At 41.0% G+C, this 120,337-nt stretch overlaps 3 protein-coding genes and 3 long non-coding RNA genes across 6 annotated transcripts; 3 read left to right on the top strand and 3 right to left on the bottom strand.

The window, feature by feature from the left end:
* The first annotated feature begins 13,294 nt into the window (after positions 1 to 13,294).
* LOC307008493 (tripartite motif-containing protein 16-like) lies at positions 13,295 to 27,205 on the top strand. The gene is made up of 6 exons (XM_079631295.1): positions 13,295 to 14,421; positions 15,944 to 16,039; positions 22,249 to 22,482; positions 22,786 to 22,945; positions 24,763 to 24,810; positions 25,055 to 27,205. Exons 1-6 carry the CDS (start codon positions 13,849 to 13,851, stop codon positions 25,603 to 25,605), a joined length of 1,662 nt encoding a protein of 553 aa, XP_079487421.1. The 5' UTR covers positions 13,295 to 13,848; the 3' UTR covers positions 25,606 to 27,205.
* A 169-nt stretch (positions 27,206 to 27,374) lies between these two features.
* LOC307009432 lies at positions 27,375 to 35,556 on the bottom strand. The gene is made up of 3 exons (XR_013800033.1): positions 35,473 to 35,556; positions 29,142 to 29,215; positions 27,375 to 28,862 (listed from the first exon to the last, which is right to left on the bottom strand). It is a non-coding gene; the product is annotated as an uncharacterized lncRNA (long non-coding RNA).
* Positions 35,557 to 43,548: 7,992 nt separating this feature from the next.
* LOC307010273 (uncharacterized protein) lies at positions 43,549 to 71,086 on the top strand (the record flags this gene model as incomplete). The annotated part of the gene is given in 23 exon segments (XM_079634812.1): positions 43,549 to 44,249; positions 45,709 to 45,804; positions 45,900 to 46,133; positions 46,437 to 46,596; positions 48,725 to 48,772; positions 49,017 to 49,211; positions 49,214 to 49,520; positions 49,587 to 49,935; positions 54,313 to 54,354; positions 54,436 to 54,480; positions 54,565 to 54,657; positions 56,317 to 56,433; positions 58,470 to 58,534; positions 58,876 to 58,976; positions 59,075 to 59,140; positions 59,265 to 59,287; positions 65,171 to 65,207; positions 65,821 to 66,587; positions 67,395 to 67,490; positions 67,586 to 67,819; positions 68,123 to 68,282; positions 70,244 to 70,291; positions 70,536 to 71,086. Coding segments are annotated over 23 exon segments (4,407 nt in total). The 5' UTR covers positions 43,549 to 43,676.
* Positions 49,547 to 61,673, bottom strand: LOC307009533. The gene is made up of 3 exons (XR_013800061.1): positions 61,401 to 61,673; positions 61,162 to 61,247; positions 49,547 to 51,376 (listed from the first exon to the last, which is right to left on the bottom strand). It is a non-coding gene; the product is annotated as an uncharacterized lncRNA (long non-coding RNA).
* Positions 71,087 to 88,420: 17,334 nt separating the features above from the next.
* Positions 88,421 to 98,660, top strand: LOC307008410 (tripartite motif-containing protein 16-like). The gene is made up of 6 exons (XM_079631179.1): positions 88,421 to 89,355; positions 94,359 to 94,454; positions 94,544 to 94,777; positions 95,071 to 95,230; positions 96,508 to 96,555; positions 97,813 to 98,660. Exons 1-6 carry the CDS (start codon positions 88,783 to 88,785, stop codon positions 98,361 to 98,363), a joined length of 1,662 nt encoding a protein of 553 aa, XP_079487305.1. The 5' UTR covers positions 88,421 to 88,782; the 3' UTR covers positions 98,364 to 98,660.
* A 2,992-nt stretch (positions 98,661 to 101,652) lies between these two features.
* On the bottom strand, positions 101,653 to 106,415 carry LOC307009475. The gene is made up of 3 exons (XR_013800046.1): positions 105,581 to 106,415; positions 104,169 to 104,329; positions 101,653 to 101,979 (listed from the first exon to the last, which is right to left on the bottom strand). It is a non-coding gene; the product is annotated as an uncharacterized lncRNA (long non-coding RNA).
* Between the last annotated feature and the right edge of the window lie 13,922 nt (positions 106,416 to 120,337).

Here is a 120,337-nt window from a genome sequence, read left to right as displayed (position 1 = left end):
CTTATTCCAAAAACGTCCAAAAACTGTACATTTAAGAATGCATGAAAGTACTTAAATTGTTTTAATGTATTAGCTTTTCACCATACACAGTAAGGAAACTTACTTTTAACATTTTTACATTTAATGTCTGCCAGTTTGTACATTTCCATTTTTTTTATTAGTTTGAAATATAATGTAATCATCATAAAAATGTTACCAATGTGATGTTCGAGCTAGATTTTTTTGTATAATTTTTTTTTTTAAATTGGCTTGGCTGGGTCAGGCTTCAGGCCGTCTGCAGTCGGTAAATGGCCAATATTTGGGACTTGGCTCTGCCGAATGTGACACTTATTGAAATTAAGCTTTAAGTTGTAGCTTGTTGCTCTCTCGATTACTTTGTGTAGGATTTCATTGTGCATCTTCACAGTGGGGGCCGCAATCCAGATGTCATCCATAATGGCCACTGCTCCCATAATGCCCTTTAGCATGCCATCCATGATCCACTGATAGATCTCGGGGGCACATTTTATTCCAAACGGTAGCCTCAACCACCTAAACCTACCAATGGGTGTGTTGAAGTTTGCAAGGAATGATGATTCTTTAGGGTGACCATATTTGGATTACCGAAAACCTCGGGCACTCGGCCCGGCAATAGATACTCAAATGATACTCGTAGTTTACTCAAAGATGCTTTATTAATTTCAATAAATTTAAAGTAGGCTATGCCTACACAGAACACAGAAACAATAGGGAACTAAGAATATATTTCAACACAAAAGTCCTACAAAACACAAGACAGTACAGGGATTGTGACAACTTTATTTAAATCGCTGGGGTCTATGCAAATTCTTAACTTGTCTCCCCGAGAGACCGCCACCATTGACCTGACCCACTCAGTGGACTGCTCGACCTTTTTTATATAGCCATTTTCCTCCATTTCATTGTAACAACATTTACTATGTATAATACGTTTGTAAGGGTCAATTTAGCTCAAAGGAATTATGAATTAATTTATAGGGAATCTTCAAAAGAATCATTCATACGGCCGAGCAAATGACTCGTTCAGCGTTCATTTGAACGGGCCGTAACTGCAGCTCTGCAGCGGATATAAATATACAAACTATAGTGAAAACACTATTTATTAGCAAGGTAACTTAAATCAGCAGTTTAAGAAATTAAATTCGTAAGCACATAACACAAGAACAATTATCTTTCAAATATAAGCAAGACTTTATTGATTATTCTAACACATAAAACTAATATCTAACACAAACACACGCACACACACATTCATACGAGTTGCAGAAAGAGAGAGAGTGAGGAAAGAATGAGTTTTAAGAGCAAGGTGATGAAATCCCAAGTTTCTATATGCACTTATAAGACATGACCTGAACGAACCATCAATCCTTGATTTAACCCTTCTATCGTTTCTTAGGCGGGTTATTCAATTTATATTAATGCACCAGTTCAGTTAAGAGTCTGGAGGTTACTTGCTTGTTTTTGCGTTCCTTTGGGGATTCCTTTTGTTGGCGTAAAAGGGGGTTTCCCGGGTTCGTTGATTGTCTGGCAGTCTTCTCGTGTCTGGATAGATGTCTTGGGCGGCCAATCACGTGGTGTGTTGGCGGAATGGATGGAAAGTCTATGAAGTTGGAAGCGGGCTTCACAGTCGAATCGTTTAAACGAAACTTTGCAGCAAAACTTAACTTAGAACCGAGACTTTCAACGGGAAAGAAAAGAAAACTAAGAGAAATAAAGAAAAGTGAGGCGAGTTTAGATGGCTTGACTGAAGCTGTTTAACCCATGTTCTTCTGATCTTGATTTGGGTTCTTTCGTCCGCTCGTCTAACGTTACATGGTTACTGGTCTGGAGGGAGTAAATCCGCACTTCCACTAACGGTCTTTTTCCTTCTACTCCTCCTTCCTTCTTTCTAAACTTCTTTTTCCCCCAAACTTCTAAATCTTTGTTCGGGTTTTAAGCTCAAATGTTTGTCCAGCCTCCTGGATGAGTTCTGACCAATGAGGCACTAGCCGCGTTTCCATTACCCTTCAAATTGCGCAAATTGAAATTGCGAATTGAAAATACGCTCAATGGAAACACGTCAATTTCGCAAAAACTCTCGTTTATCGCAAAAAAGTTTTTACGCTCGCATGAGGAGGTTTTTCAGCCAATTCGAAAAAGGAATATTTCGCAAAACTGCAATGGAAACAGTTTTTGCGCATTTACAGTCACCTGACTTAGAAGACGCGGTGTGTTTGGGGTCCGTGTACGCAAATAATAATAATTATCATCATTATAACATAGGCTACATATTTAGATGAGGCTTTTATCCAAAAAAGGAACAAAGCAATTCGTCAAATGTCATTCATAATACGGGTTAGACAATAATAATACAGAGCTGAGATTATCACAAATAAACACAATATTTTGACGCATATCTAAGGGTATGTGTGGAGTGTGGAGCGCGCACTACATGGCACGGAGGCGCGGGCGTGAACACTTGCATTTTCCCATTAACAGTGAAACAACTTAATATAGCCTACTCTATAATTTCTGGTCATACAGAAAATAATAATACATTATTTGTAACTACGTTTATTTGTGTAAACAATAACAAGAAAATGTTGTGCTTTTGTAAAATAAAATAAAACAATCAGGCGCGTTTTCATGATCTCCGTGAACTGGAGCGCGAGAACTGAAACAAAATATAGCCTATGTAGCTAAAGCTTGAAATGTCCACTTTAAAACGAACAAATTCGAATCGAAAGCTATACATTTTGTTCTGATTAAGTAATCCGTATGAAAGGTGCATTTCTCTCTAAAAGCGCATCTGCTTAACAGCGGAGATGGAGATGTTTTTAGCCGAGTTAGAAAACAATAGTTTAATAATATTAATGGCTCTTCTTATTCAGCACTGCGGGAAAATGTTAATTCCAGGTTCTAATTTGGCCTTAGAAAACCAGTAAAATCAACATGTTTTCCATATTAATTTGTGAATATTTTACATGTTTAATAAAGGGGAAAAAAGTCATTAAACAAACATCTGAAAATTCGTCGATATTTACTTTTTTGCGCAGCAGTTGGTGTAGCCAGTTCAAATTAAAATTGTGGTGTTCAACTTTGCGTTTTAAAAAGACAACCGTTTATTTTTCGTTTTTCAATTACGGGTTTAAAAAGGAAAAAACGAATGGACACAAAAGCAGTCTACATCGTTTGGAATAGGAGACAGAGTTCTTTATTAAATTCATAAAAGAAACAATAATTAGCCTATAGGAATACTGGATTCTAAACTTCAAAGAAATGCCACAATCAAAACCTCAGAGCAGAAATGAGGGTGAAACACCCAGAAACTCCTTATATTTCGTTTGGAATATAAGGGTCTTTCCCTGCCATTAATGCTTGGATAACACGTAGCCTACGTCTCCTTCCATTAATAATAATAATGTCTAATGCGGTGGCTGTGAGATTATATAAACCAACGTCCGCTGCCGTGATTTTTGGAATGACTTATCGCGAGAGAAAAAAGGACGTTTAGTCGCATAACATCGGTTAATGGAAATGCCGTCATTTCGCAATAGTTTTTTATTGATATTTAGATAATAGCGCAAAACATTTGCGCAAATCTGTAATGGAAACGCGACTACTGTCTTTATTTGAGAGGTGGCATTTTCTTCACCTCACGTCGTAAATCATGCGTTATCTGTGATCTCTTTACTCTACAGAGTACAGAGGCCACAGTTTAGACATCATTACTATTATAAGAATACGAAACATTTTACACAGATTTCAATCAAGCCATCTTCTGAATTACGAACACATGATCGTACTGATAGGAAGCACGACACACTTTCATTCAAACATCTAATAGTTATAACCATTACATGACTTATATGATCTAAGCATAATAGACACACATATAGAGGTTGTAAACACAATATATAATTATGTAGTTGGATTATGTTTGGTAAGACGTTCATCAAGAATTGTTTTGGGATGATTTTATGTAATTTTATATGTAAAGTCTTAGTCTCTGTGGGTTTTGAGGAGGTCGTTCAAAGGTCCTCAAAGAAAAGGAGGTCTGTTTTACATGTCATTAATCTTGGTGGGTGCCAGAGCCGGGCCATCTCTGAACCAATCAGTCTTTCCCAAACTATCTAACTTGACAACGTTCTTCGTTGTTGGGCTCATCTCTTAAGGCCATAAATTCCTTACTGGGGGGTTTTCGTTGGCTATGGTAGACTGGCAGGAGCCGGGGTCTGGAGTGTTGAGTTCTGGATGGAATTATGTTTGAACGAATCACCTGGAAGATTCATTTGTGTTTGGTTCGCCCTCGAACGCTACATATCCCCCCTTCGTTCGGCGATGTGTTGAGAAGAAGACATCGGTGAACGCTGGAGAAACACAGGTAGAAGAAGCAGACAAATACACAGCAAACAACAAGACAACACCTCCATGACTGGCCACTGTACTGGTGCAGGGCATTAGATTATCTAAGCATTAAGAGTTGAAGTTCATTCTCAATATAGTTTATCACATTGAATATAGTTGAGTTCGATTTTGGGGTTGTTATTCTAATTTGTTTCGGTACGGTGATTCTTTGATCAAATTCTGTGATTACATTAGTTTTGTTTGTTTTATTCTCTTCTCAATTGTACTAGGTTAAGACCAGTTTACCTTTTATTTTCTGGTGCCATCATTTGTGGTACAAATTATGTGGCCCATCATGCATGAGGCTCTCTGGCACACATTCGTATTAAGGTGGCTTACAAATATTAGGCGTGGTGCGTCAATTCTACTGTCATGACCTTGACCCTTATGGGGTAGACAGGCATTTTACCTAATAAAAGAAGAAGGAAAGGGAAGGAAGAGGTAAAACAAAACAAAGCAGTTGAGTGTTTCCTGGTATGGCTTATAACTACTGTTGCGCAGCTAAGGTGTCAGGTATCACAATGTAATGAGAGGTGTTCTACTTCTTGGATGGATAGCTATGTTTCCTATGGTAAGTGTAGCTAAGTCATTAAGCTAGTTACTGAAGTTAGTTTCTACTTGTGGTGAGAACATGTTTGTTGAATGTTTTCCATGGAAGATGTGTTTAACTTCTGTATGTTAGCGAGTATGTTAGTGGTGCTGTGTAGTGCATGTATGAGTGTGTGTATGCATGCATGTATGTATCTATGTATGCATGTATGGTCAGATCTGTTTCAGTCTGTTTTGCTCCCCCCTTTTCTTGAAGGCTTACCCACATGCTTCTTGGCTTAGCTTTGATGAGCTTAAATGAAGATTGGCTTGTTGCATCTTTGCCTTAGAAAAGGGATCTTCTGTGATCTGATGGGGGTCAGTCCAGTAAGGCAGGAAGTTCTTTGGCAGACCTGGGGAGGTAGTTTGGCATGGATGCATGAAGCTGTAGTGCAAAGCTTTGTATCCATTGTTGCATTCCTCTTGTGATGCCTTCTGGTTGTGACAGACTTTCTGACCTTCTGTGCTTACTGTGGTTACCGTAGCACACACGTTTCTTGAGTTTGGAGCTCATTTGGTGGTTTCATGGTGAGTGATGGGTACCCAGGATGGTGTTTTCTGGTACCTCTCTGAGTTTTTGTCAGTGGTTGGCTGTTGTGAGAGACCCATCTGTTCTGTGTTGTTGTAGAACAGGTGGTCGTCATCTTCATTATGAAGGTGTACCAGATGATCATTGGTCTTCTGTTCCATCGCTAGTCATAGCGAGGTATGACTCATCTTGTTGGTCACTCATTTTTACCTTGTTTTCGATGGAAACTTTCAGTTGCCTCATTAGTTGCACCATGTCTTCTGAGGGTAAACTGTCTTGTTCTTGGACGGACTCAGTGCTGTGCTTAACTGAGTGGTGCCAAGGTGGGTTTCGTTGTCGATTCCCCACATAGAGTGCTTTTGGATGCGTTGGTTGATGGCCTTTGGATGTCCAGTTAGGATTCCAGTTGTTTCCTTCTCGTGGGTTTCTTGAGAAGCGTGGCTGGTCCCATGGCTTTTCCATGCATGTGTGGTAGCTGTCATTGGCATGGGAGTCACGTTCTCGGTGCTCCTTACGAAGGACTGTGGTGTTGTCATGCCACTGGGTGTCATCCAGTGCAAGGCTTGTGTCTTGGCTGATGGAGTTTGAAACTGTGGATGTTTTCAAACCTTTCTTTGAGGCCATCTTTTGTTTGATGTAAGCCTTGTGTGTCAGGTCACGTAGCTGTTGAATTGTCATCGTGTCTGGGCAGGCCATGACACCAAGATGACGACTCAATCCGGGGTGCAGGTTTCTCAGGAAGAAGGTTTTGAAGTTCACATCCTCTTCAAGTTCAGGTTCGTTATGTGCACCAAAGTAGGCTTGTCGAAAGCGGTTGTAGTAGGCTTGGGGAGTCTCTTGTCGACCTTGTTTGGTTTCTAAGGCCATTAACACACCGTGTTCCGACTCCGGATCTGTAAATTCTTTAATCAGTGTCTCACGTAGTAGCTGGTAGTTTGACTTTACATGAGCAGGTTGTCGGTCTAGGAAGCTTCGTACCTCTGGACTGGATGTGGATCTGAGGAGGTATAACCTGTCTCTGTCAGTCGCATGATGTCTCATCTCTAGGTGGAAGTCGATATCTCGGAGGTAGGCCTGGATGTCGTGGCCCTCCGTGGAGTTTGGGTTGAACTGGGTGATGTTCTTAGCCAGCTTGTCGAGATCTTTAAGGGTCATCCCATGTGCAGCTTTGGAGTCTGCTTGGATGAGCTCTCTTTGTTTGTTGGCAGTAAACAGCTCTGTGGTGAAGGCCTGTGACGTTTTGGGTTGTGGCCATTCACTTCTTCCACTGTATGACAGTTCTTGGATGGAAGACTCTGTTCTGCTCAGGAGTGGTGATGCTGAGGGAGGTCTCTCCCTTCTTGGCTCTGGTTTCTGTTTGTAAACATGCTGGAGTTCATCTCTGACCGCGTAGAGCTCGTCGTTGGCGTCATCTCGCTGTTGGGTCAGATGGTCCATTTCAGTGCTGCACCTTTCCAGGTGGTCTTCCAGAGCATTGATTTTAGAGCCCTTATCTTTAATGTCAGCTTTGGCTTTCTCTAGCTGATGTTCAGCAGACTGGAGTTGGTTTACCAGGTGCGCCTGGACAGTCTTTAATTCTTGTTTGTCACGTTCAGTGACTGCAAGGGCTTCTTGGAGCTTGTCAACTTGTTTCTTTGTTTCTTGCTCCACTTCGTCTGGCACTTTGAGTTTGTCTTGAGCTTTCGCATTGAGCTGGTCTGTGAAGCGTTGCGTGTGCATCAGCTCTCTCAGGAACTCAGCGGTCTGACGCTTGAAGTCGTCCTGGACTTTTGCTTCCAGCTTGTCTATGCGGCTTTGGGCACGTCTCAGCTCCTCCTAAAGGTGGGTGATGTGCTTGTCGCTTAGTTTCAGCTGGGCTGTGAAGGCATGGCTTAGGGAACAGGTGATCTTGGTTAGTTCCACGGGGTTGTGGTTCTGGCTTTGGCTTGAATCGTGTGTCAAGAATCTTTTCAGAATTATGATTATTATTAAAAATAATAACAGTTCAATTGTCTTTGGTGTGAGGCAGTCTGTAACGCCTCTGAGCCAGGCGTCCATGTCTTCCCTTTGGGCAGTGGGGTTTGTCGTCCACGACATGTTGGCACGCTGGGGTGAAGAGACTGACACAGATCTGTGTGGGGTATAAGTCTATATGTGGTTGAACAGCTAAGTGTCGTTCAGTGACTATACACCAATAGTGAAGTGTCGTAATGACTAGGCTAAGTGTTGGTCTCAGTGTAGACAGGTAGGCTAGTGATGTGAAGACTTCATCACTCAACTGAGTAAGGGAAAGAGAGAGAGAAAAAGGTTAAAACAAATCTCAATGGAAAAACTTTTTTTTCAATGGGAGAAATAATTTTTATAAATATTTTCTATCAATGAAAAACTGGGTTCAACTCGTGATGTGAGGACTTTGTCACTCAACTGAATAATGGAAAAGAGAGCAAGGTTAAAACCCTATTTTAATGGGGGGGAAGACAAGAAATAAAATTGTTAACTAGGAGAAATATTATTTTTCTCATAAATGCTTCCTATCAATGAAAATCTGTTTCCAGAAAGGTAAACGATACTATTGTTTATGTTTGAGAGGAAAAAATAATACAATAATAATGCTGATACCTCTTTTCTGGGTTTGACAGGATTGACACCACACACCTTCAGTTGGACCGCTTACCGCAGGGATACTTTGAAAGCGACGGTTGCTCAACACTTGTCTCTGTTAATTGATCTTGGATAAGATGTCAACATTTAAATTGCGTTTTCAAATGCAGGGAGAGTATGGAGAACAAGAGAGGTTTGATTAAAAATCAAATACCTTCTTTGGAAATATTATCTTTCTCTTTCTTTTAGAATAGATTGATGGTTCTTCCAGGGTTGTTCCCTACAAATGTGAAAAATATGATGGAATAAAGCAGGACAGAACAGGAAAGACGTGAGAAAAGGGAAGGAACGGAGAGAGATTGGATCCACAAATGGCTCGGAAGCCTTTATGTCGAACTACGAGCATAGAATTAATAGTTGACGAACAACTAAACAGTCAAAAATAAAAAAATTGAACAAGAGGATTATCTCTGATTTATTTGAAATTCGTAGTGAGATAGCAATGTCTCCTATTGAGGCTCAGGTGTGTCGCTCCCAAGCTAGAATAAAAGAGGAAAGGAAAAGGTAAAAAGTAATAATAGTATGGACAAAATACGAAAGAGTAATTAAAATAAAGAGGTAAATGAATAAATCAAATAGAGTGGTTAAGTTTATAACCACAGCAGAAAGACAGGAGAAAAGGGGGATACAACGCAATAAAATAATGAGCAAGTATGAGTCTAACAATCTTTTCGTAATAGGAAAAATGTGGGTGTAATAAGTTTACTTAACCTTCAAAGTTAACCGAGGTTAATACTGTTGATAACAATAACTTATGCTAAAGGTTTTAGCATATAGGCCTTAATGTAAACAACTGCTTAGGTTAGCTTAGCCACCGTAAGGTTTGTTTACACTATGGCGTTGATTCACTGTTGAATGCGCGGGTCAGAGTTCACCCGGAAGTGTTGGTTAAGACTTCCGTGTCACGATCGTAACTATGGCGACCAAACGAACGCTAGTGGGCAAACACGTGAATTGCAAACAGTTGTAAACAGTTACGCATGTTACATTAAATGTTACACTGTTCAAAGAATATGCACGTACAGTCGATCATATTACGTGAAATGTCGGCGCATTTCAACACTGTAACGTAAGGGACACCACTCGTAGCTTGTTTTACGACGTGGGGCTTCACTCAGTTTGTCAAGAGTGAGATTAACTTTAAGCAAGCGACAGCTTTGCGCTGTAATAGATGGAATGGCGATCTCGGCGGATCGTCTCTGTGCAAGTTTATCTGTGCACACAACACAACAGGATTCTTAACTGTTGGTTCAGTTTCAACGTCAAGCTTTACTTGAGCGCGACTTTAAATAACTGCTATTGAAATTACACTCGGACACGCGCAGTGTTACACGATAATTCATTGAACAGACACAAACAGATAAGCATTGCTGTTTATCACGGGGATCGCAGTGGAACACGCACTGACAATCAGATAAATAAATACAAGGCTTAACGTTACTAGGTCTAGATGAGGAACACGCTCATCGTTCTGTGAGGAGAATATTCGTTTTATTACTGCAGTTTTAATTCCGTTCAGAGTTCTGACTGATATATACACACACACACACATACATAGCTATTTGAAAGACGCTGGAACACGCAGACGTCAGTTAAGCTGTAATCAAGGTATTCAGAAAATGAGGAACACGCTCAATTCTTACCTTATCGTAGTGTGAGGTTTTATATCTTAATTTACTGCAGTTAAGAGACAAAGACATACAGATAGGGAAGCAGACTAGACTAAAGTAACAGCGTTCTCTGGGTGCATTCACTCAAGCAGCAGCATTCACTCAAACGAGCCGCGCGGCGCGCGCTGCATACGTCACACACAGACTTTCGAGGTTCGGATCTCTCATCCGCACAATATGAAAAGATAAATTACTTCGTATATGCTTACAATTTAGGTTAAACTGCCCGCATTCTCCACCAATATGTAACAACATTTACTATGTATAATACGTTTGTAAGGGTCAATTTAGCTCAAAGGAATTATTAATTAATTTATAGGGAATCTTCAAAAGAATCATTCATACGGCCGAGCAAATGACTCGTTCAGCGTTCATTTGAACGGGCCGTAACTGCAGCTCTGCAGCGGATATAAATATCCAAACTATAGTGAAAACACTATTTATTAGCAAGGTAACTTAGATCAGCAGTTTAAGACATTAAATTTGTAAGCACATAACACAAGAACAATTATCTTTCAAATATAAGCAAGACTTTATTGATTATTCTAACACATAAAACTAATATCTAACACAAACACACGCACACACACATTCATACGAGTTGCAGAAAGAGAGAGAGTGAGGAAAGAATGAGTTTTAAGAGCAAGGTGATGAAATCCCAAGTTTCTATATGCACTTCCTTGACAATCCTTGATTTAATCCTTCTATCGTTTCTTAGGCGGGTTATTCAATTTATATTAATGCACCAGTTCAGTTAAGAGTCTGGAGGTTACTTGCTTGTTTTTGCGTTCCTTTGGGGATTCCTTTTGTTGGCGTAAAAGGGGGTTTCCCGGGTTTGTTGATTGGCTGGCAGTCTTCTCGTGTCTGGATAGATGTCTTGGGCGGCCAATCACGTGGTGTGTTGGCGGATGGATGGAAAGTCTATGAAGTTGGAAGCGGGCTTCACAGTCGAATCGTTTAAACGAAACTTTGCAGCAAAACTTAACTTAGAACCGAGACTTTCAACGGGAAAGAAAAGAAAACTAAGAGAAATAAAGAAAAGTGAGGCGAGTTTAGATGGCTTGACTGAAGCTGTTTAACCCATGTTCTTCTGATCTTGATTTGGGTTCTTTCGTCCGCTCGTCTAACGTTACATGGTTACTGGTCTGGAGGGAGTAAATCCGCACTTCCACTAACGGTCTTTTTCCTTCTACTCCTCCTTCCTTCTTTCTAAACTTCTTTTTCCCCCAAACTTCTGAATCTTTGTTCGGGTTTTAAGCTCAAATGTTTGTCCAGCCTCCTGGATGAGTTCTGACCAATGAGGCACTGTCTTTATTTGAGAGGTGGCATTTTCTTCACCTCACGTCGTAAATCATGCGTTATCTGTGATCTCTTTACTCTACAGAGTACAGAGGCCACAGTTTAGACATCATTACTATTATAAGAATACGAAACATTTTACACAGATTTCAATCAAGCCATCTTCTGAATTACGAACACATGATCGTACTGATAGGAAGCACGACACACTTTCATTCAAACATCTAATAGTTATAACCATTACATGACTTATATGATCTAAGCATAATAGACACACATATAGAGGTTGTAAACACAATATATAATTATGTAGTTGGATTATGTTTGGTAAGACGTTCATCAAGAATTGTTTTGGGATGATTTTATGTAATTTTATATGTAAAGTCTTAGTCTCTGTGGGTTTTGAGGAGGTCGTTCAAAGGTCCTCAAAGAAAAGGAGGTCTGTTTTACATGTCATTAATCTTGGTGGGTGCCAGAGCCGGGCCATCTCTGAACCAATCAGTCTTTCCCAAACTATCTAACTTGACAACGTTCTTCGTTGTTGGGCTCATCTCTTAAGGCCATAAATTCCTTACTGGGGGGTTTTCGTTGGCTATGGTAGACTGGCAGGAGCCGGGGTCTGGAGTGTTGAGTTCTGGGTGGAATTATGTTTGAACGAATCACCTGGAAGATTCATTTGTGTTTGGTTCGCCCTCGAACGCTACATCATGCAGTTTCTGGACAATCTGTCCCTTGAGTGCAGCTGGTTGTCTGCGCACGGGGTGGATTACACCTTTAGCATTGGGCTCTATTTTGATTGTGTACCTCTCTGGTAGAGTCCCTGATGTGTGTATTAGCTCAGGAAAGTCACAAAGGCCTTGATGAACAATGTATTGTTCGAGAAGCCCTCCACAGGCGAGTCTGCCTCAGCTTCAGCAACATTTTGTATGGAGTTCAGCCTTTCTATCAAACCTAAAGCTTCAGCCGTGGCTCCGCTGAACACACTTTCCTGTGCAATTTCCACAATTTCAAACTCCGCATCGGTGGCACACACTGTTCGTAGTGCGCTGATAAATCTACGGCAGCGACTGGTTTGAGCTTATGAGTCGAGTAGGAGCGCAACCGCTTGTTAGAACGCTTCAATTCACCAGTGTGCACGAGTTGCTGGAAGCTGTCAAGAGTCAAAGTGTTACACTTCGCACCAGTATCTATCTTGAACTGGACTCTTGGTGAAAGTATCAACAAATGCACAGACCATTTGTCCACAGTTAATACAGATGCCGGATGCACAACAGTATTTCATCATCAGTCACCTCCAGCGCCTCTACATACAGTGTGTGGACAGCACGTTTACGGCACACTGCCATCCAGTGGTTGGGTCTGTGGCAGTAAGAGCACGTTGAGCCCTTGGCTGGGCACTTGCCCTCGTTCCATTTGTGATTGGGAAGTTTACCGCAGCTTGCACAGAAAGCTGGGGGCTTTGACTGAGTGTACTTGCGATCTGGATAGCGAGTTTTCCTGCTTTGGCCAGAAGGCTTAGGCTGAACACTTCTGCTACAGTGGACACCCGAGAGCATGAAACATCATCTCGGACTGTTTTCAATTGTGTCTGAGACATCTCATATTGCTGAGGGATTTCAATGGCCTTGGCTAGCGCTAATTCCTCTCCTTTGTCTAGTAGTCTTCCTTGCAGTCGTTTTTCACGCACGCCCGCGAAAATCGCATTAATCAACATGTCGTCAGGGTCGGCATATGCGCATCCATTAACAGTAGCCGTAAATCTTTAACGAAATGGTCGAAGCTTTCACTTACGTCTTATTTCCTCTGCTTGAAACGATGGCGAGCTATCCTCTTGTTCTTTCTTCGTCTGATATATTTCTCAATCTTTTCTAGCACTTTTTCGGGATCCTCTTTCTCACCTTCAGCCCAGGTGAGGGTTTTGTAAATTTCTCTGACTTGTCCGTCCACGTACCCAGCCAGCCGGCTTGCTGCTTTGCAGCTTGTTCGGAGAGTGGTCCATCAAAAACGAACGTAACGTGGCTCTGAAAACGGTTGAATTCCTGATATGAATCCGCAGCCCAAACTGCAGGGTAGCCATGCTACACTTCTGACACCATGTAAGATACTGGAGACAATAAAGACAGTGAGTGTGACTGCACAATAACTGCTTTACTCAAGAACACGGAAACTCAAACAGTTGCTGATGTCCACACAAAAGGAACTGGCTAAGCCAACGTAACAGCGCGCTCCAGTGGCAACACAATACATTACAATCAGTGTCTGAATTCACTCTCTTCTTTTCATTCACTCTGTCAAGTGAACTACAGTAGTAAACTAGTGTAGGGAATAGTGAATGAGGGTATAGGGTGTGATTTCAAAACAGCCTCTGAGTGTCGACTTTGAACACTGTTAACTCACAGTATATTCCTGTAGATTACTTTCTCGAAAACAACAAATTTAACCCAGAATGCATTGTTTTCTATGGTATATTACTGTTTTAATGGAAAATGTTAAGATACTGTCAGAATTTGGCCCTTTTTTACAGCAAGGGTTAACAGTGCACATAAACACAGCAGTAAAGTGACTCTCTTCACCAGGAATGAGGAAGCTGCTTTACAGACACTCCTGTTTTACACACGTCACTCAAACACAGAAGCAGGAACTATTTCATCTCCTCAGTTCAGAGAAACAGAAACTGAAGTATTGTTGAGCTGTTGTGTGTTCGTGTCTCTGTACAAAATGGCAGAAGCAAGATTTTCTCAGGATGAGTTCATGTGTCCAGTGTGTCTGGATCTCCTGAAGGAACCAGTGACTCTCCTCTGTGGACACAGTTACTGTAAGATCTGTATTACAGACTGCTGGGATCAGGAGGATGAGAAGAGAGTCTACAGCTGCCCTCAGTGCAGACAGACCTTCAGTCCAAGACCTGCTTTAGCTAAAAACACCATTCTGGCTGAACTGGTGGAGAAACTGAAGAAGACTAAACTTCCTGCTGACTGTTACGCTGGAGCTGGAGACGTGGAGTGTGACGTCTGTACTGGAAGAAAACACAAAGCCGTCAAGTCCTGTCTGGTGTGTCAGGAATCTTACTGTCAAACTCATTTTGACCGTCATGAGGAATATCACTCTCGTAAACCACACAAAGTGATCGATGCCACTGGACGACTGCAGGACATGATCTGCCGTAAACATGATAAAGAGCTAGAAATGTTCTGTATTACTGATCAACAGTGCATCTGTGTGTGGTGTAAGGAGAGTGAACATAAAAACCACAACACTGTATCAACTGCAGCACAGAGGACAGAGACACAGGTATGAACTGAGAGCGATTGATCACAGAAATGAAAGTGTCTTTATTTACTTCCTCATTTACTCATGCTGGTCCAAACCGGTTTGACTGAGTTTCTTCTGTGGAATATAAAAGATGATATTTTGTTATGTATGTTTTATGTTTTAGTTTATACATTGAAAGTCAATGGAGTAAAAAAGTTTCAAGCTCCAAAAAGGAGAAAAAGCACAAAAGTAATCTAAACAACTAGTGGTTACAGAAAGAAGTACGCTTAATTGTATTGACATGCACTTGTAGTGTACTTCAAATTAAAAGTATATTTTAAAAAAGTGTACTTGCAGATAATATAATATTAAATTAAATGAAAGGCCACTTAAGTGCACTTACAGATAGTAAACGTTCATGACTGTTTCATAAGTACACTTTATAAAGTACACCTTTTTATAATGTACAATTAAAAGTTTTACTTAAGTTTTATTTTAAAGTACATTTTAATAATATTTAATATTTAAATTCAATGGAATTATGAAATTACATTGTATACATAAATACTATTTAAGTGGGTCAAAATGTCACTCTTAAGTTTAGTTAATTACTTTAAATTTAAACTATAATATTTTTTTTATTTAATAGCAATTAACATGCAATTATGTGTCTGAAAACATTACGTTCAGTTCACACTTGTTTCACAATTATATTAGTATATTATTCCAAAATATGCTACTTTTAAAAGAGCCAAGTTGTGATTCACAAATTGTCACCATATTGTATCTGGCGTCTGTAAACAGCGAGACATTCTTCTAAATATCTTCTGGTGTGTCTCACAATAGAGTGAAAGTCATACAGGTTTGGAGAGACTTGAGGAAGAGTAAATGATGATACTGATGATATAAAACTACTGATGAAATAATGCTGACATTTCAGGAAACCTTGAATCTGTGGTTTGAACCAGACAGTGAAAACTTACCATGCATTTACATTTACATTTATTCATTTAGCAGACGCTTTTATCCAAAGCGACTTACAACTGAGAAACAATAGAAGCAATTAAACTAGCAGTAGGACAACAGTATGTAAGTGCTATAACCCTTCACAGTACAATCCATTTTTTTTTTTTTTGTAGAATAGATAAGAAAGTGTTAGTAATACTGGATCAAGTGCTCAAGTGCTGCCGAAAAAGATACGTCTTCAGCAGTTTCTTAAAGATCAGCAGCAAAGATGGCTACAGACTCAGCAGCTCTGGCTGAGTTGGGCAGATCATTCCACCAGCAGGGAGCAGTCATGGTGAAGGTCCGAGAGAGAGATTTCGTGCCTCTTTGAGATGGCACCACCAGACGCCGCTCACTTGCAGAGCGCAAGTTTCTGGATGGCACATAAGTCAGAATTAATGAGTTCAGGTACAGGGGAGCAGTGCCAGTGGTTGTTCTGTAGGCAAACGTCCATGCAAGATCTTTAACCACTTCACCAACTCTGGATTCATGTAACTTTAATGTGTGTGTGACAGTAGTTTTATGTGTGATTCCCGGTCACTGGTTTGTCCTCCAGAAACAGCTGAAGGAGACGCAGATGAAGATCCGGCAGAGGATCCAGCAGAGACAGAAAGATCTTCAGCATCTGAGAGAGGCTGTGAAGTCTCATAAGGTGATTCACTAGTTCACACTCACAAATAAGTCAGATAGAATAAATAGTATGCGTATTTGGCGTGCTGTCCGAGGAGAGGGCTCCGGGCTCGGTATTCGGCCCGAACCCAGAGTACTCCCCCCGTATTGCTGGTTTAGGAAGTAACCAGGCGAGTGTGAGGAGACGGGGTGGTGGAGGGATGCTGAAAAACTGTCGAGGAACGTTGGTGAGTCAAATGAGTATGTATATAGGTCTCCACTCATGCTGATTGGATAGAAATGTTGATTACTGATTGTTGACAGCTGGTTGGAATGATGTGATAATTGAATCAATTATTTGAACGTGCTCCTCCCGAACTTTGTTTATAAAACATCATTTCACTAGTTCACACTCACAAATAAGTCAGATAGAATAAATAGTATGCGTATTTGGCGTGCTGTCCGAGGAGAGGGCTCCGGGCTCGGTATTCGGCCCGAACCCAGAGTACTCCCCCCAAAAGCTGCAAAAATAAATGCAGGACAGCCGCCATGATGTTGATAACCCCCCAAAAACTTGCAGGGTGCAGCTTGAGGTATCGGAAATGGGAAGGAGTAAGTCGCTGGAAGCCTCCTTGTGACATCGGATGGGAGTTGATTGTCATGACGTCAGATGGGTGGGCCTCTGAGGTGGTAGACTGGGGATGGTGATATGTGGTGTACTTTTAAATATCCAAACAATTTGGACATAGAACTGAGCTCCTGCGGGAGCGGAGTAGGTGACACTGCTGCGGCAGTGGACCAAACTTGCTTTCAATTTGCTTTTAAATATCCAAACAATTTGGACGTAGAACTGAGCTCCTGCGGGAGCGGAGTAGCTGACACTGCTGCGGCAGTGGGCAAGTTTGGACGGAGTAACGGAGCTCCTGCGGGAGCGGCGTAGATGACACTGCTGCGGCAGTGGACCAAACTTGCTTTCAATTTGCTTTTAAATATCCAAACTATTTGGACATAGAACTGAGCTCCTGCGGGAGCGGAGTAGATGACACTGCTGCGGCAGTGGGCAAGTTTGGACGGAGTAACGGAGCTCCTGCGGGAGCGGAGTAGATGACACTGCTGCGGCAGTGGACCAAACTTGCTTTCAATTTGCTTTTAAATATCCAAACAATTTGGACATAGAACTGAGCTCCTGCGGGAGCGGAGTAGATGACACTGCTGCGGCAGTGGGCAAGTTTGGACGGAGTAACGGAGCTCCTGCGGGAGCGGCGTAGATGACACTGCTGCGGCAGTGGACCAAACTTGCTTTCAATTTGCTTTTAAATATCCAAACAATTTGGACATAGAACTTAGCTCCTGCGGGAGCGGAGTAGATGACACTGCTGCGGCAGTGGGCAAGTTTGGACGGAGTAACGGAGCTCCTGCGGGAGCGGCGTAGATGACACTGCTGCGGCAGTGGACCAAACTTGCTTTCAATTTGCTTTTAAATATCCAAACAATTTGGACATAGAACTGAGCTCCTGCGGGAGCGGAGTAGATGACACTGCTGCGGCAGTGGGCAAGTTTGGACGGAGTAACGGAGCTCCTGCGGGAGCGGCGTAGATGGCACTGCTGCGGCAGTGGACCAAACTTGCTTTCAATTTGCTTTTAAATATCCAAACAATTTGGACATAGAACTGAGCTCCTGCGGGAGCGGAGTAGATGACACTGCTGCGGCAGTGGGCAAGTTTGGACGGAGTAACGGAGCTCCTGCGGGAGCGGAGTAGATGACACTGCTGCGGCAGTGGACCAAACTTGCTTTCAATTTGCTTTTAAATATCCAAACAATTTGGACATGGAACTGAGCTCCTACGGGAGCGGAGTAGATGACACTGCTGCGGCAGTGGATGAGTTTGAACGGAGTAACGTAGCTCCTGCGGGAGCGGAGGAGATGACACTGCTGCGGCAGTGGATGAGTTTGAACGGAGTAACGCAGCTCCTGCGGGAGCGGAGTAAATGACACTGCTGCGGCCGTGGATGAGTTTGGACAGAGAAAACGGAGCTCCTGCGGGAGCATAGTAAATGACACTGCTGCGGCAGTGGATGAGTTTGGACAGAGAAAACGGAGCTCCTGCGGGAGCGGAGTAGATGACACTGCTGCGGCAGTGGATGAGTTTGAACGGGGTAACGTAGCTCCTGCGGGAGCGGAGGAGATGACACTGCTGCGGCAGTGGAAGAGTTTGGACGGAGTAACGGGGCTCCTGCGGGAGCGGAGTAGATGACACTGCTGCGGCAGTGGATGAGTTTGGACGAAGTAATGGAGCTCCTGTGGGAGCGTAGTAGATGACGCTGCTGCGGAAGTGGAAACAAGTTTGGACGGAGTGGCGAAACCTCTGCGGGAGTGGAGTAGAGTAGCTGTAGTAGAAGAACTTGGTTGACTTGCTCCTAACTGACTGGAGAGCCAGTTGCGTCGAGAGAGGTATCTTGTTAGAGGAAGAGGTGGTGCTGCTGTGGTGTTGATGATGATAACTTGCTTTCGAACTGTGATCTGAAAGGTGGGTGGGACGGAGATCTGAGCTCCGGCTGGAACAGAAAGTGTTGCTATGGCAGAGAAGCGAGGTAGAATGGGGAGCGAGGCTCCTGCGGGATTGATGGTCTGTAGGGTTGGGTGGGAGGGGAGTTGGCAAAGTAGTTAACTGATGAGGGTTTGTTGGGCTTCTTTGATATGGAAGCAGTTTGAGCGGATGTAACTCTTGAAGGCTTCCGATGACCAGCGGCCAAGAGATTGGATCTGCTGCTGGGAGAGGCCTTTTTGAGCAGCTGTGGTTGCTGCGCCTATGCGGAATGAATGGCTGGAAAAGTGTTCTGCTGGGATGCCTGAAAGGAGCAAAACAGATTTGAGGTGTTTTTGGAACCAGAACCGTGTGACGGGGCGGTTGGAGTCGTCTGCGAAAAGTGGGTCGGAAGGGGATTTAGTCCGTGAATTCTGAAAAGTAAATAGGCTGAGAGAGTTTGGTATGGTTGGATTGGTGATAGAAAATATATATGAAATGGCCTTTCCTGATTTGATCTGTTTACTTTCTTGATGAAGTAGGAGATGGTTTCGTTGTCTAGCACTGATAGATCTGAAGGATAGACCGAAAAAGCCAATATGCACATTGCGTCCAGTGTGCGGGCATTATTGGTGGAGTGGTTACCTCTGCGGAGGGTGGAGATGGAATTAAGGGAGGCGTCAAGAAGTGGTTTCAATGGGTGGTTTATGGGAATATCAACTCTGAATAGTGAGGTACTGGAGTTGGGAATGGGTCCGCATCTGGTGCCAGTGGCCTGAATGTCTGTGAGGATCTGGGCTCTGATGTTACTGGCAACGGGGGGCGGTTCCATAGCTGTAGCGTTCGGTGGGATGGGCATCGGCGTTGCGGAAAATAGTGTGAAAGGAGGACGATTTTGGGAAAAAATAGGAGGAAAAACCCCCCGGGGCCGAGGCCGTTTGTGGAGGCAACCTCACGCTTAGGTCGGCCCCTGGAGCTTGGAGGAACAGAAAAAGTGGGAAAGGAAGGGAGCTGGGTAGGCAGAAAGTGAGTCTGGGCCTGCTCCTCTAGCTGAGGCAGCCTCGCGCTAGAGTCTGGAGGTGGAGCTGGCCACGGACAGGGGAAGGGGTTGGAAAGTGACAGGAAAATAATATGGTAGCTGGGCCTGCGCCATTGGTGGAGGCATACTCACGCTAAAGGGGGGCCTGTTCGTTTAGAAATGGCATTGGGACGTGAGGCGTGGTGCTGGCGAAAGCTGCGGTCTGTAGCTCAGCGGAGCGGAAGGATGCTGGGGCCTGCCGGCAGTGGCGGAAACTGGGGCGCGGCTTGGGCTAGCTGAAGGCCTGCTGTGGCCTGACGCTTGGGAAACTGGGCCCTGCGAAAAAGGAAGTTGCAGTTTCCTGGGAACGTGAGTTCGAGGGCTCTGTAATTACTCGCCTTTGCGGATTTGCAGGTGGAGTGGATTTTGGAGACGGAAAGCTGACTGGAGAGAAACGTACAGGTTGTATAGTTGTGGTTTATTCATTCTCCTGGAAAAATGAACGTCGGCGCTGATTAGCGCTTGTCTCAACCCCAAAACTGTCAATTTTTTCAATCGCAGGAATGGTGGGTTGTGCTGAAGTGTTGGAGGATGCTGGAGATGGTGGTGGCAACCTTGATGGTGGGGGTGAGGGCAAGCCACGGCGCCTCGGGGTACGGGAAGCGGCTCGGCTAGGCCTGCGGCCTCGTGGCTTTGCTGGTGGTTCGGTTGTGCTGTCCTGTTGAGCATGGGAGCTCGTTGCGGCGTTGGGAAGCTGCAATGGATCCTGGGCAACAAGGGAGTCATCAACAGACGGGGGGGATTTGCGCCATGAATGAACTTATGGAAAAAATTGGAAACCACTAAAGTAGCCTCTGATGGACCCTGCTTGGAGGCCCTTACCGCTGTTGATATGGGAGGTGAATGAGGTGACTGAAAGGAGAGAAATATCGGGGAACTGCAAGTTATATGCAAAGTGGGATCCTTTGAAACATCTTCATGCAGTCAGGATTGGATGGTTCTGGGGGAAACTGCTTGGAGGATGGTGTCGAGCGATGCGTCGAGTGGGGGTTTTAACGAGTGAGTCACGGGGATATGAATTCTGAATAGTAAGGTACTGGATGAGGAGACATCACTGCTCTACTGCACAGTGGAGACAATTTTCCAGAGAACGGAGCTGAGGTGACATTACTGTGGCTTTGGAGAACTTACAAAGAAACTTAACTCCAACGGAGCGGGAATGTAATACTGCTGTGCAGTGAAGGCAAGTTTAGACAGAAACTGAGCTCCTGCGGGAGCCGACGGTCACGTCACTGCTGCGGCAGTGGAGAGCATTAGCTAGAGAAACTAAGCTCCTGCGGGAGCCGACGGTCACGTCACTGCTGCGGCAGTGGAGAGCATTAGCTAGAGAAACTAAGCTCCTGCAGGAGTGAGAGTGGACATCACTGCTGTGGCGGTGAAGGCAAGGTTAGCCAGAGAAACTTGACTCTTGTGGGAGCAGAATGGACTGCTGACAGTGAAGAAGGTTAACCAGATGAATGCCAGAGATGGAGCTCCTGTAGCAGCGGAGGAGATGACACTGCTGTGGCAGTGTGAGAGGGATCCTGCGGGAACGGTTGATATTGGGCGATTGAAATCCGAAGCTCAGAGGAAACCTTGCGGTTTAACTGGTGGAAAGAGTTTCATGCAAGCTGTTGAGGAGAATGTGACCGGAATGAGCTGTATTTCGCGTCTGTTTGGTGTCATTTTATATGTTCTCAGTAAACATGCGATGACTGAGCTCAGCATACGACTTCGTGTGGTCCTTTCTGGAAGGGTCGAAAGAAAGAACTAGAGTGGGTTACGCCTGTGTATATTCGCCACTGACGTATCAATTTGATACTGGATAATAATAATAATAATAATACATTTATTTATAACGCACTTTTCATTCCAAAGAATCTCAAAGTGCTACACAGTAAAACGACAGTAACTAAACGAATAAAACAATTAGCACATAAAGCCTTTCTGAATAAAAAGAAAAGCTTTTAAGGAATGATCATCCAACAGCAAAGTACAGTCTGATTTATATGATCGTTTGTTCCTTTATCTGTTGCTGGTTCATTTAATTGGTGACGTTCAAAAGAGACTCGCTTATGCCTGCTGCGGCGGCTTAAAGCTGGAGGAAAGTCCCGCTCCTTCGCATGAAGAGGGCGGTATTACCCGAGACGCGAGCGTGGTGCTCGGCGGCCTTTATTGTCCATTTCTCGATAGCAGGAATTATTGAAAGGTCCAGTTTGAAAATTGCGCAGAAGGAAAATCCCGGATGTTTCGCCCGTGGTGGTGACGATCCGTTTGTTTGGCCTGACGCCCGCGAGATAACGCCGGAGGATTCTGGCTAAGATTCCTGAAGGGCGAAAGATTCTTCATCGGATGGGAGAGCTCGTTTCGGACAACTTTAGGCTATATGGGACGCGGCCAAAATGCTGAAAAACTGTCGAGGAACGTTGGTGAGTCAAATGAGTATGTATATAGGTCTCCACTCATGCTGATTGGATAGAAATGTTGATTACTGATTGTTGACAGCTGGTTGGAATGATGTGATAATTGAATCAATTATTTGAACGTGCTCCTCCCGAACTTTGTTTATAAAACATCATGTCTGGAGAAGAAGAGAAGTGTGAGACGTCTCAGTTTGGACTCTGTCAGTCCTGCTGAAGCCACTGTGTGATTGTGATGTGTGTGTAACAGCGCTCTGCACAGACAGCAGTGGAGGACAGTGAGAGGATCTTCACTGAGATCATCCGCTCCATTGAGAGAAGCCGCTCTGAGGTCACACAGCGGATCAGAGATCAGGAAAAGACTGCAGTGAGTCGAGCTGAAGGACGACTGGAGCGACTGGAGCAGGAGATCAATGATCTGAGGAGGAGAGACGCTGAGCTGGAGCAGCTTTCACACACACAAGATCACATCCAGTTCCTGCAGGTAACACAGATCTAGAAGAACTGGATCATAGTGGACTTGAGCAAGATCCAGTTATGACAGAGAAACATTTCATGAGAGCAGAATGAGCCGTTGACTGAGATGTTGACAGGAGTTCAGTCAGATTCAGTCGAGTGTTGTGTTATCATATAATCATCAGTCAGACTCTCATCATTGTGTGAAAGTGCTGGACTGAAGCGAGTCACTGAAGAGAAGTCGAGTCCACAAGAGCCGCTCAGATCTGATATAGTGCAGGTTATTGGCTGAAGTGTGGAGATGATGAGTTTTGATTTCTGTTTTCTGTAGAGTTTCCAGTCTCTCTCAGCACCTCCTGAATCTACAGACGAACCCGACGTTTCCTTCAGTTCTCTCTCCTCTTTTGATGGCGTGAGAGAATCTGTCCGTCAGCTGAGAGACAAACTGGAGGATTTCTGCAAAGAGGAGATCAAGAAGATCTCAGACGGAGGTAAAGTCCTGCGCCTCGTTTATACAGACATGTGTAGAAACATCCTAAATCTGAACGTACAGCAGTTTATGAAATGTTTCTTCAATTGCTAAAATGCTAAATCCTAAAACATCTTTCCAGAAGAAAATGTGAATGGTGCTTGCAGTGGCAAAACTCGCCACTCAATTGCTAGGGTGCGGTTAGCTAGATTTTATCAAGCTGATAACAAAATTAGCATGTTGTTAGCATGATTAGCATGTTAATAGCATGATGTTAACATGCTTTTAACAAGATGCTAACATGATTAGCATGTTGTTAACATTATGCTAGCATGATTAGCATGTTGCTAGCATGATGGTAGGATGCTTTTATCAAGATGTTAGCATGATAAGCATTTTCCTAACATAATTAGTATGTGGCTAACATGTTTTTAGCTAAATGTTAAAATGATTAACATGTTTTTAGCAAGATACTAGAATGATTAACATGTTTTAACAAGATGCTAGGATGATTATTAACATGTTGCTAGCATAATGCTAGCATGATTAGCATGTTGCTAGCATAATGTTAGCATGATTAGCATGTCGCTAACATAATACTAGCATGATTAGCATCTAGCTAGCATGGTTAGCATCTTGCTAGCATTATGCTAGCATTATTAACATCTTGCTAACATGTTTTTTGTGTTGCTAGGCGGTTGCTAAGGTATTCTGGGCGGCTCATAGGGTGTTGCTATGGTGTTCTGAATGGTTGCTAGGTGGTTGCTAGGGTAAGTGGCTTGGCAGCTGCCAATCATGAAACTCCAAAGGCTGCTTGTAAGTATGAATGATACAAACCGACTCCCATGCCTCTGTGAAATTCAGAATGGAAGATATCCCTCTATGGATTTTGGTTGCTAGGGCGTGGCTAGGAAGTGTTGAGGTGATCCGGGATTGGCTGTTTTTTTTTTGTGAATTTTTTTTCCACATTTGGTTCATTAAAATAAATAATATGCCTCTACAATATTTTACAATTAACAAAATGTACAAACTTGTCCTTCCATGTTTCTTATGTGTATAATTTTGAACATTTTGTAAAAAAAAGACATTTCAAAACGCATCGAAAAGTTTCAAAATTCTACTATTTGAAAGAATATTTAATGTAACATTTAACATCATTAACATTTTTAATGTCTTTTATAATTTTTATACATATATAAATTCACTAAATGTATTACACAAATGATGATATGAGCAGTCGGCCACATCCAGTAAATGAACGGATCTCTGTCGCCCTCTGCTGAGTGTTTATGCACAAAACTATTTCTTTATTAAATTATAATTCCTTTAGGATTTTCTTTAACCGACAGACGGCAGAATTATACACCCAACACCCAGATCCATATCCAGACACAACTTATATTTCATTTAGATCATCATTTAAGTATTTTTTTCATAAAAATGTAATATTTTGCATGCAAGCTAATGGTATATTTGAGGAATTGTGTGGTAAATAGGTACAAAAGTACTTTATTACTAAACACAGCATTACTGTATAGATGAGAAGTAAACAAAAATAGATATTATGTGTATTATTAAAAATGTATGTTTTATTTATTTACAATCCCTCTATAAATGTTGGGGTCACACTGAGTGTGAACAGGAAACTAAGAGCATATGAAGGTTAAATGCGTCTCAGTTTATTAATAACTGGTCGTCTTTTATATGAACATGATGGAGGAGATTATTCAGAAATGAGTCCATCATCTAATATCATAGAGCATCATATTATAAATATCTCAGAAATGAATGTATTGTATCTTGTCATTTCTCTCCACATGTTCATGTTTATTTCCACAGTCACTTTCCCCAACATGAATCCCAAGACCAGGAACGACTTCCTACAATGTGAGTCTCTAGAAAACCAGCAGAAAAACTCCTGAATGTGTTCATGTTCTTCCTGTAGAAGGAGAAATAAATCCTGATAGAAGAGTTTATGATTGATCATGTAAATGATGATTTGCACAGGATATTTGGTCCGCTGCACTGAGACACTGATGATACACTGAACATGATTCATGAAGAGTTCAGACACATTAAAAGATCAGACAGATTCATAATTCCTGTTTCTGATGTGTTTTCTCTCCATCAGATTCCCATCCGCTCACTCTGGATCTGAACACAGCGCATACAATCCTCAGTCTGTCTGAGAGGAACAGAGTTATTACTCACACTCACACACAGCAGCCGTATCCTGATCATCCAGACAGATTTGATCATTATCCTCAGGTGTTGTGTAGAGAGAGTGTGTGTGGACGCTGTTACTGGGAGATTGAGTGGACTGGAGATGATGGTGTGTGTATATCAGTGTCATATAAGAGCATCAGCAGGAAGGGATCGGGTTATGAGTGTGTGTTTGGATATAATGATCAGTCCTGGAGTTTGTCCTGCTCTTCCTCCAGATACACATTCTGGCACAATAACACACACACTGTTCTCCCTGTAAAGCCCACCAGCAGAAGAATAGGAGTGTGTGTGGATGACAGAAGAATAGGAGTGTGTGTGGATCACAGTGCAGGAACTCTGTCCTTCTACAGCGTCTCTGACACAATGAGCCTCATCCACACAGTCCAGACCACATTCACTCAGCCGCTCTATCCTGGGTTTTGGGTTTGTCCTGGATCATCAGTGAAACTGTGTTGATGAACAGATTGTAGAGATTTTACCCAGAATACTTTGAGCTGCTCGATAAACCAGTAACAGTGAGATATTACAGAGACTCTTATTTTAATTTCTTTAATATAGCGTAACTTCTGCCACATAATTGTATTGATGGAAATCATATTCATTTAGTTTTTATTGTAGTGACACATAATAATTGTAATATTACTATTAAAAGTACCTTTCATTTGAAATTATTAAACAAACAAAATAACAGATTGAGGATAGTGTGGTTTTGAATATTGAAATAAGTAACAGTGAGATTTTACAGAGACTTTTCTTTAATGTGTGTGTACGTGTGTGTGTGTGTATGTGTGTGTCTAATTGTGTGTGTGTGTGTGTGTGTGTGTGTGTGGTGAGGGCAGGGAGAGACACATGACTCTAATTGCTGTTTGGTCGTCATTATTCTCCTGTCAGTTCAGAATGTATAAAACTAAGAATAACAACAACAACTAAAGTATGAAATGAACATGTATGTAAAAAAAATTAAAATAATAATACATCTAAAAAAAATAATAGTAATAAAATACAGAAATAAAAGTGCTTTATAATATCAGGGCAGTTATATGAATTTTAAAAGCTTTACATTTTGTATTGTTTTTTATAAGCTTTTTGTTTTGTGATCTCATGTTTGAAAGAGTTGCAAAGTATATTGTGAGATCGGGTTATAAAAGGTAATATTCCAGGGTTTCTTTTGAGTTATTTTTGTCTTATGAATATACAACTTTGCCAAAATAATTAAAAGATTAATAATATAATTTTGTTTTTCAGAAAAATATGGGTTTTGAAGGTAAAATGTCATGAGGTTTTAAATTAAGAGTTCTGTTTAATAATTTTGTCATGTCTATTTTAAAAAGAAATAGAAAAAGGGCAATACAAAAATAAATGTTCAATATCTTCAAGTGTTGTGTTACAAAAAGTATATTTATCACAAACAGTGAATATATCCACTAATGGCTGCATTTACAGGATAACATCAATGAATAATTTTGTACATTACGTATTTTACTTTATTATATATAACATATTTATATGTCCAAATGCTGTGCCATAATATACAATAAAGTTTAAATGTTGATTTACATGGAGGACTGGATCCGACATTGAAGGAATTTCTTATAAATTGTTATTAAAACCTTTATCAAATAAGGAGAGACCATTTACAAAAAGTTGAGGATTTTGTACGGTTGTATTATTAATATCTAAATCTGAGAATTTGGTTCAGATTATTAGTGATAGTCTTAATTACTTTGTTAAATTATTTTTTATTTACAAATAAACCATATTTTCAAATAAAATTAGGGTACGTGTAAAATTCCCCATTCTTGTCAAAAATCTGGTCTACAATTAAAATGTTGCGCCGAACCCAATTCTCCATGTACAATAACTACTTATTATGAATTATATTAGCATTGTTCCACATAAAACACCGGCTAGGAGAAACATTGTGTCTGTACAAAAGTGACCAGAACAGAAATGCTTGTTTGTGATAATTGACCAAAGCAATTGGAAGTTGACCAGTTATATAAGGACACTGCCACAAATAATGTAATCCTCCAAGTCTTTCAAATAAAATATATGGGACTATATTGAATTTACTTATTTGATTTTTAACCCTTAAACAGGCAAGAGTAGAAAATGATAAGCAACAAATAATTTCATGTCATTTTTTATATCATCTGGACTTAAGCAAATCATATCCAAAATAATTTAGGACTTTATGAGTTGTGACTCCCAGATCACATTGCCTAAAAAAAGGACCAAATCTATAATTGTAACTGCCATTGCATGTTTAAAACAATTATATCCTATACTTCAACTCATATAATGTTGACATATTATATATCATTGGAAAGCTTACAAACTCAAGATTCAGCCTGCGAAAACCGTTTTGAAATCGGACCTTATTACATATATATATATATATATATTATATACTCAACAGCCCTACCTAGAACAGTTTTCCTCAGTGTTTGTAATGTCTGCACAAAGGAGACGCTGTCTGAAGCTGTGTGAAGATTCGCCTTTGGGGAAAACTGTTGATTTTATACTCGTATCATTAATATTAAAAATTAATATTACCCCAGGATGAATTGCATTGCTATCCCACCCCAAAACATACAATAATAACAACGATAAATGCTGACCAATTAAATAGACATGGAAATGCGCATTATGAACTTAAATGGTTGTAATTCAAGAATGCTTTGGAATATAGATTTAAGATTGGTCTTGTTTTAAAGAAGACATTTGGCAGATTTTTGTAGAAGTGAAATAAATTAAGAAAGTTAAACAGAAAAAAAGTTATAGAAGTTTGAGTTTATGAAAATGTACAATGTTAAAAATTGTATTATTCATATTTTATATGCATCTTTTCTAAAAATGCAAAAAAATCAAAGCGAAAAATCTGAACAAGTTGTGTTTCAAATTTTAGGATGATATCTCAAAAAATAAGCTTTCAGTGAGATTTAGTTTGAGCGCAGTACCAAACCTTTCCACTAGTTGACATTACTGCCCATATAAGGGCACCTCCATTTCCATATGTTGTTTGAGTGATCTGAACCATTATTTTTACAATTTTCATACAATTTATGAAGTAGACATCCTATTCAAAAGTAGTACTGGAAGTTTTGCAGATTTTGAAATGAATTCAACCTCTAAGAAACACAAAAAGAACACGTTTGTGCATTATAGCTCATTATAGATCATTTTTTTCTTTATATTCAAAACATTTTCAGACCTTTTTTTCTAAAATAATTTAATGGATGCTATCTTTTGAACTCTTGGCATGAAAACAAACGGAGGTTTCTACCATTCTTTCATGATTTTTCATGTTCATCACTATTTCAAAATAAAGGTCTGAACACGCCTTAGGAGTATGACAATATTCTTGTTCAATATAAAGGGTTAAATTACTTTTTTACTGAAAATGATATAATTCAATAAAAAACTAAAAAACAATAAAAACAAAATGTAATGTATGTCATAGCTATATGAATACACTTTAGATGTGTATATATTGAACATATTTACATTTCCATTCAAACAATCAATTAAAGCATTAATTAATTAAAAAATGATATTTTATTTACTGACTAGCAATGTGACTACAGTGCTTCACAATCTGAGGCAATAAGGGCCGGTGGAGTGATGGAGGGTCTCGTCCATGGCACCATCTCCAGGATTCAGCTCTGTGCTCCTCATCCTCAGCTCACACCAGTCTGCTGACATTTCACATCCTACAAAAATGCACAAACATAACACAAAAGCAGTCGTTTTAACAGCACAATGTCATTTGATTTCTGTATTATTTAGAAGACAAAAACGCTTTTCCCCCACTAATGCCGCCATCATCTTTCCTTGCAGGTCCTGCTCCACCACAACAGCTGTGCAGCAAATGCACAGAAATCAAGAACCAGAAAAGTGCTGTAATATCTCTGTTTGAAATTACAATAATTAAAATAAACGACAACTTAATATTTAAATAGTTGTTGTTATTCATTTCTGTATATACTCACTCAAAGCCTTTGATGACAGCTTCAGCTTCACGAGCCTCTCTCCACCGGATAAACACACATCTGTTCTTCTGTCCCTGTAACATCCAGACAAGATTCACATAACCTCTGTGATTTATGAGCTCAACACTACATTCACATGTTGAGGTTGTTTGAACTTTTTATCCAACATAAATGTTCCTCAATTTATCAACAGTACTAATGGACAAATAAAATAGATAATGTAATAGATTTGTGTGATTGACAGTTTGAGGTTGCCACCTTGTGGGTCATTGTGGCAAAGGCAGTTATTGTGTTAAGTTTTGTTTTGACCAACGATTATTGGTGTTTTACCCAGCCAAGCGGCACCTGTAGTTGGCAGTCGGTTCCCAGAAGTAAGACAGTAAAGACGGGTTTCAATAGTGATTCTCGGCCTGTTTATTGTCCCTGCACGATATACTGCAAATGGCGACGAGGATATTAAAGTAATACCACTGCGTAATTGGACTGTAAGAGTCACCGTACACTGGTCGTATATATATTAACAAAAAAACATATTTTTTTTGTGGGTGAACCAGGCACGTGTTTTTTTTAGCAGTTAGCCTCAGAAAAAATCTGCCATGGCTGTGCCAGTCGGTCGTGTGGATGAATACAACGGCGCGGAGGAGGATTTTGAGTCATATCTGGAACGTCTGGAACAGTGGATGTTGGCAAATGAAATCAAGGATGAAAAGAAAGTGTGTGTGTTTCTCTCTGTGATTGGGGCTGATGCTTATAAGCTGCTGAAGAATCTGGTGTCGCCGACAGTACCGAGTACTATGAAGTATTCTGATCTGGTGAGACCACTGAGCTTACGCATTACAAGCCGGCACCGATTGTAATCGCGGAACGGTTTCGGTTCCAGAAGCGTAACCAGAAAGAGAGTGAAACTGTCTCTGATTATGTGGTGGCTTTGAGGCAGCTACCTGTGTTTTTGGACAAAACCTGGATGATGCGCTAAGAGATAGTTTTGTGAGTGGACTACGCTCGGAGGCCGTGCAGCGCAGGTTGTTGTCTGAAAAGGATCTGACCTTCCTGAAAGCTTGTGAGATTGCAGTAGCAATGGAACTGGCGTCAAAGAAATCAACGGAGTTTTCTGGACACAGCGAGCCTCATCAGGTAAATGCCCTGTCAAGTACAAGCTTTTCTGAGAAAGGGAGGAAAGGACAGTTTAGACGACAACATGATAATAAAGCACAAAGCAAAGGCCAAAAAGGCGTAAAAAAATTACTTTGGGACACAACAGACATGTTATCGATGTGGGGGAAAGACACTCAGCACGTGACTGCAGATTCAAAAATGAAAAGTGTCATATCTGCTCCAAAATTGGACCCATAGCCCGTGCATGTAGAAAAGGAAAAGCCACTTCTCAAACTCAGTATGTGGAAGCTGAGGGAAATACATCCAGAGGGGATGAAGAGACTGAACTTTTTGGAGTGTATGCAGTATACTCCACCTCAAGCTGTGAAAAGGGGTACACAGTGGATGCCGCACTGGGTGATAAGAGCACAACAATGCTACTGGATACAGGGTCAGCTGTGTCAGTGTCATGAATTGCGTGGAAGCAAAGGCGGTAGTCGGATCTAAATGCAGCAGTAGACTTTAATCAACACAGACTTGGGTAAACTTGGAACAGAACAAGATACTCGTGGTACATACATTCAATAACTGACAAGGAGCAAAAGAGCACACAGGATTTATATACACAGAGGGAATCAGGGAACGAGACACAGCTGGGGCAAATGAGAACAACGAGTGGAAGCTTACAAACTAACAGGACAACACACCTGACCAGTGGTGTAGTCTAGTTTTTTGTAGTGAGTATACTGTCTGTGACCCTTTTTAAAATAAGTTTTAATAGATTTCATCATTATTATTATTTTACAGTACATTTTACTGTGCAATTTCTTTCATAATTTCTTTGAGTTTATACCGAACTTTTATTTTGACAGGTTGTCGTAAAGACATTACAGTTTCTGTGTGTGTATGATACGAATGAATGACGATAGTTTTATCAAATGAAATGGTGAAATTCTCATGAAGTGACTCTCATAGCAGCTCTGTGATGAAGTTCATGTGTCATGTGTAGCCTACATCATGTCCTCATAGCTACAGTGAAGCGCTGACACAAGCACGCGCTTGCTTCAGTGTGTGTGTGTGTGTGTGTAGTAGAGCACACATTGAGCGCTCATTCCCAGAGACACGTTGAACAACTGCAGTCTCTTTGAGTTTTTAATATTCACGCGATTTGATCTGTGTCCATTGCAAACACAGACGCGGTGAATTTATGAATGAAAGTGTGAAAGTTCTGTCACAAAACGAAGTTGTTACGTATCCTCACGCTTTTTTTAATGGGTATACGGAAATACTTGGCATTTCCTAGTGGGTATACGGCGTATACCTGCGTATCACGTAGACTACACCACTGCACCTGACAAAAGGGACCTAATAATTAACATGACTAGGGATACAAGGCAGAGAAACAAGATACATACTGAATGCAAAAAACCAAAGACAGTGAAACCACAAACCAGAAACATGACACAATAAACAACACCGTTACAGTCAGTGGTATCTGAGGATTACTACCAGACAAATTTGAATCATTTCCGTTTAAACCCAGCCCCCAAGTTAAAGCTGAAATCATATTCAGCCCAAAGTTTCGCTGTTCGAGGATACATCATGTTACCAGTGCAGTATGAACACAGCAAGTCACCCTACCTCTTGTCATTGTAAAGGGAAGTAGACCAACTCTGATTGGTAGGAACTGGTTAAAGGAGCCACACCTGAACTGGAAACAGATTTTCACAGTACACATGGTGTTCACACAGGCAGAGTGGACCCTAGGAGTCAACGAGGTGTTACGGCGCCACCAGGCAGTGATCTCTGAGAACCAAGGCTGCATAGAGGGTTTTAAAGCCAAAATCCACATAAAACCAGGCACCACACCAATCCTCTGCAAAGCTCGCCCAGTTCCTTACGCATTAAAGGAAGCAGTTGAAAAGGAGCTGGACAGGTTGGAGAAAATGAAGGTGATTTCAAAGACTCAAAAGACTGAGTGGGCCTCTCCGATAGTCACCGTGCCAAAGGCAGATAAAACAATTAGGATTTGTGGCGACTACAAGGTCAGTATTAATTGGTGTATAGAAGAGCAGACATACCCACTAACACCGAAGATCGGTTTGCTACCTTAGCAGGAGGAACATCATTCAGTAAGCTTGACCTTTCTCATGCCTACCAGCAGCTGATGTTAGATTAAGAGTCAGAGAAGTATTTGACGGTCAACACTCATAAGTACCTGTACAAATTTCATCACCTCAGCTATGGTGTTTCCAGCGCACAGCGCATTTTTCAGTCTGTTATGGACCAGATTTTACAAGGGCTGGACCATGTGACATGTTTTTTGGATGATATTCTCATCACTGCTTCATCTGAGGAGAAGCATTTAAAAAGACTGGATGAATTGCTCACACGTCTGCAAATATGGTGTCCGAGTGAAACTGTCTAAATGTCAGTTTTTTCAGAGCAGTGTGGAGTATCTGGGACATCGCATTGACCAGGATGGCCTGCACCCCACTGATGAAAAGGTTGCATCTATAAACAAAACGCTTGAGCCAACAAATGTCACAGAGCTGAAGTCCTTCTTAGGTCTTCTTAACCACTACAGCCGTTTCCTGCCAAACTCCTCCACCATCCTCCACCCTCTACACAACCTGCTGAGAAAAGAGGCTAAGTGGGTTTGGACTTCAGAGTGTGCAAAGGCATTTGAAGATGCAAAGCAGCTATTACAGCAAAATAAGGTGTTGGTGCATTACAACACACGTTTGCCACTCCGGATTGCATGTGATGTGTCACCGTATGGAGTAGGGGCGGTATTTTCTCATGTCATGGAAAATGGAGAGGAACGGCCTGTGGCTTTTGCATCAAGGACATTAACAGAGGCTGAAAGAAAATATGCCCAAATCTATAAGGAGGCACTTGCCATCATCTTTGGAGTAACGAAATTCCATAAATATCTATATGGGAGGGAAATTCACACTGATCACAGATCACAAACCACTGTTAACTATCCTGGGACCAAAATCAGCGATTCCAACTTTAGCAGCATTAAGGATGCAACGCTGGGCTCTCATCCTCATGGCATACAGCTATGATGTTGAGTACAGGAGATCAGCTGATCATGCAAACGCTGATGCTTTGTCTCGCCTACCCAGTGCCTCATTCGACAACACAGGAGAATAGGGAGGTATTTTTTACTTCTCACACGTGGAGGAACTACCAGTGGGTGCAAAAGACATTGAGAGAGCTACTTTAAAAGATCCTATACTGAACAAAGTGTGGAGCCACACAATGAATGGATGGCCCAGTCATGTTCAGGAGGAGTCACTGCAGCCTTATTTCATACGCAGGCAGGAGTTGTCAGCGGACCAAGGATGCGTTCTCTGGGGCCCTGTGATGGGGAAATTGAAGAGCTGGTGAAGGGTTGCTCTATCTGCCAAGCTGTTCAGAAAATGGCAGCAGTCGCACCGCTGCACCACTGGAGATGGCCGGAAAGAGTGTGGGAGAGAATTCACATTGATTTTGCTGAGAAGGATGAGCAGTATTTTCTGGTGGTCATTGATAGCCATTCAAAGTGGTTAGAAGTTTTTCCCATGTCTTCCACCACCTCTCACAACACCATTGAAGTGCTGCGAAGCCTGTTCTCTGCGTATGGACTGCCAGAAGAGCTGGTATCAGATAATGGTCCACAGCTGGTGTCGAGGGAGTTTACACAGTTTCTGGAGAGAAACGGTATCAAACACACTGCTGTACCTGCATACCATCCTGCATCAAGTGGAGCTGCAGAGAGGTCAGTGCAGATTTTGAAACGTGCGCTGACAAAGGATGTGTTGGAGGCGGAGGGAAAGCCTCCCTTGCCACTCAGTCATAGACTTGCAAATTTCCTGCTCACGTACCGCAGTGCATCCCACACCGTGACTGGACAGACACCGGCTGAGTTATTTCTGAAACGCCAGATCTGAACCCGTTTCAGTTTGCTTAAGCCCAAGCTTGCCAGACGGATTGAAGAGAAACAAGCCACACGGAAACGTCATCATGACCGTGGTGGCTCATCTCTTTGTTTCTTTCAGGAAGGAGAAACTGTCCGGATCTGAAATTTCAGGGGAGGAGTGGAAAAATGGATTCAGGCAAAAGTACTAAAAAGACTGGGAGCTGTCACATACCTGTTACAAGAGGGTCAGAGGCAGCGCACAGTGCATGTTGACCACATGTTGCCATGGCGAGGAAAGGTTGAGACAATTCCACCAAGCTTGCCCTCACCAGTGGTTTAAAATAAGCCACCAGTAACCATAAACTGTGCTTTTCCAGCTTTTTCCCAGTGCACCAGTGAAGCTAATACCACCTACTGTTCTCACTAAAACTGAACAGGTTGTTGAGGTGCCATCACACACAGCAAACAAAAACTCACCCAGAGAGGGTTCGTGTACCACCTCAAAAACTGAATCTATAACTGGCACTATGTTGTATGTAAATGTAATTCTGCACAGTGAATGTAAGCTGCCAAGAGACATTTTTAGTTGATAATAGAAGGTTCATATTTTGCCAAGATTGAGAACATTTTCAGGGGTAGGCCTACTAGATTTATTTTTGTTGTGAGATTTAAATGCAAAGTTAGTTGTTGCTAATTAGTGCTAAATCTAAAATGTTTTTTGTTTAAAGGAAGAAAACAAGCTAAAAGGGAAGGAATGTAATAGATTTGTGTGATTGACAGTTTGAGGTTGCCACCTTGTGGGTCATTATTGCAAAGGCAGTTGCAATTATTGTGTTAAGTTTTGTTTTGAACAACGATTATTTGTGTTTTACCCAGCCAAGCGGCACCTGTAGTTGGCAGTCTGTTCCCAGAAGTAAGACAGTAAAGACGTGTTTCAATAGTGATTCTCGGCCTGTTTATTGTCCCTGCACGATATACTACAGATAATCTTTAGTTACTTTATAGATTTGTTCTATATAATAGCACACATACATCACTCAGATGTCTATTTCATGTTGTGATGTGCTCTTCTGCAATACTTATTGAAGATTTTCCTGTCAGATGTAAATAGACATTTAAAATAAGCGTATATGGTTTATGTAAATCCACTTTAGAGACGTAACTTACGTGTCCTTACTGGAGCTCCCCTGTTACATAATAAAATGTGTTTTTACAGCAAAATCACAACTACACTATACTGTCTAACTCCTTTACACCTTCAACAATTCAACAGTTTACTCTACAGTAGTTCAACACATGCAATTTTAAGGAACCGTGTTTACTCACATTTGAAAGCACCCGTGTCGCTGATCTCTGCGTGTTTAATAAAGACGTATCCTCTCGCGTGGCCTCCTGGGATAGAAAAGTATCCATCGGACTGCACTCGAGAACCTGGCCCTGAAGCAGAAGCCATCCTGGAACTCCTCGCCTACTCTTTTATTTTATTTATTTATTTAGAAAAGGGACAGTGTACATTAATTAACATTCATAAATGTAAATGTACCCAAATTAGCCCGAAGGCTAGTTTTCATTGGTAGTCCCTTTGCCAGGTGTTATTAGGCTCTAAGCTAGAAGAAAGGGTTAAACATTACAACAATATACTACAACAATCATAAAACTGGAACTTGTTAACGTCTCTGTAAAATACAATTAAACGTATTATACAATAATAATAAAAAAAATATATATATATACACACACAATAAAAAAATATTGTTATGAGTTAAATATGACTGATTAGGTCTATAATAAAATTAATAATAAGATTAATAATAATAATAGAGGAGCAACATTAATGTTCACATTGTTGGTTATGAAGAAGCCATTTCTTAAGATTAAGCTTAAAAGAGTTAAGTGATGAACACTCTCTAATTGAGTGAGGAACAATATTCCACTGATGTGAAGCTCTATATGAGAAAACAGCTTGACCAAACGAGGTTTTCCTACGTGGAATAATACAATCCGCTCTAATTGCACCTCTTGTAATTCTGTTTTCAATAGATTTAAATTGAATAAAAACAGCTAGAGGAGTAGGAGCCAAACCATGCATAATCTTATAAACTAAACAGACATTTTTAAAATTGATTAGATTTTCCCAGTTAAACAAGTTATACTTATTTAAAATGTGACAATGATGAAAACTGATTAGTTTTTTATCTAAAATTTTAAGGGCTTGTTTGTAGGTCAAGGTCAGGTCAAGGTCACTTTATTTATAAAGCACATTTAAAAACAGCCAATGCTGACCAAAGTGCTGTACAAAATTATCAAGTACAAAAACAACAACAAATAGAAACAGCAAACAAAAGCATTTAAGCATAAGTGTCCCTAAACTGACTCAAAAGCCAAAGAATAAAAATATGTTTTAAGACGAGACTTAAATGTCTCTGTAGTGGGGGAAGCCTAATAAAAAAGGGCAGTTTGTTCCACAGACTAGGGGCCACAACTGAAAAGGCACGATCATCTTTAGTTTTCATCCGGGTCTGTGGAATGGCTAAAAGGAACTGGTTAGATGATCTAAGGGGCCTGGACGTACGGTAAGACTGAAGAAGATCTGAAATATACAATGGAGCCAATCCATGTAAAGCTTTAAAAACCAGCAATAACACCTTAAAATCAATTCTGTATTTGACTGGCAACCAGTGAAGAGAGGCCAATACCGGGGATATATGGTCCCTCTTCCTGGTACCAGTCAACATCCTAGCAGCCGCATTCTGAACAAGCTGCAAGCGTGATAATGATGAATGGCAGATGCCAGAGTAAAGAGAATTGCAATAGTCAATTCGAGATGATATAAGGGCATGAATAACAATCTCGAAGTCCTTGAGAGTAAGGAAGGATTTTATCTTTGCAATCGTCCTCAACTGAAAGAAACTACCTTTGACAACAGAATTGATTTGTTTGTCAAATTTTAAGGCTGAATCAAAGATAACACCCACATTTCTGGCCTGAGGGTGCACATTTATGGACAAGGGACCCATTTTTTTAGATAATTCCTCAATTGATCTAGGGGAGCCAAATATAATCACTTCCGTATTACTCTCATTGAGTTGGAGAAAGTTTTTAGCCATCCAGCTCTTAATATAATTAAGGCAATCAGATAGGGACTCCAGGGAATTGGTGTCACCTGGTTTCAACGGTAAGTACAACTGAGTATCATCTGCATAACAATGATATGAAATATTATGTTTACGTAAAATGGAGCCCAAGGGGAGCATATACAAGGAGAATAAAATTGGACCCAAGATCGAACCCTGGGGTACTCCGCATGTGATAGCAGCCGAAGAGGAGGAACAGTCTCCGATATTAACGGAAATGGTTCGATCTTTCAGATAGGAGTGAAACCACTGTAGAGCAACACCCTGGATCCCAACCTGTTGCTGGAGACGATCCAGGAGGATGACATGATCAACCATATCAAAAGCAGCACTGAGGTCAAGCAATAATAAAACAGCACAATTACCAGAATCACCAAACAGCAGCAAATCATTCAGTACCTTGAGCAAAGCTGTTTCTGTGCTATGGTGTGCTCTGAAACCTGACTGAAAATTGTCCAACACATCATTTTCACTTAAAAAAGGAAGGAGCTGAGAAAGAACAACCTTCTCCAATATTTTGGACATAAATGACAATTTAGAAATGGGCCTAAAATTGTTAAAATCTGTAGGGTCTAGATTGGGTTTTTTAATAAGAGGCTGGACCACTGCATGTTTAAAAATGGATGGGACAGTTCCATTTATAAGAGAACTATTGATCACAGTTAACAGGCTGGGACCAACATGATTTAACACCTCTTTCAATAAACGTGAGGGAACTATGTCTGCAGGGGAAAACGTAGGCTTCATGTGAGACACTATACTTTTTAGTGTTGAGAGTGACACAGGCTCAAAACAAGTGAGAGAAGCAGGGCATGGGTCTAAATCAGAAGGGTCATGATCTGTTGGTGAAATACCAGATCTAATCATATCAACCTTGTTGATAAAGAAACTTAAGAAACTTGTATAGTGATTCTAATGGTTTTAGGACTTTCAGATGAGTATTTGACCAGCTTGTCAAACAATATGTGACATGAGAAAGAATCATAGAATGGAAATATATCTTGGCTGCCTCATTTGATAAACAATTTCTAATGAACCTAAAATTAACCAAGTTAAATTTAATCTTTTTGCAAACTTTTTTTATGTGGGTTTTAAAACCAAGACAGGAGTCTAGATGTACCCCTAGATATTTACATTCTGAAACAACCTGTATTCTTTCTCCTGAAAAAAAAAAATGTCCTGTTTTGTATCGGGCCTATGTCCTTTAGAAAAGATCATACAAACTGTTTTTGACACATTTAACCTCAGAAAACTCTGATTGAGCCAGGATGTGGTAAATGGACTGCATTTATATAGCGCTTTCACAGACCCAATGGCCTCCAAAGCGCTTTACATGTTGCCTCACATTCACCCATTCATACACCGACGGCGGTGTCAGCCATACAAGGCGCCATCCAGCTCATCGGGAGCAGCTGGGGTTAGGTGTCTTGCTCATGGACACCTCGACACTTGGTCAGGTCACACGCCCCAGGATGTAACTTTTACCATGACGTCTGTCAAATTTTTTGCAACCTCTTCTGCATTTTTACCATGTGTAAAAATGACTGTATCGTCTGCGTACATTAAGATATTACATTGTTCAACCTGCTTGGGCAAATCATTAATATACATGCTAAAACGAATTGGGCCCAGTATGGACCCTTGTGGAACACCAGTTGTTAGACCTAAAAAATTTGATTTAAAATGATCAATTTTTACTAATTGGGAACGGGAAGAAAGATAAGATCTGATTAAGTTTACAAAATGTATAGAAAAATTTAAATCATACAGTTTATGCAAAATGTTATTATGGTTTAGAGTATCAAATGCTTTCTGTAAATCAAGAAATACACCCCCTACCACTCCACCTTTATCCATTAATGCTTTTACCTTTTCTGTAAAGTAACATATTGCAGTTTCTGTTGAGTGATTTGCCCTAAAACCAAATTGCATCGGATGTAGTTGGAATGAACTGTTATTAAGATGATCAATAATTAGTTTGGCCACTAGTTTTTCAAAAACCTTTGATATTGTAGGTAGGACACTGATTGACCTATAATTACAAGGTAAGCGAGTGTCACCTCCCTTAAAAATGGGAGCCACAACCGCTGGTTTCCAAGAACTAGGGAATATCCCTTGATCTAATGAACTGTTAATGATATGTGTTAGAGGGTTGATTATTGAGGAACTAATTTGTTTCAGCAAGAGTGTGTCCATACCATAAATATCCATAGCCCTTGAGGACCTCAGAGATATGACCACTCTCGGTCTTAATACCAAAGCTGTGTCACTAGCATTAATTGTTTGTAAATAAGGTTGTTGTACCGTAAAACTTTGGGCTATTTTATCCACTGACTCAACAAAATAGTGATTAAGGGCCTGTGCCACATCAATCGGGCTTTGTAGAAGTGTATTATTAATCTTTAATTCAATTGGACTTGTTTTAATATTATTTTGACCAGTCAATTTTTTTATCTGTCTCCATATTATATTATGAATACTGACGTTTCTAACATACTTCTTCTTTCACGTATGTTTTCACCTAACACTGTTAAAAAAAATCCTAATTTTATAGAAAATAACTGATTTTTTTTGACGATCATTTTCTTTCATTTTAAATTGTACTCAAAACACTGTCAAATTACAAATAATATCTGTAAAAAAAAAATTCAGCTGGTATTTTATGTATTGTGACAATGACAAATTCCAGTAATTCACATTTTTTATACATAAAATTGATTGTATTTTTCATACAGTATTTTTTCTGTTTTCTTAAATTAAGATGATCACATTTGTAGATCCAGCATCACTGGCTCCTCTGCAGGAAACCGTATGCTCCGCAGCCTTACCTCAAGCCTTAATATCGGTGCTTTTTATAGTGAGTATATGGCTTAACCCTTTCCCCTCTGTTAGATCTTCATCCACTGTAGTACAGCGGTGTGCCATCCCTCTTCTGGCTCCTGTGAGCAAAGCTGCACTAGGAAAAGTGCCCTGCCACAGAAAACCTCCACTGCTCTGACATGTCTGTCAGGCCTCATAGCTTTGAACTGCCACGGTAAACTTCGGCTGCCATTTGCAATAAAAAGGGTCTGTAGTCTGACACTGATTTCAGGCCCTGTCAAAACCCTGCTGATAAGAGCCGTTTTTCTCCGTTTCAATCCCCTTGCCCCCCTTTTGTAGCTCTGATAAAAAACATGTGATTAAGCTTGTTGCTTCTTTGATTGAACAAATAGATCAGAATTCGGATAGATCGGCTCAAAGGCCACACAAACAGATGTTCAGATGATCTGCCTCAGATGATTAGGTTGAAACTTGAAGCTTTGTTTTGATGAGCCATACACATGATGCAGAATGACAAAAAACAGCAGATGTTTTTTAATGAGTTTCAAAACTTGCGCTCATGGTGGTGACAACATAAGATGTAACATAAAACCCTAAAAACTAAGAAGAAATATAATTATTTGAAGCAACTTATTCCAAAAACGTCCAAAAACTGTACATTTAAGAATGCATGAAAGTACTTAAATTTGTTTAATATATTAGCTTTTCACCTTACACAGTAAGGAAACTTACTTTAAAAAATTTTACATTTAATGTCTGCCAGTTTGTACATTTCCATTTTTTTTTATTAGTTTTAAATATAATGTAATCATCATAAAAATGTTACCAATGTGATGTTCGAGCTAGGTTTTTTTGTATATTTTTTTTTTTTAATTGGCTAGGCTGGGTCAGGCTTCAGGCCGTCTGCAGTCGGTAAATGGCCAATATTTGGGACTTGGCTCTGCCGAATGTGACACTTATTGAAATTAAGCTTTAAGTTGTAGCTTGTTGCTCTCTCGATTACTTTGTGTAGGATTTCATCGTGCATCTTCACAGTGGGGGCCGCAATCCAGATGTCATCCATAATGGCCACTGCTCCCATAATGCCCTTTAGCATGCCATCCATGATCCACTGATAGATCTCGGGGGCACATTTTATTCCAAACGGTAGCCTCAACCACCTAAACTACCAATGGGTGTGTTGAAGTTTGCAAGGAATGATGATTCTTTAGGGTGACCATATTTGGATTACCGAAAACCTCGGGCACTCGGCCCGGCAATAGATACTCAAATGATACTCGTAGTTTACTCAAAGATGCCTTATTAATTTCAATACATTTAAAGTAGGCTATGCCTACACAGAACACAGAAACAATAGGGAACTAAGAATATATTTCAACACAAAAGTCCTACAAAACAAAAGACAGTACAGGGATTGTGACAACTTTATTTAAATCGCTGGGGTCTATGCAAATTCTTAACTTGTCTCCCCGAGAGACCGCCACCATTGACCTGACCCACTCAGTGGACTGCTCGACCTTTTTTATATAGCCATTTTCCTCCATTTCATGCAGTTTCTGGACAATCTGTCCCTTGAGTGCAGCTGGTTGTCTGCGCACGGGGTGGATAACACCTTTAGCATTGGGCTCTATTTTGATTGTTTACCTCTCTGGTAGAGTCCCTGATGTGTGTATTAGCTCAGGAAAGTCACGAAGGCCTTGATGAACAATGTCTTGTTCGAGAATGCCCTCCACAGGCGAATCTGCCTCAGCTTCAGCAACATTTTGTATGGAGTTCAGCCTTGCTATCAAACCTAAAGCTTCAGCCGTGGCTCCGCTGAGCACACTTTCCTGTGCAATATCCAACATTTCAAACTCCGCATCGGTGGCACACTGTTTGTAGTGCGCTGATAAATCTACGGCAGCGACTGGTTTGAGCTTATGAGTCGAGTAGGAGCGCAACCGCTTGTTAGAACGCTTCAATTCACCAGTGTGCACGAGTTGCTGGAAGCTGTCAAGAGTCAAAGTGTTACACTTCGCACCAGTATCTATCTTGAACTGGACTCTGTGAAAGTATCAACAAGTGCACAGACCATTTGTCCACAGTTAATACAGCTGCCGGATGCACAACAGTATTTCATCATCAGTCACCTCCAGCGCCTCTACAGTCAGTGTGTGGACAGCACGTTTACGGCACACTGCCATCCAGTGGTTGGGTCTGTGGCAGTAAGAGCACGTTGAGCCCTTGGCTGGGCACTTGCCCTCGTTCCATTTGTGATTGGGAAGTTTACCGCAGCTTGCACAGAAAGCTGGGGGCTTTGACTGAGTGTACTTGCGATCTGGATAGCGAGTTTTCCTGCTTTGGCCAGAAGGCTTAGGCTGAACACTTCTGCTACAGTGGACACCCGAGAGCATGAAACATCATCTCGGACTATTTTCAATTGTTTCTGAGACATCTCATATTGCTGAGGGATTTCAATGGCCTTGGCTAGCGCTAATTCCTCTCCTTTGTCTAGTAGTCTTTCTTGCAGTCGTTTTTCACGCACGCCCGCGATAATCGCATTAATCAACATGTCGTCAGGGTCGGCATATGCGCAATCCATTAACAGTAGCCGTAAATCTTTAACGAAATGGTCGAAGCTATCACTTACGTCTTGTTTCCTCTGCTTGAAACGATGGCGAGCTATCCTCTTGTTCTCTCTTCGTCTGATATATTTCTCAATCTTTTCTAGCACTTTTTCGGGATCCTCTTTCTCACCTTCAGCCCAGGTGAGCGTTTTGTAAATTTCTCTGACTTGTCCGTCCACGTACCCAGCCAGCCGGCTTGCTGCTTTGCAGCTTGTTCGGATAGTGGTCCATCAAAAACAAACGTAACGTGGCTCTGAAAACGGTTGAATTCCTGATATGAATCCGCAGCCTCCCAGTCAATCTTCTGGTGTTCAAACTGGTAGCCCTGCTACACTTCTGACACCATGTAAGATACTGGAGACAATAAAGACAGTGAGTGTGACTGCACAATAACTGCTTTACTCAAGAACACGGAAACTCAAACAGTTGCTGATGTCCACACAAAAGGAACTGGCTAAGCCAACGTAACAGCGCGCTCTAGTGGCAACACAATACATTACAATCAGTGTCTGAATTCACTCTCTTCTTTTCATTCACTCTGTCAAGTGAACTACAGTAGTAAACTAGTGTAGGGAAAAGTGAATGAGGGTATAGGGTGTGATTTCAAAACAGCCTCTGAGTGTCGACTTTGAACGCTGTTAACTCACAGTATATTCCTGTAGATTACTTTCTCAAAAACAACAAATATAACCCAGAATGCATTGTTTTCTATGGTATATTACTGTTTTAATGGAAAATGTTAAGATACTGTCAGAATTTGGCCCTTTTTTTTACAGCAAGGGTTAACAGTGCACATAAACACAGCAGTAAAGTGACTCTCTTCACCAGGAATGAGGAAGCTGCTTTACAGACACTCCTGTTTTACACACGTCACTCAAACACAGAAGCAGGAACTATTTCAACTCCTCAGTTCAGAGAAACAGAAACTGAAGTATTGTTGAGCTGTTGTGTGTTCGTGTCTCTGTATAAAATGGCAGAAGCAAGAATTTCTCAGGATGAGTTCATGTGTCCAGTGTGTCTGGATCTCCTGAAGGATCCAGTGACTATCCTCTGTGGACACAGTTACTGTAAGATCTGCATTACAGACTGCTGGGATCAGGAGGATGAGAAGAGAGTCTACAGCTGCCCTCAGTGCAGACAGACCTTCAGTCCAAGACCTGCTTTAGCTAAAAACACCATTCTGGCTGAACTGGTGGAGAAACTGAAGAAGACTAAACTTCCTGCTGACTGTTACGCTGGAGCTGGAGACGTGGAGTGTGACGTCTGTACTGGAAGAAAACACAAAGCCGTCAAGTCCTGTCTGGTGTGTCAGGAATCTTACTGTCAAACTCATTTTGACCGTCACGAGGAATATCACTCTCGTAAGCCACACAAAGTGATTTATGCCACTGGACGACTGCAGGACATGATCTGCCGTAAACATGATAAAGAGCTAGAAATGTTCTGTATTACTGATCAACAGTGCGTTTGTTTGCGATGTAAAGAGTATGAACATAAAAACCACAACACTGTATCAACTGCAGCACAGAGGACAGAGACACAGGTATGAACTGAGAGCGATTGATCACAGAAATTAAAGTGTCTTTATTTACTTCCTCATTTACTCATGCTGGTCCAAACCGGTTTGACTGAGTTTCTTCTGTGGAATATAAAAGATGATATTTTGAAGAATGTCTCATATATTTTAGTTTATACATTGAAAGTCAATGAGGTACAAAAGTTTCAAGCTCCAAAAAGGAGAAAAAGCATAAAAGTAATCTAAACAACTAGTGGTTAAAGAAAGAAGTACGCTTAAGTGTATTGACGTGCACTTGTAGAGTACTTCAAATTAAAAGTATATTTCAAAAAAGTCTACTTGCATATAATATAATATTAAATAAAATGAAAGGCCACTTAAGTGCACTTAAAGATAGTAAACTTTCATGACTGTTTCATAAGTACACTTTATAAAGTACACCTTTTTATAATGTAAAATTAAATGTTTTAGTTAAGTTTTATTTTAAAGTACATTTTAATAATTTTTAATATTTAAATTTAATTCAATAGAATTATGAAATTACATTGTGTACATAAATACTATTTAAGTGGGTCAAAATGTCACTCTTAAGTTTAGTTAATTGTTTTAAATTTAAAGGTGTATTAAGCAACTTTTCATGTTAAAAATACCCGTTTTCTAACCCATACATGCTTAAACAATTGCCTGATGGGCTGAATGAGCCCTTCTCTGATCACTGAGATTGTCTCTATAATCCTGTAAAGTAAAATAAATAAGAAGGATTCGGGCCGAAATTTGAGACTGGGCGTTCACGGCACGCTCACATAGTCTGGCAGGTTTGTGTATTCGCCGGCATTCTCCGTAGAAAATGGGTTGTAAGAGACCTGCTTGTAGTTCATTTCAAACACCAACGCAAACTCCACGTAAGATAAAAAAAGAAAACTTTTGTCTAGTGCGTGCACATCTCTGGCTGCAGTTTCGCTTGCCGCCAGAGCTGGCATAGTTCTGCAAAAACTCAGAATCTTGCGCTATGCACCTTTAAACTATAATACATTTTTTAATTAATAGCAATTAACATGAAATTATGTGTCTGAAAACATTACGATCAATTCACACTTATTTCACAATTATATTAGTATATTATTTCCAAAATATGCTACTTTTAAAAGAGCCAAGTTGTGATTCACAAATCGTCACCATATTGTATCTGGCGTCTGTAAACAGCGAGACATTCTTCTAAATATCTTCTGTTGTGTCTCACAATAGACAGAAAGTCATACAGGTTTGGAGCGACTTGAGGAAGAGTAAATGATGATAATAATGATATAAAACTACTGATGAAATAATGCTGACATTTCAGGAAACCATGAATCTGTGGTTTGAACCAGACAGTAAAACTTACCATGCAAGATCTTTAACCACTTCACCAACTCTGGATTCATGTAACTTTAATGTGTGTGTGACAGTAGTTTTATGTGTGATTCCCGGTCACTGGTTTGTCCTCCAGAAACAGCTGAAGGAGACGCAGATGAAGATCCGGCAGAGGATCCAGCAGAGACAGAAAGATCTTCAGCATCTGAGAGAGGCTGTGAAGTCTCATAAGGTGAGTCTGGAGAAGAAGAGAAGTGTGAGACGTCTCAGTTTGGACTCTGTCAGTCCTGCTGAAGCCACTGTGTGATTGTGATGTGTGTGTAACAGCGCTCTGCACAGACAGCAGTGGAGGACAGTGAGAGGATCTTCACTGAGATCATCCGCTCCATTGAGAGAAGCCGCTCTGAGGTCACACAGCGGATCAGAGATCAGGAAAAGACTGCAGTGAGTCGAGCTGAAGGACGACTGGAGCGACTGGAGCAGGAGATCAATGATCTGAGGAGGAGAGACGCTGAGCTGGAGCAGCTTTCACACACACAAGATCACATCCAGTTCCTGCAGGTAACAGAGATCTAGAAGAACTGGATCATAGTGGACTTGAGCAAGATCCAGTTATGACAGAGAAACATTTCATGAGAGCAGAATGAGCCGTTGACTGAGATGTTGTCAGGAGTTCAGTCAGATTCAGTCGAGTGTTGTGTTATCATATAATCATCAGTCAGACTCTCATCATTGTGTGAAAGTGCTGGACTGAAGCGAGTCACTGAAGAGAAGTCGAGTCCACAAGAGCAGCTCAGATCTGATATAGTGCAGGTTATTGGCTGAAGTGTGGAGATGATGAGTTTTGATTTCTGTTTTCTGTAGAGTTTCCAGTCTCTCTCAGCACCTCCTGAATCTACAGACGAACCCGACGTTTCCTTCAGTTCTCTCTCCTCTTTTGATGGCGTGAGAGAATCTGTCCGTCAGCTGAGAGACAAACTGGAGGATTTCTGCAAAGAGGAGATCAAGAAGATCTCAGACAGAGGTAAAGTAAATAATTTTTTTTGCTTTGTGGTCAGTATGATCCCAATCGACTTTTCTTTAATAAAAAAAATAATGGTTCCCTGCATCTCAGTGAATTAGACCTGATGTGAGACCTAATTAATATGATTTCCAATACAATTACACACACACACACACACACACACACACACACACACACACACACACACGCACGCACGCACACACACACACACACACACACACACACACGCGCACACACACACACACACACGCACGCACACACACACACACACTCACTCCTGTTCATTTCTGCTTATTGCTGTGGGTTTTATTTATATATTATTTAAATAATGTATTCTAAATTCTGAAGTTAATTCTTTTTTTTTTCACATTTGGTTCATTAAAATAAATAATATGCAACTACAATCTGACTCTAAGTCTTGTCCTTACGTTTCTTATGTGGCATTGTTCTGTACAATTTTGTACATTTTGTATTTGGTAAAAAAAAGACATTTCAAAACGCATTGAAAACTATCAAAATTACATTTGAAAGAATATAAATTTTTAATGTCTTTTATCATTTTTATACATATATAAATTCACAAAATGTATTACACAAATGATGATTTGAGCAGTCGGCCACATCCAGTAAATGAATGGATCTCTATCGCCCTCTGCTGAGTGTTTATGCACAAAACTATTTCTTTATTAAATTATAATTCCTTTAGGATTTTCTTTAACCGACAGACGGCAGAATTATACACCCAACACCCAGATCCATATCCAGACACAACTTATATTTCATTTAGATCATCATTTAAGCATTTTTTTCATAAAAATTTAATATTTTACATGCAAGCTAATGGCATAGTTGAGGAATTGTGTGGTAAATAGGTACAAAAGTACTTTATTACTAAACACAGCATTACTGTATAGATGAGAAGTAAACAAATAGATTATATATTATGTGTATTATTAAAAATGTATTTTGTGTATTATGTGTATTTATAAAAATATATTTGCAATAACTCTAGTTCAAGTTCAAAGAGTTTATTGTCATATTCACAGACATAAAACATAGTTTCCCTGCACAATGAAATGCTTACTTTGCTGTTCCACACCAAATGTCATCAAATAAATACAATATCATACAACAAAAATACACAAAAAACAGGAAAGCAATGAAGGCAATAATGTTAAGTGCTTTTCATAATAAGAGCAATAAAAAGATAAAAATTTAAAAAGAGGTGGTGCAGTTCTATAAAATAATAGTTTAAACATACTCCTATCAGCTGTTTAGTAGTCTGATGGCAGAGCGGAAAAAAGAGTTCTTAAATCTGGAAGTCCTGCATTTCACACTTCTGTACCTCCGTCCTGAGGGTAGAAGTGTGAACAGTTCGTGCTGGGGGTGGGAGGGGTCTTTGAGGATGGAAGCAGCTCTTCTGTGGACTCTGCAGTGGTAGATGCTATGCAGAGAGGGTAGTGGAGTCCTGGTGATCTTCTGTGCAGTCTTCACCACTCTCTGCAGGCGTTTGCGGTCCATAGCAGTAGTGCTACCATACCACACAGTGATGCAGTTCATCAGGACACTCTCAATAACGCAGCTGTAGAAGTTTTTGAGGATCTTGGGCGACATGCCAAACCTCCTCAGCCTCCTCAAAAAATACAGCCGCTGTTGGGCCTTCTTGACCAGCTGCGTGATATGAGGTGTCCAAGTGAGGTCCTCACTGATGTGGACACCAGGTATTTAAAACTGCTCACCCTCTCCACTTTAAGCTCCCGGATGAACAGTGGCTGGTGGTTTCTCCTCCCTTATCTCATATCCACTATCATTTCCTTCGTCTTGTCCGTGTTGAGGATGAGATTATTGTCTCCGCACCATGACACCAGACTAGCAACCTCCCTCCTGTAGGCTGCCTCTATAAATGTTGGGGTCACACTGAGTGTAAACAGGAAACTAAGAGCATATGAAGGTTAAATGCGTCTCAGTTTATTAATAACTGGTCGTCTTTTATATAAACATGATGGAGGAGATTATTCAGAAATGAGTCCATCATCTAATATCATAGAGCATCATATTATAAATATCTCAGAAATGAATGTATTGTATCTTGTCATTTCTCTTCACATGTTCATGTTTATTTCCACAGTCACTTTCCCCAACATGAATCCCAAGACCAGGAACGACTTCCTACAATGTGAGTCTCTAGAAAACCAGCAGAAAAACTCCTGAGTGTGTTCATGTTCTTCCTGTAGAAGGAGAAATAAATCCTGATAGAAGAGTTTATTATTGATCATGTAAATGATGATTTGCACAGGATATTTGGTCCGCTGCACTGAGACACTGATGATACACTGAACATGATTCATGAAGAGTTCAGACACATTAAAAGATCAGACAGATTCATAATTCCTGTTTCTGATGTGTTTTCTCTCCATCAGATTCCCATCCGCTCACTCTGGATCTGAACACAGCGAATAAACGTCTCAGTCTGTCTGAGAGGAACAGAGTTATTACTGTCACTGACACACAGCAGCCGTATCCTGATCATCCAGACAGATTTGATCAGTGGTGTCAGGTGTTGTGTATGGAGAGTGTGTGTGGACGCTGTTACTGGGAGATTGAGTGGACTGGGAGTGTGTGTGTATATCAGTGTCATATAAGAGCATCAGCAGGAAGGGATCGGGTGATGAGTGTGTGTTTGGATCTAATGATCAGTCCTGGAGTTTGCACTGCTCTTCCTCCAGTTACACATTCTGGCACAATAACACACACACTTCTCTCCCTGTAAAGCCCACCAGCAGAAGAATAAGAGTGTGTGTGGATCACAGTGCAGGAACTCTGTCCTTCTACAGCGTCTCTGACACAATGATCCTCATCCACACAGTCCAGACCACATTCACTCATCCTGGGTTTAGGGTTTGGTCTGGATCATCAGTGAAACTGTGTTGATGAATTCACATTGATTTTGCTGAGAAGGATGAGCAGTATTTTCTGGTGGTCATTGATAGCCATTCAAAGTGGTTAGAAGTTTTTCCCAAGTCTTCCACCACCTCTCACAACACCATTGAAGTGCTGCGAAGCCTGTTCTCTGCGTATGGACTGCCAGAAGAGCTGGTATCAGATAATGGTCCACAGCTGGTGTCGAGGGAGTTTACACAGTTTCTGGAGAGAAACGGTATCAAACACACTGCTGTACCTGCATACCATCCTGCATCAAGTGGAGATGCAGAGAGGTCAGTGCAGATTTTGAAACGTGCGCTGACAAAGGATGTGTTGGAGGCGGAGGGAAAGGCTCCCTTGCCACTCAGTCATAGACTTGCAAATTTCCTGCTCATGTACCGCAGTGCATCCCACACCGTGACTGGACAGACACCGGCTGAGTTATTTCTGAAACGCCAGATCCGAACCCGTTTCAGTTTGCTTAAGCCCAAGCTTGCCAGACGGATTGAAGAGAAACAAGCCACACGGAAACGTCATCATGACCGTGGTGGCTCATCTCTTTGTTTCTTTCAGGAAGGAGAAACTGTCCGGATCTGAAATTTCAGGGGAGGAGTGGAAAAATGGATTCAGACAAAAGTACTAAAAAGACTGGGAGCTGTCACATACCTGTTACAAGAGGGTCAGAGGCAGCGCACAGTGCATGTTGACCACATGTTGCCATGGCGAGGAAAGGTTGAGACAATTCCACCAAGCTTGCCCTCACCAGTGGTTGAAAATTAGCCACCAGTAACCATGGACTGTGCTTTTCCAGCTTTTTCCCAGTGCACCAGTGAAGCTAATACCACCTACTGTTCTCACTAAACAAACTGAACAGGTTGTTGAGGTGCCATCACACACAGCAAACAAAAACTCACCTGAGAAACGGCGATACCCAGAGAGGGTTCGTGTACCACCTCAAAAACTGAATCTATAACTGGCACTATGTTGTATGTAAATGTAATTCTGCACAGTGAATGTAAGCTGCCAAGAGACATTTTTAGTTGATAATAGAAGGTTCATATTTTGCCAAGATTGAGAAAATTTTCAGGGGTAGTAGATTTATTTTGGTTGTGAGATTTAAATGGAAAGTTAGTTGTTGCTAATTAGTGCTAAATTTAAAATGGTTATTGTTCAAAGAAAAGGAAGAAAAAAAGCTAAAAGGGAAGGAATGTAATAGATTTGTGTGATTGACAGTTTGAGGTTGCCACCTTGTGGGTCATTATTGCAAAGGCAGTTGCAATTATTGTGTTAAGTTTTGTTTTGAACAACGATTATTTGTGTTTTACCCAGCCAAGCGGCACCTGTAGTTGGCAGTCTGTTCCCAGAAGTAAGACAGTAAAGACGGGTTTCAATAGTGATTCTCGGCCTGTTTATTGTCCCTGCACGATATACTACAGATAATGTTTAGTTACTTTATAGATTTGTTCTACATAATAGCACACATACATCACTCGTCTATTTCATGTTGTGATGTGCTCTTCTGCAATACTTATTGAAGATTTTCCTGTCAGATGTAAATAGACATTTAAAATAAGCGTATATGGTTTATGTAAATCCACTTTAGAGACGTAACTTACGTGTCCTTACTGGAGCTCCCTTGTTACATAATAAAATGTGTTTTTACAGCAAAATCACAACTACACTATACTGTCTAACTCCTTTACACCTTCAACAATTCAACAGTTTACTCTACAGTAGTTCAACACATGCAATTTTAAGGAACCGTGTTTACTCACATTTGAAAGCACCCGTGTCGCTGATCTCTGCGTGTTTAATAAAGACGTATCCTCTCGCGTGGCCTCCTGGGATTGAAAAGTATCTGAAGATTTAAAATTTCATCTTTTAATATAATTTCATTATTAAATAGTGTGTATCTGTATTATTATTCTTTATTGGTATTCATAATCAGTTGTATTATCTCATGGAGTTTGAATGCATGTGTTTGAATGCATGAAGAGACTATAGATAGCATGATCTATGTGAGGATCACATGTCAGACAGAGGGAAGCTATATTCTGCTAAGGGTGTGTACAGTGTACAACAGTTTCCACTGATGCAAGTATATCACCAAAGTAAACAACAAGGATAGTTCTTAATATGGAAGTGGAGTGTGACATGTTTAAGCATGACGTGTACATATGACATATACGTTCCAATTTTAAGAATGTAACGGGGAATTTAGCCCGTCATGTAGGGAAAATGGATTATGACTGCTCTGGAAGTTTGGACAACGAAAGATCTTGGTCCCCGCTCCCCAAACGTTTTAGCCTCGTTACACACTAATGTGTGAATGTGGTTTCTTACTTTATTGTGTTAGAACACTATGGGCCCTATCTTGCACCCAGCGCAATTGACTTTGAACACCGACGCATGTATCATTCCTATTTTGCACCCGCGCACAGCGGACTTTTCCCTCCACAGACGCACGTCGGTAAATTAGGGAATGAACTTGCGCTCGCGGGGGCGGTTCAGCGCAAAGAGGAGGCGTGTTCCGGCGCAAAACTGCCCTGGTGCTATTTTCCAGTTTTAGAAAGCAATAGCGCCACAGACCAGGAAAAAAACAGTCTAAAGACAGTGGCGCGTTGCGCGTTAGTGATGTGGTATTTTAAGGGCGCGTGCTTGGCCATAATGCAGTGTGTTAACGCGCATACACTTTGATTCTCTAATAATTATAAACAGACGCAGCAGTTTTCATTTTTGCAAATCATACATTATTACAAGGAAAAATATTAACACACGAGGGAGGTTGTGTCCGTGAAGATGTGAAAAAGATACGCCTGTTTAACCGAAGCTAATTTGGGTGGGTTTCTCCCATCATCCCCATTGTCACTTCTCTCTGTGTTTTACGGCCCTGACGAGAACGTCGGTCTCTTTGGCTGTGAACTGCTCCTGGCGTGCGCTGGCAAATCCGCCGTTATAATAGCGATCCGCCGTGGAACAAGCGCGTCTGCTCTTAAAGGGAATGTGAGAGGACGCTCTGATTGGTTTATGTCACGTTACGCCCAAACCACACCTATGAATAATGAAGCTACTTCAGACCAACCCCTTTTAGATTTGCGCTGGGCGCAAGAGTCATTTATCCGCCGGGAAAATAGCAACAGCGCCGGGATCCGCCCACAAAGTTACTTGCGCTTTGCGCTTTGACACTTGCGTTTCAGATCGTTAAAATAGGGCCCATATAGATTGACAAGAGTAGGCTTCAGGTATGATAATGTCACACGGTGGCTTCCTAAAGTGAAATTGCATATGTGAAAACACAGTGTGTTATGCTCCTCCCTCCCCAGATCTAATAAAGTAAGTGAAGCTTCCCTACTCCCTAGCAGCTCTCAAATAAAAAAGATATACTGTAAATAAGTGCAAAAAAAACAATCAAACAATTTAGTTCTTTAGATTTCGCTTTCTTATAATTGGTTATTTCTTCTGTTTAAGTAAAGAATAAAAAAAATAAAATAATTTACAGTCTTTGTGTTGTCTTTTGAATTCACACCAACACTTTCAACACTGAAGTTGTAAAACCCTTTCACTTGTGATGTAACAGATCCCTTTAGATAAATCAAAATTAGGTAGTTTACAACGTGACAATTTGTACAACCACAAATCCTCACCTTTTCAAAAGATCATCTTCGAACAATCACATTTAAAGAAAAAGAAAATAAACACAAAAGAAAAACATACCATCAAATTCCACCTTGGAATAATATGAAACGTCCCTTTAAATGTCTACTCACAGTTCACCGTTTATCAGTTCAGTCACTGGAAAATAATAAGGAAAAATCAGGAAAATACCAGTTCGTAGGACGATGAATTAGAGTTCGTTGTCCGGACGTTGGGTGCGTTGCAATAACTGAAGATCACGTGTTTAAGTGTGCAAGTTCAAAACAACACTCTCAACTTTGTCCAAAACTTTCACAGATAAACTGTCTCAAAAAGAAAACCAACCTGAAGATGAATCAAACTGGGATGTCACTTGAGTGGCAGGGTAACGACAATCTTCAACCTTGAATCAGCGAAAGAGTCTCTGCATTAAGTGCGTACTGCGGCGATCTCAGTCTCACGTGCTCTGAAACGTGCGGGAAAACTCGAGGACACATGAACAGTCCCTTGGAACTATTAACTCGACGATGCTATTCGATCAAAACACAAGAAGTGCAAAATACAGCAAAAAGACATGTAACAAGTCTCTTGATGACAAAAATTAAGCGGGGTTTGCACTTTAAACGAACTCACAGCTTCCGTGGTCTTCACAATATGTCACTGCATCATTCTCACAGCCAACACATACCACCGGAACAAAACTGTCTTCAATATCAAACGTGGGTCACTATAACCCCCTCACTTAGTGCTGTTATTCTTTATTCGACTCCATCCTCGATAATCTTCCATTGAAACAACTTTAACGAACGAGCTTCTCGATCACAACACTGCATTCACTTCTGATCAGTCGCACACTCAGAACGCGCGCTCTTCTTCGTCTCTCTCCGCTGCACTTTCAGCACTCGCCCAAAAAAGTAGACCGCTTGCCAAAATAAGAGTACCCAAAAAAAATAAGCTCCTTTCAAAATAATATACCCGTTACATTCCCCCCTGCTACACCCTGCCACTTCATTGACATCTCTGGCAGATTCATCTTCTGAAACATAAAACAACATGTTAGGAAGATATCACATTGTACATGACTTTTTCTCCCATTACCTTACAAGTTACAGAACCTTCTGGACTCTTATTTCAGAATGTAATCATCCTTATATCTCACAGGCATCCTACCCTGGGTTTCCCTCTTCGATCGTCTTAGATCAGGTACCACACTAGTGTCAGCCTCTGAAATGTCAGAGTCTTCAGATTCCCCATCTTGACCTGTGTCTACTCTCTCACTCCCAGCTACATTACCCCCCTCACATACCACTCCACCCTCGACTTCCCCAGGTAAGCACGTGTTTGGTAAGTGTGAAGTATATGGAATGTAAACAATGTCTTGTGAGTGTGAGTCTGACAATTCTTTTTCTCTAGTTGCATGTGCAACCTGCCTTGTGGGTGTGGGGAAAGTACAGTGTCTTAATTGATCCCTGTGAACAACCTTTGTGGAACCTCCCTGCTCAGGACGTACAGTAAAGACTGGTAAACCTGCGTGATTTTGCTGCACTACCAAATACGGTACTGACTCCACTTATCTTGGATTTTGTTTCGTCCTCTAAACTTGTGGTTACGCAACAATACTCTGTCACCAGGACTAATGAGCGCTCCTGAAGCCTTGCGGTCATAGACCCTCTTCCTTCTCCTGGAGGCTTCTTGAGCAGTTACCTTTGCCGTCTCCACTGCAGTTCTCAGGCGTTCATGGTGATTCTTCACCCACTCATCTAGATCATCCACCTCATCATCAGATAGATCTTTTCCTCCTAGGACATCCATGGGCAGCCTTGCGTCCCGTCCAAACATTAAATAAAATGGAGAGTAACCGGTCGATGAATGAACGTGGCTATTGTAGGCCATCACAAGTTCAGGCAGGTAAGTTTTCCAATCCTTTTTCTTTTCCGCAGGTAATGTTCGCAGCATGTCGTGCATCGTGCGATTGAACCTTTCGCACTGCGCGTTCCCTTGTGGATGATAAGGACTGGTGCGACTCTTGCTGATTCCATACAATTTACAGAGCTCCTTGATTACGCCTGCCTCGAAACATCTGCCTTGATCCGAGTGAAATCGGGCGGGAAACCCATAGCAGACAAACCAGTGTCGTATGAGGGCTTTGGCGGTGGTAAGTGCTGTCTGATTTTTGGTCGGGATCGCCACAGTAAATCTTGTAAACATGTCCGTAAGCACAAGAACATTCTCATAACCCCCTGCTGATCTCTCAAGCACAGTGTAATCCATGGCAAGAACTTCTAGAGGTGCGGTTACGTTGGTGCAGGTCATAGGCGCACGAATCTTGGGGAATACATCCTTAGCTAGGGTACATCTTCGACACTGAGTTACCCAGGTTTGTACGTCATTGGCCATTGTGGGCCAATAATAGCTCTGTCGCATCTGCTCTAATGTACTCCTGCTACCAAAATGTCCTCCATGTTCATGGACTCCCTTATACACTTTTTCCCACAAAGACTCAGGCACTACTAACTGCCAAATCTCCTCCCCGTCTCTTGGGTCTGTAATCACTCGGAACAGCACTTCATGTCTTAATTTCAAACGCTCCAACTGTCTAGCTAGCTTCTTTTGCTGGGTTTCCAAATCCCGGAAACTACGTGTCACAAGCCTCCTGTTCTCGAGTACAGCGTTGTACACAGGTGCTATACAAGGATCATTCCTCTGTTGCTCTTTGATGGATGACCAGCTATAACCATCAATGCCCTTCCTTATAGCTGCTTGTTTGGCAACTCGGACTGAAGACTTGTCAACCCCTTCTTCTTTACCTGGCCACAGGCATGCCCGTACCTCGTCAGATGTCAACCGAATGAAGTCTTTCCCATTGTCATCCTCCTCGGGTTCCATACCCCAGGGAATCCTAGAAAGAACGTCAGCATTGATGTTCTGCCTGCCAGGCTTGTAACACACATCAAAGTTGAACTCTGCTAACTGTGCAGACCAACGCTGTTCCACTGCTCCGAGGTTGGCTGTCTCCAGGTAGCGAAGAGGGTTGTGGTCAGTAATAACCTGAAATTTTGCAAATATCAGGTATTCCTTAAATTTCTCAGTTACTGCCCATTTAAGGGCAAGTAACTCCAACTTGAAGGCACTGTAATATTTGTCATTTCTCTCCGATCCCTTTAGACCTCTGCTCGCATAAGCAATGACACGTTCAACGCCCCCCTGCTTTTGACTGAGAATGGCTCCAAGTCCATTGAGGCTCCCATCCGTCGTAAGTATGAACGGACACTGGAAATCAGGGTAAGCCAGAATCGGAGGTGACATGAGACAACTCTTTAACTTGCTGAATGCGGAATGACACTCATCACTCCAGACAAACGCTTCTGCTGACTTGCCTTTGTTACCTTTTCCCACCAGGGCATGTAGGGGCTTTGCCAGCTGTGCGAATCTTGGAACAAATCGACGATAGTAACTCATAAATCCCAGCAGCTGTCTAACCTCCCTAACATTCGTAGGTGAAGGCCACACATCCAAGCACTGAACCTTGTCCTTGTCCACCTGAACTCCCTTTGACGAAATGATGTGTCCCAAGAACCGGACCTCTGGTCTCAGGAGGAAACATTTACTCGGTTTCAGCTTCAGTCCGTGCTGACGCAACCTTGAGAACACAAGCTCCAACTTCTCACAATGGCTCTTGAAATCCACAGAAAACACGATAATATCGTCAAGATAGATCAAGAGAACGTCAAAGGCCAGATCACCTAATGCTGCACTCATCAACCGCTGAAAGGTGGCCGGAGCGTTGCATAATCCAAACGGCATCCGTGTCCACTCAAACAACCCGAACGGAGTTGTGACAGCAGTCTTCTCCCGATCTGATTCATTTACCGCCACTTGAAAATAACCCGCCGTGAGATCCAGTGTGGAAAACAACTGTGCATTCCCCAAAGCATCCAAGGATTCCTCCACACGCGGAAGGGGGTAGGCATCCTTAAATGTGACTTGGTTGAGTCTCCTGTAGTCGCAGCAGAAACGAACACTTCCGTTTTTCTTTATCACAATGACTGCAGGTGAGGCCCACGGACTGCGACTCTCGTTTAGTACACCTTGACTGACAAGATCCTGCACATGTCTCTTAAACTCTTGAAAAACGTGAGGTGGGACTCGTCGATGGCGTTGTTTTATTGGCTGAGCATCTCCAGTAGGTATGCTATGTGTCACTGTTGTTGTGTATCCATAGTCTGTGTCACTCTTGGAGAACACATCACTATAACGTGTCAGCAGAGTATTTAGCTCCTCCCGTTGAATCTCAGACAGTCCGTCCTGATTCATCTGAACTGGAATTGACAGTTGTTCGGGCTGACTCTCACTCTTAATGCTGCACTGTACATGTCGTTTAACACGCAACTCATCATCATCTTCTTTGAATTCCACCATTTGCTTTGGGACTACTTTTTGAGGCTTAGACACAACTGCAATCCTGGATCTCGGCATCAACCTGACAGTTTCTTGACAGAGATTTAACACTCGCACCGGAACTTTACCCTTTTCTGGGCTTGCAAGCACATTGGCTACTAACAATCCTTTTGGAAGGGTAATAGAACCTGTGCTCTCCACCAACACCTGATGTTTGACTTGATGAGGTATACTGCAGTGGCCTTCCACAATCTTCTCACTTAAGGGTGGGATTATCACAACTTGCTTCCCCGACACCTTAACAAATCCTATCCTTCCCTCTGGGCCCAAGAGTCCTTCATCTTTTTTCACTTTTGCTATCACTCGCCTGACATTTGCATCTGCACGTTGGCTCACTTTGCTCTCCTTATCCAAATCCTTTCCAGACAGTACAAGGTTTTTCAACTCACTAAGCACATTCATCCCCACGATTCCGGCCAATCCCTTCATCTCCTTCACATCGGGGTTCGAGTCTGTGAGCACGAAAACACACTTCCCTGGAAGCAGGCTTCCCATGCACTCTATATCTGCCTGTAGACATCCAAGGACAGGAATGTCTAGTCCGTTTGCAGCAGTGAGGCGCACCCAGTTAGCAGACGACAGCTGTATCTCTTGTCCTCCGAAATGATGTTTAAAGTGAGACTCTGAGATGGTGGTGACCTCTGAACCGGTGTCCAACAAGCATTTGGTGGGCACCCCGGCTATTTTTACATCCACTGTCAAACAGTCTCCAAAAGCACTATCCCTTAGGGTTTCTGGTGCTATATCTGCATTCCAGTCAGCTGTATGGCTCCGGATTACTGAAGGCCCACTGGTGCTTGCCATGTCACCCGATGAAGCTCCTCTTAACACCTCTGATACTTCCCCCATTTGTGATGCAGTGCCCCGGTTACCCAACTCCTGAAACTGCCTACAACGTCGACTGGTGTGACCTGGTTGACCACAGGTGTAACAGATATATTGCCCTTCACTGTTTCTCAGAGGCTGTCTTCTCATAACACCAGGCTGTGGACCGACTCTCCCCTGACTATGGACTATTCTATACAATTCTTCCTGCCGTGCAGCTATCTTCTCTATTGCCTCGTGCAACTTTCCTAAAGTCAGTGAGGATGAATTGTCACCAGTCGCAACTGTAGTGTGAACAGCCACTCTCGCACGCACAGGGGTCTTCAGGTTACCTTCAGGTTGTGCTTCCTCTTCCTCAGACCATGTGATGGCGTCTTGCATCAGCTGTGCAAAAGTCAATCTTTGCTCTTCCTTGACCCTTCGTTTCATTTCTCTTCTTAGGAAATCATCCCTCAGTCCAAGGACTAACTGCTCTTTCAGAACACTCTCTTCATTTGAAACTCGTCTGGGCTCTCTGCGCTTCACCTTGTGGAGCTTTTCACGTAAATCATAAGCATAGGCGCGTATGGTCTCACCAGGTGCTTGTTTTCTATCATAAAAGTCTTTCAACCTAGTGCCAATAGGTACCTTGTCTCCATAGGTTTCCTGGAGCAACTGAAAGATGGACTCGACACTGTTATCCACTTCTTCGATCATGAACCTCACAGTATCTTTAGCCTCTCCCTTTAAGTGCTGCTTTATCAGCTCCACCTGATCTTCTTCTGGCACCTTCATGGCTCGAAATGCTGATTTCATAGAGACAATCCACTCTTCCACACTTCCCTCTCCAGGTTTTGTGGTGCCAGTGAAATCGGTAAGTTTATGATCTCTTGGGATATAGATTGTTGCTGGGGGTGCACGAGTGGATGCTTGCTGCTCCATTACTGCTCTGGCCAGTGACAGGGCTTCTCGCTGTTCTGTTCTGGCAACATCCAATGCCCCAGCTTGCTCCGCTAACCTCCTCTGCATTTCAGCGAACTCCTTCTTCAGTTCTTCCAGTTCTGCCATTTTTCTTCTTGCTCACAGACCTGGGACAGAATACTACAGAAACAACAAGATTAGGCTAAGTATGATCCTGTTCGTGACGCCACTTATGTAACGGGGAATTTAGCCCGTCATGTAGGGAAAATGGATTATGACTGCTCTGGAAGTTTGGACAACGAAAGATCTTGGTCCCCGCTCCCCAAACGTTTTAGCCTCGTTACACACTAATGTGTGAATGTGGTTTCTTACTTTATTGTGTTAGAACACTATAGATTGACAAGAGTAGGCTTCAGGTATGATAATGTCACACGGTGGCTTCCTGAAGTGAAATTGCATATGTGAAAACACAGTGTGTTATGCTCCTCCCTCCCCAGATCTAATAAAGTAAGTGAAGCTTCCCTACTCCCTAGCAGCTCTCAAATAAAAAAGATATACTGTAAATAAGTGCAAAAAAAAACAATCAAACAATTTAGTTCTTTAGATTTCGCTTTCTTATAATTGGTTATTTCTTCTGTTTAAGTAAAGAATAAAAAAAATAAAAAAAAATTACAGTCTTTGTGTTGTCTTTTGAATTCACACCAACACTTTCAACACTGAAGTTGTAAAACCCTTTCACTTGTGATGTAACAGATCCCTTTAGATAAATCAAAATTAGGTAGTTTACAACGTGACAATTTGTACAACCACAAATCCTCACCTTTTCAAAAGATCATCTTCGAACCATCACATTTAAAGAAAAATAAAATAAACACAAAAGAAAAACATACCATCAAATTCCACTATGGAATAAACACTTATATGAAACGTCCCTTTAAATGTCTACTCACAGTTCACCGTTTATCAGTTCAGTCACTGGAAAATAATAAGGAAAAATCAGGAAAATACCAGTTCGTAGGACGATGAATTAGAGTTCGTTGTCCGGACGTTGGGTGCGTTGCAATAACTGAAGATCACGTGTTTAAGTGTGCAAGTTCAAAACAACACTCTCAACTTTGTCCAAAACTTTCACAGATAAACTGTCTCAAAAAGAAAACCAACCTGAAGATGAATCAAACTGGGATGTCACTTGAGTGGCAGGGTAACGACAATCTTCAACCTTGAATCAGCGAAAGAGTCTCTGCATTAAGTGCGTACTGCGGCGATCTCAGTCTCACGTGCTCTGAAACGTGCGGGAAAACTCGAGGACACATGAACAGTCCCTTGGAACTATTAACTCGACGATGCTATTCGATCAAAACACAAGAAGTGCAAAATACAGCAAAAAGACATGTAACAAGTCTCTTGATGACAAAAATTAAGCGGGGTTTGCACTTTAAACGAACTCACAGCTTCCGTGGTCTTCACAATATGTCACTGCATCATTCTCACAGCCAACACATACCACCGGAACAAAACTGTCTTCAATATCAAACGTGGGTCACTATAACCCCCTCACTTAGTGCTGTTATTCTTTATTCGACTCCATCCTCGATAATCTTCCATTGAAACAACTTTAACGAACGAGCTTCTCGATCACAACACTGCATTCACTTCTGATCAGTCGCACACTCAGAACGCGCGCTCTTCTTCGTCTCTCTCCGCTGCACTTTCAGCACTCGCCCAAAAAAGTAGACCGCTTGCCAAAATAAGAGTACCCAAAAAAAATAAGCTCCTTTCAAAATAATATACCCGTTACAAGAAGCTCAAAGCAACATGTTTTGTTACCTTACATGGAAGCTGTAAGTCTGTCTGTGATGTATATAAGCTGAATCTTACTGTACCACTTCAGAGAAACACGGAAACGCATAGACCTGGCGTGAATACAACATCTTTTCAAAGTTTCTCTCCTGACATATAAGAATAAAATATTTTTCTTGGCAAGATAACTGATGTCTGGTCCCATGAATCAATAACGGGGAAAAGAGAAATAATTCTGAATCAACAATATCCATGTGTTTACTCACATTTGAAAGCACCCGTGTCGCTGATCTCTGCGATGTTTAATAAAGACTTATCCTCTCGCGTGGCCTCCTGGGATAGAAAAGTATCCATCGGACTACACTCGAGAACCTGGCCCTGAAGCAGAAGCCATCCGGGAACTCCTCGCCTACTCTTTTATGAATACTGAGGTTTCGAACATACTTCTTCTTTCACGTTATGTTTTCTCCTAACACTGGTTAAAAAATATCCTAATTTTATAGAAAATAACAGATTTTTTTTGACGATCATTTTCTTTCATTTTAAATTGCACTCAAAACACTGTAAAATTACAAATAATATCTGTAAAATAAAAATTCAGCTGGTATTTTATGTATTGTGACATTAATGACAAATTCCAGTAATTCACATTTTTTAGCTTTAAACGGTAAACTTCGGCTGCCATTTGCAATAAAAAGGGTCTGTAGTCTGACACTGATTTCAGGCCCTGTCAAAACCCTGCTGATAAGAGCCGTTTTTCTCCATTTCAATCCCCTTGCCCCCCTTTTGTAGCTCTGATAAAAACCATGCGATTAAGCTTGTTGCTTCTTTGATTGAACAAATATCAGAATTCGGATAGATCGGCTCAAAAGCCACACAAACAGATGTTCAGATGATCGGCCTCAGATGATTAGGTTGAAACTTGAAGATTTGTTTTGATGAGCCATACACATGATGCAGAATGACAAAAAACAGCAGATGTTATTTAATGAGTTTCAAAACTTGCGCTCATGGTGGTGACAACATAAGATGTAACATAAAACCCTAAAAACTAAGAAGAAATATAATTATTTCAAGCGACTTATTCCAAAAACGTCCAAAAACTGTAAATTTAAGAATGCATGAAAGTACTTAAATTGTTTTAATGTATTAGTTTTTCACCATACACAGTAAGGAAACTTACTTTTAACATTTTTACATTTAATGTCTGCCAGTTTGTACATTTCCATTTTTTTTTATTAGTTTTAAATATAATGTAATCATCATAAAAATGTTACCAATGTGATGTTTGAGCTAGGTTTTTTAGTATATATTTTTTTTTAATTGGCTTGGCTGGGTCAGGCTTCAGGCCGTCTGCAGTCGGTAAATGGCCAATATTTGGGACTTGGCTCTGCCGAATGTGACACTTATTGAAATGAAGCTTTAAGTTGTAGCTTGTTGCTCTCTCGATTACTTTGTGTAGGATTTCATCGTGCATCTTCACAGTGGGGGCCGCACTCAAGATGTCATCCATAATGGCCACTGCTCCCATAATGCCCTTTAGCATGTCATCCATGATCCACTGATAGATCTCGGGGGCACATTTTATTCCAAACGGTAGCCTCAACCACCTAAACCTACCAATGGGTCTGTTGAAGTTTGCAAGGAATGATGATTCTTTAGGGTGACCATATTTGGATTACCGAAAACCTCGGACACTCGGCCCGACAATAGATACTCAAATGATACTCGTAGTTTACTCAAAGATGCCTTATTAATTTCAATACATTTAAAGTAGGCTATGCCTCCTCTGCATGGATAGAATACTGTTATATTGCAAAATACTATATATAACCAAAGACTAGGGGTGTAACGATACACGTATTCATATTGAACCATTCGGTACGAGGCTCTCGGTTCGGTTTTCGGTACGCATTTTCAAACCGATCGGTTCGTTGGACCCTGCCGACCAAAATTTAGTTATTTCAAATGTAGGCGCGTTGCGCGTGGCAAGCGCGCTCATAAGAGACGCTGGCGCGACCACAACATTGCCAAACATCAAATGGCAAATGTAATGTAAGTGGAACGAAACTGAGCTTCTCGTTATTGTGTGGTTGACGGACCGTTTATCAGTTTGGGACAATGCAGCGCGAGTCGATCTTGATCAAGCAGCACTGTTACTACACAGCGAGATCCAGTAAAGAAACCATTTGAATTCGCCACTGAAGTAATAACATCGCTGCGAGATCTAGTGAGAAACATTCACATTTCTCCGTTATTAACCGTTACACCCCTACCAAAGACACAAATTCAGATAGGCTTCTCAGAGGTTACTCAACATGTTTTATTGTGACAGGTTTCAAAAATAATGAATGAAATAATGATATAAATAATGTCTCTTCTGTATTAGAAAAATACATTAATAAATAACTAAAAAAATACCTCCAAATTGAACAAAAATAGCTCTCACAAACTTAACATAAACTAAGTTTTCTTCTTCCTCTTTATCCTGTTTTTCTTCCTCAGAACTCTGTCAACTTTGTTGAACTACTCTCACCTTGCACAGCTTTTTTATGTTTTTCGGTGTCCATGTGAGCTTTGAGATCTGTGGCACTCCCATTGGACACCGAAACATATGTGCCAGGTTTGCACACAGTGCACGCAGCCTCCCAATTGTCCCAACCGGGAGAGTAAGTGGGGAATTTCTTCTGTAACTCATTGGTAAATGTGAATTTGCGCTTCGGCATGTGTCAGGCAGAAGTGATCGGACGGCTATCTTCTGCTCGCTCGTTGTGAGTGTAAAGAGAGCTCGCCCTCACGGCAGCCTCTCAGGGATTACGTCACATGCAGCACCGCAGGTGTAGATTGCACTAGTGCCGGTCAATTTAATGGCCCAATGAAAAATAATGACAACCAGGACATTTTCATCACTTTATAAAAAACAGCCAGGATGAGAAAACAGGACATGTCCTGGGAAAACAGGACGTTTGGTCACCCTAGATTCTTCTTCTAACTCAATCTGGAGAAATCCCGACTTGACATCGAGGACTGAGAATCTTGTTCGAGAATGCCCTCCACAGGCGAGTCTGCCTCAGCTTCAGCAACATTTTGTATGGAGTTCAGCCTTGCTATCAAACCTAAAGCTTCAGCCGTGGCTCCGCTGAGCACACTTTCCTGTGCAATATCCAACATTTCAAACTCCGCATCGGTGGCACACTGTTTGTAGTGCGCTGATAAATCTACGGCAGCGACTGGTTTGAGCTTATGAGTCGAGTAGGAGCGCAACCGCTTGTTAGAACGCTTCAATTCACCAGTGTGCACGAGTTGCTGGAAGCTGTCAAGAGTCAAAGTGTTACACTTCGCACCAGTATCTATCTTGAACTGGACTCTCTGTGAAAGTATCAACAAATGCACAGACCATTTGTCCACAGTTAATACAGCTGCCGGATGCACAACAGTATTTCATCATCAGTCACCTCCAGCGCCTCTACATACAGTGTGTGGACAGCACGTTTACGGCACACTGCCATCCAGTGGTTGGGTCTGTGGCAGTAAGAGCACGTTGAGCCCTTGGCTGGGCACTTGCCCTCGTTCCATTTGTGATTGGGAAGTTTACCGCAGCTTGCACAGAAAGCTGGGGGCTTTGACTGAGTGTACTTGCGATCTGGATAGCGAGTTTTCCTGCTTTGGCCAGAAGGCTTAGGCTAAACACTTCTGCTACAGTGGACACCCGAGAGCATGAAACATCATCTCGGACTGTTTTCAATTGTTTCTGAGACATCTCATATTGCTGAGGGATTTCAATGGCCTTGGCTAGCGCTAATTCCTCTCCTTTGTCTAGTAGTCTTTCTTGCAGTCGTTTTTCACGCACGCCCGCGATAATCGCATTAATCAACATGTCGTCAGGGTCGGCATATGCGCAATCCATTAACAGTAGCCGTAAATCTTTAACGAAATGGTCGAAGCTTTCACTCACGTCTTGTTTCCTCTGCTTGAAACGATGGCGAGCAATCCTCTTGTTCTTTCTTCGTCTGATATATTTCTCAATCTTTTCTAGCACTTTTTCGGGATCCTCTTTCTCACCTTCAGCCCAGGTGAGCGTTTTATAAATTTCTCTGACTTGTCCGCATATCCACGTACCCAGCCAGCCACTGTTCCTTTGATGTTTGTTCGGATAGTGGTCCATCAAAATGAACGTAACGTGGCTCTAAAAAACGGTTGAATTCCTGATATGAATCCGCAGCCCAAACTGCAGGGTAGCCATGCTACACTCCTGACACCATGTAAGATACTGGAGACAATAAAGACAGTGAGTGTGACTGCACAATAACTGCTTTACTCAAGAACACGGAAACTCAAACAGTTGCTGATGTCCACATAAAAGGAACTGGCTAAGCCAACGTAACAGCGCGCTCTAGTGGCAACACAATACATTACAATCAGTGTCTGAATTCACTCTCTTCTTTTCATTCACTCTGTCAAGTGAACTACAGTAGTAGTGTAGGGAATAGTGAATGAGGGTATAGGGTGTGATTTCAAAACAGCCTCTGAGTGTCGACTTTGAACGCTGTTTACTCACAGTATATTCCTGTAGATTACTTTCTCGAAAACAACAAATATAACCCAGAATGCATTGTTTTCTATGGTATATTACTGTTTTAATGGAAAATGTTAAGATACTGTCAGAATTTGTCCTTTTTTGTACAGCAAGGGTTAACAGTGCACATAAACACAGCAGTAAAGTGACTCTCTTCACCAGGAATGAGGAAGCTGCTTTACAGACACTCCTGTTTTACACACGTCACTCAAACACAGAAGCAGGAACTATTTCAACTCCTCAGTTCAGAGAAACAGAAACTGAAGTATTGTTGAGCTGTTGTGTGTTCGTGTCTCTGTATAAAATGGCAGAAGCCAGAATATCTCAGGATGAGTTCATGTGTCCAGTGTGTCTGGATCTCCTGAAGGAACCAGTGGCCATTCCCTGTGGACACAGTTACTGTAAGATCTGCATTACAGACTGCTGGGATCAGGAGGATGAGAAGAGAGTCTACAGCTGCCCTCAGTGCAGACAGACCTTCAGTCCAAGACCTGCTTTAGCTAAAAACACCATTCTGGCTGAACTGGTGGAGAAACTGAAGAAGACTAAACTTCCTGCTGACTGTTACGCTGGAGCTGGAGACGTGGAGTGTGACGTCTGTACTGGAAGAAAACACAAAGCCGTCAAGTCCTGTCTGGTGTGTCAGGAATCTTACTGTCAAACTCATTTTGACCGTCATGAGGAATTTCACTCTCGTAAACCACACAAAGTGATCGATGCCACTGGACGACTGCAGGACATGATCTGCCGTAAACATGATAAAGAGCTAGAAATGTTCTGTATTACTGATCAACAGTGCATCTGTGTGTTGTGTAAAGAGTATGAACATAAAAACCACAACACTGTATCAACTGCAGCACAGAGGACAGAGACACAGGTATGAACTGAGAGCGATTGATCACACAGAAATGAAAGTGTCTTTATTTACTTCCTCATTTACTCATGCTGGTCCAAACCGGTTTGACTGAGTTTCTTCTGTGGAATATAAAAGATGATATTTTGAAGAATGTCTCATATATTTTAGTTTATACATTGAAAGTCAATGGAATAAAAAAGTTTCAAGCTCCAAAAAGGAGAAAAAGCATAAAAGTAATCTAAATAACTAGTGGTTAAAGAAAGAAGTACGCTTAAGTGTATTGACATGCACTTGTAGTGTACTTCAAATTAAAAGTATATTTTAAAAAGTGTACTTGCAGATAATATAATATTAAATTAAATGAAAGGCCACTTAACTGCACTTAGAGTCAACTTTCATGACTGTTTCATAAGTAAACATTACGTTCAGTTCACACTTATTTCAAAATTATATTAGTATATTATTTCCAAAATATGCTACTTTTAAAAGAGCCAAGTTGTGATTCACATATTGTCACCATATTGTATCTGGCCTCTGTAAACAGCGAGACATTCTTCTAAATATCTTCTGTTGTGTCTCACAATAGACAGAAAGTCATACAGGTTTGGAGAGACTTGAGGAAGAGTAAATGATGATACTAATGATATAAAACTACTGATGAAATAATGCTGACATTTCAGGAAACCATGAATCTGTGGTTTGAACCAGACAGTAAAAACTTACCATGCAAGATCTTTAACCACTTCACCAACTCTGGATTCATGTAACTTTAATGTGTGTGTGACAGTAGTTTTATGTGTGATTCCCTGTCACTGGTGTGTCCTCCAGAAACAGCTGAAGGAGACGCAGATGAAGATCCGGCAGAGGATCCAGCAGAGACAGAAAGATCTTCAGCATCTGAGAGAGGCTGTGAAGTCTCATAAGGTGAGTCTGGAGAAGAAGAGAAGTGTGAGACGTCTCAGTTTGGACTCTGTCAGTCCTGCTGAAGCCACTGTGTGATTGTGATGTGTGTGTAACAGCGCTCTGCACAGACAGCAGTGGAGGACAGTGAGAGGATCTTTACTGAGATCATCCGCTCCATTGAGAGAAGCCGCTCTGAGGCGACACAGCGGATCAGAGATCAGGAAAAGACTGCAGTGAGTCGAGCTGAAGGACGACTGGAGCGACTGGAGCAGGAGATCAATGATCTGAGGAGGAGAGACGCTGAGCTGGAGCAGCTTTCACACACACAAGATCACATCCAGTTCCTGCAGGTAACACAGATCTAGAAGAACGGGATCATAGTGGACTTGAGCAAGATCCAGTTATGACAGAGAAACATTTCATGAGAGCAGAATGAGCCGTTGACTGAGATGTTGTCAGGAATTCAGTCAGATTCAGTCGAGTGTTGTGTTATCATATAATCATCAGTCAGACTCTCATCATTGTGTGAAAGTGCTGGATTGAAGCGAGTCACTGAAGAGAAGTCGAGTCCACAAGAGCCGCTCAGATCTGATATAGTGCAGGTTATTGGCTGAAGTGTGGAGATGATGAGTTTTGATTTCTGTTTTCTGTAGAGTTTCCAGTCTCTCTCAGCACCTCCTGAATCTACAGACGAACCCGACGTTTCCTTCAGTTCTCTCTCCTCTTTTGATGGCGTGAGAGAATCTGTCCGTCAGCTGAGAGACAAACTGCAGGATTTCTGCAAAGAGGAGATCAAGAAGATCTCAGACGGAGGTAAAGTCCTGTGCCTCGTTTATACAGACGTGTGTAGAAACATCCTAAATCTGAACGTACAGCAGTTTATGAAATGTTCCTTCAATTGCTAAAATGCTAAATGCTAAAACGTCTTTCCAGAAGAAAATGTGAATGGTGCTTGCAGTGGCAAAAATTCGCCACTCAATTGCTAGGGTGCGGTTAGCTTGATTTTAGCAAGCTGATAACAAAATTAGCATGTTTTTACCATGATTAGCATGTTAATAGCATGATGTTAGCATGCTTTTACAAGATACTTACATGATTAGCATTTTACTAGCATAATTAGCATGTGGCTAACATGTTTTTAGCTAAATGTTAGCATGATTAACATGTTTTTAACAAGATGCTAGAATGATTAGCATGTTTTAACAAGATGCTAGCATGATTAGCATGTTGCTAGCATAATACTAGCATTATTAGCATCTTGCTAGCATGGTTAGCATCTTGCTAGCATTATGCTAGCATGATTATCATATTGCTAGCATGGTTTTTGTGTTGCTAGGCGGTTGCTAAGGTATTCTGGGCAGTTCCTAGGGTGTTGCTATGGTGTTCTGAATGGTTGCTAGGTGGTTGCTAGGGTATTTTTATGGTTTCTATGGAGTTTCTAGGCAGTTGCTAGAGTGTTCAGGGTGGTTGCTAAGGTATTCTGGGTGGTTGCTATGGTGTTACTAGGTGGTTGGTAGTTGTCACAGATGGTTACTATTGGAGTTCTTAGTATTTTCTTGGCATGATTTAACACTTAGCTAATCGCTATTAGCATGTAGCTATTCACTGCTAGCATGTGTAGCATGTAGGAAGTCCTGTTTGCTAGCATGAGTCAAAAGAGCCAACCCGATTTTCTGATGCAGAGATATTGGTCTTGCAAAATGGTTGCTAGGGTACTCTGTTTGGTTGCTAGGGAGTGGCTTGGCAGCTGCCAATCATGAAACTCCAAAGGCTGCTTGTAAGTATGAATGATACAAACCGACTCCCATGCCTCTGTGAAATTCAGAATGGAAGATATCCCTCTATGGATTTTGGTTGCTAGGGCGTGGCTAGGAAGTGTTGAGGTTATCCGGGATTGGCTGTTTTTTTTTTTGTGAATTTTTTTCCACATTTGGTTAATTAAAATAAATAATATGCCTCTAAAATATTTTACAATTAACAAAATGTACAAACTTGTCCTTCCATGTTTCTTATGTGTATAACTTTTTACATTTTGTATTTTGTAAAAAAAAAGACATTTCAAAACGCATCGAAAAGTTTCAAAATTCTACTATTTGAAAGAATATTTATTTTTAATGTCTTTTATAATTTTTATACATATATAAAGGACATACACAAAATGTATTACACAAATGATGATATGAGCGGTCGGCCACATCCAGTAAATGAATGGATCTCTATCGCCCTCTGCTGAGTGTTTATGCACAAAACTATTTCTTTATTAAATTATAATTCCTTTAACCGACAGACGGCATAATTATACACCCAACACCCAGATCCATATCCAGACACAACTTATATTTCATTTAGATCATAATTTAAGATTTTTTTTCATAAAAATTTATATTTTACATGCAAGCTAATGGTATATTTGAGGAATTGTATCTCCAAAAACACAGCATTACTGTATAGATGAGAAGTAAACAAAAAAAATATATATATTACGTGTATTATTAAAAATGTATTTATTTATAAAAATTATTTTTTATTTATTTGCAATCCCTCTATAAATGTTGGGGTCACACTGAGTGTGAACAGGAAACTAAGAGCATATGAAGGTTAAATGCGTCTCAGTTTATTAATAACTGGTCGTCTTTTATATAAACATGATGGAGGAGATTATTCAGAAATGAGTCCATCATCTAATATCATAGAGCATCATATTATAAATATCTCAGATATGAATGTATTGTATCTTGTCATTTCTCTTCACATGTTCATGTTTATTTCCACAGTCACTTTCCCCAACATGAATCCCAAGACCAGGAACGACTTCCTACAATGTGAGTCTCTAGAAAACCAGCAGAAAAACTCCTGAATGTGTTCATGTTCTTCCTGTAGAAGGAGAAATAAATCCTGATAGAAGAGTTTATGATTGATCATGTAAATGATGATTTGCACAGGATATTTGGTCCGCTGCACTGAGACACTGATGATACACTGAACATGATTCATGAAGAGTTCATATACATTAAAAGATCAGACAGATTCATAATTCCTGTTTCTGATGTGTTTTCTCTCCATCAGATTCCCATCCGCTCACTCTGGATCTGAACACAGTGAATACACACCTCAGTCTGTCTGAGAGGAACAGAGTTATTACTCACACTCACACACAGCAGCCGTATCCCGATCATCCAGACAGATTTGATTATTGGTGGCAGGTGTTGTGTAGAGAGAGTGTGTGTGGACGCTGTTACTGGGAGATTGAGTGGACTGGAGATGATGGTGTGTATATATCAGTGTCATATAAGAGCATCAGCAGGAAGGGATCAGGTGGTCAGTGTTTGTTTGGAGGTAATGATCAGTCCTGGAGTTTGGACTGCTCTTCCTCCAGTTACTCATTCATACACAATAACACACTCACTTCTCTCCCTGTAAAGCCCACCAGCAGAAGAATAGGAGTGTGCGTGGATGACAGAAGAATAGGAGTGTGTGTGGATCACAGTGCAGGAACTCTGTCCTTCTACAGCGTCTCTGACACAATGATCCTCATCCACACAGTCCAGACCACATTCACTCAGCCGCTCTATCCTGGGTTTATTGTTGGTTCTGGATCATCAGTGAAACTGTGTTGATGAACAGATTGTAGAGATTTTACCCAGAATACTTTGAGCTGCTCGATAAACCAGTAACAGTGAGATATTACAGAGACTCTTATTTTAATTTCTTTAATATAGCGTAACTTCTGCCACAGAAATAAGAATAAATGTGTGTATTAAATCCTTCAGTAAGAATGGCGTGTGTGTTTGTGTTTACTATAACTGTATTGATGGAAATGATTTGTCTATAACTATGTGTGTGTGTGTCTATAATTGTGTGTGTGTGTGTGTGTGTGTGTGTCTATATTTGCGTGTGTGTGTGTCTATAAATGTGTGTGTGTGTCTATAATTGTGTGTGTGTGTCTATAATTGTGTGTGTGTGTCTCTATAATTGTGTGTGTGTGTGTCTGTGTGTCTATAATTGTGTCTGCGTGTGTGTGTGTGAGTCAATGATTGTGTGTGTGTGTGTGTGTGTGTGTGTGTCTATAATTGAGAGAGAGAGTGTGTGTGTGTGTGTGTGTGTGTGTGTGTGTCTATAATTGTATTGATGGAAATCATATTCATTTAGTTTGTATTGTAGTGACACATAATCATTTTAATCCCCATTCTTGTCAATAAGCTGGTTTACAATTAAAATGTTGCGCCGAACCCAATTCTCCATGCACAATAACTACTTATTATGAATTATATTAGCATTGTTCCACATAAAACACCGGCTAGGAGAATATTTAAGATTGGTCTTGTTTTAAAGAAGACATTTGGCAGATTTTTGTTGAAGTGAAATAAATTAAGAAAGTTAAACAGAAAAAAAAGTTATAGAAGTTTGAGTTTATGAAAATTTACAATGTTAAAATTTTTATTATTCATATTTTATATGCATCTTTTCTAAAAATGCAAAAAAATCAAAGCGAAAAATCTGAACAAGTTGTGTTTCAAATTTTAGGATGATATCTCAAAAAATAAGCTTTCAGTGAGATTTAGTTTGGGCGCAGTACCAGACCTTTCCACTAGTTGACATTACTGCCCATATAAGGGCGCCTTCATTTCCATATGTTGATTGAGTGATCTGAACCATTATCTTTACAATTTTCATACAATTTAAGAAGTAGACATCCTATTCAGAAGTAGTATTGGAAGTTTGGCAGATTTTGAAATGAATTCAACCTCTAAGAAACACAAGAAGAACACGTATCTGCATTATAGCTCGCTGCCACATCACAAATGCTGAATCTATTATTTTTTTCTTAATATTCAAAACATTTCCAGACCTTTTTTTCTAAAAGAATTGAATGGATGCTATCTTTTGAACTCTTGGCATGAAAACAAACGGAGGTTTCTACCATTCTTTCATGATTTTTCATGTTCATCACTATTTCAAAATAAAGGTCTGAACACGCCTTAGGAGTATGACAATATTCTTGTTCAATATAAAGGGTTAAATTACTTTTTTACTGAAAATGATATAATTCAATAAAAAACTAAAAAACAATAAAAACAAAATGTAATGTATGTCATAGCTATATGAATACACTTTAGATGTGTATATAGTGAACATATCTACATTTTCATTCAAACAATTAATTAAAGCATTAATTAATTAAAAAATGATTTTTTATTTACTGACTACAATGTGACTACAGTGCTTCACAATCTGAGGCAATAAGGGCCGGTGGAGTGATGGAGGGTCTCGTCCATGGCACCATCTCCAGGATTCAGCTCTGCGCTCCTCATCCTCAGCTCACACCAGTCTGCTGACATTTCACATCCTACAAAAATGCACAAACATAACACAAAAGCAGTCGTTTTAACAGCACAATGTCATTTGATTTCAGTATTATTTAGTTTTAGAAGACAAAAACGCTTTTTCCCCCACTAATGCCGCCATAATCTTTCCTTGCAGGTCCTGCTCCACCACAACAGCTGTGCAGCAAATGCACAGAAATCAAGAATCAGAAAAGTGCTGTAATAGCTCTGTTTGAAATTACAATAATTAAAATAAACGACAACTTAATATTTAAATAGTTGTTGTTGTTCATTTCTGTATATACTCACTCAAAGCCTTTGATGACAGCTTCAGCTTCATGAGCCTCTCTCCACCGGATAAACACACATCTGTTCTTCTGTCCCTGTAACATCCAGACAAGATTCACATAACCTCTGTGATTTATGAGTTCAACACTACATTTACATGTTGAGGTTGTTTGAACTTTTTATCCAACATAAATGTTCCTCAATTTATCAACAGTACTAATGGACAAATAAAATAGATAATGTAATAGATTTGTGTGATTGACAGTTTGAGGTTGCCACCTTGTGGGTCATTATTGCAAAGGCAGTTATTGTGTTAAGTTTTGTTTTGACCAACGACTATTGGTGTTTTACCCAGTCAAGCGGCACCTGTAGTTGGCAGTCGGTTCCCAGAAGTAAGACAGTAACGACGTGTTTCAATAGTGATTCTCGGCCTGTTTATTGTCCCTGCACGATATACTGCAAATGGTGACGAGGATATTAAAGTAATACCACTGCGTAATTGGACTGTAAAAGTACACTGGTCGTATATATATTAACAAAAAACATATTTTTTTTTGTGGGTGAACCAGGCACGTGTTTTTTTTAGCAGTTAGCCTCAGAAAAAATCTGCCATGGCTGTGCCAGTCGGTCGTGTGGATGAATACAATGGCGCGAAGGAGGATTTTGAGTCATATCTGGAACGTCTGGAACAGTGGATTTTGGCAAATGAAATCAAGGATGAAAAGAAAGTGTGTGTGTTTCTCTCTGTGATTGGGGCTGATGCTTATAAGCTGCTGAAGAATCTGGTGTCGCCGACAGTACCGAGTACTATGGAGTATTCTGATCTGGTGAGACCACTGAGCTTACGCATTACAAGCCGGCACCGATTGTAATCGCGGAACGGTTTCGGTTCCAGAAGCGTAACCAGAAAGAGAGTGAAACTGTCTCTGATTATGTGGTGGCTTTGAGGCAGCTATCGTGAGTTTTTGGACAGTACCTGGATGATGCGCTAAGAGATAGTTTTGTGAGTGGACTACGCTCGGAGGCCGTGCAGCGCAGGTTGTTGTCTGAAAAGGATCTGACCTTCCTGAAAACTTGTGAGATTGCAGTAGCAATGGAACTGGCGTCAAAGAAATCAATGGAGTTTTCTGGACACAGCGAGCCTCATCAGGGAAATGCCCTGTCAAGTACAAGCTTTTCTGAGAAAGGGAGGAAAGGACAGTTTAGACGACAAAATGATAATAAAGCACAAAGCAAAGGCCAAAAAGGAGTAAAAAATTACTTTGGGACACAACAGACATGTGGGGGAAGACACTCAGCACGTGACTGCAGATTCAAAAATGAAAAGTGTCATATCTGCTCCAAAATTGGACCCATAGCCCGTGCATGTAGAAAAGGAAAAGCCACTTCTCAAACTCAGTATGTGGAAGCTGAGGGAAATACATCCAGAGGGGATGAAGAGACTGAACTTGTTGGAGTGTATGCAGTATACTCCACCTCAAGCTGTGAAAAGGGGTACACAGTGGATGCCGCACTGGGTGATAAGAGCACAACAATGCTACTGGATACAGGGTCAGCTGTGTCAGCGTCATGAATTGCGTGGAAGCAAAGGCGGTAGTTGGATCTAAATGCAGCAGTAGACTTTAATCAACACAGACTTGGGTAAACTTGGAACAGAACAAGATACTCGTGGTACATACATTCAATAACTGACAAGGAACAAAAGAGCACACAGGATTTATATACACAGAGGGAATCAGGGAACGAGACACAGCTGGGGCAAATGCCCCCCCCCCCCCCCCCCCCGCATAACCCGTCTCATCACCCCATAAGCACCACCACACTCACAAATGCATACAGTAGCCTATGCAACGACATGTAATTGAGAGCATTTTGAGACCAAGTGTTATCAACATGTCAATTTATTATAAGCAACACAAGACTTTAACAGCCAATGACATTTACAGCTGAGGAGACTGGACTGATTTTCTACTGTTTAGTGTTAATCACCATTTAACTCAGCCAGTTAAGAGCTACATTTAGCCTTAGATGTTATATGAATATGGTCCCTGAAGCACAGGTTTTATCAGATGACAATAATAAAAACATTATAGGCACAAATACAAATTTACTTTTAGAAATGGTGCTTTTGAAAGAAAATGGTGTTATTGTTTTGGCAAGTTTACTGTTTAAATTAAAACATGTATGAAAACTTGTGTGATATTCCTTTTTAAAATAAGTTTTAATAGATTTCATCATTATTATTATTTTACAGTACATTTTACTGTGCAATTTCTTTCATAATTTCTTTGAGTTTATACCGAACTTTTATTTTCTGGTTGTCGTAAAGACATTACAGTTTCTGTGTGTGTATGATACGAATGAATGACGATAGTTTTATCAAATGAAATGGTGAAATTCTCATGAAGTGACTTCATGTGTCATGTGTAGCCTACATCATGTCCTCATAGCTACAGTGAAGCGCTGACACAAGCACGCGCTTGCTTCAGTGTGTGTGTGTGTGTGTGTAGTAGAGCACACATTGAGCGCTCATTCCCAGAGACGCGTTGAACAACTGCAGTCTCTTTGAGTTTTTAATATTCACGCGATTTGATCTGTGTCCATTGCAAACACAGACGCGGTGAATTTATGAATGAAAGTGTGAAAGTTCTGTCACAAAACGAAGTTGTTACGTATCCTCACGCTTTTTTTAATGGGTATACGGAAATACTTGGCATTTCCTAGTGGGTATACGGCGTATACCTGCGTATCACGTAGACTACACCACTGCACCTGACAAAAGGGACCTAATAATTAACATGACTAGGGATACAAGGCAGAGAAACAAGATACATACTGAATGCAAAAAACCAAAGACAGTGAAACCACAAACCAGAAACATGACACAATAAACAACACCGTTACAGTCAGTGGTATCTGAGGATTACTACCAGACAAATTTGAATCATTTCCGTTTAAAACCAGCCCCCAAGTTAAAGCTGAAATCATATTCAGCCCAAAGTATCGCTGTTCGAGGATACATCATGTTACCAGTGCAGTATGAAACACAGCAAGTCACCCTACCTCTTGTCATTGTAAAGGGAAGTAGACCAGCTCTGATACCCCTTTTCCACCAACAAGAACCAGGTGCTGGTTCAGAGCTAGAGCTAGAGCCGGTTCGGAGTTGGTTCTACTGACGGTTCTTCTAAGAACCGGTTTGCCTTTCCACAGGCTAGAGAGCCAAAACAGAGCCAGATCTTACGTCACTGTGTATACATCTCATGTTGCCCAGCAACGCTAGCGCGGCAGCGCCAAACAAAAACACACCAGGCTTGTTCGAGATGGTTCGGCTTCTCGCAGACCGATCGCCGCGTGACATTAAAGCACTGCGAAAGCGATCAAAAGCATAAGGAGTCGTATGCTCTCCAAATACTCCCGGAGCTCTGATCGGTCCGCGCCGCTCCGATGCATCTCGAACAAGCCATCAACAATAACGGACGTTGCAATACTATGGATCCTCATGGGATTGCAAAAATACATCGGAATCCAACGCGTCCGTGCAGCTCGCCGTAACTTACATAGACGGATATTATAATCGAGCTGCTATTAGCTCGACTAGCTGCTATTTAAAAATGGCGGTCACAAGTTTCTATTCGTCTTGTTGGTCACGGTAACCCCGCCCCCAGCCCCTGACGCAAGCGGTTCTTACTTGGCTCCGTTCTAGACCCTGCAATGATTTGGTGCTACTTAAGAACCAGTTTTACTGGTTCGGAGCTGGTGCTTTGGCGGTGGAAAAACAAAGAACCGATTTGAAACTAGGCTCTGGCTCCGAACCAGCACCAGCTCTGCCTTGGTGGAAAAGGGGTATGATTGGTAGGAACTGGTTAAAGGAGCTACACCTGAACTGGAAACAGATTTTCACAGTACACATGGTGTTCTGTTCACACAGGCAGAGTGGACCCCAGGAGTCAACGAGGTGTTACGGCGCCACCAGGCAATGTTCTCTGAGAACCAAGGCTGCATAGAGGGTTTTAAAGCCAAAATCCACATAAAACCAGGCACCACACCAATAATCTGCAAAGCTCGCCCAGTTCCTTACGCATTAAAGGAAGCAGTTGAAAAGGAGCTGGACAGGTTGGAGAAAATGAAGGTGATTTCAAAGACTGAAAAGAGTGAGTGGGCCTCTCCGATAGTCACCGTACCAAAGGCAGATAAAACAATTAGGATTTGTGGCGACTACAAGGTCAGTATTAATCGGTGTATAGAAGAGCAGACATACCCACTACCTAACACCGAAGATCGGTTTGCTACCTTAGCAGGAGGAACATCATTCAGTAAGCTTGACCTTTCTCATGCCTACCAGCAGCTGATGTTAGATGAAGAGTCAGAGAAGTATTTGACGGTCAACACTCATAAGTACCTGTACAAATTTCATCGCCTCAGCTATGGTGTTTCCAGCGCACCTGCCATTTTTCAGTCTGTTATGGACCAGATTTTACAAGGGCTGGACCATGTGACATGTTTTTTGGATGATATTCTCATCACTGCTTCATCTGAGGAGAAGCATTTAAAAAGACTGGGTGAAGTGCTCACACGTCTGCAAATATGGTGTCCGAGTGAAACTGTCTAAATGTCAGTTTTTTCAGAGCAGTGTGGAGTATCTGGGACATCGCATTGACCAGGATGGCCTGCACCCCACTGATGAAAAGGTTGCATCTATAAACAAAACGCTTGAGCCAACAAATGTCACAGAGCTGAAGTCCTTCTTAGGTCTTCTTAACCACTACAGCCGTTTCCTGCCAAACTCCTCCACCATCCTCCACCCTCTACACAACCTGCTGAGAAAAGAGGCTAAGTGGGTTTGGACTTCGGAGTGTGCAAAGGCATTTGAAGATGCAAAGCAGCTATTACAGCAAAATAAGGTGTTGGCGCATTACAACACACGTTTGCCACTCCGGATTGCATGTGATGTGTCACCGTATGGAGTAGGGGCGGTATTTTCTCATGTCATGGAAAATGGAGAGGAACGGCCTGTGGCTTTTGCATCAAGGACATTAACTGAGGCTGAAAGAAAATATGCCCAAATCTATAAGGAGGCACTTGCCATCATCTTTGGAGTAAAGCAATTCCATAAATATCTATATGGGAGGAAATTCACACTGATCACAGATCACAAACCACTGTTAACTATCCTGGGACCAAAATCAGCGATTCCAACTTTAGCAGCATTAAGGATGCAACGCTGGGCTCTCATCCTCATGGCATACAGCTATGATGTTGAGTACAGGAGATCAGGTGATCATGCAGACGCTGATGCTTTGTCTCGCCTACCCAGTGCCTCATTCGACAACACAGGAGAAGAGGGAGGTATTTTTTACTTCTCACACGTGGAGGAACTACCAGTGGGTGCAAAAGACATTGAGAGAGCTACTTTAAAAGATCCTATACTGAACAAAGTGTGGAGCCACACAATGAATGGATGGCCCAGTCATGTTCAGGAGGAGTCACTGCAGCCTTATTTCATACGCAGGCAGGAGTTGTCAGCGGACCAAGGATGCGTTCTCTGGGGCCCTGTGATGGGGAAATTGAAGAGCTGGTGAAGGGTTGCTCTATCTGCCAAGCTGTTCAGAAAATGGCAGCAGTCGCACCGCTGCACCACTGGAGATGGCCGGAAAGAGTGTGGGAGAGAATTCACATTGATTTTGCTGAGAAGGATGAGCAGTATTTTCTGGTGGTCATTGATAGCCATTCAAAGTGGTTAGAAGTTTTTTCCAAGTCTTCCACCACCTCTCACAACACCATTGAAGTGCTGCGAAGCCTGTTCTCTGCGTATGGACTGCCAGAAGAGCTGGTATCAGATAATGGTCCACAGCTGGTGTCGAGGGAGTTTACACAGTTTCTGGAGAGAAACGGTATCAAACACACTGCTGTACCTGCATACCATCCTGCATCAAGTGGAGATGCAGAGAGGTCAGTGCAGATTTTGAAACGTGCGCTGACAAAGGATGTGTTGGAGGCGGAGGGAAAGCCTCCCTTGCCACTCAGTCATAGACTTGCAAATTTCCTGCTCACGTACCGCATTGCATCCCACACCGTGACTGGACAGACACCGGCTGAGTTATTTCTGAAACGCCAGATCCGAACCCGTTTCAGTTTGCTTAAGCCCAAGCTTGCCAGACGGATTGAAGAGAAACAAGCCACACGGAAACGTCATCATGACCGTGGTGGCTCATCTCTTTGTTTCTTTCAGGAAGGAGAAACTGTCCGGATCTGAAATTTCAGGGGAGGAGTGGAAAAGTGGATTCAGGCAAAAGTACTAAAAAGACTGGGTGCTGTCACATACCTGTTACAAGAGGGTCAGAGGCAGCGCACAGTGCATGTTGACCACATGTTGCCATGGCGAGGAAAGGTTGAGACAATTCCACCAAGCTTGCCCTCACCAGTGGTTGAAAATGAGCCACCAGTAACCATGGACTGTGCTTTTCCAGCTTTTTCCCAGTGCACCAGTGAAGCTAATACCACCTACTGTTCTCACTAAACAAACTGAACAGGTTGTCGAGGTGCCATCACACACAGCAAACAAAAACTCACCTGAGAAACGGCGATACCCAGAGAGGGTTCGTGTACCACCTCAAAAACTGAATCTATAACTGGCACTATGTTGTATGTAAATGTAATTCTGCACAGTGAATGTAAGCTGCCAAGAGACATTTTTAGTTGATAATAGAAGGTTCATATTTTGCCAAGATTGAGAAAATTTTCAGGGGTAGTAGATTTATTTTGGTTGTGAGATTTAAATGGAAAGTTAGTTGTTGCTAATTAGTGCTAAATTTAAAATGGTTATTGTTCAAAGAAAAGGAAGAAAAAAAGCTAAAAGGGAAGGAATGTAATAGATTTGTGTGATTGACAGTTTGAGGTTGCCACCTTGTGGGTCATTATTGCAAAGGCAGTTATTGTGTTAAGTTTTGTTTTGACCAACAATTATTGGTGTTTTACCCAGCCAAGCGGCACCTGTAGTTGGCAGTCTGTTTCCAGAAGTAAGACAGTAAAGACGGGTTTCAATAGTGATTCTCGGCCTGTTTATTGTCCCTGCACGATATACTACAGATAATGTTTAGTTATAGATTTGTTCTACATAATAGCACACATACATCACTCGTCTATTTCATGTTGTGATGTGCTCTTCTGCAATACTTATTGAAGATTTTCCTGTCAGATGTAAATAGACATTTAAAATAAGCGTATATGGTTTATGTAAATCCACTTGAGAGACGTAACTTACGTGTCCTTACTGGAGCTCCCCTGTTACATAATAAAATGTGTTTTTACAGCAAAATCACAACTACACTATACTGTCTAACTCCTTTACACCTTCAACAATTCAACAGTTTACTCTACAGTAGTTCAACACATGCAATTTTAAGGAACCGTGTTTACTCACATTTGAAAGCACCCGTGTCGCTGATCTCCGCGATGTTTAATAAAGACGTATCCTCTCGCGTGGCCTCCTGGGATAGAAAAGTATCCATCGGACTGCACTCGAGAACCTGGCCCTGAAGCAGAAGCCATCCGGGAACTCCTCGCCTACTCTTTTATATTATTTATTTATTTAGAAAAGGGACAGTGTAAATTAATTAACATTCATAAATGTAAATGTAAATGTACTAGTTTTCATTGGTAGTCCCTTTGCCAGGTGTTATTAGGCTCTAAGCTAGAAGAAAGGGTTAAACATTACAACAATATACTACAACAATCATAAAACTGGAACTTGTTAACACCTCTGTAAAATACAATTAAACGTATTATACAATAATAATAATAATAAAACTATATATATACACACACAATAAAAAAATATTGTTATGAGTTAAATATGACTGATTAGGTCTATAATAAAATTAATAATAAGATTAATAATAATAATAGAGGAGCAACATTAATGTTCACATTGTTGGTTATGAAGAAGCCATTTCTTAAGATTAAGCTTAAAAGAGTTAAGTGATGAACACTCTCTAATTGAGTGAGGAACAATATTCCTCTGATGTGAAGCTCTATATGAGAAAACAGCTTGACCAAACGAGGTTTTCCACGTGGAATAATACAATCCGCTCTAATTGCACCTCTTGTAATTCTGTTTTCAATAGATTTAAATTGAATATAAACAGCCAGAGGAGTAGGAGCCAAACCATGCATAATCTTATAAACTAAACAGACATTTTTTAAAATTGATTAGATTTTCCCAGTTAAACAAGTTATACTTATTTAAAATGTGACAATGATGAAAACTGAATTGTTTTTTATCTAAAATTTTAAGGGCTTGTTTGTATAGTGATTCTAATGGTTTTAGGACTTTCAGATGAGTATTTGACCAGCTTATCAAACAATATTTGACATGAGAAAGAATCATAGAATGGAAATATATCTTTGCTGCCTCAATTGATAAACAATTTCTAATGAACCTAAAATTAACCAAGTTAAATTTAATCTTTTTGCAAACTTTTTTTATGTTGGTTTTAAAACCAAGACAGGAGTCTAGATGTACCCCTAGATATTTACATTCTGAAACAACCTGTATTCTTTCTCCTGAAATAAAAATGTCCTGCTTTGTATCGGGCCTATGTCCTTTAGAAAAGATCATACAAACTGTTTTTGACACATTTAACCTCAGAAAACTCTGATTGAGCCAGGATGTGGTAAATGGACTGCATTTATATAGCGCTTTCACAGACCCAATGGCCTCCAAAGCGCTTTACATGTTGCCTCACATTCACCCATTCATACACCGACGGCGGTGTCAGCCATACAAGGCGCCATCCAGCTCATCGGGAGCAGCTGGGGTTAGGTGTCTTGCTCATGGACACCTCGACACTTGGTCAGGTCACACGCCCCAGGATGTAACTTTTACCATGACGTCTGTCAACTTTTTTGCAACCTCTTCTGCATTTTTACCATGTGTAAAAATGACTGTATCGTCTGCGTACATTAAGATATTACATTGTTCACACTGCTTGGGCAAATCATTAATATACATGCTAAAACGAATTGGGCCCAGTATGGACCCTTGTGGAACACCAGTTGTTAGACCTAAAAAATTTGATTTAAAATTATCAATTTTTACTAATTGGGAACGGGAAGAAAGATAAGATCTGATTAAGTTTACAAAATGTATAGAAAAATTTAAATCATACAGTTTATGCAAAATGTTATTATGGTTTAGAGTATAAAATGCTTTCTGTAAATCAAGAAATACAGCCCCTACCACTCCACCTTTATCCATTAATGCTTTTACCTTTTCTGTAAAGTAACATATTGCAGTTTCTGTTGAGTGATTTGCCCTAAAACCAAATTGCATCGGATGTAGTTGGAATGAACTGTTATTAAGATGATCAATAATTTGTTTGGCCACTAGTTTTTCAAAAACCTTTGATATTGTAGGTAGGACACTGATTGACCTATAATTACAAGGTAAGCGAGTGTCACCTCCCTTAAAAATGGGAGCCACAACCGCTGGTTTCCAAGAACTAGGGAATATCCCTTGATCTAATGAACTGTTAATGATATGTGTTAGAGGGTTGATTATTGAGGAACTAATTTGTTTCAGCAAGAGTGTGTCCATACCATAAATATCCATATCCCTTGAGGACCTCAGAGATATGACCACTCTCGGTCTTAATACCAAAGCTGTCACTAGCATTAATTGTTTCTAAATAAGGTTGTTGTACCATAAAACTTTGAGCTATTTTATCCACTGACTCAACAAAATAGTGATTAAGGGCCTGTACCACATCAATCGGGCTTTGTAGAAGTGTATTGTTAATCTTTAATTCAATTGGACTTGTTTTAATATTATTTTGACCAGTCAATTTTTTTATCTGTCTCCATATTATATTATGAATACTGACGTTTCTAACATACTTCTTTCACGTATGTTTTCACCTAACACTGTTAAAAAAAAATCCTAATTTTATAGAAAATAACTGATTTTTTTTGACGATCATTTTCTTTAATTTTAAATTGTACTCAAAACACTTGTCACAGGTCGGGGCGGGCCAAGCCAGACTGCACCCACCCCTGAAAACCGGGAACCACCTCGAGGAACGTATCAAGGACCAGACAGACAAGGGAATAAAAATAATGACAGTACTTTATTTCTATTAAAATTGGTCAATTGGATAAATCCTAATTAAAAGCTTCTTCTTGCCGCCAGGGCAGTTCGGGCGTCTCTGGACCTCCTGGGACGGGAGGAGAGGAACGATCGTGGCGGGCCGGGGGCTCGTTGAAGGGGGCTCAGGGGAGGTCCTCGCGCCGTCCAGGTAAGTCACTCGGTAGGTACTCAGGTGTGGGGGCCAGCGAGTCCCTTCTCTTCTTCTTGAACAGGACAGAGGCTTCCCATAGGGCGTGTGGAGACCACTTCTCTCTTCCTGAACAGGGCAGAGACTTCCCATAGGGCGTGTGGAGACCACCAGGTGGGGAGGACACTTTGGGCGAAACGCTCCACTTCGGCTGAGCACTGGAACGGTACAGTAAGGTTTGGTTGTTCAACAGTGTATCAACTTTCAACTGAAATACCTCTCTTCTTCGTGAACAGGGCAACGGCTTCCAACAGGGGCGTGTGGAGACCACCAGGCGGGGAGGACACTTGAGCGAAACGCTCCACTTGGCTGGACACTGGAACAAACACAGCACGGTATTAACAGTTCAGCGATATATGAAGCACTCAGCGTTGACAGAGCCGGGTCTGCTCACGGAGGAAGTTGGGCTCTTGCTTTATCAAAACCTTCCTTTGGAGACAGCGGGTGGAAGACTGTATGGGAAGAGTGCACGGCAGACTTCTATTATTTCTCCACACAACAGTTTCACTTCACAGCACAAACCGGGTGAATCGTCACTTCAGGCACTGTAATTCCACTCACACACCGTGCATTAGGGCCAGCACTCACCCACCGGTCTTTCTCCCACCAGATCGGATCTCGTCTTTGGTCAGGGCTTGACTTCACTCCAGGAAAAGGTGCAGCGATTATCACATTCGGCAAGGAGAGGACATAAGTTGGAGACAGATCAACAATTCACTCGGTGTAATAATTCACTCGTGTCACACACTTTCCAAACTCTCAACACCACTTCAGTGTTAGTGCATATAAACAACGGATCCAATACTCATCACTCGCGTCCTTCCCACTGCTGACGATATTCCTTAGGTTTTCGCTGACAAATCCTTCAATCCTTCCTTTCTCTTCCTCAGCTTCAATCTTCACCACTCCATAGCCCAGCCTCAATAAAAAGAACAACCCGCTGTCAAACACAGTCTCACACGGGAGGAGAACCCCCAGGTGGGGAGGAGAACCACTTCACAGTCTGTTTTCTCTCTGCTTTTAAAGCCCCATCTGAATATGTGTCCCTCTCGCAGCGTTCCCTGTAATTGCCCCACACCTGCTGTCACTCAGGCAATTGGCCTCGCTGCCATGGCAACAAATTTATAGTGCATAGAGACGGATGTTCACCGGGGATTTCTCAATCAGACTGCCTTCTCAATGGAACTTAGGTCACATTTACACATAGCCGGGTATTTAGAGAATCGAATATTTCTCCCCCTCCGTTTTCAATAATAACATCGTGCACACAACCCGCATAAATACGCCGTCGAGCGCCTTTATAACTATGCTAAACCTATGGGCGGCAGTGTAGGGAGAAGGATAAAGCCATGCAAGCCAATCAGAATCCTCAGAATCGACAAGAGAGAACCTAAAACCCCGTTTCTCCCAGTTGACACGACAACATATAACCGGCGTTTTCAGAAATCTCCACTTTGGCCGGAGTTTTTAGAAATGATCGTTTTCTGGGATAAAAACGGCGTTTTCGTGTAAATGACAGGCCAAAACGCAGAGAAATATCTGCGTTTTCCCATCGTGTAAACGGGGCCTTAGTCCCATTCTGATTTTTTTCTTTGTCACCCCGTGACACACTGTCAAATTACAAATAATATCTGTAAAAAAAAAATTCAGCTGGTATTTTATGTATTGTGACAATGACAAATTCCAGTAATTCACATTTTTTTATACAGAAAATTTATTGTATTTTTCATACAGTATTTTTTCTGTTTTCTTAAATTAAGATGATCACATTTGTAGATCCAGCATCACTGGCTCCTCTGCAGGAAACCGTATGCTCCGCAGCCTTACATCAAGCCTTAATATCGGTGCTTTTTATAGTGAATATATGGCTGAACCCTTTCCCCTCTGTTAGATCTTCATCCACTGTAGTACAGCGGTGTGCCATCCCTCTTCTGGCTCCTGTGAGCAAAGCTGCACTAGGAAAAGTGCCCTGCCACAGACAACCTCCACTGCTCTGACATGTCTGTCAGGCCTCATAGCTTTGAACTGCCACGGTAAACTTCGGCTGCCATTTGCAATAAAAAGGGTCTGTAGTCTGACACTGATTTCAGGCCCTGTCAAAACCCTGCTGATAAGAGCCGTTTTTCAAGCTCTGTTTCAATCCCCTTGCCCCCCTTTTGTAGCTCTGATAAAAACCATGTGATTAAGCTTGTTGCTTCTTTGATTGAACAAATATATCAGAATTCGGATAGATCGGCTCAAAGGCCACACAAACAGATGTTCAGATGATCGGCCTCTGATGATTAGGTTGAAACTTGAAGATTTGTTTTGATGAGCCATACACATGATGCAGAATGACAAAAAACAGCAGATGTTTTTTAATGAGTTTCAAAACAGTTGCACTCATGGTGGTGACAACATAAGATGTAACATAAAACCCTAAAAACTAAGAAGAAATATAATTATTTGAAGCGACTTATTCCAAAAACGTCCAAAAACTGTACATTTAAGAATGCATGAAAGTACTTAAATTTGCTTAATGTATTAGCTTTTCACCATACACAGTAAGGAAACTTACTTTTAACATTTTTACATTTAATGTCTGCCAGTTTGTACATTTCCATTTTTTTTTAATTAGTTTTAAATATAATGTAATCATCATAAAAATGGCTTCGAGCTAGATTTTTTTGTATAATTTTTATTTTTTAATTGTCTTGGCTGGGTCAGGCTTCAGGCCGTCTGCAGTCGGTAAATGGCCAATATTTGGGACTTGGCTCTGCCGAATGTGACACTTATTGAAATTAAGCTTTAAGTTGTAGCTTGTTGCTCTCTCGATTACTTTGTTTAGGATTTCATCGTGCATCTTCACAGTGGGGGCCGCACTCAAGATGTCATCCATAATGGCCACTGCTCCCATAATGCCCTTTAGCATGCCATCCATGATCCACTGATAGATCTCGGGGGCACATTTTATTCCAAACGGTAGCCTCAACCACCTAAACTACCAATGGGTGTGTTGAAGTTTGCAAGGAATGATGATTCTTTAGGGTGACCATATTTGGATTACCGAAAACCTCGGGCACTCGGCCCGGCAATAGATACTCAAATGATACTCGTAGTTTACTCAAAGATGCTTTATTAATTTCAATACATTTAAAGTAGGCTATGCCTACACAGAACACAGAAACAATAGGGAACTAAGAATATATTTCAACACAAAAGTCCTACAAAACACAAGACAGTACAGGGATTGTGACAACTTTATTTAAATCGCTGGGGTCTATGCAAATTCTTAACTTGTCTCCCCGAGAGACCGCCACCATTGACCTGACCCACTCAGTGGACTGCTCGACCTTTTTTATATAGCCATTTTCCTCCATTTCATGCAGTTTCTGGACAATCTGTCCCTTGAGTGCAGCTGGTTGTCTGCGCACGGGGTGGATAACACCTTTAGCATTGGGCTCTATTTTGATTGTGTACCTCTCTGGTAGAGTCCCTGATGTGTGTATTAGCTCAGGAAAGTCACGAAGGCCTTGATGAACAATGTCTTGTTCGAGAATGCCCTCCACAGGCGAGTCTACCTCAGCTTCAGCAACATTTTGTATGGAGTTCAGCCTTGCTATCAAACCTAAAGCTTCAGCCGTGGCTCCGCTGAGCACACTTTCCTGTGCAATATCCACAATTTCAAACTCCGCATCGGTGGCACACTGTTTGTAGTGCGCTGATAAATCTACGGCAGCGACTGGTTTGAGCTTATGAGTCGAGTAGGAGCGCAACCGCTTGTTAGAACGCTTCAATTCACCAGTGTGCACGAGTTGCTGGAAGCTGTCAAGAGTCAAAGTGTTACACTTCGCACCAGTATCTATCTTGAACTGGACTCTTGGTGAAAGTATCAACAAATGCACAGACCATTTGTCCACAGTTAATACAGCTGCCGGATGCACAACAGTATTTCATCATCAGTCACCTCCAGCGCCTCTACATACAGTGTGTGGACAGCACGTTTACGGCACACTGCCATCCAGTGGTTGGGTCTGTGGCAGTAAGAGCACGTTGAGCCCTTGGCTGGGCACTTGCCCTCGTTCCATTTGTGATTGGGAAGTTTACCGCAGCTTGCACAGAAAGCTGGCGGCTTTGACTGAGTGTACTTGCGATCTGGATAGCGAGTTTTCCTGCTTTGGCCAGAAGGCTTAGGCTGAACACTTTCTGCTACAGTGGACACCCAAGAGCATGAAACATCATCTCGGACTGTTTTTAATTGTTTCTGAGACATCTCATATTGCTGAGGGATTTCAATGGCCTTGGCTAGTGCTAATTCCTCTCCTTTGTCTAGTAGTCTTTCTTGCACTCGTTTTTCATGCACGCCCGCGATAATCGCATTAATCAACATGTCGTCAGGGTCGGCATATGCGCAATCCATTAACAGTAGCCGTAAATCTTTAACGAAATGGTCGAAGCTTTCACTTACGTCTTGTTTCCTCTGCTTGAAACGATGGCAAGCTATCCTCTTGTTCTTTCAATGTCTGAAATATTTATCAATCTTTTCTAGCACTTTTTCGGGATCCTCTTTCTCACCTTCAGCCCAGGTGAGCGTTTTGTAAATTTCTCTGACCTGTCTACGTACCCAGCCAGCCGGCTTTCTGCTTTGCAGCTTGTTCGGATAGTGGTCCATCAAAAACGAACGTAACGTGGCTCTGAAAACGGTTGAATTCCTGATATGAATCTGCAGCCCAAACTGCAGGGTAGCCATGCTACACTTCTGACACCATGTAAGATACTGGAGACAATAAAGACAGTGAGTGTGACTGCACAATAACTGCTTTACTCAAGAACACGGAAACTCAAACAGTTGCTGATGTCCACACAAAAGGAACTGGCTAAGCCAACGTAACAGCGCGCTCTAGTGGCAACACAATACATTACAATCAGTGTCTGAATTCACTCTCTTCTTTTCATTCACTCTGTCAAGTGAACTACAGTAGTAAACTAAGTTAGGGAATAGTGAATGAGGGTATAGGGTGTGATTTCAAAACAGCCTCTGAGTGTCGACTTTGAACACTGTTAACTCACAGTATATTCCTGTAGATTACTTTCTCGAAAACAACAAATATAACCCAGAATGCATTGTTTTCTATGGTATATTACTGTTTTAATGGAAAATTTTAAGATACTGTCAGAATTTGTCCTTTTTTGTACAGCAAGGGTTAACAGTGCACATACACACAGCAGTAAAGTGACTCATTGACCAGGAATGAGGAAACTGCTTTACAGACACTCCTGTTTTACACACGTCACTCAAACACAGAAGCAGGAACTATTTCAACTCCTCAGTTCAGAGAAAACGAAACTGAAGTATTGTTGAGCTGTTGTGTGTTCGTGTCTCTGTATAAAATGGCAGAAGCAAGAATTTCTCAGGATGAGTTCATGTGTCCAGTGTGTCTGGATCTCCTGAAGGATCCAGTGACTATCCTCTGTGGACACAGTTACTGTAAGATCTGCATTACAGACTGCTGGGATCAGGAGGATGAGAAGAGAGTCTACAGCTGCCCTCAGTGCAGACAGACCTTCAGTCCAAGACCTGCTTTAGCTAAAAACACCATTCTGGCTGAACTGGTGGAGAAACTGAAGAAGACTAAACTTCCTGCTGACTGTTACGCTGGAGCTGGAGACGTGGAGTGTGACGTCTGTACTGGAAGAAAATACAAAGCCGTCAAGTCCTGTCTGGTGTGTCAGGAATCTTACTGTCAAACTCATTTTGACCGTCATGAGGACTATCACTCTCGTAAACCACACAAAGTGATCGATGCCACTGGACGACTGCAGGACATGATCTGCCGTAAACATGATAAAGAGCTAGAAATGTTCTGTATTACTGATCAACAGTGCATCTGTGTGTTGTGTAAAGAGTATGAACATAAAAACCACAACACTGTATCAACTGCAGCACAGAGGACAGAGACACAGGTATGAACTGAGAGCGATTGATCACACAGAAATGAAAGTGTCTTTCTTTACTTCCTCATTTACTCAAGTTTCTTCTGTGGAATATAAAAGATTATATTTTGTTATGTATGTTTTATATGTTTTAGTTTATACATTGAAAGTCAATGGAGTAAAAAAGTTTCAAGCTCCAAAAAGGAGAAAAAGCATAAAAGTAATCTAAACAACTAGTGGTTAAAGAAAGAAGTACGCTTAAGTGTAGTGATGTGCACTTGTAGTGTACTTCAAATTAAAAGTATATTTAAAAAAAGTGTACTTGCAGATAATATAATATTAAATTAAATGAAAGGCCACTTAAGTGCACTTAAAGAGAGTCAACTTTCATGACTGTTTCATAAGTACACTTTATAAAGTACACCTTTTTATAATGTAAAATTAAAAGTTTTATTTTAAAGTACATTTTAATAATATTTAATATTTAAATTCAATAGAATTATGAAATTACATTGTATACATAAATACTATTTAAGTGGGTCAAAATGTCACTCTTAAGTTTAGTTAATTACTTCAAATTTAAACTATAATAATTTTTTTATTTAATAGCAATTAACATGCAATTATGTGTCTGAAAACATTACGTTCAGTTCACACTTGTTTCACAATTATATTAGTATATTATTTCCAAAATATGCTACTTTTAAAAGAGCCAAGTTGTGATTCACAAATAGTCACCATATTGTATCTGGCATCTGTAAACAGTGAGACATTCTTCTAAATATCTTCTGTTGTGTCTCACAATAGACAGAAAGTCATACAGGTTTGGAGAGACTTGAGGAAGAGTAAATGATGATACTAATGATATAAAACTACTGATGAAATAATGCTGACATTTCAGGAAACCATGAATCTGTGGTTTGAACCAGACAGTGAAAACTTACCATGCATTTACATTTACATTTATTCATTTAGCAGACGCTTTTATCCAAAGTGACTTACAACTGAGAAACAATAGAAGCAATTAAACTAGCAGTAGGACAACAGTATGTAAGTGCTATAACCCTTCACAGTACAATCCATTTTTTTTTTTTTTTTTTTTTTTTTTGTAGAATAGATAAGAAAGTGTTAGTAGTACTGGATCAAGTGCTCAAGTGCTGCCGAAAAAGATACGTCTTCAGCCATCCATCCATCCATCCATCTTCTTCCGCTTATCCGGGGCCGGGTCGCGGGGGCAGCAGTCTAAGCAGAGATGCCCAGACTTCCCTTTCCCTAGCCACTTCTTCTAGCTCTTCCGGGGGGACACCGAGGCGTTCCCAGGCCAGCCGAGAGACATAGTCTCTCCAGCGTGACCTAGGTCTTCCCCGGGGTCTCCTCCCGGTGGGACGTGCCCGGAACACCTTCCCAGGAAGGCTTCCAGGAGGCATCCGAAACAGATGCCCGAGCCACCTCAGCTGACCCCTCTCGATGTGGAGGAGCAGCGGCTCTACTCTGAGCTCCTCCCGAGTGACCGAGCTCCTCACCCGATCTCTAAGGGATCGCCCAGCCACCCTGCGGAGAAAGCTCATTTCGGCCGCCTGTATCCGGGATCTTGTCCTTTCGGTCATGACCCAAAGCTCATGACCATAGGTGAGAGTAGGAACGTAGATTGACCGGTAAATCGAGAGCTTCGCCTTGCGGCTCAGCTCTTTCTTCACCACGACAGACCGGTACATCGTCCGCATTACTGTGGAAGCTGCACCGATCCGTCTGTCAATCTCCCGTTCCATCCTTCCCTCACTCGTGAACAAGACCCCAAGATACTTGAACTCCTCCACTTGAGGCAGGAACTCTCCACCAACCTGAAGTAGGCAAGCCACCTTTTTCCGACTGAGGACCATGGCCTCGGATTTGGAGGTGCTGATTTTCATCCCAGCCGCTTCACACTCGGCTGCAAACCGTCCCAGTGCATGCTGAAGGTCCTGGTCTGATGGGGCCAACACGACAACATCATCCGCAAAAAGCAGAGACGAAATCGTGTTGTTCCCAAACCAGACACCCTCCGGCCCCTGGCTGCGCCTAGAAATTCTGTCCATAAAAATTATGAACAGAACCGGTGACAAAGGGCAGCCCTGCCGAAGTCCAACATGCACCGGGAAGAAGTCTGACTTACTGCCGGCAATGCGAACCAAGCTCCTGCTTCGGTCGTACAGGGACCGGACAGCCCTTAGCAAAGGACCCCGGACCCCATACTCCCGGAGCACCCTCCACAGGCCGCCACGAGGGACACAGTCGAATGCCTTCTCCAAATCCACAAAGCACATGTGGATTGGTTGGGCAAACTCCCATGAACCCTCCAGCACCCTGTAGAGGGTATGCTACGTCTTCAGCAGTTTCTTAAAGATGCGGCTACAGATTCAGCAGCTCTGGCTGAGTTGGGCAGATCATTCCACCAGCAGGGAGCAGTCATGGTAAAGGTCCGAGAGAGAGATTTCGTGCCTCTTTAAGATGGCACCACCAGACGCCGCTCACTTGCAGAGCGCAAGTTTCTGGATGGCACATAAGTCTGAATTAATGAGTTCAGGTACAGGGGAGCAGTGCCAGTGGTCGTTCTGTAGGCAAACGTCCATGCAAGATCTTTAACCACTTCACCAACTCTGGATTCATGTAACTTTAATGTGTGCGTTTTGTAAATTTCTCTGACCTGTCCACGTACCCAGCCAATTCCTGATATGAATCCGCAGCATCCCAGTCAATCTTCGGGTGCTCAAACTGGTAGCCATGCTACACTCCTGACACCATGTAAGATACTGGAGACAATAAAGACAGTGAGTGTGACTGCACAATAACTGCTTTACTCAAGAACACGGAAACTCAAACAGTTGCTGATGTCCACACAAAAGGAACTGGCTAAGCCAACGTAACAGCGCGCTCTAGTGGCAACACAATACATTACAATCAGTGTCTGAATTCACTCTCTTCTTTTCATTCACTCTGTCAAGTGAACTACAGTAGTGAACTAGTGTAGGGAATAGTGAATGGGGGTATAGGGTGTGATTTGGAAAACAGCCTCTGAGTGTCGACTTTGAACACTGTTAACTCACAGTATATTCCTGTAGATTACTTTCTCGAAAACAACAAATTTAACCCAGAATGCATTGTTTTCTATGTATATTACTGTTTTAATGGAAAATGTTAAGATACTGTCAGAATTTGGCCCTTTTTGTACAGCAAGGGTTAACAGTGCACATAAACGCAGCAGTAAAGTGACTCTCTTCACCAGGAATGAGGAAGCTGCTTTACAGACACTCCTGTTTTACACACGTAACTCAAACACAGAAGCAGGAACTATTTCAACTCCTCAGTTCAGAGAAAACGAAAATCAAGTATTGTTGAGCTGTTGTGTGTTTGTATCTCTGTATTCATGCAGTAAAATGGCAGAAGCCAGCAGAATTTCAGTGGATCAGAATGAGTTCATGTGTCCAGTGTGTCTGGATCTCCTGAAGGAACCAGTGACTCTCCACTGTGGACACAGTTACTGTAAGATCTGCATTACAGACTGCTGGGATCAGGAGGATGAGAAGAGAGTCTACAGCTGCCCTCAGTGCAGACAGACCTTCAGTCCAAGACCTGCTTTACTGTAGCTAAAAACACCATTCTGGCTGAACTGGTGGAGAAACTGAAGAAGACTAAACTTCCTGCTGACTGTTACGCTGGAGCTGGAGACGTGGAGTGTGACGTCTGTACTGGGAAAAAATACAAAGCCGTCAAGTCCTGTCTGGTGTGTCAGGAATCTTACTGTCAAACTCATTTTGACCGTCATGAGGAATTTACCTCTCGTAAACCACACAAAGTGATCGATGCCACTGGACGACTGCAGGACATGATCTGCCGTAAACATGATAAAGAGCTAGAAATGTTCTGTATTACTGATCAACAGTGCATCTGTGTGTGGTGTAAGGAGAGTGAACATAAAAACCACAACACAGTATCAACTGCAGCACAGAGGACAGAGACACAGGTATGAACTGAGAGCGATTGATCACACAGAAATGAAAGTGTCTTTATTTACTTCCTCATTTACTCAAGTTTCTTCTGTGGAATATAAAAGATGATATTCTGTTATGTATGTTTTATATGTTTTAGTTTATACATTGAAAGTCAATGGAGTAAAAAAGTTTCAAGCTCCAAAAAGGAGAAAAAGCATAAAAGTAATCTAAACAACTAAAGGTTACAGAAAGAAGTACGCTTAAGTGTATTGATGTGCACTTGTACTGTACTTCAAATTAAAAGTATATTTTTAAAAAGTGTACTTGCAGATAATATAATATTACATTAAATGAAAGGCCACTTAAGTGCACTTACAGATAGTAAACTTTCATGACTGTTTCATAAGTACACTTTATAAAGTACACCTTTTTATAATGTAAAATTAAAAGTTTTACTTAAGTTTTAAAGTAAAAGTTAAAGTACATTTTAATAATATTTAATATTTAAATTCAATAAAATTATGAAATTACATTGTATACATAAATACTATTTAAGTGGGTCAAAATGTCACTCTTAGGTTTAGTTAATTACTTTAAATTTAAACTATAATAATTTTTTTATTTAATAGCAATTAACATGCAATTATGTGTCTGAAAACATTACGTTCAGTTCACACTTATTTCACAATTATATTAGTATATTATTCCAAAATATGCTACTTTTAAAAGAGCCAAGTTGTGATTCACAAATAGTCACCATATTGTATCTGGCGTCTGTAAACAGCGAGACATTCTTCTAAATATCTTCTGTTGTGTCTCACAATAGACAGAAAGTCATACAGGTTTGGAGAGACTTGAGGAGTAAATGATGATACTAATGATTTAAAACTACTGATGAAATAATGCTGACATTTCAGGAAACCATGAATCTGTGGTTTGAACCAGACAGTGAAAACTTACCATGCAAGATCTTTAACCACTTCACCAACTCTGGATTCATGTAACTTTAATGTGTGTGTGACAGTAGTTTTATGTGTGATTCCCTGTCACTGGTGTGTCCTCCAGAAACAGCTGAAGGAGACGCAGATGAAGATCCGGCAGAGGATCCAGCAGAGACAGAAAGATCTTCAGCATCTGAGAGAGGCTGTGAAGTCTCATAAGGTGAGTCTGGAGAAGAAGAGAAGACGTCTCAGTTTGGACTCTGTCAGTCCTGCTGAAGCCACTGTGTGATTGTGATGTGTGTGTAACAGCGCTCTGCACAGACAGCAGTGGAGGACAGTGAGAGGATCTTCACTGAGATCATCCGCTCCATTGAGAGAAGCCGCTCTGAGGTCACACAGCGGATCAGAGATCAGGAAAAGACTGCAGTGAGTCGAGCTGAAGGACGACTGGAGCGACTGGAGCAGGAGATCAATGATCTGAGGAGGAGAGACGCTGAGCTGGAGCAGCTTTCACACACACAAGATCACATCCAGTTCCTGCAGGTAACACAGATCTAGAAGAACTGGATCATAGTGGACTTGAGCAAGATCCAGTTATGACAGAGAAACATTTCATGAGAGCAGAATGAGCCGTTGACTGAGATGTTGTCAGGAATTCAGTCGAGTGTTGTGTTATCATATAATCATCAGTCAGACTCTCATCATTGTGTGAAAGTGCTGGACTGAAGCGAGTCACTGAAGAGAAGTCGAGTCCACAAGAGCCGCTCAGATCTGATATAGTGCAGGTTATTGGCTGAAGTGTGGAGATGATGAGTTATGATTTCTGTTTTCTGTAGAGTTTCCAGTCTCTCTCAGCACCTCCTGAATCTACAGACGAACCCGACGTTTCCTTCAGTTCTCTCTCCTCTTTTGATGGCGTAAGAGAATCTGTCCGTCAGCTGAGAGACAAACTGGAGGATTTCTGCAAAGAGGAGATCGAGAAGATCTCAGACGGAGGTAAAGTCCTGCGCCTCGTTTATACAGACGTGTGTAGAAACATCCTAAATCTGAACGTACAGCAGTTTATGAAATGTTTCTTCAATTGCTAAAATGCTAAATGCTAAAACGTCTTTCCAGAAGAAAATGTGAATGGTGCTTGCAGTGGCAAAACTCGCCACTCGATTGCTAGGTATTTTTTATGGTTTCTATGGAGTTTATAGGGAGTTGCTAGGGTGTTCAGGGTGGTTGCTAGGGAGTGGCTTGGCAGCTGCCAATCATGAAACTCCAAAGGCTGCTTGTAAGTATGAATGATACAAACCGACTCCCATGCCTCTGTGAAATTCAGAATGGAAGATATCACTCTATGGATTTTGGTTGCTAGGGCGTGGCTAGGAAGTGTTGAGGTTATCCGGGATTGGCTGGGGTTTTTTTTGTGAATTTTTTTTCCACATTTAGTTCATTAAAATAAATAATATGCCTCTACAATATTTTACAATTAACAAAATGTACAAACTTGTCCTTCCATGTTTCTTATGTGTATCATTTTGTATATTTTGTATTTTGTAAAAAAAAGACATTTCAAAACGCATCGAAAAGTTTCAAAATTCTACTATTTGAAAGAATATTTATTTTTAATGTCTTTTATCATTTTTATACATATATAAATTCACAAAATGTATTACACAAATGATGATATGAGCAGTCGGCCACATCCAGTAAATGAATGGATCTCTATCGCCCTCTGCTGAGTGTTTATGCACAAAACTATTTCTTTATTAAATTATAATTCCTTTAACCGACAGACGGCAGAATTATACACCCAACACCCAGATCCATATCCAGACACAACTTATATTTCATTTAGATCATCATTTAAGCATTTCTTTCATAAAAATTTAATATTTTGCATGGAAGCTAATGGTATATTTGAGGAATTGTGTGGTAAATAGGTACAAAAGTACTTTATTACTAAACACAGCATTACTGTATAGATGAGAAGTAAACAAAAAAATATATATTATGTGTATTATTAAAAATGTATTTTTAATTTATTTACAATCACTCTATAAATGTTGGGGTCACACTGAGTGTAAACAGGAAACTAAGAGCGTATGAAGGTTAAATGCGTCTCAGTTTATTAATAACAGGTCGTCTTTTATATAAACATGATGGAGGAGATTATTCAGAAATGAGTCCATCATCTAATATCATAGAGCATCATATTATAAATATCTCAGAAATGAATGTATTGTATCTTGTCATTTCTCTTCACATGTTCATGTTTATTTCCACAGTCACTTTCCCCAACATGAATCCCAAGACCAGGAACGACTTCCTACAATGTGAGTCTCTAGAAAACCAGCAGAAAAACTCCTGAATGTGTTCATGTTCTTCCTGTATGTGACCTTTGGGTCTTGTTTCCTCTCTCGACCCGGTTTGTCTCACCCTTCATTAGCACTCAGACACACACGAAATGTGGATGATAACAGGCTTTATTTTCCTGCACACAGAGCAGTAAAAGAGAGATGGTGAATCGTAATGTTGTAATGTTGTTCAAAGTGCTCCACCCACAGCAGTTCTCTTTAACTCTGCTGCACTCAATACCACAGTAAACATTACTCATTCACATTATATTGTACTTAAAACAGTAAACAAAAATAAAACAAATCTGAAATGTAATAATCCCTCCAAAAGAATTACATATTTTGTAAACAATTCAATGTTGTCTTGTCTTTCTTAAACTTTTTGGTTTGTGATCGTATAATACTGATTACACAGCTTACATCATCCATTTAATATTACTCTTGAATTCAGTAGAAATAACATATGGTGTTTTTTTAGTAAAACCATGAATTACGTACGTTATAAAACACAGTTCGTACCAAATATTTCCTAACAATGCAAAACAAAATACAACTTCATGAACAGTGAAATATTAAACACTATATAAAACATTTACCTGCACACAGAGCAGTAAAAGAGAGATGGTGAATCGTAATGTTGTAATGTTATAATGTTATTCAAAGTGCTCCACCTATTCAAAATACATTTCACCTCGTTAGCAAGCACATGGAAAAATGACGCAGTTAGCACAATCGTCGAATGCATCCAAACAGACGATCAAAATACTCATAAATATGAACAGAAAACACTCTTTAGAAATCAGTGTCTATTATAAGTAATCCCGCCAGGAATTATCAACCATTCGAGATTAATTTATATATTTTTAACTTTTAGTGCAGAGCTATCACAGAAACGACTCACCCACAGCAGTTCTCTTTAACTCTGCTGCAGATCATTCGAACACAGTGGCCTATAGCGCCACTAGCGCAGCCAATAGGAAGCGCAATCCCATTATTGCAGGATTTATTTAAAGAACTCTCAACCTATATTATTTATCCCGTCACATGTAGAAGGAGAAATAAATCCTGATAGAAGAGTTTATAATTGATCATGTAAATGATGATTTGCACAGGATATTTGGTCCGCTGCACTGAGACACGGATGATTCACTGAACATGATTCATGAAGAGTTCAGATACATTAAAAGATCAGACAGATTCATAATTCCTGTTTCTGATGTGTTTTCTCTCCATCAGATTCCCATCAGCTCACTCTGGATCTGAACACAGCGAATACACACCTCAGTCTGTCTGAGAGGAACAGAGTTATTACTGACACTGACACACAGCAGCCGTATCCTGATCATCCAGACAGATTTGATCATTATCGTCAGGTGTTGTGTAGAGAGAGTGTGTGTGGACGCTGTTACTGGGAGATTGAGTGGACTGGAGATGATGGTGTGTATATATCAGTGTCATATAAGAGCATCCGCAGGAAGGGATGGGGTTATCAGTGTTTGTTTGGATATAATGATCAGTCCTGGAGTTTGTACTGCTCTTCCTCCAGTTACATATTCTGGCACAATAAGATACGCACTGATCTCCCTGTAAAGCCCACCAGCAGAAGAATAGGAGTGTGTGTGGATCACAGAAGAATAGGAGTGTGTGTGGATCACAGTGCAGGAACTCTGTCCTTCTACAGCGTCTCTGACACAATGATCCTCATCCACACAGTCCAGACCACATTCACTCAGCCGCTCTATCCTGGGTTTAGGGTTTGGTCTGGATCATCAGTGAAACTGTGTTGATGAACAGATTGTAGAGATTTTACCCAGAATACTTTGAGCTGCTCGATAAACCAGTAACAGTGAGACACAGAGACTCTTATTTTAATTTCTTTAATATAGCGTAACTTCTGCCACAGAAATAACAGAATAAATGTGTGTATTAAATCCTTCAGTAAGAATGGCGTGTGTGTTTGTGTTTATTAAGCTATAGTTGTATTGATGGAAATTATATTCATTTAGTTTTTATTGTAGTGACACATAACAATTGTAATATTACTATTAAAAGTACCTTTCATTTGAAATAATTAAACAAACTGTAACAACATTTACTATGTATAATACGTTTGTAAGGGTCAATTTAGCTCAAAGGAATTATGAATTAATTTATAGGGAATCTTCAAAAGAATCATTCATACGGCCGAGCAAATGACTCGTTCAGCGTTCATTTGAACGGGCCGTAACTGCAGCTCTGCAGCGGATATAAGTATCCAAACTATAGTGAAAACACTATTTATTAGCAAGGTAACTTAGATCAGCAGTTTAAGACATTAAATTCGTAAGCACATAACACAAGAACAATTATCTTTCAAATATAGGCAAGACTTTATTGATTATTCTAACACATAAAACTAATATCTAACACAAACACACGCACACACACATTCATACGAGTTGCAGAAAGAGAGAGAGTGAGGAAAGAATGAGTTTTAAGAGCAAGGTGATGAAATCCCAAGTTTCTATATGCACTTATAAGACATGACCTGAACGAACCATCAATCCTTAATTTAACCCTTCTATCGTTTCTTAGGCGGGTTGTTCAATTTATATTAATGCACCAGTTCAGTTAAGAGTCTGGAGGTTACTTGCTTGTTTTTGCGTTCCTTTGGGGATTCCTTTTGTTGGCGTAAAAGGGGGTTTCCCGGGTTCGTTGATTGGCTGGCAGTCTTCTCGTGTCTGGATAGATGTCTTGGGCGGCCAATCACGTGGTGTGTTGGCGGATGGATGGAAAGTCTTTGAAGTTGGAAGCTGGCTTCACAGTCGAATCGTTTAAACGAAACTTTGCAGCAAAACTTAACTTAGAACCGAGACTTTCAACGGGAAAGAAAAGAAAACTAAGAGAAATAAAGAAAAGTGAGGCGAGTTTAGATGGCTTGACTGAAGCTGTTTAACCCATGTTCTTCTGATCTTGATTTGGGTTCTTTCGTCCGCTCGTCTAACGTTACATGGTTACTTGTCTGGAGGGAGTAAATCTGCTCTTCCGCTAACGGTCTTTTTCCTTCTACTCCTCCTTCCTTCTTTCTAAACTTCTTTCTTCTCCTTTTTTTTTGAATCTTTGTTCGGGTTTTAAGCTCAAACGTTTGTCCAGCCTCCTGGATGAGTTCTGACCAATGAGGCACTGTCTTTATTTGAGAGGTGGCATTTTCTTCACCTCACGTCGTAAATCATGCGTTATCTGTGATCTCTTTACTCTACAGAGTACAGAGGCCACAGTTTAGACATCATTACTATTATAAGAATACAAAACATTTTACACAGATTTCAATCAAGCCATCTTCTGAATTACGAAGATATGATCGTACTGATAGGAAGCACGACACACTTTCATTCAAACATCTAATAGTTATAACCATTACATGACTTATATGATTTAAGCATAATAGACACACATATAGAGGTTGTAAACACAATATATAATTATGTAGTTGGATTATGTTTGGTAAGAAGTTCATCAAGAATTGTTTTGGGATGATTTTATGTAATTTTATATGTAAAGTCTTAGTCTCTGTGGGTTTTGAGGAGGTCGTTCAAAGGTCCTCAAAGAAAAGGAGGTCTGTTTTACATGTCATTAATCTTGGTGGGTGCCAGAGCTGTGCCATCTCTGAACCAATCAGTCTTTCCCAAACTATCTAACTTGACAACGTTCTTCGTTGTTGGGCTAATCTCTTAAGGCCATAAATTCCTTACTGGGGGGTTTTCGTTGGCTATGGTAGACTGGCTGGAGCCGGGGTCTGGAGTGTTGAGTTCTGTGTGGAATTATGTTTGAACGAATCACCTGGAAGATTCATTTGTGTTTGGTTCGCCCTCAAACGCTACAAAACAAAATAACAGATTGAGGATAGTGTGGGTTTGAATATTGAAATAAGTAACAGTGAGATTTCACAGAGACTCTTATATAAAATTTCTATAATATGTGTGTATCTATAATTGTGTGTGTGTGTTTATTTTTGTGTTTGTGTGTATAAGTGTATAATTGTGTGTGTGTGTGTGTGTGTGTGTGTGTGTGTGTGTGTGTGTGTGTGTGTGTGTGTGATTTTTATTGGAAAGCATATTTTGAAATAAAATTAGGATACATGTAAAATTACCCATTTTTTGTCAATAAGCTGGGGCACGTATGGGTCTATAATTGTGTGTGTGTGTGTGTGTGTATAAGTGCTGTTATTCACGGTGCTCTGAACTGGTGTCAGGAAGAGGAGTCAGTGGAGCACATCAATATAAGATGTAGGAGGTATGAGGTGCAGAGAGTGATAATGAGGAATAATTTGAGGGAATTAGGAGTGCAGGAATTAACATTAAAAGGATTGTTGAGCACAGGTGACAGAGCACAGGTTAGGATATTGTTAAAGGACAAGTTCGGTATTTTACACTTAAAGCCCTGTTTACAGATCGTATCTGATGAAATAGAACGGTTAAGAAAAAAATTTGGACACATTCTCCTGTCCAGAGAATTTTAGGTTTATTTTGCTTTTGTGGACCTATTTTGCCAAACGCGTCACACCCGTGATTCTTCCGTTGAGAGCTTGAATAATAGACACTCTACACTGTTAGACATTTTATTGTATTTTTGCGGTAACTTACTGGCAGCACTATTGCCAGTAAGTTACTGTAAGTTCCACTTTACAGTAGCTTACCTGTAAATGTGTTTTACGGTATGATGCCCTTACTGCAATTTTATTTTACAGTAAGATGGCCTTACCGCAATTTCATTTTACAGTAAGATACCCTTACCACAATTTCATTTTACAGTAAGATACCCTTACTGCAATTTAATTTTACAGTATGATTTCCTTACTGCAATTTCATTTTACAGTAAGATGCCTTACTGCAATTTAATTTTACAGTATGATGCCCTTACCGCAGTTTCATTTTACAGTACAATACCCTTACTGCAACTTATTTTTCATTTATTTTACACTATTAATGCTATTGAATTGAATAAATTCCAAAACAGTTACTTGAGTTCATGTACATCAGCATATTTATTATTTACTATCACAATTAATTACATTCAATTTACTTATTGTGATGCAACATTTAAAAGAGAAATTCATGCATAACAAATAAAAGCAGACCATGACAATACGCAAAAATTTTTTTTTTTTTAAATCAAGTACAAAATACACTAACAGTTCTCAGCTAAAACAAGAGGAAATTAAATCAAAAGGAAATGGCACCCACCTCTCTACTAATCCCAAATAAATAACAATATACATTTGTATGATAAAGAACAATACAACAAAAGTTTACAAATAAATAACTGATCTGAGGAATGGTGCTGCTTTTGCCCCCAAAGCTTCCTCTCCTCCAATCACAGCAGATTTACACCCGATCATTGGCGTCAGGTGGCAGCAATTCCTTTCTGCTTATGGGAAGTAGAGAGAGAGAAACAGGGAGAAAGGGGAAAATAAATAAAAAAACAAAACAAATACATCCTTGGACATAACACACTCAAACAGCAAGTTCTACAGATTGTAGCACCAGCACCAGATTTGGTAGCACCGCACATGTAATATGAGCTTAATCACCGTCTTTCTTAAATTTAGACTTTTGTCTCAGTGCATGCGTTGTTTTAGTTTGGCAGGGTCGCCACTAGCTTAGCTTAGCATAATAAATGGAATCTTTTGTTGCCAGCTAGCATGTTCTGAGTAAAAGTGATATAAAAAAAACACCTAATTACTTCTTGTGGCCTGCATATTCACAACGAGTACAAATAGCGATGCAGATTAAGACTAGGCGATTTCCTAGACAGATTTTGACTTGGGACTATATTAGGGTGAAGCACAGGCGAAGCACTGCTACTTGAGTGCAAAGATATCACGCAACACATGAAATCCCAGTCAACATAATAGTAGCTGGCTATTTTTCCTACAGTAGACATAGTAAATGGCGATGAACATGGCTGATTTTGTGAGAGACGAAGAGGGTGACTTCTCAGACAGTCAAGATCCAGAACCATACCTCTATGAACCAGAGTTTTCAGAAGAGGAGCTGCGTGCTTTGGAAATAGAACAACAGGAGGAGGAGGTTGCGATCGCTCAACAACCTGAGGACGTGAGGATGAGAGCCAACACAAACTGGTGGTGTGAGTGTGGGGGAATATGCCAACCTATGCCGACTGAAACTCAACACAATCCAAAAGCGAAGATACTCGGTGCAGGTCACGCCGGTAAGTTGACAGATTTCATGTGTTGCGTGATATCTCTGCGCCCAAGTAGCAGTGCTTCGCCTGTGCTTCACCATGATAGAGTCCCAAGTCAATATCTGCCTTGGAAATCACCTAGTCTTAATCTGCATCGCTATTTGTAGTTGTGAATACGCAGTAGTAATTAGGTGTTTTATTTTTTATCACTTTTACTGAGTACATGCTAGCTGGCAACAAATGATTCCATTCATTATGCTAAGCTAAGCAAGCGCCGACCCTGTCAAACTAAAACAATGCATGCACTGAGACAAATGCATTTTCCCACCTATCTAAATGTACGAAAGACGGTGAATAAGCCCTATTTCAAAAAACGGTGGAGTGTTCCTATAAAAGAAAACTACGGTGAAAAATAAACCTAGGGGTAATTAGCACATGGTTACAGAGTAGATCGTTCTCTGGAATGCGTTTTAATGTTAATCGAATGTAAAGAGTTTTATCTCTAAAAACAGATTAGCTTATAACGCTAGTATATGGGGCAGAGAGTAAGTTAAAGTAAATCGCTAGTTAATACCACTAACAAGGCTCAAAATAGCCTCACACTACCACGGTAGCATAATGAGGGTCCTTACATGCAAACCGAAGCATTGAGAACTTTGTAAGTGTACAAACAGTTAAATAAGAAGATACTTAATAAAGACAGTACATTACACGTATTCAGACACAGCCATCTTGGAAAACAGTCTCGACAAGTCGAGCAACGAACGCTGTGCTAAGTGATATGAACTGTGACTTGTTCATTTTTGTATTTTTATTTGTATTTATTTATTTTCTCTGTTGCGTTCAGTGCTTTCTTCCGGAAACAACAGAAGATTTCAAGTCACAGTTCAAATCACTTAGCATGGCAATCGTTGCTCGACTTGTTTTCCAAGATGGCTGTGTCTGAATACGCGTCTTTATAAAGTATCTTCTTATTAAACTGTTTGTACACGTACAAAGTTCTCAATGCTTCGATTTGCATGTAGGGACCCTCATTATGCTACCGTGGTAGTGTGAGGCTATTTTGAGCCTTGTTAGTGGTATTAACTAGCGATTTACTTTAACTTACTCTCTGCCCCATATACTAGCGTTATAAGCTAATCTGTATTTAGAGATAAAACTCTTTACATTCGATTATCATGAAAACGCATCCCAGAGAACGATCTACTCGGTAACCATGTGTTAATTACCCCTAGGTTCATTTTTCACCGGAGTTGTCCTTTAAAGGATTCACGGACACCCTGAGAACAGCAGGGACAAATATTTAATGGAACTGCAAAAATTGTGTACTGGTGTTGGTGTCTGACTGATTGTGGTGGCCTGTCCGGGCCAATTTTTTGTACCAGTCCAGCCCTGCATAAGAAACTTACCTAATTTAATGTTCTCCACTCAAATTCGGTGAGCATCTGCAGAAACGTTGCTACCCAGGAGTTGATGGCAGTCACCTTTCTCTTTACAACACCTCCTGTCTTTCGACCTGTGCCAACTTTGGCCGTGCACAACCTCTTCAGGGTTGATCCTTAAAAAGAATCTTAAAAAAAACACAGGTCTTACATTTTCATATTAACACATACAGTAGTCATCTTTAAAAGCGGCCCTCTAACACAGACGCGCTGCACAGTTATACTAGTGAACTCACTCGAGGCCCAGAGAGAAGGAAATTAATAGTGGAATAAAGTTGTTATTTTTGTGTTTTTTTTTGCAAACAAAAAATATTCTCGTCGCTTGATAAACTTAAGATTGAGCCACTGTAGTCACTTGAAATATATTAACGATCTCTTTAATAACTTTTCTGGGCCAGCAAGATTCATTCCCTCTGAAAGCCTATGGTGGAGTGAGACAGCTCTCATAAAAAATATCCTAATTTGTGTTCGGAAGATGAACGAAAGACTTACATGGTTGGAACAACATGAGGGTGATTAATTACTGACAGAATTATCAATTTTGGATGAACTAACCCTTTAAAGTATTATTTAAATCATTTTATATTTTTATAATCAAAACCTTCTATTTAAAACATTAAAGTACGCGTGAACCGGAAGTTGCAAACGACTTGTCTCCAGTGTTGTGACGTATTTCCCAGTGAAACAGAATATTGAACAGAGGGCAGGGTTTTACTTTAGCGCTCCTCCTCTCCATCTCTCGCTCAAAGCAGACTAACGGTTTGAGGGGAGTGGTTAAGCGTTTTCCAACCCAAGCCGTCAAGCCTACATCATCAGAAAAAGAACGCCATTTCAGACCGGAAGTAACTTTTCAGACTTTGATTATAGATTACCACGGCAAACTATTTTTTTTCTGTGTATTAACTTGCACGGATTCATTGTTCACCACAAGACTAGTAATATGCGCAAACAAAGTAAATAGGGTCAATCTTGATTTTAATGCTGACTTTAATCTCATAACACTGTTATCAAGAATTTAAATGCATTCCTGCCACTTCTGACTGCACCCACACACCGGACGCGAATAGCGCGTCAGGCGCGAGTGATTTCAATGTTAAGTCAATGCAAAGGCGCGTAACGCGTCTTTGCATTGACTTAACATTGAAATGACTCGCGCCTGACGCGCTATTCTTCCTGATTGTGTTGTATTATTATAACTCAATTTATATTAATTTATAAATTTGACATAAAGGGCCCTATCATACGTTTAGATCGTTAAACCAGGGCCCAAAATATGACACATTTAATATGGTTAAACGAATAAATTAAAGAAAGCGTAGGGCCTGCAAGGCTCCATTATCACATAATGCATCTGATAGTTACTCAAAACATATACTTACAAAGTCAAAGACCCTCAGTGCTGTGGCTCTTAAAAGAGCCTTTGGGCTGTAGTTAGCTCCTGTTGACACAGACAAAAGAGAAAAAGAAGAAACATTATTTTTTCATCGATGATTATTGGCTAATGACTATATGTTATGAACATGATTAATCACAGATCTATGACTGCTAGATTGATCACTTACACAATCAGATGACAATCGACACTGAAAAAAGAGAGAAGAGAATATAACTTTTTAGCCTACAACATGCAGGAGGGAGAGGAGGAAGGGATAGGGGGCCGTTTTACCAATAATTAGCATAGAATTTCTAAAATATTTTGCAATGAAAATGTATCAATTAATCTATTAGCCTGCCTTTATATTGCGTTAAAAGCGTTACTATTTTAAGCATGTCTGTCCTGTGCAGAGTGAATCCAGCACGTATGATACTATTATGTAAATTTAGCTGTCACTTCAGAAATAGTTTGCAGCTGTCGGTCCAATACATCTCTTACATCGTGTTTACACTTTGTTAATGAGAGGATTCATATTCATTTCACATTCATATTCATTCTTTATTGTCCTCAATAGAGGACATTTGTTCGCGAGCCCGAAATCCGCGAGCCTGCATAAATCGACACTGAATTTAAATGGCGTTATGGGCGGTGAGTAGATTCTGACTAACTAACTTGAACACCTTTGTTTGGCCATTGCGTTCAAGAGACCAACAACTACCGGTAATCTGTGATTGGCTACATTGCTGCTCACCGCTGCAAAACGCGTTGTAAATGGATTAATTGTCCGTTCTCCAGAGCGTGAACACAAATAAGCACAAATATACACTGGGGCGTTTGGCAAATCTGTTGCGGCAAAATATTATTACAGTATCAATTGAGGGTGCTCTTGCTTGCGTTTGAGGGTGCATAGCCAGTGGTGTAGTCTACGTGATACGCAGGTATACGCCGTATACCCACTAGGAAATGCCAAGTATTTCCGTATACCCACTAAAAAAAGCGTGAGGATACGTAACAACTTCGTTTTGTGACATAACTTTCACACTTTCATTCATAAATTCACCGCGTCTGTGTTTGCAATGGACACAGATCAAATCGCGTAAATATTAAAAACTCAAAGAGACTGCAGTTGTTCAACGCGTCTCTGGGAATGAGCGCTCAAGGTGTGCTCTACTACACACACACACTGAAGCAAGCGCGTGCTTGTGTCAGCGCTTCACTGTTGCTATGTATGAGGACATGATGTAGGCTACACATGACACATGAACTTCATCACAGAGCTGCTATGAGAGTCACTTCATGAGAATTTCACCATTTAATTTGATAAAACTATCGTCATTCATTCGTATCATACAGAAACTGTAATGTCTTTACGACAACCTGTCAAAATAAAAGTTCGGTATAAACTCAAAGAAATTATGAAAGAAAGTGCACAGTAAAATGTAGGCTACTGTAAAATAATAATAATGATGAAATCTATTAAAACTTATTTTAAAAAGGAATATCACACAAGTTTTCATAAATGTTTTAATTTAAACAGTAAACTTGGCAAAACAATAATACAATTTTCTTTCAAAAGCAGCATTTCTAAAAGTAAATTTGTATTTGTGCCTATATAATGTTTTATTTTTAATTTTTTTAATGTCAGCTGATAAAACCTGTGCTTCAGGGACCATATTCATATAACATCTAAGGCTAAATGTAGAAAATCAGTCCAGTCTCCTCAGCTGTAAATGTCATTGGCTGTTAAAGTCTTGTGTTGCTTATAATAAATTGACATGTTGATAACACTTAGTCTCATAATGCTCTCAATGACATGTCGTTGCATACTGTATGCATTAGTGAGTGTGGTGGTGCTTATGGGGTGATGAGACGGGTTAGTATGAGACGGGTTAGTATGAGACGGGTTGGGGGGGGGGGGGGGGGGTCACAGTATACTCACTACAAAAAACTAGACTACACCACTGTGCATAGCACACCCATAGAATCGGCCTGGAGCGAGAGCGCGAGAGAGTGCCTTTGAAAAAAACGCGCTAGGTAACTTCAAAATAGCCTAACGTCACACACATTAACGGTATTTTTTTAAATGACGAGTAAAATATGCCTTAACTGGTCGTAAAAATTACGGAAAACCATTGTTTGTGTAAATACTAGATTGGGTCCATCGACTGGAAAAGGCAGTCAGACATAATGGGATATGAAAGCGGCAGTTTTTGAGGAAAACTAAGTTCCTTCAGACTGTCCTTTTAGTAATAATAGCCTATTAGATTGTATTATTTACTTTCTTCATACATTTAGCTATATTTAATTGATATTGGTAATAGTTTACGCTGTAAAAGTAACATAAAAGAAATTTGTTCAGTTAAAGTAGCCTACTTACCTCAGAAAAACTCACAGCTGGCGTCTGTGGCGATCCACTGTCAGCAGGGACGTCTGATAAGCGCGCGCTTGACACACAAACCTCTGTTTATAATTACATTCTGCGAGGCTGTTGCGCGGGCTTTGCACGCGAGCAACAATTAAAATAGTAATTTTATAAAATTATAAAAAATAAGGTCTAATGTCTATGTATGGGAACCAGTTTTTGGAGAAAATGCTAATATAAAAATGACATATTTATATAGGATTAAAATAAATCCTTCCATCCACGTGTTTTTTATTTAACTTTTAAACATCCAGCGTGTGCATTGCTTATTGAGAATGCAGATTCGTGATTTTCATCTGCAGAACACAGGGGAAAAAACTATAAAACATTTTTTTTATGACATTTTAATAGGCCTAACACATTAATACAATATGCATATAGCCCTAGTAGCCTAATACACGGTTGTGTACACAATGAACACAAGTGCAGTCATCCCGTGAATTATAAGGCAATGATTAGGAAAGTTAGGCAACTATATATAAAAAAATAAAAAATATTGTGCAAAAGTTCATGTATTTCAGTAATTCAAATTAAAAGGTGAAACTAATATATTTAGTATATAACTATGCATGATTATACTTTTCAGAGGGCCAACATTTCTGTATTTAAAATCCTTTTTTAATTTATTAATGTATTGATTATTTTTTATTTTTTTTTAATATATATTTTATTATTATTATTTATTTATTTTTTCTTTCCTGTATAGTGCTTTGCATATATGCCAATTCATATATACTGCAAAGAGGCAGGCCTTGTCAAAAGAAGCCTACACACTTCAAGAAATCTGTCTTCTTCATTTACAGTAGCACTACTGCTTTTGCGTAAACAGTAAAGTACTGTAAATTACCATATACAGTAAGTTACTGTAAATTTCACACAAAATACCCACAATGCAGTGCATATTACAGTAGTTAACCGTAAATAATATAAGTGGTATTTTACTGGGCTTTTTTGCGGTAAGTAACTGTAAAATTACGGCAAAGTCTAACAGTGTAATGTGTATGACGAGGTTACCATCAAAAGTGGGCTAGGCTAAGTTAACGTTACTCTCGATAACAGATTTACCGATCATGAAGTAGCCAATTACTCTAAGATTACTTACCGATCTGATAACTGGCCATTAAACCCCTCTGACCTAGGACGCTTTTTCCAATTATGTTTCGGGACGTAGAAGAATGTCTCGATAACAGGTGTCCTGAGCAAATCCAGAACATCACGATATGTGACACAAGTCGGCGAGACCTCGGTTTCGTCAACGGAGACGTTTAGATTCTCCATCCACTCTGTAACCAGTAGGTCCCATTCGGTGCAGCACAAACTCTCCTCTTCTGTAGACATCTGTCTACACTTTCGACAGGAACACCACCAAGTGCCTGTAAGCCTTGAGACAGCAGCAGCTTCGGCAACAGGCGTAACACTGGACTCCGTTGTCAACTGCAGTTCAAACTCTGCCTTTCTTTGCAGAAATTCCTCCTCTGAATATTCAGGCTCAAACCTATAACCCTGTCCATCAAAATCGATCTCAAAACCGACTCATCCTCCCATATAAATGTCTCGGAATCCATTTCTAAGTTGACACAGATAGCTTCGATCTTGTAAAAATGTTTAGATAGCTTAGCCTACGATACCGCGTCCGCGACTGCATAAGACTACAAAAAGCATACAAACAACCCCATTTCCGTTTCCCGCGGCGGAGTAATACCGTACAGCACACAGCGAATCCAACTTAATGGAGTTGGACAAAAACTAAGATAAAACCTGTTGGAATGCATCTTTTTCAGCGATTTTTGAGTGCACATACCAGTGAACACCCCTGACCACTCGGTGAGTTTCACGTCTTTGTAAACGAAAGTTTAATGTGTTTTAGGAAGGAATCTTCCAGTGCACATAGACAACCATTGTGGGGGTGGGGGGGGAAAGCAAAATAAACCTAAAATTCTCGGGACAGGAGCATGTGTCCAAATTTTTATCTTAACCGTTCTATTTCATCAGATACGATCTGTAAACAGGGCTTTAAGTGTAAAATACCAAACTTACCCTTTAACTTTCTTCAGGGAAACTGGTTTGTTTAATAGGTTATGAGTGTTAAGTTCAATTTGAGGGGGGGGGGGGGGGGGGGAGTTAATGGTTAAAAAGTATAGATTCATCATTATTAAATAAAGAGAATTTTAGATCAAAATGAGTACAGCCTATTGAGCACATAGTGCAACCTGGGAAAAACAAGGAAGCTGATTGGCCATTGAAACTGCACATGGCACACATAACCAGGTGTGTGTGATTACCAGCAGGCAGAGAGAGCTTTGTGAGCAGTGGATGTGCTTCTCCTACCCAAGTTGGGGGGTTTGGTGGTTATAAAACCAAAGGAGAAAGCATTGTGACGATTGAGTTTGGAGTAAAACACTTGCTGAGGTTGTTCAAACACTGCTGGGAAAAGCCACAATGTGTTCATCATCTTTGAGATGTTACTGGTAGGACAAAGATTGTGTGTATGTTGGAAGTTGTTTGTTGATGCTAGCAGTTTTAGCATCTAACTTTTGAACTGCATTAAGTGCTTTTCATTTTACATTGCTGTTAACTGTGAATATTTTAACAATGTTTGTACTTTTGTAGTGACTCCATATGTGGCATTCGAGATATGGACAGACAAAACACCGACTACGCCACCCTGGGAGTTTCACCCAGGGAATGATTTTACTCCCTTATTGAAATTATATTAATACAATTAAGGACACACAGGTACACGTACAATACAGCCAAAGACGGGTTCAAATTTGAAGAAACTACTTTATTTCAATAATTTAAAACACTGTAAAACCATCTCTCGGGGAAGAGAACACAGACAAAGACACAAAATAAACAAACGTATAAATGCTGAGGCTTACCGATGGAGGAGAAAGGAGTCAAAGGCAGTAAGAAATCCCAGGGAAAGTTCCCCAGTAAACACACAACCACACCACAGTGAACACAAAAGGAAAACAAGAAAGTCAACAGCACACCGGAAGGGGACACCACCACCCAGACACCAACACCACCATCGGCTCTCAGTCACTGTAACAAAAAAGAACGACACAAGCACACACACACTCGATTAACAAGGATTCACTTAAAATAATAGAAAATACAGAAAATGAAGATCTTTAAAGGAAAGAAACTAACCAGCGTATCAGAAAATAGAAACAATGACTGCCAAAACCAACAATGGTTATAAAAGGGCAGTATAAAGAAAATTATATATATCCAAAGATATATAAATCCAGTAATCAGAAAAGAAAAAAACGGAATCAAACAAAATATAAATACACTTGTTAATCTAAATTGGAATTAACACAAACAAACAAAAAAGAAAACAAACAAACTCCTTAATCAGCAAAATTATAATATAAAGCCCCAACCCCTTGAGCTATATTCAAACGTCATAAAAACAATAGCCCACATGAAACAAACGGCACATACTTTGGACCATGCAGGCGTAATTGCCTCGTAGCACAATGGCAAGACGAGCGCACAGCAATCTGCTCCAGTTGCTGGTACAATATAAATATAATGCAAAACAGTAGTTCAGGGGAACCAACAGTCCAGGAAAGACAGCCGTACAGGTCAAAACAGCCGTGAAGGCAAAACAGTGTCTGCAACACAGCCGTATAAGTTAAGCAAAACAGTGTCTGCAACACAGCCGTATAAGCAAAATAAGTGTCTTAAAGACAACCGTACAAGAAACAAACAATGTTTGCAAAACAACCGTGAAGGCAAAACAGCAGCTAGCGAATCAACAGTGATGCTGGCGACGATCTCCTGTTACACCGGCCTCATTCCTGTTGTTTACACATAAATATTACCATTAACCCTAATTAAAAAAATGAAATGAATAATCACACATCATGGCATACATACCGATCAAGCAGCATTCATTTACACCCGAGGGAGACAGCTCGACGCGTGCCGACGTCACCGATAATGCAGTAGCGTTTATTGAATGTGCTGACTGACGAGATGGAAAACTGGGCCCCGAAACGGAGATCTATGAGCGTCCAACACATAATAACCATCACTGTAGATAAGAACAATATATTTCACATGGAGGCAACGACGCCGCTACCCTACCTGTTGCACAGCAGAGCACACGGAGAGAGCGACCCGGAAGCACAACACAACTTCCGTCACTGACGAGCAAGAGAGAGCGTTAGAAAGACTACTCGCGATATTTATAGGACGGAGCCTCACATGGGGATTGGCCAAAAGTACGCCAGTTACACATTACGTATTAATTAATACTGCTACACATATATTTATGTTTTCTGTATAGGTTATTAAGTTAACCCTCTGAAATAATCATTGAAAACGAGTACAAGAAGATCAAGTCTTTGCTGAAAGATTTTCAATAAATTGCTTCGATGATGAATAATTAGATGCTTTGAGTTATTCCATGCACCCTCAAAAGTTGATTGACGCCTTTTTCAAGTTTGGGCAGACATTGAGGCAAATACACTCGTGATAACTTGACAATGAGGATAAACAGGGATATGGGAAAATGTGTTGGGGAATGAATGAATGTGTGTGTTATAAGATTATTATTATTTTTTTAATATTATTATTATTATCATCATTATTTTTAATGTGGATTGTAAGCTCATTGTCTGATTCACACTCCGGAGCAGTAGGTGGCGGTAATGCACCAAAAGCTGGTTGCCAACCTCCGTTAAAAACAAAGAAGAAGATTAGATAGGGGTGATTATTAATTATCAGGGCTGTCTGATTGGAAGAGATTTTGAAGGGGAACGGGAGAGCTTCACTCCGACGAGGCGAGTGAAGATTAGCTATACTACGGAGAGTATAGAGGTTCGCTGTTTGTTTAAATCAGCAAAAGTGAAACGTGCTCTGTGGGTGCCACTGGGCAATACTGGTGTAAGACACCACCCCAGTAGAGGACGTCCCTGGATTGTAGGTCCAGTGGCACCGCAAACCTGCTCAATCACTTCCATCTCAGATAGGGGTGATTATTCTTATTTCTTTTGATTATTTTAATTTATTCTATGTAAAGCACTTTGAATTACCACTGTTTAGCTTTGCATTTACTGAATGAGCACTGTGCCACTGTTCGTCCGACTGCTTGCACTGTATTTTATTTTCTAAACTGTTTTAATTATTCTTATTTCTTTTATTATTTATGTAATTATTTTAATTTCTTATATGTAAAGCACTTTTAATGACCAGTGTGTATTAAATGTGCTATATAAATAAACTTGCCTTGCCTTAAGGAAGATATATTGGGCACTAATGAGGTCGGTCTTTGATTATGGCTGTATAGCATATGTGTCATCAGCAGAGTCTAATATCAAAGCATTGGATGTCATGCAAGCTCAGGCTCTAAGGATATGTACACTGTAAAAAAAAATCCCGTAAAAAAACGGTAAATCTCTGGCAGCAAAGTTTCCAGACGGATTCCGTTAAATTACAGCAAAAAACCATTTCACAAATTACAGAATTGACTTTACGGTCAAAATTAATTAAATGACAGTATATTACTGTTGATAATGGTTTAATTAACTGTAGAAAAACGTATATATTATGTCAAATAACATTAAAAAAACATTTAACTTTCAGGTTAATCTGTAAATTTAGGGTTTTATAAAGTTATTTTATGATAATGCTGTCTTAATTTACAGTCAATTTCTTTTAATATATAGTTTTTCTGTGTAAAATAACTATGAAGTTATGTATAAAAATGCAATTAGTACATAAATTAAAATACAAAGTTTGTATATTTAGTTTTCATTTTTATTTTTTTCAATCCAATTTACAATCCAAAACTTTTTTGAATAACTAAATGTATAATGTGGGGAAATCTAGAATATGTATATGTTATAATTGTGAGTTAAAAGCTAGACCCCCCCCCAAATAATAGTTCCCTTTCAAGGGAACTAGAGCTGCGTTGAGACGCGGTGGGAACGCCTTGCGTGATTGCGTCGTGAAGCACATGTGTAATCAATCCAATGGAAACGGGAGACGTCATGGGCGGGTGACGTCACCGACCAGGAAGCTATATAGCACTCCCGCGATCAGAGAATCACTAGCTTTGTTGCCTTCAGCAAGTGCGATCTGTGTAATACTGTCCTTGTCTATTTATTGTCTGTTTGTCTCAGTATCTAGATATTATGGAGAAACAAGAATTCAAAACGTTGTGTTGTTCCTTACCCTCGTTTTATCTCGGGTGGGGACGCGCATCAGCTTTGTGTTGCTTGTTTGGGGGTTTTGCTTACCCAGTCAGTTCTCGAGGGGGACTGACTGAGTATTGCAGAGGTTGTCTGTTTCAACTCACTCCCGCCGGGTGTCCTTCGAGGAGGACGGTTCGGTTGCGCGCGCTCCCTGAGGCGCGAGTCCCGCTGCTGCCGAGGCACAGCGGCGACGTGCATCTCGGGGATCGCGCAAATGGATCTAACAGCGAGGTTTGAGACGGGCGCGCCCTATCTCTGCCACACGTGTTAGTTCCAGTGCCTATCGTGCTGCGATCTCCAGTTCCGAGGAATTGGTATCGTTAGTGTGAAAAAAGAAAAAGAAAAAAAGAAAAGGATATATGTGTATACGTATATTATGAACAAAGCTTGTGAGTTTCAATGAATTAATGAATAATTCAGCTCATAACTCTGTTGTATAAAGAGGAGCTTATAAAAGGAGGTTTTATTTTGTGCTGATTGCCTAGTTAAATGTTTTCTGGCCAGCTGAACATTATCTGAGTGAGAATATAATTAAATCTCTATATCTCAGCCTCCTCGTCGGGGATTGCCGTTTTTTCCCTATCTCCACACTGAGGAGTTGAGATTTTGGAATAAACCGGTTTCTATTTTATGTGTTTATCCCCAAAAACTTCTACTAAAGTAATGTTTTGGGTATTAAATATCATAGTATGACAGTGCCTCGGGTTAAAGAGACGCTTACTAGCTATCTCTCTCCCGAGTCGGCGTCATCATTACCCCGACGTTATCCACCAGCCATCATAAATAATAGATAAATATTATTAGGCAGCATTGGTGGGTAAACTATATAAGGACATGGATGAATGTGAGGATGTCAGCACTGACGCTATTCGAGAATTGCGTCGCGCAACAGATAAACTATATGGGGGAGGGACGGTTTCGAGAAATCGTTTCTCCTCGGCGTCCTCTGGGGGGCGACTCTCTGAGGAGGGTCGCAGCGCTGCCAGTTCGGTTGTTTCCTGCTGGTGGCCACGGAGTACCCTATGGTACAGTACTTGATTTCTGCAATGAATGTTTCTTTGCTGGGTTATCTCTGAGGAGAGATCCTTATTTCATCTTCTCCGTGGTACATGAGGCTGAGGCCTGCACATACTTGGATTTGCACCTGGTATGGCGGTAGTCTTTCTTCACCCCAGGCCGGGTTGTATTCCTAGGTCCCTAATCAATTTGCGGGTCAATTGTGCTGCAGGTCTTCTGTCCTCCACCTTAATCAGGAAAAGCTAAAGACAGATATTGAGCAAGCGAGTAGTTGAGGCTATCTCAATTGCTTATGTATCGGCTGGACAGCCTTCACCTTTGGCTGTCCGGGCCCACTCTACTAGGAGTATGGCTGCCTCTGGGCTTTAATTTCAGGAGTTTCTCTCCACGACATCTGTAATGCGGCAGGCTGGTCCTTACCGCATACATTTGTCCATTTTTATGACTTGGACCTAGACTCCACTCCAGGGTCTAGGGGGCTTGTTTCGTAGTATGCGCACAGTCTTCATACACAACAGGCATTTGTCATATGGCGTCGTGGGTATAGGGTTCCCACCGCGTCTCAACGCAGCTCGAGTTCCCTTGAAAGGGAACGTCTCAGGTTACGTATGTAACCCTGGTTCCCTGAGAGGGAACGAGACGCTGCGTTGCTTTGCCATACTCCCTGCATACCTGTGATCATCTTGCTTCAGGCTTTTCAAAGCTAGTGATTCTCTGATCGCGGGAGTGCTATATAGCTTCCTGGTCGGTGACGTCACCCGCCCATGACGTCTCCCGTTTCCATTGGATTGATTACACATGTGCTTCATGACGCAATCACGCAAGGCGTTCCCACCGCATCTCAACGCAGCGTCTCGTTCCCTCTCAGGGAACCAGGGTTACATACGTAACCTGAGACGTTTTTGTCATTTCAGTTATTTTATTAATAATGGTTATTTAATTATTCAGTACATGCACGTATATTTTTTAGTATACAGCTATGTGATGGGTGTCCAGTGTGTGGCAGTAAGCCAGAAGGAAAACCCCAGAGAAAACCTAGACGAGAAAACAAGTTAGTTCACGCGAGGTTCGGAACGAGACGACGAGAATTGTGTTAGTGTTGTATAGCCTAGCTACTGGGTATCACGGAGCTGTTGTGAAGAACGATGACTGAATAAAAGAACCCAAGCAAACTATCGATTACACGCTTGTTATTTCATTCAAGTGTGCTACAAAATACTGGCGACGAGGATGGGATCGGCGGTGCCGTTTTGAGTGAGTTATCTACGAAGACGCTGAGCATGGACATTGAGCAATGGCAAGATCAGCTGAGCGCCGCGTTGCTTCGGCTCGATCAGCTGCACGAGGTGTGTGTGTATGCGAAACTGTCAGTGGAGGGACAAGCCAAACGGCACTCGCTGATCAGATTAATAAGTGAATCAGTAGAGAGTGTTATAGAGACGGAAGATAGTGATGTAGCCCGCCGACATGTGGAAGATTTGTTTGAGTTTTCTAGCGCGATGACGCAAAGCAGTGATCGCGCGGTACAAGATGGTGGTGGTGACACAGACAGAAATTCGGCGGAGCTCGCGCATTTAAAGAGACAGTACACAGAATTGCAGCATCAGTTTGAGTTGTCAACAAATGTGCTGAAAAACGAAATCCAACACCTGAGTTTGAAAGTTCCTGATGTGTCAAGTCCCCCTGTGTTTTCCCAACACCATCATGCAGTTCCTGAAGTCACCATCCGGCGTGATTTTAAGATTAATGGCCAAATTGGAGAACGGGGTCAGAAAGATAAGCTGTCATACAATAACTTGATGCACCAGATTGATGCTGGAATGAACAAGGGACACAGAGAGTCTGAGATAATTGATGCTGTGATAAGAGCAGTCAGTCCAGGTATGAGCCTGCGTGATATGCTGGAGATCAAGACAGAGTTAACCCTTTCTCAGCTGCGCACAATTCTGAAAGGCCATTATAAGGAAGAAAGCTCAACAGACCTGTATCATCGACTGATAAATATCACTCAAGAGGGCCGTGAGTCACCACAAAACTTCCTATTCCGTGCCATTGAGCTGAAAGAAAGACTTTTAGCTGCTGCTCGAGAACCGGATGGAGAAGAATCGTACAGCCCTGATCTCATACAGAGAAGATTCCTGCGCGCACTAGGAACAGGGTTATCGAACGATCACATTAAGTATAAGCTTAAAACCTAAGCACAATTACAGATGAGGTTCTCATCACAGCTATGAATGAAGCTGCGAGTCTTGAGTGGGAACGACAGCAAAAGTTCAAGAAAAATGCCAACGTCAAAGAAACTAAAGTCACTGAGGTTCCAGTAGAACTACGTCAAAGTCAAGAGAGAATGAGTCATGCTGTTGGGGGTAAAGAACAGTCCACACACACACAAGTAAAAGCTTTGAAAACCCCACAGGTCATGGACAAGAAAGACTCTGAGCTCTATGAGGTCATCAAACAGCTGAGAGAGGAGATCGGAGAAATGAGGAAAGTGATGAGTACTTACCGTCCCACGCAGCCTCGAGAAAGAAAGCGAGGATGGCAGAGGTGACCAATGCGATCATTGTTTTAAATGTGGGCAAAGTGGACATCTTTCCAGAGGGTGCAGGAGACCACCTGGAGGAAAAACAGAAAGAGGACACTCAGCTAGCAGTATGATGGTAACAACTCACACAACATCCTCACTGTGGCCAGAACATCAACGGGAAATCCTGTGTGACAGTATTAAACAGCTGGAAGCTCAGGAAGCAGCAAAGCGGAAGGAGAGCTCCTTGCAGCATATCAGATCCATAACTGCTAATCAGCTGTCCACCAAACATAATGCACAGTTATTGAATTTGATCTGAGAAAAATGTATGGTGAGCTGCTTCTTTGATGGTGTAGCGACGCAAGCGCTATGGGATACTGGCTCACAAGTCTGTCTCATGAAAGAAAAGTGGAGAAAAGAACATCTCCCACACACAACACTACGCAACCTCGAAGAGATCCTAGGTCCTGGAAGCCTCACCGGTCGAGCAGTGAATCAAACAGTGATTCCATTCGAAAGCTGGGTCGAAGTGACATTCAAGCTGGGAACAGACAAAGCCACACCGTTGGAATTGGAGGTACCGGTATTGGTATGTAGTGATAATGAGGTGGCAGAGGAGCCCATCATTGGATACAATGTCATTGAGTACCTGCTGAACAGTGGTGTAGAGCGACCTACCAGTGTAAAGACCAAAGCCGTGAGTACTGCACTGTCCTGTGATTGCAAGAAAGCAGAGGTTGTGCTTAACTTAGTGAGAAGCCAAGATGAAGCATTCAGCGATGGAGTTGCGAAAGTAGGAAGGTCGGTAACAAAAATTCCAGCCAAACAGGCTAGAGCTGTCAAATGTTGCATTAAGACGGGCCCTTTGCTATCTGATCAAGATGCTCTTTTTGTGCCTGATGAGTGTGCGAAGTGGCCAGATGGATTGAGGGTGGAGGAAAACATCGTCTGCCTCCAGAGAGGGACCCGTTCACGTATCTGTATTCCTGTGATCAATAATACTACTCATGACATCGACTTGCCTCCACGGGCAGTTCTGGGCCATATACAGCGAGTAAAAGCCATCTACCCTGCTGAGATGAGACCAGTGACAGCTCAGAAAAAGATTGCCTGCGCGACTGTTGCACACACCACCCAAAACCTGTTCCACAAAGATGGTGAACGAGTCAGCCAATCTACAGAAAACGCAGATACGTTAGCGGTTCAAAGAGAAAACCTATGGGACCCTCCTGTATGCGTTGATCATCTAAAACCCGAACAGCAGCAGAAAGTGAAGCAGCTTCTAAGGGAGGAGAGTGGTGCTTTTGCTCGAGATGACAGCGATGTTGGATGTATTCCATCTCTCCAGTTAAAAATTTGCCTCAATGATACCACATTCGTGAAGCACACATACATGTCTGTCCCAAAACCACTGCGCAGAGAGGTTAAAGAATACCTGGAGGATCTGTTGAATAGGGGGTGGATTACTAAATCCAAGTCACCATATTCTTCACCGGTAGTCTGCGTACGTAAGAAAGATGGAACTCTCCGCCTCTGCTGTGACTATCGGGAGTTAAACAAGAAATCCATTCCAGATAGACACCCAATTCCCCGCATACAGGACATGCTCGACAGCTTGGCAGGCAACACCTGGTTTTCAGTCCTTGATCAAGGCAAAGCCTATCACCAGGGGTTTGTAGAGGAATCCAGCCGACCTCTCACTGCGTTCATAACGCCGTGGGGATTATATGAATGGGTGAGGGTCCCTTTCGGATTGTCAAATGCACCTGCCGAATTCCAAAGGAGCATGGAGGAGTGCCTGAGAGAATTGCGTGATGAGGTATGTCAACCATATTTAGATGATAACTTAGTTCATTCAAAAACATTTGAGGATCATCTTCAGGACATTAGAAAAGTGCTGCAGTGTTATCAGAATCATGGTGTCAAGCTAACGCCTCGAAAATGTGAAGTGTTCCGAAATCAGGTACAATTCCTAGGGAGGCTGGTGACAAAAGATGGGTACACGATGGACCTGGGTGATATCGCTCCTGTCCAAGCACTGAAGGAAAGGACCCCTAAGACAGTTGGTGAGGTGAGAAAGTTGTTAGGATTTCTCTCCTACTACCGGTCATACATCGAAAACTTTTCCCGCAAGGCTGCACCTCTTTATATGCTGCTCGCCGAAAAGAAGACACCAACGTGGAAAGTACAGATGAAGCGGAAAGGAAAGGGGAAAAATGGCCAAGGACAGTTGCGTCGTCACATCCAGTCACGTGGACAGATGAACATCAAAAAGCCCTCTGTGAGTTAGTTGACTATTTATATAATCCACCGGTGCTGGGATATCCAGATCTGGATGAACCCTTTGTACTCCATTGCGACGCTTCACAGGAAGGCCTCGGTGGGGTGCTTTATCAAAGGCAAAGAGGCAAGTTAGTGGTAATAGTGTACGGATCAAGAACCCTAACCCCTCCTGAGAAAAACTACCATCTTCACTCAGGAAAGTTGGAGTTTTTGGCCATGAAGTGGGCTATATGTGAGCGGTTCAGGGACTATGTCTATCATGCACCATCATTCATTGTGTACACGGACAATAACCCTCTC

Source organism: Phoxinus phoxinus, assembly GCF_949152265.1.
Source record: "Phoxinus phoxinus genome assembly, chromosome: 1".
Classification (NCBI taxonomy): domain Eukaryota; kingdom Metazoa; phylum Chordata; class Actinopteri; order Cypriniformes; family Leuciscidae; genus Phoxinus; species Phoxinus phoxinus.
This window is presented reverse-complemented; position numbering and strand designations above follow the sequence as displayed.

Bases quoted from the DNA above. Each gene is read 5' to 3' on its own strand.
- LOC307008493 (XM_079631295.1), top strand. From the start codon at position 13,849: ATGGCAGAAGCAAGATTTTCTCAGGATGAGTTCATGTGTCCAGTGTGT. The intron at 16,040-22,248 runs GTGATTCACTAG...TGTGTGTAACAG, and splicing joins AGGCTGTGAAGTCTCATAAG to CGCTCTGCACAGACAGCAGT. The intron at 24,811-25,054 runs GTGAGTCTCTAG...TCTCTCCATCAG, and splicing joins CAGGAACGACTTCCTACAAT to ATTCCCATCCGCTCACTCTG.
- LOC307008410 (XM_079631179.1), top strand. From the start codon at position 88,783: ATGGCAGAAGCAAGAATTTCTCAGGATGAGTTCATGTGTCCAGTGTGT. The intron at 89,356-94,358 runs GTATGAACTGAG...TGTGTCCTCCAG, and splicing joins CACAGAGGACAGAGACACAG to AAACAGCTGAAGGAGACGCA. The intron at 96,556-97,812 runs GTGAGTCTCTAG...TCTCTCCATCAG, and splicing joins CAGGAACGACTTCCTACAAT to ATTCCCATCAGCTCACTCTG.